Source organism: Candoia aspera, chromosome 6 (genome assembly GCF_035149785.1).
Source record: "Candoia aspera isolate rCanAsp1 chromosome 6, rCanAsp1.hap2, whole genome shotgun sequence".
Taxonomy (NCBI): domain Eukaryota; kingdom Metazoa; phylum Chordata; class Lepidosauria; order Squamata; family Boidae; genus Candoia; species Candoia aspera.
In genome coordinates, this window is record NC_086158.1 from 10,781,752 (window position 1) to 10,885,491 (window position 103,740).

Below are 103,740 nucleotides of genomic sequence, written 5' to 3' on the forward strand. Positions count from 1 at the left end.
GGCTATGCCAGACTGAATGGCTAGGATGTTTTGAAATGGAAGAATCCAAGTGATGTCAATCAAATGACACAGTGTAGCTATCCCATCTTTTCCACCTTAAGAGGATTTGTATATATGTGGGTGGACATGTTTTATGGGCAGTAAAAGGACAGACAAACCAGCTGGAGGCCAAAGGAAAGCTACTAGTGGAAAATGATATGATCTAAACTCCCCTTTAAAATTCTGTGAACAAACATGATGATGGCAGACAAAAAGCCTTGTTTGAAAGCACCCTTTGTGCAAAAGCAGTCTCTGTATTCTAAGAATGTATTAATTTCAAGCATCAGTTTTCAGAGGCAGAGGGTACTTTCAGCCAGAAAGATTTGCGCTTTTGGAGAAACCTAAACTGGGCTTTGGAAAAAAGCTATGACAAGGTACGCCTCTACTTAACAAGCTGCTTTCCCACCCACCTATAAGCAAACATGTGTAGCTACTTCAGCTATCAGGAAAGGATGTTTAACCTTTTCTTTTCATACCTGTTCCCTGGTCTAAATACTCTGCTCTGCAAAAGAGAATGAACTCCTGCAGTTAAAGCTAAATGCAATAAAAACAGCATGGCTGTTTTCTTCTTTCACCGTTTATGTCTAACTGGTGCCAATCTAGCTATATATAAGAGAACAAGCTCAGAATAACAAGTATGATAATCTGAAGTCATATATATACAGAAATGAGCACAGTATTTATGCTCTTTGTCTGTCTCTGTTGCAGTGTTTCTCAACCTCAGCAACTTTAAGCTGTGTGGACTTCAACGCCCAGAATTCCCCAGCCAGCGTGGCTGGGGAATTCTGGGCGTTGAAGTCCACACAGCTTAAAGTTGCTGAGGTTGAGAAACCATGCTCTGTTGTTTTGTTCTGTGACTTTTATAAAGTCAGCTATTATGCCTTGTAGCCAACCCTACAGATAACAGCAAGAGGACTTTTTTTCCTCCCTGGAGATGTTTTATAGTTGTGTTGTAATTTCTTAATATGAAACAATGGCAGAACACCCGGTGACTATGTCAGGAAAAATATTTCTTTTGTTACATTTACAGTCCTTCCTTCCTGCCTTCCTTCAGTCTTCCTTTCCCCCCCCCTCTCTCTGCGTGTGTTTCTCCCCAAAACCCCATTAGGAAATTCTAAAGCCAGTTTGGGATTTCAGAAAAATATTATCATCTCTTTTTTAGAAAGCAGATCTTCTGCTTTTTAAAATAAAGTACCCTTCCCCAGTGTGGAATCACTAAGATAGGACAGAATTTAGCTTCTTTAATTCCAGAGAGGAAAGGCAGAGGAAGCTGATACAGAAGCTGAACCATCTGGTCACCTGCATCAGAGGAGTAAGCTGTTGGGAGTCCCTTCTCTGCAAATAGAGGACCAGTGCCATCAACTGGGATAATTTTCCTCCTTGGGAAGTATTCTGCATAGAGGAAAATTTATTAGCAGTCACATGTTTCAAAGAAGCATCCTCCTATTGTCTGAGATATTTCACCATGAAGGAAGACAATGCCCATATTGTATTCTTCCTGGGATGTACACACACTAACACGAATAAGCTCATTTGGAGCTCGAGAGCAGGGGTTTTCAAACTTTCTCAGGCTGCAGAAACTGTCTGGAAAAAAACAATCCTGGATTAAGAGGGCAGGGCTTGTAAAGGTCAGCTGAGCAGCTCTGCCCCTTCTGCTATATCATAGAAAAATTGCTTGGGATGCCCCAGAGAGCAACACTGAGATGGGAGAGGATAGCTCAGTACATTTGAAGATTTCCCCCTCCACTTAGTCCCTTCTGGAAAGGGTTTTTTTTTCCTTTAGTCCCATGGAACTAAACCAGCTTTGGCTTATTCAATAAATCATGGTTGAAAAACAATGGCATACCATAGAATAAGAAGAAAACATGCTGCATCAATCAATCAATGCTCATGCCAGGATATTTGATGCAGACCTCATCATCTGCTGTTCCATCTGGGTATGTGGGATCTCCTAGACTGTCTCAACTTTTTGACCCTGGAGGAACCCTTGAAATATTTTTCAGGCCTTGGGAAACCCCTGCATGTTCAGGCTCAAATGTAAGCCAGAAGTTACAAAATTATTATATCCATTTCATGGGCAGGCCTGTATATGTGCATGAACAGTGGTCTTAAACTAAAAATCAAAAATGAAACTTACCTCATTAATGTGAAGTTGCCTGAATTTGAAATAATTTTTTAAATAAATCATGATCTCCCAGGGAACTCCTACTGACTTCTCATGGAAACTTAGGGTGCCATGGAACCCTGGTTGAGCTACCCTGTCCTAGACTGTGATGCTCTGGGTTTTGGCCCCGAGGTCCAATTGTAACTGCACCCTTGGTTTAATGTGTTGAGGACGAAACTTGTGACATCCACAGCTCTGTCCACTAACAAAGGAGAAGAGCTGTAGCCTTCTGTTGCTACATTTGCTTTTTGAGATGATAGGGCCAGCCCTGTCATTTGCCATGAACCAAGTGTCTGGCTGATCTTCCACATTATATTTATGACTGATCCTTCCTTCCTTTGCCCATTCCAAGTTGGCATTTTGTGCAGAGTTCCATGGAATGACTATTTGTATCAACATCCAGAATATCATTAAATGTTGCTAAAACTCGCTTCACAACATGGAAGATTAGCAGTTATATCCTCCAGTGTTTCATACAATAATCAAGTTGTCAAAAATATGGTTTTATTCATGCAACTGTCAAACTAACAGGATTATGGAGAGGAGAGAAAGAAAGTATGTAAATAGACTGAGGAGTTAGTTTTAGCAGCAAAAAGCAACATAGCAAACAATTTCTTCCTTAATTTTTTGCTTTTACTGTATATAACTATGGTTTATGTAGGATCCATTAGTTGTACCCTAACTTACCTTACCCCAATCTGGCACCCTCCAGATGTCATTGATTACAACACCCAAAAGCTAATGGCCCATTAAATTAAACTCTGAACTCAATGTTCTATTTTCTGCTGCTAAATTCCCATATGCTATCAGACTTTCCAGTTTATTTATCTATATTACATTGATATCCAACCATCTCTCAAAGGAGCTGGAGGCAGCATCGTAGCTCTCAGCAGTTATGTCATCCACATAGCCCTCTGAGACCCATCTGGCTGAGGGACAGTTGCCCAAGACTGCTTAGTGAGTGTCATGGTGGACTAGAGTTCTGAATCCAGATCTTCTCAGCTTTGATCCAACATAACACCCTGGGTCTCTTGGCAAGTGAAGAGGCAGTTTAATTCAAACTGTAGAACATGTGGATAGTAGTCTTACATGGAGAACACATAAAATGTGGACAAACAAGTCAACCATGCTGTCAATTGAATCTTAATTTTGCATTACAAAAAATCTCCACCACATCTGAAGGTAGGAAGTGCAGGATAGGTTATATGGCTCTGCCCTCTGAACTCTATTTGTTCCTCAGCAACTGACCCCCCCCCCCCCCCGTTGTCATGCGCTGCCTACCTCTGAATAACGTTCAGACGCTGGTTTGCAAATCAGGTTCTGGTTTATTTCAGGGCAGGTACAACGTTGGTAGAAAAAAGCTGAGAGTGACAGGAGCGCGCCGGTGCGGGGTTTAAATACCCCGCGCCGGTCAGCGCCCCCTCGCTCACGGTCACGTCACCCCCCTTTGTCCCATGCGTTGCCCTGCCATTGGTTGAGGGTTTCCAGGATCGCCCATCCTCAGGTTTCCATTCTTCTGCTGATTGCTTTCAGCTGGGCGATCCCCGTTGTATTGCCGCTGATGGCTTGGGTGGCTCCGTGATTCGTTTAGCTATTGTTTGTTAGCCGTTAGTCGTTGTGGGTTGATGGCTACTTAACTTGTGCCCCTTCACTTATTTCCTTGTCATTGTCATGTGTGCCATTGCGCTGATGACTTTAGCTCAACGGCACTCATGACACCCGTGTCCTGTTAGGCCTGGTCCAAATCTTTGGACACTTTGTACTCTTCTTTGTTTCCCCAGGGTATGTATGAATGCATTTTAATCTAAAATTCTGCAGACCTGAAGTTCTTTCAAAGACATTCATAACTACCTTTCATTTCCATGTGATTCTTTCGGGGTGGATAGGCACTGTGCAAACTCAATGCCCAAGTTGTGGTTTAACATTTGTACATGTACCTCCTGTGAGGAATAAAAGAAGAGTATGGACCCTAATTCTTAAGGATAAATAAATAAGCTCAAAATTAGACCACAAACTAAAATTGGTGCATTATGTTCTCCCACTGGATATCAGATTTTAACTGTCCTTCTGATAACAGCCAAAAGAAATCTTTCATCTGGCAATTGTCAGTAAGAAATCTCCTATGATAATATTACCAGATCTCTGAGAACTAACAATAGGTTAACAGGCACGGTTCTCCTACCTGGAAGATTACCCATTAAAAGCTAATCTCTGTAATTCCTGGCTGAAAACATTTGCCATATATAAGACAGTTGGTGCATGAAATGTATTTACTAAGCTCTGTTCAATTCTATTACAAGTAGACCTTGACTTACGACCACAATTGGGACTAGAATTTCCATCGCTAAGCAATGCAGTCATAAAATGAGACATCCCCACCCAGTCCCAGCTGCCCTCACCACCCTGCATTCTGAGACCCCTACTGCCCTGTGTTCCGCTACCCAGCCAACCTTGGCTGTCTTCTTGATCCTGCTTGCTGACAAGGCATACCCGGCATGGCCACAGCACCAAAAAGCCCCTTCACACTGTGAAAAAAAAAAAAGCAAAGGGGCTTTTTGGCACCGCAATTCTGGAGCAGTTTCTGCTTTTTTTTCCCCTGCAGCTGAAGCCCAGCCCAGCCCAGCAGCCAGGCCGGCCATGCCTCGTCAGCAGCGGGAGCAAGAAGACAGCAAAGATCAGGTGGAGCAGCAGAGTGGCAGGGGGCCAGAAGGGCATAGATGGGAGGGAGAGAGATGGGTGGGGGGAGTTGAAGAGCCCCTTCAGCTGTAAATGTGGGCAGGCTGCCAAGTGCCAGAATTTCGGTCATGTGACGACGGGGGCACTGCAGTGGCTGTACTTTTGGGCATGGGTCATAAGTCCCTTTGTTCTGCGCTGCCGTAACTTTGAATGGTCACTGAACAAATGGTCGTAAGTCAAGGACTACTTGTAATCTGGGTTGGGCAGAAGATGTAGATGTGAGAGACAAAGCCTTTTCAGAGACTCAGAAAGTCTTGGGTTATTTCCAACTTTTGACACCCTATCAGAAATATAAAAATGGTTGTCCTCCCAACATTACCAGAATGAATTGCAAGCTTCTTGCTTGGCTTGCTAGCTCAGACCCAGAGAGCTATATATAAAAGTAGCCATATTTTAGGCTGCTACTTTTGGCTGCTTTCACTATACTGTAAAAAGGTCAGATGATCTTAAAGATTTCATTCATCTTTCTTCCTCCTACCTTTTCCAACATTATTTAATGGTCTCTCTGATTGGCTCTGGCTAATTTTTTGGTTTTGTAGCTTGATCAGGAAGGATTTTTGAATTCCCAGTTGCTTAACAGGAACAAAAAAATGGCCTCTTGCCCCAAATTATAATGGTAAAGTTAAAAAAAAAAAGCTGGAGGAGTTACCTGAAGAGAATCTGTCTGAACACGTCCCCCCTGTTCTTCTCCATCACTACTGTAGCCTATTTGGTTGTCCAAACAAGATGGGAGGGGGACTGAGTAGTCAAAGTTCTATTAAAGCAAGAAGTAAATGTAAATCATCTGACAGCATGCTGCAACCACTTTGCATTAAAAAAAATTGCCTGTGTCCTATCAGCTTGGATGCCATGGACCTGAGTGGTGGAACTTGGCTTCTCTTTCAACAGTTTTGATGGATATGTTTCAATTTGTGCAAGATTTCACCCAGTTGTCCGAACCAAGATTCTTTTTGAGTTTGGGCATGCTCATGTAATATTTCCATACAGAGGAGGGCATATGAAATGTCTGGCTCTTATCTGTTAGAGTGTGCTGGAAAGCATTTGGCCCGAGAGATCAGAAAAATCACACACACCAGGCATTTCTATAAAAAATAAATGTATTTACAGAAAGCACAAAAACATTTACAAGCTTGTGCATTCACACGCACTCAGAGAGGACTGGAAGGAAGCCTGTGTAGAAAGGAAACTGAAACTAACAAGCCCAGGCAAGCTGCCCTCCAGGGAAATCAGGAGCTTTTCCCTTATATGGTCATGCCTTTTCACCCCCAAAACTAAGGATACTTCAGTTTGACCTTCTGACTCTGCCAGAGTGATTTGTTACCATAATAACTTTAATTTCTCTACAGCCAAAAGCAGAAAAAACAAATACCAACATTATCTGCTGGTTCAGACATTGTGCTAAGCTAAGCCAGGCTGGTCTGTTTGGTTTCCATTAGTAAACTGTGCAAACCTAAGCACTATAATTCATAAACCAAGATTTATGTTTTAGTATACGTGAGCCCACCAACTGTGGTTTACTTAACAAGCTAATCCAACCTTGGATTAAGGTGACACGTGAACCCAGCCATTTATTGTACTATGGTTGCTAATCTGATTAATGAATCCTACTCTCACTATTGACTGCCAGGTTCAATATCTTCTTTCCTTTGATGGAGGTGAGATGGCAAGATGGAGAAGAGGAAATTGACCCATCTTTTGGTCTTGTTCTACTAAACCAAAACTCAAAGTACAGGGAGGCAGAAGAAGTCTAAATTCCTGATCTTTTGTGTGGGTGTTACTAACTACAAGGACCTACTCCAGTGCAATTTACAGGTAAGGAAAATGAGGCCAGGCCTAGACACTGTGGGCTACCAACGTATATTTGATTGCAGCCTTATCACCATCCAAGCTAATATAACTTGGGGATGAGATGACACTTCTGGTTTATTTTTTTCTTCAGCTCTAATAATACCCAGTGTCTGTCAAGTTCTGCTTTAAAAAAAAATTGGTTGCAATTAGGGGAAAGAAATATAACGTCAAGTGTTTAACATGTCTTTTCTTGTCACAGAGTGAGTTAAATAAACCTCTATTTTATTTCATTTTGGTATGTTATTGCTTATTCCTTAAAACAGGTGTAAATGGCCCATGGGCCCAGCAGCAAATGAAAGAGAGTAAGTAGCAGCTGCATTGAATAACAAATGGCCTATTTGAATCAGAGGGTTTTGCTTAACAATCATGCTTCTTGTTTTGTGTTAGAGCTTGTGTTCCAGCAAGCAACAGGATTAGGCAAGGAATTGAGCAGCAAGAATCAATGTTGGGTGATGAGATAAGGAGACATAAGCCCATCCGTGTTCTCTGGAGCTCAACTATTGGTTGCAGCCCTAAGCCTGTACCCAACAAGGGTACAGATAAAGATGCCATCAAGTTCAACATCTCAGCTTCACTTCTGGTGACTTTAGCAAGGTACTGAAGACCTGGCTGTTCCCCCTGGCATTTGGGTCAGGGGGAGATGAGCGCTGCTACTATTGATGGTTTAGAGTTAACAGTTTATCCTTGGGCATTGGGGTGGGGGGGATGGTATTAAGTTTGGGGAAGGGGTTGTTTGTTTTTAAATCTTGTAAACTGCCCAGAATCACTTGTGTGAGATGGGTGGCTATATAAATGATATAAATAAATAAATATAATTGTAACCCAAATTACTATTTATCCCAGGATTCCTTCCCCCTCCTTTTCCTGTTCTCTCTTACATTCTTGCATCTCCTCTTCCTCTTCCTGTTCCAATCTACTGGATGGAGACATGGGCTGCATTCATGAAACATGGATACTGAATGAACTCATTTTCTGACTCTGTATTATACCCTGAACCATAAACTCACCAAAATGGTTCAGTTCACACCACAGGCTACACTAAAACTAAATCTAGATAATGCTACCCAATAGTGTGTAATGCAAATGCATTGGAAGGTCCTGCTTATGAGTGGTGTGTGAACACACCCATTTTACACCAACCTGAAGTTCTGTTTTGCCAGACCATTGTAATTTAACTTTTTGGTTTTATTTGCTGTGTATGTTAGAAAACCATATGATACCATTCTGTAATTCTTGAGCAACTTAGCTTCAACAAACACCTATACTTTGAAGGCTGAAATCAGACCTATTTTGCATATTAAACTAAGATAGCATGGATGGGAAGATTCCACCTAGATTAGCATTTGATGAGAATACAACTGGTGGGATTTGCATAGAATAAATTGTTATTGAGAAGGAACTTTTGTCAATCTATTACAATCCATCCAAAGATCTCCCAGTACATCCAGATTTATGTTCTGCTTGCTTTCAATAGTGTCATGGTAGCAAAACTATTATCAATGTAAATTGTTTTTGATGCTTTTAATTTTTATATTCAGACCATTAGGTGCTTTTAGCACCAAGCAACATTCAGTAGAATAAATAGTAGATGCCAAGACAGTGAATAAAACTTGAGAGACAAAATTTGGGGCAACAACTACCTAGTGTGCATTCCACCAGTATATGTCAATAAATGTGATAACTGTTTTGAGGGCATTTCTGTTCTTTTCCATTCACAGATGTATTCAAGACTAGATGCCCCAAGTCTCTACAACCTGGCACTTTCCAAGCATTTGGGGCTACAGTTTTCAGAATCCCAAGCCAACGTGGTCAACAGCCTGAAGGAGCTGTAGACCAGGGAGTTGGCATTGTGTCCATAGTTTGCTGCTCTAAAGCTCCAGAAAGGTTAATTGAACAGGTCTCCATTGCTTGATATGTCCTTACTTGACCCACACTGTCCTTTTATTTGTGGTGGCATGAAGAGCCAAGCCAAATGTGTATCATGCTAAGAAGAGAAGAGCTCTGGTGGGTCAGGGGAAGGGCCTATGTATTCCAAGCTTTCTGTGTCATAAAATTCTCAAGCAGATACATAAAGGAAGTTCATATGACCAGACAGGAAAGATATATAGCCTTTCCCTTCAGCTTTTTCCAGCAGCTATTTCTTGCAATAGTGGAGAATAAATGTAGCTCAGGATTGAAATATAGGACTCTTGGTGTTCTCTGAGCTTGAGATTTGAGACATTTAATTACCAGGCTAAGTAATATCATCAGTGCATGGGGAGTAAAGTTAGCTGGCTGTTTATATGTCGTGGCTTGTCCTGCCAATTTTAGTTGTTTCTTCCTTGAGGGTTCCTTGATTACAGTATTGTTTCTTCCCTGATGGTTTATTTGGTGCTGTATCCTGCTAATCTGGATGTTTCCAATGGCGGGGTAACAACCAAGCTCAGAGAACACCAAGAACCCAACATCTGTTCCTTGATAAGCTACTTCAGATTGCTAGCCTGACCAGACAGCCCATAGTTACTGCTTTAACTGTTAAGGGTCCGGAGGCAAATGCCTTTGAAAAAACAAAGCATGATTCATTTTGGAAGGTATCCAGTTGAAAGAAACCTTGGAAACCTAATGCTGTTTGCAAGCCACGTTTATCCATATTTACACAACTATGCATCTCTTCTCCAAAGATATTTTGCCCATGAACACAAAGGCCACGCATTCTGTCTGTTCACTCAGTGAGCTTTTTAAACATATCTGGGTGACCAGTTTGCTAAACCATGATTCCTTCACTTTACCCATTTATTTAGTTTGCACTAAAATGGAGACTCCATGCAGTTTGCTAGTTTGTGATGGAGCATGCTGGAGAAAGCCAGCTTAGATACAGCCACCTTGAGTTTCTTGCTAGAAAGCTGGGAGGCTGGCATCTAATGGTAAGCTTTATTTGCCTGGTTGCTTATCTGCAGGATATACACACAGTAATTAATAAGATCTTTGCAATGTTGCCCTGCACCCAACCCAGATGCCTTCACATCTTGGCAGAAGGATGATTTTTCCCCCCTTTCTCTTAGTGACCAAGGGAAGAACTTTCAGCTTTCTGGAGCAATTCACCCACCCTAATTACCCCTCAGGCTCCAGTGAAAAGCCGGGAGACTTTGGACTACGCCCTGCTAGACTCAGCGGGAGAAGAAATCCTCGCTCTTTACGGGCTCAAGTTATCCCAGCAGTGAGAAACGCGCGTTCTCTCCTCTCTCCCTCTTTAATGTCGTTGACGTCAGAGCCGCGAAACCATAGCAACTGTCCATCACGTTGGATGAGCACACGAGGGAAGTGGGAGAAGGACGGGTCCAGTTCAACCGAGGCTGCGGAGCGCTCGAAAGGCACAATGGACGCATTTATTTTGTGACATTCCGAGCAGAGCCTCGCGAACCGCGGACCCGCGCGGCAGAAGGCACGGACGGCGGCGAGAGAGCGCGGGGGAGCAATCGCAAGTATCGTGCGCGGAGCCCGTCGTCGCCCGCCCCGAGGAAGAGGTGCGACGTGCGCGGCACTTGGGGACCCACGAGCGGCTGCCGATCCGGGAGCGGCCGGGGCGGCTTTTCTTGCGCCGGGGAAACCCACCCACGCTGCGTCCAAACCCCAAGCGGGAGGAGGAACGGGGTGGGGGGGGGGGCGAAGGGCCAATTCTCAGCCATTTCCGCCTTGAACAAAAGAGACCGTCACAGCACGTAGCCCAAAGTCTGGCTACGGCCATTTTAAAAAAAAAAAAATCTAGGTGCTTTTTCGGGCGGGAAACCCCCGGATCCTGAACCCGTCCGCGCCCTGGCCGCGGCGTTGCTTTGCGTGCCCGGCAGAGGCGTGCGGCGAGCGAAGCCGCTTGCGGGGCGCCTGCAGGGCGGCCTGACCGCCGCGCCCCTCCCGCCGCGCCCGGACTTTCTCGGCAGCCGCCGGCGTTTCGCGGAAATCCCAGGGGCGGCTCAGGGAGGACAGCGGTGGGCGTGGCGACGGCTCTCTGCCGCAAGAGGGGTGGCCCCGTCCTCCCTCCGGCGGGGCACCTGTTTCGATCTGCGGCTGGGGAGTCCGGGGACAAACCGATTGGCGGGTCCCAGGTTTTGAACTGAACCAGGAGGAGAGGGAGACCGCTCTCTGGATAAGTGGCTGCTGCAAGTGGTTGCGATCCATCCTATCCGGTGTCTCAAAACGGCCAGGTTCAGCTGTTTAGCCCGCCCCCACCCACCTTTTTTTTTTTGTGGTAATTATTCAGGGTTCGTCTGATTTCTTTTCTTGGCAACTTGTCCAGTGCGTCTTGAACATGCTTGCTCAATGCCTGGCGTTGCTTTGCGTCCGTTATGGGCATTCCGTGAACGAGACGGGAGTCTGGGAAAGCTCGATCACGCTGGATCAGGAAAAAAGAGGAGAATCCAGCAAACAGGTGCCTGCAAGTTGAGGCGGCGCGCCGCCCACAAAATCAGGGTGGGAGAGCCTCCGCATTCATCGTGCTCTGGACTCCCCCCCCCCCATCTACGATCTTTTCTCCTTCTCAACACGGGGGATTAACGCCAATAGTTTCTGGCCATCTGTTGGTTGGGCCAGATGTGGCTCTCCTAGAATATCTCTAGAATTAATCTGTGGACTGTGAACATTGCGTGGCAACCAGACCTATTGAAATGACACAAATTTGCAAGCCCTGTTTTTAGGACAGGAACACTAGTTCTCCCAACATGTTGGTTGCATTCTGTCATTTTTGGTACTACGGTGTTTTAAAGGTGTTCTCTTGGCACTACCTAGCATGAGAATCCTGTTAGAGTGTCCGTGACCATTAGACCTGAAACTCTTGTAATTTTTCCCCACTTATCCCCTGGTTATTAGGACCTAGCTCAGGGGTGAAAATTTTTACAAATACGTTTACATCAGCTGCATGTATTGGCTTCTAAAGAAGGCAATTAATTTTGCATATGGATTCTACTACACTGATTGATTTGTTGTCCACAGATGGATAAACAAATAGTCTCAACACAACAGCCTTGTTTTTCAAAATGCAAAGACGTCCGCAGGCAATATGGTGCCATTCTCTACCACTTCTGGCAGATATGATGCAGCAAAGGTGCTCTGCAGTCTAGTCTATCAAGTTACTCCTAGCATGAGAGAAGCAGTTTCTACCATGCTGGATCCAGAGAACATGGAATGCAAGCTAGAGGGAATTAAGTCTTTACTGACGCTTTGCCAGTAAAAGAGAGATTACAGTCTTCCACATCACATATAGTGTAATGATAGGAGAAAGGCAAGAAGAACATTTTTACTATTGTGTATTACAAATGTTAATGGATCAAGGCCTTCCCAGATAATTCTTGTTTTGCGCGAGAAGCACATAGTTGTTGCGGAGCATCAGAGCATATTTCAGGGAACTTGCCTGTTGCAGGACATAGCATTTATTTACCTTGTTTAATTCAAAATAGATTCCTGTAGTGTCTACGTCAGAGCCCTCCGTATGAACCAACTCACGTTAATATATATGCATAAAGTTGTCGGTCCCCTTTATTGTTAAATATAGATCCTAATTTTTTATCAGTTTTCCCACGTTTTTCTTCTGCTTAGAAAACACTCATATACAAGGTATTGGATACTGCAACATTTTGGATGTTGCAACTGATTTTGATGCATCAAGACCAAACCTCATATGAGGTTAAGCAGAATACTTTTAGATGTACAGTGGCTTTTCTGAAGTATTCAGCTGCAGCATGCGGAGAATTTTATATCATTTTCTCATGTATTCCTTGGGGCTATATATTTTTTACTATTATCTTGTAAACTCGGATTTAACTTACCTCTCATGAGGATGGTGGGGATGATTTTTGTTTAAAGAAGCTATGGCACCGTATATCCCTCCTCCTCTTTATCATGAAAACAATTTTTCTGAGATTGGTAAGGCTTAGAATGTGTGCCTGGCACCAGGTCATACTTTTATGAGTTTGGTGGAGATTTGTACGCACATAAATATTTCCCTAAGACTTCAGTTTTAGCCAATAGCAGTAAAATGGGCCTTGTACCCAGGTAAACGTGCAAGACTATACTGCGGCTGATTAAAAATACTCATTCCCTCCGTAGCTGATTATGCCTTCCTTCTGATGGACCAATGAGAGCTCTGCCTAAGTCAAACATTTGCACACACTTAATCTCTTTTAACATGTTCCACCAAGCATAGGGCAATGAGTAGAAGACGAAACTTGGCTGGTTCTCTGTTCTGTTCTTGACATTGGGCACAGTGCCATACTCTACGCCAACACATTAAATATAGGTCTCCAAGGGGAAGGCTACGTATGTACAACTCTAGGCATTACTTTAATTCCACATGATGAAGCTGGATTGATCAGGTTACCAACCGGCCAGAAAATATATGCATAGAGCTGTAGAGTACAGGTGTAGGGTTATCCTTTGTGGACACCCACTTTTCATGATTTCCTCTGTAAACATGATTAGTGTGTCATGCAGTGAAAACATACACAGTCCAATTTAACCTTACGCATTTTCTCAGAAGTCCAAGTTCAGTTCAGTAAGGCTCCTAGATAGTGTAACCATATAACACACCCTGTGGATGATTACTCACAAGGAAGATTCGTATTTATCTTTAACAGGTTAGATTCTCAAGTAAGACTTCATACATTTACCCTCTTTAAATAGAAATAGAGGCAGGCGTAGGAAACAAGCTATATACATCTATTAAATTAAAACAGAATCGATATAAACATTTTTTGTGCTCATATTAACCTGAATCAACCACCCAGAGTAGCTCTCTCAGTGAGATGGGTGGTGACTAAATTTGAAGTATAAATAAATAAGTAAAATCTGCTTCTCTGTAGTTTCATTCTTAGTTCTGCCTTCAGGAGCTGCAAAGAACAAGTCCATGCCCTCCTTATGATATTCCTTTGGATATCTAAAAACGTAAGAGTGTTACTATATCTCTCTTCAGTTTTCTTTTCTGCAAATTAAACATACACTTTCTAAAAACTTTTTTTCATTGGACTTGGTTTCCTGGATAGCCCTCTGAACTTTTTCCAGTTTAGTGTTGCCTGTTTTAGACAGCAGTACCCAGAATTTGGCTCAGTATTCTAAGTGGGTCCTGACCAGGGCAGATTAGAGTGAGGTATTTGCTTCCCATGATCTGGATTCTATGCTTCTATTAATACATCTCAAAATAGCATTTGCCTTTTTAGTAGTTGTATCACACTTTTGGCTCCTTTTCACATGTACTTTTGCCAAGCCAAATCTCCCCCATTCTGTATTTGTGCCTTGCATTTTTTTCTCCTCAGATGCAGGACTCCTTTTTGAATCTCTTCCTGTGTATTAGCCACTACTCCCAATTTTGTATCCTCTGTACATTTTGTAATCATCCCCCTACCTCCTTTATCCAGATCATTATGCACAGGGCCAAGAACAGAGCTCTGCATATAACAGCACTTTGATTCATCCACTAATGAATATTTATTTATTTATTCAAATTTAATTACCGCCCATCTCCCCCAAAAGGGGGACTCTGGGCGGTTAATAGCTGCATCATCTAGCCCATATTCTACCATTTTATTAATGAGGGTGTCCTCAGGAGAGACTTCGTCAAATGCTTTGCTGGGGTTAAGATATACTGTGTCTACAGCATTCCCCCAATCTATTAAGCTGTTAACTGTCAAAATAGGAAATAGTCTGGCATGATTTGTTTATGACAGACCTATACTGGCTCTTGTTAATTGTTGGGGCAGCCTAAGCAAGGGCTCACAAACATGCTGTTTAATAACCTAGTCCAGGACCAGAATAAAGGTCAAACAGGCCTATAATTTCTTGGCTTTTTCTCTTTCCCTTTTATGAAGAATGGGACATTTCCATCTCTTTCTATCCTTGCAACTCATCCTTCCAACATGTCTAAACACTAATTTATATATGGCCTTTTGTTGTTCAAACTTTCTCACCATTTTCTTTTTGAAGACCTTATCAAAATCCAACTATGACTTTCTCTTCCTTTCCCTCCTCTAACTTCTTCCTTTATAGATTTGGTTTACAGTTCAGCCGTCACCAAGCCACCTCAATATACTTTTCATATTAATCTTATTATTATCCTAGCAAGTAACAGTAAAAAAAACATTTTTTTCTCCATCTAGGAAGGAAAAGGAAACACTACTGTTTATGTACTTAAAATTAAATGTAAAGATTTGCTTCATTACTGTAATCATGGCTAGACCTTTTAAATTGATTTAAATGTTTGGACCAATCTAATAATTTAAGGCTGCATTTTGGGACATCTACAGAAAGCCGTTTCACTGCAAGTGTAGCAGTTAGGCTGAGAAAGAAGCGAGGTTTCATTAGCTTGGCTCATCCCTGTTAAACCATAGGTTGTTTATCCATGGCTTATTGAAGTTGGCCGGGTTTGCACAACATGCTAAACTAAAATCACATTATGGCTTAGTCAGTGCATCGCCTGAGATGAAATTTTACTGCCTGCCTTACCGGCGTAACACAGCCTATCCCTAGTTTGTGCTTAATCTTATTTTGAGACCCGCTGTATCTGTCTTCGGGGCAGAAGGGCCATGCGAAGGGTTATTATATTAGCATGCGTGATTCGCATTTCTAATAAAGACGCCATCAGTATTAGTAGTTAAGAGATACCCTGAATCGGTGCAGAGTGATTCAGAAACGTTTCGGACGGCAGGGAAGGAGCGCGGCTACTGAGATCCGCCAGGCAAAGCTCGCCGAGCTCCGCCACTCCCCCGAGCCTCTTTTGCCCAGCTCCGGCGGGCGGGCGGGGCTGCGGTAGAGTGGGGCGCCCCTCCCTCCCCGCCTCGGCTGCCCCTTTCGGGTCTTTGTCCCGCTCAGCTCCTCTGTGGCGCGTTCCATTAGGAGCCGCGACGGGGGAGGCGCGCCGAGGATCACAAACAGCGAGGCTGGGGCGGTACCACCCCGCGTAGTAGTGACGAGGAACGGGAGGGAGGGAGCGAGCCCGTCACGGCGCCTTAAAACTTGTAGCCGCGGGCGGTGTTTTGATTGGCTCTTTCGCCGGCGGGGGCGGGGGCGAAGCAGTGACTGACGGGCGCCCGGCCGCGCCCCTTTCCCTTCCTCTTGTTTCGGTTTGGCGGTAGGAGGCCCGGACTGGCCTGCTCGGCTCTCGGCGACCTCTGTCTCCTTTTCGGTGAGCTGGGAGAGGTAGGTGGGAGAGGAGCCGCGGCCGCGCTGGGCCCTGGGAGTCGCTGATGCGGTTCTCTCGGGTCGAGGGCCCCTTTCCCGCCCTTTTTCAGCCGGGGGGGGGGACTTGGAAAGGCTGACCGGCGGCGTCCCTCTCTCTGTGGACCCAGGGAGACGAAGAGGTGGGGCTGAGAGGGTGGAAGGGGACCGACGAGCCTCTGAGCGCCGGTTCTCGGAGCCTCCTCCCTTTGCTCTTGGGCTGGACTACAGCTCCCATCCAGCGCGCACCCCTCCCTGTGCTGGGTGGGGATGATGGGCGATTTCAGTTCGTAAGAGGCCTGGGGGCAGGGGCAGGGATTATGAGGCGAGAAAAGCCGCTTTTAGGGGTCCTGGGAAGGGAGGAGAGGGGGCGCACGTGAGAATGAGGAGCGACCCCAACGCGGATCAGCCCTGGTTCAGGGACCGACGTTGAGCTGTCCCAGGATCCGGATGGAGATCTTCCCCTGCAAGTCTTGAAGCTCGAGGAGGAGCCTTTCCTCACCGGGCCTATCCCTTGGGGATGTTGTGTGCCTGGGACATGGTGGAGGGAAAGGGCCCTGCAAGCCAGACCTATTGGTGTGGGAAGGCTGGAGGGGGATAGAAATAAACGGCTGCCTCGCCTGCGGAGAACACACTGTATCTCTGTCAGTCCCAAGAAGAGGCTGGTGCGGGGTTGTGGTGTGCAAGCTTGTAAAAAGCTTTAGAGGAGACTGTGAGCTGGATGTCTTTAGGTCCTGGGAATACCCTCCAGAGAGAAGCCTTGGGAATTAAACTGTCATCAGTGTAACACTGGTTCCCTTGTCTGTTTGCATTGGTTTGTTCCCTTTTTCTGTCATCGTTTCCTATGTCATTAAAGCATTATTCATCCCTTTTCCCAGGATGACATAAGGTGGTCTCTATCAAGTATACAGTTAAAGGGAGAATTGTAAAATGTGTGATCACGGTAATTGTTTGGAGTGTGGTGAATGAGTATTGGAACCTATTGAATAAGCTTGACATGACTGGGTATGAGCAATCCAGCCTGCTGTGCCATCTTGAGACTTTCACAGGTGAATGCTTGGTCACAACGGGGTGTATAAGAGAGAGGTTACTGTTAGAGCAGAGGCTGACTAGTTTCAAAAAAGGCAGAGTAGTCACCTGTCCATAGAAATACTGGCTTTGAAATGTTAGATGGTTGCCACACACTTAAAATCAACAACTGTATGTGCAGTGTATGTTGGCTGAATTTACCCCATTTGTAGAAATTACTGCAGTACAACAATGGTCGTGGTATGTGTGAAATTGTCTTTACTGTTCTGAAAAATCAAAGCATTTCTTTGAGGCTTGTGGCCAGCCTTGAGGCGTGGGTTGGCTTATATCTGTGGAGTTTAACCAAGATGTTGTATTTCATTATAAGTACCTGTACCTGTTGAATTATGTAACACAGATTTCCCATCCTCTTAGATGGAAAATATTTGGAATGTTAAGATTTAAAAAAAAATTCACAGAAATCTGTCCTATTTTTAAAAAATCTCTCTTACAAAATGGTGTATTAATCTAGAATTGGAATTACATCTTAAGCATTGACTTACAGATATTTTTAGGATGCTTAATCTTCATATTTTTGAAAATAATTTTATAGCAAACAATAAAATGGTATAACAGTGATGATACAATCAAAATAAAAATGTGAATATATATATGGGTGTGTGTATAATAGATAAAATGTTTATTAAGATTATATGGCTCTTTTTCCTTTTTTAAAGTTTTGGTCTGTGTTTTGCTTTGCAGGATTTAAAGCTATAAGTACTATTTTCCAATAAAAATTCATGGGGGGAAAAAATGAACAAACTATCTCATGGTTCCAGTAATTTGACAGTTTTTCCTAGTTCCAACATGTTTTAAATTCAGTAGTAGTGTTGTCATGGCTTGTCACAAAATGTTTGTTTTTAAGAATGGTTAAATGTACAAACACATATTTGCACCATGAAATTTTGGGTCAAATTGATGCTGAAAATATTGCATTCATCATTCATGTGGAGAATGACATTCTTGCCTGTTATGTGTGTTGCATCCATGCTGAGTCACAGCAGGCCATTCTGCACATAAGGGCTTTCTGAAGTTAGGCAGAACATTTATCCTGATAAATTGGTACAAATATTTACTAACACTATTCAGTTTGGTTTCCTTGCTCCCAAGGGCTTCCCATCCTCAGTATTTTATTTATTAAAAAGATTATATTACAGCTGCATGTCTAACAGGTCTTAAAGATGGATAACAAAGCATTTAGAATCTGTAGTAGTACAAATTAAAGCAGTAATCCAAAAGAAAAGGGATAACAACCGAGTAACAGAAATAACACTATAGTAAATAAGAAATGGATATGTCATAGATATTTAGGTAGTCACAGTGGCCTTTAAAAAAAAAAAACTCTAAATGCCTAAAATCCAGCAGAACAGAATGAGCATTTCCATCTTGATTATGCAGTGTTGTTCCTCTAGAAAGATAGCATACTTGAATATTTCAGAAAACTTTTAGAAGTGTCTGACTAATTTTTTCCAGCTAATGTTTAGGAATGGCCTCCTTTGAAAGACCAGAGCCCCCGTGGAAAAAAAAAATACTTTGCAATCAAAGATGTTTTGATGAGTTCTGGGAAGATACTATACTAGAAATAGAGAATGGCATTATGAAATCAGGAGCATAAAACTCAGCAATCCTATCAAGCTGACTGCAATATTCATGGTAGCTCCAAATCTAGGATTGGGTGGAGCTGTGGTTATAATTGTCAACTCAGGGAGTGCAGGAACTGGGAACGAGAAACAGTTTGAAACTAGAAATAGGGAAAAGAACAAGCAAATCAGATTAAAATAGGGTGTTTTTTTAAGGTAAATGGTGGAAGTAAGTAATATGACTTAAAGCTAATACTTGCATACATAACTAATAGGATGATGGTATTACATTGTGTCAGACTAATTTTGAGTTCAGAGGTTTGGAACACTTGGTGCACGATGCCCTATTTAGGGCTGGGGGAAGGGATGCTATGTGCACATGGAGACCCATTTCTCTTTTATTGCCTCTGACAATATGGAAGCTAGTAGTGCTTACAAACGGTGGGGGTGGATGGTCTTATTGTTTATGAGGATAGAACAACAGCCTCCTCCCCCTTTGGAATTGGTGTGCTTTTAAGCTTTTCTAAAAGGTATTGTTTGCCCTAATATTTGATTTCAGTTTTGGACAGTAGTCTTATTTAATAGGCTTTTATTAGCCTTTCTAGACAGCTAATTGCACTACAGCTGTACAGTTAATGATCTGTTAGTTTTGGGGGGAGGGCTGCATGGAGTCCAGACATTTTCTTTCGGAGAAGCACTTCAGTTTCAGAGGCATTTTTTTTCTTTTTCTCCCTCTCCCTCCTCTTGCCTGTTTTCCCAGCATTATTACATTTATTACAGCGTGAGTGTTAGAACAAGGCTACATAGTTGTCACAGGCACCTATTGTCAGACTCCCCAATCAAATGTTCCCAGAACATGTTTATCAGACTCGCATCCATCAACATAAAACCCGTGTCAGCATACTGCGAGTTGCCAGAGGGGAGGGGGACTTTGACTGGAGTGTGAATTATTTTGTTTGGGTTAGATACCTCTGCCCAAGAGTAACGGCCAGCATACTGGTCAAGCCATCTGCTGGTACGGGGAGGTGCATGCCTTGGAGGGTAGTAAGTGCAGGGGAGGGTTAGAAGTTCGTGTGATTTTAAACTGCAGAGCGTGCGGGAAATGCTGTTTGCAACTTTTACATAGTATTAGACACTTTGCTTCATTAAACAGTTAAATGAGCAAAAGCCTCTAGACTGTCATTGAGTGAATGCTCGAGTGTTCCGGTTGTTACATAAAGTTGCGAATCCTTCATCTAGAGACTCTACCTGATGGTTCACCACCCAGTTGAGAGTTGAGGAAAATGTCCAAGAAACTGAGACAGAGGTCCAAGGAGTCCTCACCCTCAGAGGACGCTGACAAGACCATCCTTTATGCGAAAGCAGTGGAGGAGACGGAGGGGCTGATAGAAGATGATGGGAGCGACGTGGTCGAAGGGAGCGTGGAGCTGGCGATAGACTGTACCGCTGAGCTCAAGAGTGTGCTCATTACCCTGGATCTGGTCCAAGAACCCCAGATGCCAGAGACAAAGGGGCCATGCCCAGAGTCGGGACTGGCTGCGACGGCTGTCGGAATGGGCAAAGCGGGGATTCCCCAGCCCATCGAGGCCCAGGTGAGGATCCTGAGTCCCGGCTCTCAGTGGTCTGGGAGTGAGAAGGGTGCTACCCCCAAAAGGTCCGGGGTTTGGAAGCAAGAATGTCTGCTATGGAAGAGTTGATGCAGCACATGTCGAAGGCGATCGACTACTTGGTGTTCCAACAAGATGAAGGGTCGGCCACACACTCCAGGAAAACCTCGCCTGATCAGAGCGGGGCTCAAAGAACCGTGACACCACCCAGACTACCTCCCTCGCCCCCTAGGGCCCGCAGAAGTGGAGGGCCATCCACTTGGACCTGGGACGATCCGGGAGCCGAACCCGCAGCTCCAGCCCCTGCAAGGAGCATGCTCAGAAATCTCCAAGTTACGTTTAACGGAGATCCCCAGCGGTTGTCATTCTTCATGATGAATGTGTCCATCTGTATGCAAGAGTGTGGGGCCGCTTCCCGACTGAGTATGCTAAGCTGAGCCAAGTGGGGGCTAAGGTGAGGGGCACTGCGGCGGATTGGTTTGTGCAGCTCCATGATGCCATGGCCCCCGAACTACGTAGTCTGAAGGAATTTATGCAGATCCTGAGAGAGAGATTCGAGGACCCATTAGATAAGGTCAGAGCAAAGATGGCATTGCAGCAGCTGAGGCAAAGGGAGAAAAGTGTAGCAGAGTATGCTATGAAGTTTAAGGCTCTGGCAGGTAAAATGCTAGACTGGTCTGAAGCCACTAAAGTGGATTATTTTAAAGCGGGGCTACAACCCGAAATCCTATGATGGGCCCTCTGCCGAGGCGATCCACCCACATTGAGAGAGTGGATCTGTTTGGCAGGAGAGGTGGAAAATACTCAGTATCAGTTCTGCAAGCAGCTGCGAGCCCAAGCTGCCGGCAGGAATACCGTGGCCCCTGGCCAGATGTCCTTGGTCCCGAGGAAACCATTCAGACCCAGGGAAGAAGCTAGGGACAAAGGCTGGAAGAAGGGGAGCTGCTGTTAAGTGTGGGAAAGACACCCATCGAGCTTCAGAGTGCCTGCACGGAGGAGTTGGGGCAGTGGAGAAATCTGGCGGGAAACCAGCCAAGTCCCCTCCAGTGAAGCTAAAGGGCTCCATGGCGGCTACAGTGGCCCACAAGGATGCAGTGGTCAAAATCCCTGAGGACTTCAAGAGAGACTCCAAGGAGAAATTCCCACAGCCCACAGGAAACGAGGCACACCTGTTCTGAAGCACGCCAACGAACAGGTGGAGAATCCCGGGTGCAAAACTCCCTCCTCTGAGGAAGAGGAAGATGAAGACCCCCTGGTGAGCGATGACTGTTCCACTTTACTTATTCAAGTTGAGCTAAAAAAGCCTAAGAACCAGGCACAAAGCTAATTTAACTGCCATGTTAGATTCTGGGCACACCAAATGCTTAAGCCACCCAGCTCTCATTAATACCCTGAATCTTAAAGTGAAGAAGCTCAAACAGCCTATAGTTTTTGCCCAGATGGATGGAGCCATGGCTTATGAGGGACCCGTAGAGTTCCATACCGAGACTGTTGCCATGAGCATAGGGGGCCATAAAGAGACCTTGCAATTCATAGTGGCCCCTATTGCCAATTACTTGATTATTCTGGGGCTTCTGTGGTTAAAAAGCAGAAAACCACAAGTGCAATGGGAGACTGGTGTCCTAAAATTCACCGATGGGGCTTATGCTACTGCAGAGCCGGAGGTTAAGCACCCCCCAAGCCAGTTTGCTGGAATTTTGATTAGGCAATGCCAGACGCTAGGCTCCGAAGCTGAATCTGTGATCCCCAGTCAGTATTGGGATTTTTCTGACGTTTTCGATGAGAGGGAATCAGATCAGTTGTCTCCACACAGAAAAACAGACTCTGTCATTGAAATTGACCCCAAAGCCAAATTGCCAAAGCTGAAATGTATGCCATGTCAGGAATGGAGAAGAAGGTGTTGAGAGAGTTCATAGATAAGAACCTGGCCAGGGGATTCATTGAACCGGCCAACTCACCAATGGCTGCCCCTGTGTTATTCAGATAATTCTTGGAATTAGAATACTTCATTCTTCATATATATAGCCAAACACATTATCACAGCTTTTTAAAAAAAAATCTCCTATGTATTGAAATTGCCAAAATATACAAAAAGCCCATAAGAGGCCTTTCCCTAGTTCCAGACATTTAAGCAACTATAAACCAGTCTCCAGCCTCTTGGTGGCCTTCAGTAACATCAACCACGGTATCCTTCTGAACTGGCTGCAGGTAGGGAGTAGGGAGGCATAATTGTATAGTGGTTCCACTCCTTCCTAAGTGGGCAGTACCAGGCAGTGGAGGCAGAGGTCAACCTAGTGATTGCTCCATATAGAATATCACAGGATTTAGTCTCTGTCACTCCTGAACTTTAATATTTACATTAAGCGATCGGGGGAAGTCATTCAGTTCAGGGTGTGGTGTGATGGATATGCTCATCTCCACCTGGTCTTTGCTGGAGATATTGTGGTGTCCTTGTCTCAATATCTGCCGACTTGGGAGACTGGATGGGAAGGAACAAGCTGACGTAGAATCCCTGCAAGATGTGGAGGTGCTTTTTGTGCAGAAATGCATTTGGCTTCTTGCTGGCTTTGTGGGCAACTTTGGGCAGGATAGCATTTCCCCTTGGAGGACCAGGTTTTCCTAGACTCGCAATTATTTCTGGATAGGCAAGTATACACTGGACTGGGGGTGAGGGGTTGTCCAGTGGCTGGTGCACCAGTGGCAACAGTTACCTGTGGACTTACCACTGTCGAAATGCACTTTGCAGTACATGAGGCTGCTTTTGAAGACTGCTCAGAAGCTACCATTAGTACAAAATATAGCAGCCCATTTATTGGCAAGTGAAACCTGCCATAATCTTATAATGCTGGTGTTGTAGGCTCTGCATTGGTTGCCAGTAGGCTTGTAATTACAGTCCAAAATGCTGACCATTACTGGTGAAACCCTTAATAGCTTGGCACCTGGATACTTAACAGAACTTCCTGCTTCAAGTAAGACTGATCCATCTAGTATGTGTGTCCTGAATTGGGATATTGAGGGTCCCCCCATCTGAGGTTCAGCAGGGGAGGGAGATAATTTTATGAGTTTAGTTAGTAGAATGGCCAAATCAAAACCCAGATCTAAATCCCATCGAGATGCTGTGGGATGATTTGGAATGGGCTGTGCATGCAAGAAACCCCTTAAATATTGCATAGTAGAAGGGAAAAAATCTGCATGGGGGAGTGGGAAAAAATTCCTCCCAGTCAATGTTAGAGACTGGTAGACAGTTATAAGAAATGCCTTCTTGAGGTTATTTCTGCCAAAGGGGACAATACCAGCTATTAGAGTGTACTTACTTTTTCCACAGAAGGAAATGGCATATCTGTTAATTTTTCACTGAATAAATGATTGCAAAATTAAGTTTTCATAGTTTTTTGTTCAGTTACATCACCTTTACATACTGTTTGAATGAAGATAATATATTGATATGCCCACATATATTAAAAAAGAAAACTTTACATGTGGTGTACTTGCTTTTTCACATAACCGTATGTGGAAGAGTTCCCATTTAAAACTGCCTTTTTCATACACTTGTAGGGTAGTGAATGAACAAATCCAAATAATAACATAAATGGTGGAAGTTCATAGAAACACTGCTTAAAAACATGTTTAGATTTGTTTGATTTGGGAAAATGTTTGTGTTATATGCAGGGTCATTCTCACCCAGGTGACTTCTTAGCTTCCTGGTGTTACTATACAAAGCATCTTACCAGGCCTGCTGTGTCCAGGCGAACACCCATAGTGCCCTTTAGTTACAGACAGGATATTACAAAACAGATTATCTGTTCATAAAAGTGCCTATTAGATATTGTGCATGAAAAGTCTTTAATGTCTATTGCAATCATAATTCACCTGAAAGATTTATGTATAGCTGTTTTGCTGTGGCTAACTGCCAATCTTGTTATGATACAGCAGGGTTCCATTTATCAGTGAATATGGAGTTGAAATGATTTGAAGAAAAGAGAAATTAATATTCAAATATTGGAATAGGTTTCCAATACGATATGAGGAAAGAAAGTATTGGCTTCTTAAATTGATACAGCATAATAACAAAGCTGGAAAAAGATTAGGTGATGCTGATTCATTTTAATGCAGCTGAAACAGTGTGAATGCCTTAAATCCGACATGGCTCATTTTTATAGTGATGCCAAGATATACTTTAAGTATTAGGTAATGCCCAATTTATTGTAATAGGATTATGATTTTCAGTTGTGGCCAAGAGACTAACCTATGAAATAGTAAATGCGTGTTTCACAGTTTATCTTTGCCATGAGTTTATTTTTGGGCAGGATGCTCGTTTTTTTATCCTTAGCTTTTTAAGTGTAATATGGACGTTCATACTGAGTTGTAGTGTAATACTGCATGTGAAGTGTTTTAAATACCCTGCAATAGCAGTGGGTTCAAAGTGAAGCATTTATGCCCCATTAATTTTGTTTGGAGAGTTAAGCATGACCTTAACTTTTTTTTTTAACTTATTCCACATGTAATATCATTCAAAAAATCTTATGTGTGTGTACTATTTTTATACCAGTCCTACAACTTCTATTGAAGATAGCATTGTAGAATCTGAGGAAAACCACACAAAGGACTTGCTGAAATTTGTAGAAAACAGATTGCCTTTTTTTTTTTTTTTTAATATATGACCAATGGTGCTTTGAAGTGAGTAGGTAACTTTTGATGCAGCTTTATTCTACTTTACAATTCCGGAAATCTTGCAGATCAGTTTCAGTAGGAAATGTCTCGTGTCCAGCTCTGTTTTGTTGAAGACTACCTAATTGATATTTCATTTTCAGCCTCCCAAGGGATTTTGTATCTCACAAAGGACTAAAACAGTTTTAGCAGCTGAACCTCAGCTGAACTGTATTTTTGATATGGGGACTAACAATGATGTACTGTACTTGTTTCTAATTCCTAGCAAACCTCTGAAGGAATCTTGATGCAATTTAACACCATCTCTGTACCTGAACAGGACCTGCTTTGCATTGTGTATAGACAGTAACCTGGTACAGAATTGCCTCAAAATTAACAGGGATCCTTCCCTTGTTGGGGGTATTTTTAGTAATTTTGGCTGATGAAAAGTTCTTAAACTGAAAGCTGACAAGTGGTTTGAAAACATTTAGTTGACTTAATGAATGTATTGTCTCAGTATGAATTTTAAGTTATGGGTAATGTTCCTGATATGCACCCCAGAGTTCAAAGGATAGAAACATTACTGTGGTAATCAAAAGATTAAGCTGTGAATCAGGAAATACCTGATTCAAGAGTCACCTTGGCTATGATATCAGTAAGTGGTCTTAGGCAAGCTGCATTCTCAGTGTTAGCCTCCAACTACAATACATGGATAATACAGGCAGTTTTAGGAATTGCTGAGATAAAGCTGGAATTCATGAGTTTTTTTTTTTAAAGCTGCTTCTAACGGCTGCAGCATGTAGTTTAAAAAAAATATTTTAACAGTAAATGCTGTTGAAATTCTTCAGCTCCCAATGCTAGAAACATGCCTAGTATTTTGCAACATACTGTAGTAAGTACATAAAATATCTATAGACATTCTTTTGTTTGCAGTAAATTTTTAAAAAGATTATCCATAAAACAAGCATTTAAAAAGTAGCTGTAAAAAATTTCAAAATTTTAAACAATGCACACACGGTTTTTCTAATTTACCTGTATAACTTCTTTTTTGTATCCTAGCCCAGTACAAGTGATTTACTTTGTAATGTTGACTTAGTTATTTATTTAAAGAGAATGAACCCTGATGTGCTTCCATTCAGTCTGTTTCCTCATCCAATAATGTGGTAATGAGTCAACAGTATGAAGAATACAAGACTTAGGTTTTGTCCTCCACCCATAGATAGAATATCTGACTATGGCAAAATCTGTTTGGTTCAGACTTGTGGCTAGATTCCTTACTATCTCCAGCTAGTTTGTGAGAATGGTTGAGTCATGTTGCTGTTTATATCAATAGAATTTCTCCTTGTTGTGTTTTAACTATGATTCATTTAGATGTGACTGACTGACTTTGAAACATAAACAGCATCCTCTTGTCCCTTTGAATTCCTAACTGGGTAAATTGTGGGCATTGCACTTTTAAATGTTAATATCTTGCTTTTGTTTGCTGAAACTTAATCTGAAAGACTATAGACTTTGGCAAAACAAATTATAATTTTTTTTAATCAGATAAAAATCATTGGTTCAGTGTTGGTGCAGAGTGGAACACTTCCTTTCCAATTTCTGCATAATATATCGTTTATGTAGCATTATATCTGTTGCAACAAAATTATGCTATCTATTCTAACAATGAATGTCATCTAACTAGAAGAATTTAGTTAATATTGACTTGGTTGTTGTTTATTCGTTTAGTCGCTTCCGACTCTTCGTGACTTCATGGACCAGCCCACACCAGAGCTTCCTGTCGGTCGTCAACACCCCCAGCTCCCCCAGGGATGAGTCCGTCACCTCTAGAATATCATCCATCCACCTTGCCCTTGGTCGGCCCCTCTTCCTTTTGCCTTCCACTCTCCCTAGCATCAGCATCTTCTCCAGGCTGTCCTGTCTTCTCATTATGTGGCCAAAGTATTTCAGTTTTCCCTTTAATACCATTCCCTCAAGTGAGCAGTCTGGCTTTATTTCCTGGAAGATGGACTGGTTTGATCTTCTTGCAGTCCAAGGCACTCTCAGAATTTTCCTCCAACACCACAGTTCAAAAGCATCGATCTTCCTTCTCTCAGCCTTCCTTATGGTCCAGCTCTCGCAGCCATATGTTACTACGGGGAACACCATTGCTTTAACTATGTGGACCTTTGTTGTCAGTGTGATGTCTCTGCTCTTAACTATTTTATCGAGATTTGTCATTGCTCTTCTCCCAAGGATTAAGCGTCTTCTGATTTCCTGACTGCAGTCAGCATCTGCAGTAATCTTCGCACCTAGAAATACAAAGTCTTTCACTGCTTCTACATTTTCTCCCTCTACTTGCCAGTTATCAATCAAGCTGGTTGCCATAATCTTGGTTTTTTTGAGGTTTAGCTGCAAGCCAGCTTTTGCACTTTCTTCTTTCACCTTCATCATAAGGCTCCTCAGTTCCTCTTCGCTTTCAGCCATCAAAGTGGTATCATCTGCATATCTGAGATTGTTAATGTTTCTTCCAGCGATTTTAACTCCAGCCTTGGATTCCTCAAGCCCAGCATGTCGCATGATGTGTTCTGTGTACAAGTTGAATAGGTAGGGTGAGAGTATACAGCCCTGCCGTACTTCTTTCCCAATCTTAAACCAGTCCGTTGTTCCGTGGTCTGTTCTTACTGTTGCTACTTGGTCGTTATACAGATTCTTCAGGAGGCAGACAAGATGACTTGGTATCCCCATACCACTAAGAACTTGCCACAATATGTTATGGTCCACACAGTCAAAGGCTTTAGAATAGTCAATAAAACAGAAATAGATGTTTTTCTGAAACTCCCTGGCTTTTTCCATTATCCGTCGGATATTGGCAATTTGGTCCCTAGTTCCTCTGCCTTTTCTAAACCCAGCTTGTACATCTGGCAATTCTTGCTCCATGAATTGCTGAAGTCTACCTTGCAGGATCTTGAGCATTACCTTACTGGCATGTGAGATGAGTGCCACTGTTCAATAGTTTGAACATTCTTTAGTGTTTCCCTTTTTTGGTATGGGGATATAAGTTGATTTTTTCCAATCTGATGGCCATTCTTGTGTTTTCCAAATTTGCTGGCATGTAGCATGCATTACCTTGACAGCATCATCTTGCAAGATTTTGAACAGTTCAGCTGGGATGCCGTCGTCTCCTGCTGCCTTGTTATTAGCAATGCTTCTTAAGGCCCATTCAACCTCACTCTTCAGGATGTCTGGCTCTAGCTCACTGACCACACCGTCAAAGCTATCCCCGATATTGTTATCCTTCCTATACAGGTCTTCCGTATATTCTTGCCACCTTTTCTTGATCTCTTCTTCTTCTGTTAGGTCCTTGCCATCTTTGTTTTTGATCATAACCCATTTTGGCCTGGAATTTACCTCCAGTGTCTCTAATTTTCTGGAAGAGGTCTCTTGTCCTTCCTATTTTATTGTCTTCTTCCACTTCCGCGCATTGCTTGTTTAAAAATAATTCCTTATCTCTTCTGGCTAACCTCTGGAATTTTGCATTTAATTGGGCATATCTCCCCCTATCACTGTTGCCTTTTGCTTTCCTTCTTTCTTGGGCTACTTCTAGTGTCTCAGCAGACAGCCATTTTGCCTTCTTGGTTTTCTCTTTCTTTGGGATGTATTTTGTTGGCGCCTCTTGAACAATGTTGCGGACTTCTGTCCATAGTTCTTCTGGGACCCTATCTACTAAGTCCAGTCCCTTAAATTTATTCTTCACCTCCACTGCATATTCCTTAGGAATATTAGTGAGCTCATATCTAGCTGATCTGTGGGTCTTCCCTAATCTCTTTAGTCTGATCCTAAATTGTGCAAGAAGAAGTTCGTGATCTGAACTACAGTCAGCTCCAGGCCTTGTTTTTACTGACTGTACAGATGTCCGCCACCTTTGGCTGCAAAGGATGTAATCAATCTGATTTCGGTGTTGTCCATCTGGGGAAGTCCATGTATAAAGCCGTCTCTTAGGTTGTTGGAAGAGAGTGTTATGCAGAGTGAATTGTCTTGGCAAAATTCTATCAGCCTATGTCCTGCTTCGTTTTGTTCTCCCAGGCCATACTTACCTGTAATTCCAGGTGTCATTTGACTGCCCACTTTAGCATTCCAGTCTCCTGTGATGAGGTAAAGGTAAAGGTTTCCCTTGACGTAAAGTCCAGTCGAATCCGACTCTAGGGGGCGGTGCTCATCTCCGTTTCTAAGCCTTGGAGCCGGCGTTGTCATAGACACTTCCGGGTCATGTGGCCAGCATGACGACTCGGAACGCCGTTACCTTCCCGCCGAAGCGGTACCTATTGATCTACTCACATTTGCATGTTTTCGAACTGCTAGGTGAGCAGGAGCTGGGACGAGCAACGGGAGCTCACCCCGCCGCGCGGTTTCGAACCGCTGACCTTCCGATCGACAGCTCAGCGGTTTAACCCGCTGTGATGAAAATAACATCTTTTTAGGCGTGTTGTCCAGTAGGTGCTGCAGATCCTCATAAAACTGTTCTACTTCAGCTTCTTCAGCATCTGTGGTTGGGGTGTATATTTGGATCACTGTGATGTTAGATGGCTTGCCCTGAATTCGAATTAAGATCATTCTATCATTTTTTGGATTGTATCCAAGCACTGCTTTAGCCACTTGACTATTACTTATGAAGGCTACTCCATTTCTTCTGTGGTCCTCTTGTCCACAGTAGTAGATCTGGTGGTCATTTGATGTGAAGTGGCCCATTCCAGTCCATTTCAGTTCACTGACGCCCAGAATGTCTATCTTTAATCTTGACATCTCACCAATAACCACATCCAATTTGCCCTAGCTCATAGATCTTACATTCCAGCTTCCAATGGTGTGTTGATCCTTAGAACATCGGATTCGCCGTTCACCACCAGCACCGTCGGCCGCTAGCCGTCCTTTCGGCTTTGAGCTAGCTGCGTCATCACGTCTGGGGCTAGTTGAACTCCTCCTCTGTTCCTCCCCAGTAGCATTTTGACCATCTTCCGACCTGGGGGTCTCATCTTCCGATGGTATACCGACATATCTCTGGTTGTACTGATCCATTGAGTTTTCACGGCAAGAATACTGGGGTGGGTTGCCATTACCTTCCCCAGGGATCGCATTTAGTCTGACCTCTCTGTCATGTCCTTCCCGTCTTGGGTGGCCCTTCACGGTTTAGCTCATGGCATCGTTGAGGTGCTCAAGCTCCAGCACCACGACAAGGTAACGATCCTTTGCTGAAGTAATATTGACTAAGAGTTGGCAATTTTTAAAATTTTATTTTATTTTTATTTTTGCTACTTTTAATCTATACAAGTTTTTAGCTTTTGTATTTGCTTTTAACTTTTGTATTTGGTTATTTTGTCTAATTTTTAGATTAAAGGCAACTATTTTAGCATCACAGGAACATTTAGGATTCTGGCGAAGTTATCTGTTGAAGTATCTCAAAAAACTGGCAAGGTGGCATGACTATTCATAAAAAGGCTGTGTCTATTCATCTTTAAAATTAATTTTAAATTTGATTTCTTTCCAAATCCATGCTACATTTACATTCCCTCCTAAATTTTAAATTAAATTTGTATTTTCGGTTAACTTAGTTACCTGGGACAGAGAGACGTTTTGGTGGGGTGAAGTCTTATCCATTATTTGGGGAAATGGTTGAAGTCGATGCAACAGTGGAGAACTTCAGGCAAAGGAGAGCTGTTGTATGCTTGGAGCAGCCATTTCCTGTTACTATTTAGTTTAATCTTAACTTTGTACCATGGATGTTTGATTGTATTGTTGATTATTTTACAGCATGTTGTTAATCACTGAGAGTCTTTTGAATATGGTGGTTCCAAACGAATACATAAAAGTCATTGAAGAGGGAATGATATGAAGCAGTTCTGAGGGCAGAGTCAAGGGAACAGGTGAGCTGGGGTCCATTCCACAGTTCAGGTGCTCCATTCATGGTAGCATAGTGGTGTGAGAGCAGTAGCATGAGCAAAGTGTGTTGATTTGCTTGGCAGAGGGGACTTCCACTACTAAAAACTGGCTGGAGAGGGTGCAGCCTCCAGAAGGATTAACATGGGAAGTCAAAGGAGTAAGTACCAGGATCATGGAGTCCTTTTCTCTTATCCCTAAATTAAGAATTTGGCAGTAGGACTTTTTCTTCATGGGTCATACTTTGCAAAACAGCCACTTAAGGAACTTTCCATTAAGAAATTTGTGTCAGATCAGATGGATTTATTCAAGATATTTTCTCCCTGTGTGGAGGTGGGGAACTAACTAACATTTGCAGGGGCCAGAAGGCAAGCACTTGAAACATCCAAGGTGTAGGCAGCTTGATTAAATTTATTCACTGCAGTCCCCTAAGCTTTGGGGACACAGCTTTAAAACAAAACCAGACTCTTCAGTCCTTCAAAAGAATATCTCCTAGAAACTCATATTAAGCAGTAGCAGTTTATGACATTTATTCTTGTTCTTCCCCCAACCGACACATTAGGTTTGCTAGGTTCAGGTGACGTTGTTTAGTCAGCCCCTTCCCTTTGCAATACAGTACTCCTGTTCCTGTTTGCCTTCCATTTCAGCGTGGGGGAATGGCTCAGTATCTGCCTGGGCAGTAAGCTCATTCAAGGCCAGGCCACACTGAAGGGCATGGGAGTTTTTGCCCTTCGCCATATCCTGCAGTCTCATTTCTAACGACCACACCAGGCTACAGAAAACAGTTTAAAGGTAGCTTAGATAGAGAGATTTGAAAGTTCTGTGAAGTACTTTGGATTCACTTCCAAAGAAGAGCTTCAAAATGTGTGAGGGCATAAATATTGCTGCTGCTGTTGTTACTATTGCTGCTGTTATTATTTTATTCCACCTTTTTATATATAACGTAAGGCAGCAATTGTACCTAATACCCCTGCCTCCTGTTTTTTCCACAACAACCACCTTGTGAGGTGGGTTGGGCTGAGAGAGAGTAACTCACCCAGCTGGCTTTCATGTCTAGAACTCACAGTATCCTGGTTTCTAGGCCAGCTGTCTCTCTTTCAGGGGTTGTTGCACAGCTATAAGGTTGTCCCCTAAATATGCTTTTTAGCATTAAAAGTCTTAAATGTTATTCTCCAAAACTAGTACATGTGTCTGTAATAAACATTTATTCTGAAGAGCTACGTGTTTATTGCAGTCACATGCACCAGTTTAATGCTTAATCCAAATAGTGCCTGTGTTGCAAAATCTTCCCTTCCTCTCCGATAAAAAAAATACAGTCTTCAAACTGATGAGTGGCAGTTATTTAAAAAGTTCTCTTTTTAATGTGAATTCAGTGTTTTTTCTCAGAACTTACTGATTGTGCCTTTTGAGCTCTAGTACATAATATGATAACTTGCCGTAAAGTATTTTGCTTTCTTGTTTTAAGTGCTAGAGTGATTACATTTTTTTTCTTCTCTGATCATTTGTAAAGATGATAGACTTTATCTTGAATTTTTGAGTTGTCGCTGTAATCAGCAACAAAGGACAGCTCTCATGGGAAATGTTATGAACTATATTATGAAATATTTATCTGAAACTCTTTAGCAGAGTTTTGCATGAAATTTTAAAATATTTTAGAATTGCTGTTATAGTTTAAAACAAATGTACTGTATTTAGATTCTCATGGCCTACTATATGGAGGTACAGTTCCAGAAAACTATTAATACTTATGCTTTTACATCCAAGCCCTTGAAACTTTCTGATGCGCTATAACTGTGCAGTGGATTGGATTGAAAGGGAAAAAGATGCTTCAAATAGTTGTGGGTGTCCACATAGCACCTATTGGCAACTCCTTAAAGCCGTAGTGTCTTTTCCCATGAGCTAAGCACACCTTTTCCCTGGAAGAAAAACAGCCACTTTAAGGAGTTGCCAACAGGTCCTATGTGAGCCCACACACATACTCCAAAACATTGTTTTCCCTTTGAATCCAAAGCATTGCAAAGTCTTATTGAACACATAGATAGCTTTGTGGTTGATTGGCTGGACAGTAAAGTTTCTGGTATATGTTGCTTGTTCAGTAGCGTGTATCTTACTGAAATTAAGTTGTGAGGTCTTTATAAGTGGTAGAGGTCCTCTGGTATAGATTCCAAGTTGATTCCTACCAATAGACTTTTATTTTAGATTTTTTCCAATGTAACAAAAGATCAGTGGCCTGAAATTTATTTTTTGAGTTGGCATAACAAAAATTTGCCTACCAAATTTAGGTCAGTTTCTTTTTTTGTTTATGATTGCATATAAAAAGTTCTGTATCTCTGTGCTTCAGAGCTATTATAGCTGTGTACTAAATGGCTCAGCTCCATGTTTTTCTTGTAGGTTGCGGAAATGCATCTTATGTGCTTATATGTATAATGCTTATACTCCAGCAGTATATTGTTACTTTCAGATGTGACACTGGTTGTGTTGACTAAATTTCTGCCACTGGAAAGCTAGTAAATTACTTTTTACTAGTAGAATTACTAGTAGCTAATAGAATTACTTCTTCACTACATGATATACCACAATACGAGTGTTTGCATAGCACATCAAGTCAGATCAGCCACATTATGGTCCAGCACAACTTATGAAGTCAACATTGGATGTCTATTCATTTTATAGCATCCCAGTGGACAGGCAATGTTGCATTTAGGTTATCTTCAGCTGTATGACTGTGAAGTGTATTGCTGCCATTAAGTTCCAGAAGAGGAAATAAGGGATTTTTTAAGTGGAGCCTAAATCTGTGATGACCTCAGTATTTTGTTTTATTTTAGGACATCTTTTTCTAGCTGTCTTCCATCATCAGATTCAGGATTGTGCAGATAAGGGCCATTGAGGCACTGAGCAAATACAAACTTTTAACTTCAGCTTGCTGTACTTATTACTTGTTTAGCATTACTGAAGCTATGAAGTGATAAAAGTAGAACAGTAAAATAAATCAGCCTGTTTTGTTAAATATTTTACCCAAAATAGTGTAGTATTTATTTCAGACTTCAGAATTCCAGCAGTAATTTGAAAAACCAACCCAAATGCTCTTACCAGAGAAGAATGATGGATAAAGGAAAAAAACAAGAATTGGATAGAATGATTTACTTCCATAAAGATCCTGTATATTCTGACATGCTGCCTTCATTGTGTAGGGGCAGTTAACAAAATGATGCTTCTTGAACTGCAAAGCCTTGCACTACTTTGTTGTACCACTTGCATTTTGCACATCTGCTTGTTTTACAAATACTGGAAGTAGACAGTCCCACATGGGGTCTTGTTTATGACTATTGCTGGGATAAGGTTTTAGTCGATAGATGGAATACTTCAGGACTAGAACTTTACTTTTCAGATCCTTAGGGCTGCAGGAATGTGTTCTGCTCATGTCACTTTGTGTCCCTCTTCCTTGGCCCATAGATATTACCAGAGAGGAAGAGTCCAGATAAAAACCTATCACCTCAAATGCTCTGTTCTTTGATTTTCTTTGTCTTTGCATTACAAGACAAAGATCTGTTAACTTCTGTCTCATCTTGATGTAAAATAAAATGTAACTAGAAATTCATTATTTTTATTTAAAATCTGAATGTTTAAATCTTACATTTTATCTACGATTTCTTGAATTGGGCTATTTATGGTAAATTCAGAATTTATCCAAAGTAAGAGTCCTGTGAATGTGTCTCCTTCCAAAGGGGTTTGAGTGATTTGAGGGCCAGAAAGAAATTGGTTTCGAATATGCAAGAAATGAACATCTTTGCTGAGCAATCCATATATGAAAAGTTGTTAGCAGCAATGGGATGTAATTGTGATTGTTTCTAGCCAAGGAATAACTTCTAATCACAGTGCCTTGGGACAGGATGTGAGAGGAACTTGTGAAAAGCTGTGATGTCTGTGACAGCAGTGCTTGGGGTTTCCAAGAGAGCCAAAATTAGCTGGAAGATAGATTGCTGCCCTATCAGTAGACGCTGCTGTTATCAACTTCCCAACCAAGATAGGGAGTTCTACTGAATTCTCACAGTCTTTGAGTATGACCAGCTCAGCAACTTAAAGGCTACTTGAAAAAACCCTATTCACTTGTACCCTGAAACCTGTTGTCATTTGGTTATAGCTGTGAATGACTTTTCTCACTGCAGATGAAGGAGCTATATGAAATTTCCAAAGTGAGGTTTGGTTTTATACTCAGTCAAAGTTGAGAGCCACTGAAGTTGCCAGAGCTGAATTGGGGGTCAGGCTCTGGGTTGAAGCTTGTCTTCTGGGCCACAGTTTCCTGTGTTTTGTTGTCTAGCTGCAGTAGAGGCATGGTGCCACAGAGCCCTTTGAAAATGTGCACAATATCTTCAACCTTAAAGATCAAGGACACACCTAGGCCTGTTTCCTGTGTTTATTTTTGGAGAAACAAAGGCTTCGTCAAACAGTAAAAGATTTCTCCGACATTTTCCAAATGAGAAAAAATATTGACATGAAGCTGTGGCACTTCTAATCTAGGCAGCCATCATTTCCAGGGGTAAACATTCATAGTAAAGAGGGTGTGTAGTTTTTGGTTAGGTGCTTTCAGCCTGTATCCCTTGAATTAAAACAAAATGGCTGGTTTTGGTTAAGTGTAAGACTAGGAGTTCAGTTGCACTTCAGACAACATGTAAATCAGGCTTTTTTTTTTGGTAGATGTTTAATTCATGTGACTATGTGAGTCTGCAGAACCTAAGTTTTCTACAACAGAATTAAGTTATACCTCAAGAATTGAAGATGTTAGAATTGTCCTTGGTTTTGTTAACAGCTGGAAGGTAGAATCCTTTGTTCTGTAAGATGGGGAGAATGCTTAATGCTCTTACCTGAACCTAAACTCTCTCAGGGATATCCAGGGACTTTCATTGATTCAAGAGTCCAAGATGGAAAGAAGAGGCTCAGTCTCTGTTGAACTCTGAAGAATGTTTTTAAAAACATACTGCTAGATAGATAAAACTGTATGTGTGTGGCCAGACATTTTAACTTTAAAAAGCATTTTATAAATACATATTTTGTTTAGTCATACTTTCCGTGACTGATGTCAGAATAGCTTGCCATGTCTCTGGACGTTTGGGGGAAAAGTAACCCAGATCTCTTTATGTAGAAGCAAAAATTGGTTTAAACATTATGGTAAGCACTTGATCATGGCAGCATGTTGTCTTAATGTGAATAACTTTCAGCCTTTGGTTTCTGTGGTCTCTTTAAAGATGGGAAATATGAAAATATATTTCTTTTTAAAATGAAAAAGTAAAAGAAATACTTAGATAGCACTCCCACCTCCTGTTTTTCCTCACAATAACCCTGTGGGAAAGGTGGAGCTGAGAAAGCAACTGGCCCAAAGTTGTTCAGTGAGCATATTAAGCATTTAACATTTATCCAGTTACTAGTTAAAATTAATATTTATAATATTTTAAGGAGAAATAGGCTTAATACATAGATAGGGGATCATCTGAAAATTCTAGAGTAGTTTCTAGGGCAATTCCAGTCATAAAATATTTCAGAAGAAGGCACTGGCAGATCGTTTCCATAATGCTGCTCATATGCAGTCATCAGGTTTGAAGTTTGACCAGAGGGCAACCTTATCTTCTTTTTTTTAATTGCTGCGGATTTCTTAAAGATTAGGGTCAGAGGCAGGAAAACTTTGGGGTGGCCCTCAGAGAACTGCACAGAGTGGTGGACATTATATAGTATCCACCCAAAAATGCAGGGCCAAGTAGAGTTAATCTGCATTGTACAGAGGCTGGGAAGGTGGCTGCAGTATCAGAAGCAGGGAACTGAGCTTGTATGATGCCGCCAGTGGCACGGGACTTTTGGATAAAGGCTTGATCCTGTGAACTGTGCTACCATGCTGCAAATATATTGGTGAAAAGTTCCTTGGAATAGAGTGCTGCTGCTGTCAATATTTGCTGGACTTTTCATATTTTAAATTCCATATTGCTTGTCATTTTACCATATTTTATTTTATTTAAATGAGTTTATTTAAATGGTTTATGTGTGTTATATCACAACAGGGACTCTGGGAAACATACAAAAGATTAAAACAACAGTTAGAAGCAATGACCCATGATACCCAAAGTAAGCAATATGCCTGATTCGTAAAAACCATATCAACAGCAGAGCTTGCCTAACCTCCTGGCCAAGCATCTGGGGAAACAGCCAGATCTTCAGAGTCTTATGGGTGGTTAGCAGGCCTGAGGCCATTCAGATCTTTGGGGGGGACACTGTTCCACCAGGCAGGTGCTGTCACTGAGAAGGCACAATCCTGGGGTCCAACAATACAACATTGCTTGATAGAGGGGACCTGGAGTGTACCAGCTCTGACAGATCTGGTGGGGCAAGCAGAAACAATGGGAGAGAGGCAGTCCCATAAGTAACCTGGCCCTATTTCCCTTTATAGGTGATAGCCAGCACCTTGAATTGCACCTAGAAGCCTACTGAGAACCAGTGCAGCTCACGGAGCATTGATAATATATGAGCATAACAAGACATGCCAAAACTGCCTGTGCCACTGCATTCTGGACCAGCTACAGCTTCCAGATGCTCTTCAAGGGCAGCCTCATGTAGAGCATGTTACAGTAATCTAAACAGGAGGTTACTTAGGCATGAGTCATCAGGAGCAAGGCCTTCTAGGCATAGGCACTTTTAGCCATGGCTGCGACATGCTCATCCAGAAGGACCCTGAAATTGCACACTGACTGACTGGGAAATGCACCCCAGGCAGATTTAAAGGTGGAAAAGCTCCAGAGCTGTGGGGGCCTTAAAACCCACAGCCACTCAGTCTTGCCAGGGTTAAGCCAGAGCCTGTTCTCCCCCATCCAGACTCACATAGCCTCTGGTACTGGGAAAGGACCTTGGCAGCATTGCTTGGTCAGTCCAGGTGGAGATGTTCAACTGGGCATCATCAGCATAGTGATGATATCACACCCCATGCCAATGCGTGACCTCACCCAGAGGCTTTATGTACATGTGAAATAGGAGTAGAGAGTAGAGCCCTGAGGCATCCCCCAAAGCAGAGGCCTTGCACTTGATCTCACCCCCCCTCTTCCAAACACCTACTGGAACTGGCTAGGAAGAAAGGAGAACTACTGTAACACAGTGCCTTCCAGTCTCTTAAGCCAGGCCACAAGAAAACCATCATTGATAGTATTGAAGGCGACAGAGAGATTGAGGAAGACCAGGATGGATGCAGTACACCCCATCCCAAGCCTGCCAGAGGTCATCATCAAGTGTGATCTATGCTGTCTCAGTATTATAACCAGGCCTGAATCCTGACTGGAAATGGTCCAGATAACCACCTCTTCCAGGGCCTTCTGTAACCATAAGGCAGCCACCTTCTCAACCACCTTCCCTAAAAAGGGAAGTTTAGCCACTGGATGAAAATTGTCCAGATCTGTTGGGTTCAGCAATGGTCTGTCAAGGTGGACAGAACCACCCCATCCCACAGAGGAACATTCACTACCACCTTGACCTGACCACCTCTCACCTCCTAGGAGACCTTAGCCAGGAGGAGCAGGGATCTAAAACCCAGTTATCCCATGCCACAACCAGGAGAACAGCAGTCTCCAAAAGGCCAGGTAAGCCAAATCCTGCTGCTAATGCAGTCCTGCTGCAGCCCAAGAGTCAAATCACAGCTCCATCCTCACTGCCATCATCGCTGCTGCTGCTGCCCAGGAAAAACATGCCAGAACTGCCGCTGCCACCATGTTGCAAAAGAACCTTCAGCCACTGAGCAGTGGAGTTGCAGCCACCGCTGAACAGTTGATATATATTTTTTTATTAGCATTTTTCAATACAATAAAAGCCTACAAAACAAAAAGAAGATTAAGAATATAGAAAACAAAAAAAGAAAACAAAAATGAAAACAGAAGAAAGCATACAGTTATGCCTTCCGCCCTTCTTTTTATCGAGTAATTGCCATTTTATTCTTTCCCCTTCCTCTTTGACCCTTTTTAATCCCCAAATCCAGAAATCATCAGTTCAGTCTTTTCTTCTTTCAACAAAAAGTCTATATAAGGTTTCTAGCCTTTCAAAAAAGTCTTTTGTCTTTTTTTTTTCCCTGACCAAACTGGTCAGCTTTGTTTTTTCCACAAGTTCAGTCAATTTTATCATCCAATCTTCCACCGTGGGTTATTTCATTACTCTCCCATCTTGCCGCAGTTACCTTACACAATATTAATTTCCCATATTTCTTTTCTAGCTCAAAGTCCATAAAACCCAATAGAAATAAATCTGGTTTCATCATAATGTTAGTCCACAGTATCTTTTGCATCGTTGTATGGATTTGCATCAAACATTTTGCTTTTTCACAAGTCCACTACGCAGGATAAAAAGTCCTCACCCATAGCTTAACAGCTGATAAGTGGTGTGCCTGCAAATGCATCTTGCTTGAAGCCTCTACTGCCACTCCAATCAAAAGCAGCAGCTTCAAGCCCACAAATCCACTTGGCTGTTGATCTCGTCCAGGTGGCCAGTCAGCTCTGCTTCGATCTTCCTGGAGGCTATCTCAAAGATGCTGCCCTGCTCTGGACTTCCAAACCACCAGCCCCCACAACTCCAGCTTCTCACATCCAACACAAAGAATTTACCTACAAACACTCCACTGCAGATCATTCCCAATTGGAGAGGAAAGGATTACAAGAGAGCAAGCAGGCACAGAATGGGGAATACACATGGAAAGGAAAGTGCTAGTGCCAGGAGCCACTTAGGAGGCAAGCAAAAGCTGAAGGTGTGAAAGTGATTAAACTGACAAGTGATTGTCAGTTACAGGCAGCAGCTGCAAGTAGGCTTAAGGTCACAGAGCTGAGTTTGTTGTTAACTTGAGGTTAGCACCTTTTTGGGAAGCACTGCACTGTGGTTAAAAGCAGCTCAGGAAGAGATTGCTTGTTTAGGCAAACTGCGAGGAGAGGGGGAAAGGGTTCAGGCACAGGACATGTACTAACTGACTGCATTGGTGAACACGTGACTGAGAGAGAGATGCTGTGAACGTCATAAAGGTGGGCATTGGTTGTTAAGTTACTTTTTCATCACCGTCGTAAGTGCTAAGCAAGGTCTACCTGTATAGATCACTATATGAATATTGCTCATTCCCTTTCTCTGAGGCATTTCATGATCAGTTGATGCATGGCTTCAGGTGTCTTTTAAGTGTCAGTCAAGTCCCTCACATCTGTTTTTAAGTTGAGTTTCATCGGCACAGTGAGTTTCTTGTAGTAAGACTACATCCATTGAGTGGTCGTTCATAAGCCTGAGTAAGTAGTCAGCTTTAAATGTGCTCATACCTTCCACATTGAGTTGTATAATTTTCAGGAGATCTATGTCCTTTCACAGCTGGTTTTGAAAAGAGCCGTTGTTTTTATTTTCAATGTTCATGCTGCTTTTTCTTGCTAGGAAATCCTTGTAAGGTCCAGCAGCCAGATGTGGAGACTATTTAGCCGTGACAGGTCATGTTGCCCGGGGTGCACCACGAGGAGGCTAGTCTATGAAGCACTGTGGGCCACACACTCTACGCTGGCTCACACAATTTTACAATGATATCTAACGAACAGGGAGACTGGCAACAATCTTTAAAAGAACAAAAATAGTTGCCATCTTAAAACTTGGCAAAGAGGGGAAATCTGTGAAGGATTTCAGACCTATAGTGCTCTTGAGCATCTCTTACAAACTGCTGGAGAGACTTATTTTAAACAGAATTAAACCTCTGGTTGAGGAACACATACCTATAGAACAGGCTGGATTTAGGTCAAAAAGAAACTGCTGTGACCAGGTACTATCACTAACCTCCCACATAGAAAATGGATTCCAACGGAGGAAAAAATCTCTCGCCGTGCTTATTGATCTATCATCGGCCTATGGCAGAGTGGAGAGAAGGGGTGATCTTAAAATTCTTACATATCGCACCCTGTAAGAAAACAGCTACCCTACTCAACAACATGCTCTCAAACAGATACATCGAAGTGCATCTGGATGGCCAAATCAGCCGGAAGTATAGGTTAAATGATGGTTTGCCACAAGGTTCTGTGCTGTCCCCACTACTCTTTAATATTTACACATCAGATTTACCAAGTACTGTGATGATACTGCACTGGTTAAACAATCTGAAGACTACAATACCTCTGAAAAAGCCCTCAAAAATGATTTAAAGGAAATGGATAAGTTTTTTGAAACTTGGAGATTAAAACCCAACATCAACAAAACCAAGGTCGCTTGTTTTCACTTGAACAACAGACAAGCCAATTATACACCAAAAGTGGAATTTAGGAATCAGCTGCTGAAGTTCAATCGCAACCCAAAGTATTTAGGAGTGACCCTTAACCTATAGGGAACACCTAAGAAAAACTACGGATAAAATAAAAACCAGGAACATCATTCTACACAAAGTCTACAGGACTAGCTGGGGAGCAAGTGCTACAGTTCTTAGGACATCAGCTCTTGCTCTGGCATATTCGGCAGCTGAGTATTGTAGCCCTGTATGGCTAAAAAGTGCTCACACAAAAGCAGTAAACACCAAGCTTAACCACACTGTGAGGCTAATATCAGGAACCATTAAATTGGCGCCTTCCGAATGGCTACTGGTATCATCTAACATACCACCTCCACACCTTAGAAGACAACTAGCCTTAAAAAGGGAGTGGCAGAAATGCAAGGCAAACCAACTACTACCTATACACGAAGACTGCCACAATCAAATATTTAGACTTAAGTCTTGGAACCCGCCATGGAAACTCAGACAGCGATTAGTCAGAGAAGACTCTGGCATTGAGACAGCATGGCGCCAGGAGTGGGCAGCTTCTAATCCAGATCTGTTTAACTTAGTGTCTGATCCAGCACAACGCCCCTATGGCTTTGATCTCCCAAGGAAAAACTGGACAGCGCTTAACTGGATTTGTACTAATCATGAATGAAACAAAATGGGGGTTGATTGATAATTCTGACTGTGACTGTGGGAATGTCCCACAAACTTGGACTGCAATGGAATGCCCCCTCAGAAGGTCCCCTGGCTCCCTGCAAGAACTACATCATCTTAATGGCACTGCTGTCCAATGGCTAAACAATCTAGATATTCGGCCATAGGCTTAGCCAATCTAGTAACTGCTCAAACATAACTTAATTCTATTTATACTTTTATTCATTATTCGTATTGCATGTTCTTAAAATAATCTACTGTCCCAATGTTTTATATTTTATACACATTTTATATATTGTTCTGTGAACTTTTATGCAATAATGCTGTATTCTGCTATGCCATACGAAATAAATAAGTCCCTCACAATGGGCCTCTGTCCAGATAGTCATCTTAATTTTTTTTAAATCAGAAAATGTTTCAAATACTTGCTAAAATATAATGAAGTTGTTTTCCTGTAATTCTTTTTGCTCCTATCTTACCCCTTCTGAAATGTTGCACTGCATTAAAATTAGCACGCTGAGGTAATGTGGAGGTAGTCAAAATTTTCTGTTTATTTAAGTTTCTACCCGCATCTGTAATTGGGGGCCTGTACTTAGTTTCTTTTACAGGGATGATGCTGACACCACGCACGCACGTGCGCACACGCACACACACACACACACAAATCCCTTTAAATGTATTCTGTAATTCCATGGTATTTTGACATAACACTGTCAGGGTGCACTACTTTTTTCAAGCTGTTGATGTGCTGGGCTCACGCTAGAAAACTAGGGAGGGAAGAGACAAACTGTGCGGCCAAGAAAAATTCCCAAATTAGGTTTTAATTTAAAAATAATTTAAGTGAATTAAATACAATTAACATAATTTATTCCCATATATTTTGTAATGTTGCCCTTGTCTGTTGTTAATGTTTAGTTTGGCAGCAACTTTTGGAAAACCCTGGGGTCTCTACAGACTTTGGGGGGGGGGGCTGCATGCAGCCCTGGGGAGAATGAAAAGGATGGCTGTAAATTATATTTCTGGCTTCCTTGATGTGTTAAATGTGGATGTTGTTAATTACAGGCAAACAACTAAAGTGGTTTCTGTAAATTGTTTTTAGCAGATTTCTCTTCGCTTGTACTGTAAAAGGGGAAAAGAGACCCATTCAGGAGAATGAGTGAACTGGAACAATTACGGCAGGAGGCAGAACAGCTCCGGAATCAAATTAGAGTAAGATGTCTTTCTAACATACTTAACGGGGACCCATGAAGATCTTTCTGTGGGGAGAGAAAGGGGGAAGTTTCATCTGTCCCTGTCCTCTTTTCTCCAGAATCTTCTCTCCTCTGTGGCATTGTCACCTGATGGGTGAAGGAGCCTTGAAAGAGGTTTCAGGGCACAGTGCTGGGCCTCTTTCAGGGAGCCCCATCGGTTGGATCAGTGCGTTCAGGGTTGACTTCCGAGACCTCGTTCAACATTTTTGAGGTGTTTGGAGCCAGTGAGTGTATGTATGGGAGCCTTTTGCCCAGCGGCTTGCTGCTTCCCACTAGATCAGAATTCTCCAGCTGCCTCAACTGAATGGACACATTTGGGAGTTTTCTTAGACTCACAGCTACAACTTCTTGGGCAGTGTCCTAGAGAGACTACAGTGATGAATGAAACCTAGGATGGATAATTCTAACTATCGTTTTACGGTTTTATGACTTTACAACTACGAAATTTTAATTTTAAGTGGATATTTTATTTTATTATGTTTTCATTAGTGTAAACCACTGACAGTCTTGGTATTGTGGTAGGCAATAAATTCAATAAATAAATAATGACCCCAGAAAAATACACTCTCTTTCACAATTTTTTGCCATCTTAATTCTTACAAGAGCTGTTTAAGCAAACAGCTGATCTGTCTAGGGGACAAGTACGTTGAGGTCAAACCTGCGACTTATCCCTAAGTTCAATTCAGTGGCAAGATGACAGGCTGTGGGGGAAGAATTATTGTACAATAATGGTTGATATGCCCCTGAATGAGAGCAGCAAATTGCTGATATAGGTTCTTTACCAGCAATTGAGCTGTTTCTTTTGACAAAGGGGTGAGGAAGTGGATTTTTCAAGCACTTGTTCAAATTTATTGCAGTTATATATTTCATATTTCATGATCGTCTTGCTAATTTAGATCATATAGTTTGATCATATTTGAGAGGCATTGAAATTAATGCTTGTCTCCTTTCTGAGTGTATTAAACCAAAAAAGAGATCTTGTTTTTTGTTTGTTTCACTTAGAATTAAAAATGTATTCAGATATGTTACTGACTCCTTGCAATTTGTTCAGTTTTAGGCTGAAAGTAGGGCTCAGCATATTTGAATATTTTTTTTCCCAGAAAAAAATACCATGCATGTACAGAATAACTGGAGCCAACCTCCCTGATACTATTAGGAGATTGTTCTTGTTCTTGGTCTCCATCGTTTTCCCCCAAGATAAAACATTGCAAATTGCAAGCAACCACTGCAGCCTGGAGGAACTTTTATTACTGTCTTCTAGTGATGATAAGCTGCCCTTTCTGCTTGTAGACAAAACTACCTTATGCTTTGAGCCTGAAGGAGCACCAGTTCCCAAACTGTACTGTCCTTAAACTGGATTTGGTTGCTGCTTGTTCGCACAAAGCCTAAGTTGTCTGTAGACTAGCTTCGACTTGGCATTCTTCAGTTCAGTGCAACCCCATAGGAAAATTGACTGATTGTGTGCCATCAAGTTGGTGTCGACACTTAGCAACCACCTAGATAGATTTTCTCCGTGACAGTAATAGGAAAATACAGTAGTGGTATGGACTCATTAGAGAAAAGCTATAAGTGACATACAGATTTTTATGCATTCAGTGAAATGGATAGCAGAGGGTTAATCGGAAGTGCTTTGGATTAAATGTGTTGTCTACCACTTGCCCCTGAATAAAGGACAAGAGACACGATGCACAGACATCCAGAGATAGCCTGTCAGAATGGAATCTCTCTCTCTCTCTTAGTAGACACATTAATCTGGTAAGGATGCAAAACTGATTCCTGCTTTTGTTATATAAAGTAATCTTTTACATTTTATTTTAAAGGATGCAAGAAAAGCATGTAGTGACACAACGCTTGCTCAGGTATGTTACTATTTACTTTTCCTTCCTGCCCTGCTTTCCTAAACAGCTAAGAGCTATAAAGCAATCCCAGCATCTAAAACGGACATGCAGAACCTGTGACTTAGCAGAAACTCCTTTCTTACACCGCTCTTGTTTGACTAGGAAAGGAGAAAAGTTTTGATCTCTGTTTGACATTGACTCTGTAGTCTGAAGATCTGCTACTGTATTTCCACAGTCGTTTCAAGGGGCTTGAAAAAGAAATCAGTAAACCAAAACAGTACTTTTGCCTCCTTGGACTTGTGCCTTGGTTGTAACCACTTGCTCAAGCTTAGTTCCATTCATGTACGTTAAACCATGTTTTTAAAATCATGGTTTATGGAGCCATCTGCAGTTGGCCAGATCTGAACGTTGTACTAAGCCACAATGAATGGCTTTGCACATCATGCAGAGTCCCAAACTCATCATACTATAGCTTAGCATAAGCAGACCTCTTCAGATAAAGAAACTGTATGTGACAATCGGGTATAAGAAATGACTTAGTATTATATACTGTTAGGTTATTTCTTATACTCAATTGTCACGTACTCTTATGCTGTCCAGGAGATGGTTTTGAAAAGTGTCCTGTCCTTTCTCCTCCTCAGATCACCACAAGTCTTGACTCGGTGGGTCGAATCCAGATGCGTACAAGGAGGACCTTGAGAGGTCATTTAGCCAAAATTTATGCTATGCATTGGGGATCTGATTCAAGGTTTGTACAAACGCTTTAGGTGGGCAAACTTTATTATAGTTTTAAAAAACAGGGTGTACTTTATTTCTTGGCCATGTGAACAGTAACTTTGGAAAAAAGCAGGCTGTCAATATGGAAATAAAACGCATTGAACAAAAATAAATTTAGCTTCTTGGGAAATTATTCTAAGCTTTAAAGAACCTCCTTAAACCCAGTAATTTGAAGAGAGTTTTGCTGTATTTTGGGATTAACATTGAGACGTTAGATTTCAGTGCATAAAAAGAAATTATTTATTTATTTATTTCCCCCATTTATATAGCCACCCATCTCACAAACAGGTGACTCTTCTGATCCTAAAATAGCTTTTAATAAAGAACATGCATATGCATTTACCTTTTTTTTTTTTTTTTAAACAAGCACTAACATTTTGTGAACTGAAAAAATAATATAGTAACCATATTATATAGTTATAATTCCTTATTCTAGGCAGACAGGAAAGAATTGTTCCTTTTATTTTTTAAGAATTCAGCAGTATGTATTGAGAAGTTTCATTTTTCAGGGTTTCCCTGTATTTTTAAGCATCCCATAAAAAATGGATTCGAAAATTTATGTAAATGGAGCTGGCTCAGTAGATTCCTGGGAATGTTGTGAGTTAAACAAAATTTTTAGAGTGTAAACCTTTTTCCTTTCCCCAAAACAGTGTAATGGTGATGGAAGAAAGTAAGTTATCCAACCTGAAGCTGCCTCCCTTTCTTCCAGATAACTGAATAGTAATATGAGGAGGAAGCACACACTTCATACTGTTGTACTGAACAGGACCTACCTATTAATCCTGGGTTGAGCAGTCAACTGTTCACCAACAGTGTACTATATTAGGGGCTCTTCTTGATTCCTCATCCTGCTTGTCAGTTTGTCTGGGTTTTAGTCCTGTACACCAGCTTCAGCTTGGTGTTCTCCAGCTGGGTTGGATTACAACTCAAAGCCAAGATGGCTCTGCCAACTAGCATGGGGATCCAGTAGTGGTACACAGCCCTGGGGGTGGTTGGTGGCTTGAAGACACTCTCTCCATCTTTTTTAACTCTGTATATTTTTTGTAAGGATTTTTATGGTTTTCTTTTTCACTTGTAAGCCTCTCAGAGTCACTCAGATAGTGAGGTGGGCAGCATATAAATTTGATTGATTGATTGATTGATAGATAAACAAACAAACAAACAAATAAACAAGACATTAACATCAGGTTGGGGAAGAGTAAGCTAGGATCTCATAAAAGAAACAGCTTTTCAGTGTGTGACCCTGGTGTTTTCTGCTTATGACCCAAGCTGTATATGGTTTGCAACTGGAGAAAAGGAAATTGGGGTCTTAGTGAATATGCCGGAATTTGGCTTTGAACATTTCAATTTTGAAACCAGGAAGAGGGAGACACAAGGTTAACATATTAATACATACTTTGTTTGTGCGTGTTTCTTTCTTTTGCTTTCTTTTATTATTATCTTTAGGCTACTAGTGAGCGCTTCCCAAGATGGAAAATTAATTATTTGGGATAGTTATACAACAAACAAGGTACTCTTATTATTTTTTTTTAATATACTCAGTTTGGATATTTTATGTGCCTCTTGCTGGTGGGCTTTGTTTTTAGTTTCCACTGCTATTTTCATATATATATATATATATATATATATAAATTCCCTTCTCACCCCTATGGGTGATGTGTGTCTTCCTCAGCCTCGGGTCCTCTACCAGAGGCCTGGGAGTTTGAGGGTTCTGCGCAGGATCTCAGCTGTTCCTAGCACTCCCATCCATCCATCCATCCATCCATCCATCCATCTGTTGGATTACTTCTTCTGTCCCCCACCCCAACCTTTTTATTGGCTCTTTTATTTCTTGATGGTTTTCAGATTCCAGTATGATTTCTTACCTTGTTTTCATCTTTTTCTGTGTTTGGAAGAATAAGTCTGTTGCTTTCTCAAGCATGTTGCTGACTGTTCCATCTCGTTAATCTTAACAATTCTGGCTCAAACCCCTGGGGAGGCAAACTGTTGGATGTATGTTGAAATGTATATTGAAGTGCTTTGAGGTGGTGGTGTTCATGGGAAAGCAAAGAAGCTTTTGTTTTCGACAGCTACCTAGGTGTTCATTTAATGGTGGGCAATAATAGCTGTGCTGTAATGTCAAAGATAATTTCAACTGAATCATTTAGTGTCACTTCAGAATACAAATATGCAGGGTTCAGTCATCTTTCTTCTCCTCCCCAGAGGCAGTGACAGGGGAAATGGGTTCTGGCAAGTAAAATATGATGGAGGCAAGTTCTTGGGGAGGAAGATCCTTCTCATGACACATTTGTGGTTAGCCAGTAACGCCAGCCAAATTGTGTCAATCCCTGTAAACATGAGGCTAACAATACCCTCACTTTGGCATATCATTTTTTTTCATGTTCTCATTTGAAGGGCCTGGGATAGTATGAGATTAATTAAGTATTCTTATTATATCAGAAAGCACTGGAAGTTATTAGGTTTTTTTTTAAAGTAGGTGATTTTGACATATGGTGCAAAATAGAGATTTTGCTGTTTGCAAAACATGTACTGTTTACCCTCTTTAAAATTGGTAGCAATGTCAGTTAATATTTTTACCTATTAGACTGTTGTAATATTAGTTCTTTGCTATTGTGATTTTGTTAGTCTGTATTTTGTTAGCTAATTGGAGAAATAACTCCAGGCAATCACATAAACTAGTGCTTACCAAAAAATATTGGAAATAGTGAGCAAGCAACCTGCTACAAAAAATGATAGTTGCTTAGTTTGGAGCATGTCAGAGCAACTTCTGAAAACTGGGCTGGAATGAAAGATGCTACATTTTAAAAGAAAACTCTACATATTTTCATTTCATAATGCTATTGTCCACACAGTATTCAGTGTGTCATGGAACCTTGGTACTCCAATGAGAGAAAAGGTTCAGTTAATTATCTTTTTTTATATTTTAGATAGATAGATAGATAGATAGATAGATAGATATGGATATGGATATGGATATGGATATGGATATGGATATTTTATAATATCCACTATATATATATATATATATATATATATATATATATGTATGTAATTTTGTTTAAAAATTTTTTTAAAGCAATATAAAAACTAATACAAACTAATATAAAGTAGGAAAAAGAAAAGAAAAATAAATCAAAGAGAAAGCTAAAAGTGCAAGAAAGGAAAAAAAGGTAAAAGAAAGAAAGAAAAGAAAGAAAAAAGATACAAAGAAGTGGCTTCTGATCTTTACAGCAGTTATGAGTACAATTATAAATTTACCTCTTACTCTGTGGTTACATGACTGTTCTTTCTAATCTTATCTAATCTGATCCTATCTAATCACTGAAACCATAAACCATAAGTTCATTTTTTTCCTGTTTCATGCAAAAAGTCCATAAGGGGTTTCCAGTCAGCAATAAACATAGATACTGTCTTTTCTCTGATAAAAGAAGTCAGTTAAGCCATCTAGCAAGTTCCATCATCTTCACCATCCATTCCTCCATTATGGGTAATGCCGAATCTTTCCATCGTTGTGCATACAGTAATCTCGCTGCAGTTATCATATACAAAAACAAAGTTCCATGACCTTTCTCCAGCTGTTTGTCCATCAATCCCAAAAGAAAAACCTCTGGTCTCAATTGCATATTAATCTTTAAAATTCTCTGAATCAGTGTGCATATTTGAATCCAACATTTTCTAGCTTTTTTACACCTCCAGCAAGTATGATAAAATGTCCCTTCTCGTTCACTTTTCCAACATAAGTTTGAAGTGCCTTTATACATTCTAGACAATTTCTCTGGTAAGATTTTGTTAATTATCTGCTGCTCCCAGTGCAATGGTAGTTCCCGCAGTGTCTGTTAATCGTCTACACCAGTTTCTTGCATCTGATTTTTGAAGAGGGCAACTCCTCATGGTGCTTTTTTCTTCATTCTGCTTTTAAAGATGCATGCTATTCCGTTGCGGTCTTCCTGGGTAATGACCTGTGCATATGCACCATCTGGCAATTATGTCGCTTGTGGTGGATTGGACAACATCTGCTCTATCTACAATCTGAAGACAAGGGAGGGCAACGTACGAGTGAGCAGAGAACTACCGGGCCATACTGGTCAGCTGCCTTTCGCTGCTTTCTACTTCTTCGACCATTTGTAATGAAATGATAACACACTTAACTTTCTCTTACCCTCTAAAAGCAAGGGAGTCAAATTGGAAGAAATAATGGAATATATTATCTCTCTGGGATTATTTTTAAAAGGAAAAGATTTTCCAAATAAATAAATGGCATTTTCTAAGATAGGATTTGGCCTATTGACTCTGTGTTAAACAACTGGTATGGATATTGTTTTACACACATTTGCTGCTTCTGTGTCCTATCCAAAAAGTTGAAAAATGTCTCTTACCAAGCATCAGCATGTGAACCTCATAGATAAATTTTATGGACATTTATGGCCAGCAGTTTGTAATGTATTTGAGTTAGATGCCACTGGGCCATCCCATTTCTAATCCGTTTGCTAACTCAGCTTTCCCCCAGATCTTGAAATTGCTCCCCTGATTTTAGACATTTGTAGTTTTAAGTATTAAAAATGTTTTTAATAAAGGCTAGAAGTTTTCAGAAAGCTGGATTCTGTACTTAATTTGAGTCACAGTTTGAAGCAGCCATTTTGAACAGCCATTTCGCTGTTCTCTGTTTTAGGGTACTTGTCCTGTTGTCGCTTTCTGGATGACAACCAAATAGTTACGAGCTCTGGAGACACTACCTGGTGAGTGTCATGGGATTTTTTTTTTTTAATGAGGGTGCTACAGCTCCCCTAGCTAAATATTTAAGCTGCTGAATTCAAATACTTTTATTTCGCTTGCAGTGCTCTGTGGGATATTGAGACAGGCCAACAGACTACTGCGTTTACTGGACATACTGGAGATGTCATGAGTCTCTCTCTAAGCCCAGACATGAGCACTTTTGTTTCGGGTGCCTGTGACGCCTCCTCCAAGCTCTGGGATATCCGAGACGGGATGTGCAGGCAGTCGTTCATGGGACACGTGTCAGACATCAATGCGGTTTGTGTAAGTGAGCTTGCTCGTAAATAATACGGAGAGGAGGATATGAATGCTGACTTGTATGCATTAACTATTTCTCCTCTACCTCCGCTAGATGGTTTTTGGCGTTTCCATCAATATATTGGATGTGTGCAAATTCTCTTCATCTCTTTCATCTATGGAAGCCAACTCTGCATAGGCCAAGGGCTTCTTAGGGGCAGTTAGTTGGGAAGAGGAGTTAGCAGAGCCACAAGTATGTGCAGTTTCTGGGGTGCCAGTCTCCATGACGCGGAACTCAGTTCCTGGGTCATCCACACAATCCCATTAAAGTTTTAGATGGTTAACCATTCCATTATTTGAGAGAACTCTCTTGCTTTGCTAATGAAGAATAAAGAACTTGGCAAATGTTTAAGTGTAAGATAAAATAAGATTTCATACAAATTTAAAGCTTTAGGTACCATGTAAGATGCTGTTCTAAGTCTTTTGTAAAATCTCTCTCATTTTGAGCATAGCTAGTCTAATAATGGATGAACTTCAAATTCCAGCACTTGATTCCAGAGCTGGCCTCTTCCTCCCTGCCTGCTTTCTTCCTTTTTTTCCTCCTCTGTCTACATTTTTATTTCTTGTTGTATTTCCCAGTTCTTCCCAAGTGGCCATGCCTTTGCCACTGGTTCAGATGATGCTACCTGTCGACTCTTTGATCTTCGTGCAGACCAGGAGCTCATGATGTATTCTCACGACAACATCATATGCGGGATCACTTCTGTAGCTTTCTCAAAGAGCGGACGTCTCTTTTTGGCGGGGTATGATGATTTCAACTGCAACGTTTGGGATACCTTGAAGGGAGAACGTGCAGGTGAGTTAAAGCTACTGTGTTAATAGGAGCCAGAAGATTTGAGTTGTTTCCTTGTGACTGTTCCGTGGGATGCCAGTTATGTGGAATACCAGTTCATTGTTAAGCTTTGTTTCATTGGTTTTTGATCTTAAAGCCTTAGCTGTTCGTTAACAGTTTTCCCAAAGAGCTACCTGTAAGGAAAGGTGGATTGATATGTATGCATCAGGGGTTTTCCAGTCATGGCTTTTCACCTCTGGAATTCCCTTCCATCTGTCCATACTTTGCATCTTTCATCTTTAGTGCAGGTTTTTAAAAGAGTTGTTATACATTTGCACAAGTGCTTCAGACTTGCCTTGATTTTCACAACTGAAATCAAACTGGTGTGTGGGGTTTTTTTTTGTACTTCAATCCATTCCCTGTATTGTTGTTAAGGCGTTTTGTGAGAGCATATTTCTGAAAACTGAGATATAAATGTATGGAAGCACATGAGAATTGTGAATCTGTTTCTTAAAATGGATCATCTCAGGGCCATTTGCATAATAATTATTATGCTCCTTGACCCTTCAGGTGTTCTTGCTGGTCATGACAACCGAGTCAGCTGCTTAGGAGTGACTGATGATGGCATGGCAGTAGCTACAGGATCTTGGGACAGTTTTCTCAGAATCTGGAATTAACGTGGCATCTGAAACATACCCCAATAGACACGCACACCTTCTCCATTGAGATCTGGAGAGAGCAATGCTGCAGCCTCTTGCTGTGAAATAACATTTCTACTTTGTATTTACAGGTGAAGTTTTTCTACTTGCTGATTATTGCATAAGTAGGCTTTCTGTAAATGAAGTTAAAACAAACAAACAGAATGAAGAAGTGGTGGGTGGGAGAAATCAGTGACTTTCTTTCAAGGAAAAAGGTAGGGGGCGGCACACCTGTTCATGGTGAGTGAAGCTAAAAGAGCTGGTCTGTTAGCATTTGATTTGACTACATTGCCCTGAAGGGTTTTCTGCTTGTGCCCCAGTCCTGCTAATTCTGTACTTTTTTGTACATAATTGAATATACACATAGCAGCCAATCATGTAACATTTTGTCTGTAAGTAAAGGAACAATGTTTGCGTTTTTTTAAAGAAACTGCATTTATATAGCTCTACGTTTAACCTAAGATGTATCTTCTGAGTTCTACAATGGATCAGCTAATCTGCTGTTAAAATTTTTCCCCTCCTTTCTTCGTGAATTTACTGTAGATAAAGTGTGAAGTTAATGAGCTGTTTGTGAAATTTTATAACAGAAGGTGTTTGAGTGTCTGTATAAAACAAAACAAACAAAAAAAAGGAAATGCCCTGATGACTCCTGTGACATTTAGCCCCTTTCTTGTTCAGTGACTTTTTCTCCCCTTCGTGCCAGCAGATCCCAGATAATCCATTAGAAGCCAAGGGGCTCTGATAACCACAGAGTTAAATAGATGATCAGATGCATCCTTCAAACATAGGAACTGAAATGTTTAGATATTTAGATTTTGAGCTTCCTTCTAAAGGCCTCTAATGAGATTAGGGTCAGTAAATTGAAATATAGGTAAATGCTTGAGACAGTGTTTGATGGATGTATTTTTGTGGGGACTGAATAATTGTAAATGAGATATTTCTCATCTCCTGTAAACTCATTGTCTATTTTGACTAGCTTAAGACTGAATTTAAGGCTGCTTCCAATTTCTAGCAAAGGTACCTGAACCTTCATTGAACCGTATCACTCCAAATGTATGTGGGGCATAGTCTGAGTGCATCCACACATTATAATTCTCCTGCTTTACATATTCCAGGTAGAAAAATTTTCTCTCATGAATCTTGCATATGCAGAGAAGTGTTAAAATAGGACATCACTGCATTCGTATTGCCTCTTTAAGACTCTAGCACATGCCACATCATTTTTTAATGAGCTGTTTGAAACTTCAATTACAGCAGTCACCCACTACAAGAAGTGCAGAAAATTCATTTTAATAGCTGCTGTGCCAAGCTATGGAGTGGGTTTACCCAGACATTCCAGAAAACTGAGCTGCCTTTTTAAGTTTTTGTGTTTGTAAGTCTTGGGGAAACATTAATAAATGAAGTTGCCTTCCCCAGTCTTCCTCTTCTCTTAAAATAGATCCCATTTTGTAAAGACTTCCCATGACTTGCCATGGCTTCAGTCTTTTATGGGGCATCAAGTATTGTAGGATCACAGTAAATGAACCACTTCCTCTTGATTTTGGTCTCTTTAAATTTTTGAGTGAAGGTCACCTAATAATAGGCCATAAGAATTGTATGAATATGCTAAGGGATAATATTAATATGAAAATGTGCTTTAAAAAATCCCTGAAATTAGTTTTGTTGCTGTCTGTACTTGTAGCAGATATGAAGTGGATCTGATTCTTACGGAAGTATTTAGGGATTGGCCTCAAATGTAGGTTCAGCCCTGTGTTGTCCCATTTCACAGTAGAGGAAAGATCCAGTGTTATATGTCCCCCTAAAATCTCCTCTGTCTGGACATAGGTTAGTAGTTCTTAGCATATTAAAACATATTTTGATGCAGTGCCAATTCTTTTGTCAACTTTGACCAATTTTTTATCCTGCATTCCAGCCTTTCTTACTGGTGGCAAAAGTACCAAAGCACGTGCCAAGCATATTGGATGTAGGAGCTCTAACAGGCCATGAATTCTCTGTTGACATACTGAGAGAGGTATTCTTGCAGAAAAGAGAGAGAGAGAGAGAGAAAGAGAGAGAAAAAAGATCCTGTTACATATGTTAGGATACAAACATGCAATGTTTACTACCTTTCATACGGTTCATTCTTTTTACATCTGATACTGATGTAATTTCATCCTGAAAGAGTTATTAATTTTTCTACAGCTCTTCACTATACAACTTACCTCACCTTTGGTCCACTATTTGTCTCCTTTGTGTTCTTTTGTAAGGGCCTTAAGATTGCCTTGCATGAGTAAGACAAATTTGCCCTTTTAGGGGAAAAATGTCCAACACAAAAAAATACAGAGGAGTGAATTGTTCAGTCTGTTGAAGAAGCTGGAAGCCATTACACAGTCTTTAAGTGTTATTTTAGTGGAGTGTTTCTCAACCTTGGGACCTTTAAGATGTGTGGACTTCAACTCCCAGAATTCTCCAGCCAGCCATGAGAGTTGAAGTCCACACATCTTAAAGGTCCCAAGATTGAGAAACACTGTTTTAGTGTATCGGTTATCCTACTTCATCAGTAATCATTCATTTTGGGAATGATTCCCCCAGGAATCAGAGTAGCTAGCATAAACATGAGGCTGGATGTGTAGTGTAGTCCTCAGTATAAATTGTAAGAATTAACTGATCTCCCAATATGATTTGCCAACGTATGTCTGCTTGGAATGCATAAAATGAAATGGGTTTTGAATGGATGTCCTGCAACAGAGATGGGCAACCTTTTGGGAGCCGGGGTTGCAGTTCTCTTCCTGCCCTACCTGGGGCCTGCAGGGTGTTGTGTCCCTGGAGGAGACAGGGCTCAAATGTCATGTTTTTGCCAGGAGGAGTTAAGGAAGAAAAGTACAAAGCCTAAAGGTATTTAGTTTCCTCCTTAACTCCCCTTCTAAATGGGGAAATTCAACCTGATCATTTGTTTGTTTTTTAAGTGCTGCTGTGGGTGCTTGAAGCCTCCGCAGAGTTAAGGCCCTGTTTTGCCCCTTACCCCAAACTGTTCTGAAATCTTTGGTTCTGCCTGTCCTGGAGTCTGTAGGTTACCCATTCCTGTCCTGTAGTAAAGACCCTTGACGGTTTAGATTCTCGCTGTTTTCCCTTCTCCATTTGCCTGCCTCCCACGAGAGCTTTGTACCTTGTGCTGATTGTGCTTTGTGACTAAGTAACCCAGTATGGCTTATGCATCAGAGTAAATGGCAATAGTATTTCCAGTAGAAGGAACAATACCTGGAATTGATAATGCCCCCAAAGATGAATTGTACAATTCACTCAAGAACCAGTGTCTCAGACATCCCACTGATGATTCAGAAAGTGCCGTGGGCTTTATCGTAGAGTGAGCCAAGCCAGGTCACCTAGTGCCTCCCACTGCAATAGGGCTCATTATGCGACCAGTCTGTATATAACCAGTTCCCCCTGTAGGTAGATTCTTAAGTCCTGCATGTATAATGGAGCTGTTCGGTATTCTCCCTAACTTTTCTTCCCTCCTCCTGCCCCCATTCTTACTGCAGCTCCTCTTGACTCCCGGAAAATGGTCCCTTGAACGTGATTTTTTGGAGAGGGAGTGGGGCTCCTGAGTAGCATTCGCTGTAGCTGGAAGGGAAAATCACTGGCCCTCCCTGTGGGGATGCAACCATCTCACACAGATGCAGGACTTGTTCAGGATCCTGGCTGTTATGTAGAAATGCTAGGTGACGGTTTCTAACCTTGGAAATAATGGACTTGCGCCCCCCTCCCCTTCTAATTAGGCACTTGTGCTACTCAAGACTTCTTCCATACTAGAGGCACTGCAAGTCTTACTTTTCTTTTTCCTTTGTTTCTTTTAGTGAAATAAAGATTGTGTAAAATACATGCAAGACTGTTAAATGCTTAGTGGTGTTCTGGTGAGTCTGTTCACAGTGTTACTAAATGATTAATAAATAAGATTTTTTGAGAAACGTGCCTGACTTTCTTTGTGCCACACAAGGTTTGATTTTGAATAATATGGGCTTCTTAGATATTTCAGGCCTTTATTTTTACTACACAATGGTGCTCTCTTTGTTTCCTTCTTGCTGCAGCACATCTCTGTGTCAATCCTTGCATCCTCCTCCAAAGGAGTTGCGTCTAACCTGTTTTCATAAATGGACAGTCTTGTGCTTTTGCTCCTACAATTTATTCCAGGAAGTGTGTGGTAGGGTTATTTCTAACCTTCACTTGTTACCATCTTCTCTTGAAGAAAACCTTCCAAAATGTTTCCAGGTACCAAGTGATTCTGCACTGCCTCTTGGATTGTGTATTCAGAACATCTTAAATCCTTTTATTTAACCTAATTAATTAAACAAAAACACAGGGATTTGTGCCATTTTTTTCCTTAGTGCTATTGTATAAAGACTTCCCTGTCGGGGGGAGGGGGGATGGACACTTGCTATGAATTGTTTATAGTTCTTCCCCTAATGAATCTTTCCTTTGTAATTGTACAGTGTCTCAGTGAAAAATGTTGCCTGACTTGACATTGTAACCAATAAACAAGTGCTTTTAACTAGGCTTTCTCTCTCTCCTGTTTTAGTTGATTTCATATATGCCTGTTATTTAGCATATTGCATCTAAAGTCCCACCAGCTACTCTGTCAAAGACCCTGGATTACTCCCTATTAGAAAACAAAAGCAAAAAAAAAAACTTTTCAGGGATTTTACAGTTTGAAAGGCTTACTCTGTAGTCCTCCTTTATGAATCATGCTCGTTGACAGCCATTAGAATATGGGATATTGCTATTCAATACACATTCCTTTTGAATTCTTTAGGTCACATTTTTTAAAATTAGATACATATTTTAAATACATCATTGCATTTTGACACAGAACAAAAAGGGCAAAGGATTTCCCCCCCTCAAAATAGAGGAAGAAAGAATTAACTGCATGCCCTGCAAACCAGGTATATCCCCAAATCTCCCACTGGTGAGTTTTTTCTCTCTTTTTAAATAGGATTTCAGGAGATGATGGATACAATTTTTGGAGGCGTCATATTCCTTGTTACCTTCTCCTACGAAATATCTGAGATGTTCTTACTGTACTTGGATGCAGTATACATTTTAGCTTCAAATTGTTATGATTCATTCTTCCCTTTTCTAAATCTAACCAGTTGTTATCTTTTTCCAGGAATATAATAAAGCTGCTTAGAGTGTGACAGAAAGGATTTTCATACAGCACGCCTCAGGCTGTATTCCATAAACAGCCGCTCCTTGCAAGCAGTTATAAGATCAAGATAGATTGTTTCGATACAACTATCATTTTCTTGTGTATAATTTTCCCCCAAGATTATTTGTGTTGAAGCAACAGTTAATGTAAAATAATCCTGATCATAATTCCTACACATGGATATTAGTTTTAGAAGTTGCCCTTACAATGGGTTTCCCTTAAAACTATTAAAATACTGGATTAAAGCTAATATACAAAAGCAGGCTCCTAGTTCTAACGACATATATTAGGGGAAGACAGGTAACATGTCACTAAGAATTGTCTGAGTATTTTCCTTATTTTAGGGAAACAGAGAACATTAATGTGTGTATCAGAATTACCCCGATTTTTCTTTTTTCCCCAGACACTGCAGCAGGAACAAAATGTGTATTACAGGTTTTTTTTAATCGTATGGCATAGGAGTTCGGTGTTATGCTGCTTTTTCTTCCTGGGAAATCCTTGTGAGGTCCAGTAGCCAGATGTGTAGACTATTTAGCCGTGAAAAGGCACGTTGCCAGGGGTGCACCACAAGGAGGCCCGTTACAGGTTGCCACTCTGGATATTCCTTTGTGATAGCACTATTTACAGCCATTATTCCATTTATCACTCCTTGGTCATACTTTAGCAGTAAGATAACACCTCCTTTGAGTTGAACTGGTGACCACATGGACACATTCACATTTTCTTGGCCACAATATGGAAGTAGTTGGGCATGGCTGCCTTCTAGGATGATTTTTCCATTTTTCAGTGCAACCTGTAGCCCTGAATTTCCTGCCCACCTACAAAGCTGCTGCTGCTGCAGGATGGATCAAGACCAATTAGTGCTGCCACCTGCTGGGACTTTGAGGCAAGTTCTGTAGCTCCTAAACCAAAGAGCATACTCAATTGGACGGTGTTCTTAACTTCACAGAAAATTCAGGGTGATCAAAAGTACAAAGCATCGTGAAGGAAAATACCTTCATGTTACATAGCCCTGGATGATAATACAAGACCACTGCACTTCATGCCTTTCTTTAGAAAACGTATAGCAAGCAACCGGCAGTGCCATGGGGTAGTCCTCTTAAAGCAGCATGGGCATCAGCTACAAAATGGCTTAGATGAAAATGGACTAGAGCAGTGTTTTTCAACCTTAGCAACTTTAAGTTTGGGGAATTCTGGAAGTTGAAGTCCATACATCTTAAAGTTGCCAAGGTTGAATATCCCCAACCAGATACCTACTGAGCCTTTTCCATTTTAAAGAAGAGGTTGCTGGCAGCCCATATGAAGATGTGAATAATGCATGTATTGTTTTTATGCCCTACTAAAGAGGCTTTCCCAGAAAGAAGGGCTACTATTCAGTACTATTCCTTGTTCTATTTTAAATTTCTTCCAACACTAAAATCCTGGAAGGAAAAATGGCCATTAAGCAGCTGCAATTTTTAAATCAGTTTACTTGTGTGTTTCAAGTTGTCACTTTAACATTTCAGGAGAATGTCACTGGTTGCATCTATAATTACTGTATTGATCTCACATGAGAACAGAAGAACCACATTAAACATTCAAATGCATCAGAGTAATACCAGAATGAACCTCTTGTCGCTGAAGACAGGAATTTGAGAAAACTGCCAGTGGCATCATTAGCCCTTTGTATCTCATGAACTCCTTCCAAGTACCACCACAATAGCAGACATTTTTGTAGAATTAATTATCATTTTTTTTTAAAAATGCATATTTGTATTTTCTTGGTTAAAATGACTTCCATGCCAATTATGCTGCCAGAAAAGTAGTTCATAAATTAGCACATTAATTATATAATTCCAAAGGAGTAGAAGGTGCCAACCAAAGGTGGTGATGAGAAGATACAAGACGAATACTCAAAACACAGAGAAGCCCTTGGTTATGTCAACCATTAGAACATTCCACCAACGTGAATAAATGGACAAGCAACACCGTGTGTTTGCCTCCATAACTGATTGAGTCACTGACTGACATTAATCTCAGATATTTCAGCTGTGAGTAAGGGAAGGAAGGATACAAGAAGTACCTGGACATTATTTCCTTCTCACTTGTCCCAGGTGAAGCAGCTATAATCCTGGGAACTTTTTTTTTTAAATACATACTTTAGAAACTGCACAAAAAATTAACTTCAAATTCGTGGTTTGGATTGTACTATCCAAATGAATTTTAGCTATCCAGGCATCACACAAGTCCTAAATTAAAATAATGCTGATGTTCTGTAAGGTTAGACATTACCACCGTTTATCACACACATTATGACAGTACTCTGGTTTCCTAAAACTCCCTTTTGAGAAAAGGATGCCTGCCGACCACAGCCATCATACAACAGCTACTCTGAGAAGCAGAGTAAGTACAGGACATCCAGATTTTCTGCTAAATTAATCTGTGACTTAAGACAAGAACTCCCTTAGTAAGAACATAAAGCTTTCAATATGCAACACAAAGTTTGGAAGTTTAATTCCTCTTTCAGCCAAATGAAAAACCTAGAATGGCATTAAGAAAACTGATCGTCTCTACATCCAAACACCACAAATCTCTTTCAAAAATTGGCAGCGTTCTGTATTATTGCTCTTTAACAAGAGTCTTCGAAAAAATCACCGTTGCTCACTCCCACGGAGAATTGCAGTTAGCAGTATGATACAGGACTGGGGTGGGAAATGTTTCTCCTGGATGCCAGAAGAGGAGCTGACCCTTGGGATAAACATTAATACAAAATATTATAGGTGTTTTTATTTTATATACTTCGTACATTTCCAAATAAATGTCATATGCAACAGTAAATATAAATTAGTTCTCTTGCGAAAAGTTGCAAAATGATTCAGTCAATAGTAAATGCTGCTTCCTTCCTGAGTTCTTAGGCAGAATTCATAGCCTAAGTAAGTATCAGAACAGCCGGGTAGCAATGGAGAAGTAGGGTAGTCAAAGGAGCAGGAAAAATTCATGTGACTTAAAGGAGAGGGAAATGGTGCTAATCTTTTAAATTCCACACTTCTTTTTCTGGAGAAAATCCTTGGAAAAACAGTCAAATTCATCTTCAAGATAAACAGCTTTCTTCCTACAAAATGAAGGAGGGAGATAAATTAGCCCACGGATTGTCTAGCATACTTCCCCAACATTTCTGGCACATGAAATCAATGATCCACACCCATGATGAACATTTGGGCTGATGAGAAATTTACCAATGTGATAGGGAAGGAGGCAATTTTGGGGGCTCAAACCCCCTCCAAAACCCTTCCTGCCCTCCAAGACCTTTGGGGCTGGGAATCTCCTGGAGTGATACACTTCTCCTGCCTTCAGTCAAGTTAATGTTTGGAACACAGCCCAATACAATTAAGACGTATGTATATGGTGACCATGCATCCTTTATTATAAAGGACAGTTCTTTAATTTAGAAAGCTAGATGTATTTATTTTTCATAAAGTCACCTTTGTCCTTTATTTTGGTCATTTAACTTCTACCATACAAGTGGTACCACTTAATGCACTGTCTTTCACATTCCTCTGAAAAATAGGGAAATTGAATTGTCTTTTTAAAATAAATTTACATATACTGTTTGATTTTAGGTATTTTTATTAAAATACGTGTTTTTCTTGGTTTTGCTCTTGAGTTTTCTTTTGTAAAGCTAAAACAATATTGTTTATTCATATGAACCTCTTTCAGATTTGCCCCCTTTTCAGTTTTTTTTCCTTTATTTTTTCCAAGAAAATATGGTCACCATACTTCTGTAACATTACTGTTGTTCATATAACTAACAATGTCCCATGAATAATGTAAGAACTAGGCAGTCACATCAATAAAATAATTCAAGTATTGTATTCATAAAGGTATTTAAAAACTGGATCAGCCTCAGGATGATAGTTGGTTTCAGCTGTTGTGTGGTAAAATGCGAGTGCTTATCACACAATGCAGTTGAACTCCTTGGCAAGCGGCCTACAGGTGGCATGGGCTGTAATATTTGAGATGCACTCTTAAGACAGGAGAATCTATAGCAGGAGCCAGGCAGCAGAGAAAATATACCTAGCTTCTTAATGGCTATGTTTTATGAATTCTCCAACCTGATTTCGGGGAGAGGAAAAGGGATAGAGTACAGAAGGCAGATAAGACAAATTAGCTATAGAAGCCCTGTGTGCGCTTGCGTCAAGGATGGAAGAAGAACCACATTCTAAGGAGCCTTCAAGGGACCTCAAACATCACAACAATATCCAAGCCAATTTGACAAGAACTGGTAAATTAGTGTTTGGAGTAAGAAACTAATTAAAATAAAGAGGGTGTCTCTAAATGAATCCAAGTTAGACACAGACACCCATTCATTCCCATCATATGATGTTATATACATATATTTAAAAGCACTTCAAACAAACATGGAAGTGCTCTTTGTCTGCTATCCAAACATTCCTAATCTTTCATCCAAGGCACTGACAAACACCTCTCCTGGAATTACCCACCGTAGATGCTTTGAGCTGTTCTGGATTTTTTCTAGCTGAGTAATTGTTTTGGACAAGCGTTCAATCTCCTCCTCCAGATTCTTCTCTGTGATATCAACCTGCTGGCAGAGGCGAGCAAATGTGGTGGCCATTTCCCTAGGAGAGAAAACGGCAGAGCCCAATCCATCAATAGCCCAGGGATAACATAGTAGAGCTATGGAAATGACATCCCCACTCAACAGAAGAGCAAGAAGGACCCTCAAGGTGCAGAGGGAGGGGAGATCTGGCTATGAAACAGGTCAGACATACTGTTGCACCTGATGGCTACAGTTTGCGCTGGTAAGGTTGATGATCAGTTGCAGCTTTTCTGTAGCATAGTTGACAAACTGCTGCTTAAAAACCCGTTCTTTGGCTTTCATTGTCCAAGTAAGCCTCTCGTAGAGATACAATAGCCCATACATACTCAGGGAAAGAGAGATGACCTTCCAGCCAACCGTTCTCCAAATCTGGAAGAGAAGCACTGGATCAGAGATAGCTCCAGTCAGAAAATGTGAATATTTGCTAGCAAACATCTCTTTGGGTCAGATAGGAGACAACACTAATTTCCCAATCTCTGGGGTTTTTTTTTTAAATGCAAAGCTGACTATGTTTCACAAGTGCTCAATAGATGTTGGCTTCTTATTATTTTTAAAGCAATTTTTTGTTTTTTTTTAATCTGAAGGTTTGCTACTTTTTTTCTAAAAAGAATAGTTATTTTAGGATTATATCTCTCATTAAAATTTTGAATTTTACAAACAGTGCTGAGTTATTAACAATTTTAGACTGAAACAACTGCAGTATCTTACAGAGGAACCATAAACCGAAGAGGAAACCGTTCACTGTGAAACTTTTATAAAACGTGGTAGGCTGTGAGATAGTAACAAAATGTGGTAGTTTGGGGAACTGCACCTCCCAGCAGAAGGACAGAGCTTCTGAATGTTTCTATTTTAATTTCTGTACCTGCAAAAGAGGACTTCCACTTTTTCACCCCCATTTGTTCCATCTTTTAAGTAGGGAAGTTCTCTTTACGTACGTATAAAGTCTACTAACCTCACGTAGCCTGCCTATACTTGATGGCTTCCTGCGTTCTGTTAAAAAAGGACCTACCAGTGTCAAGGAGGGTGGATTCGCAAGCCAAACTCTCAACTCTTGAGAGGGATGGATCCGCTCTCAACAGTGTGGCTAGCAAAAACAAGTCTTCTGGGTGGGACATGACTCCCGTGCCCACATAATGTGACTTTGCTATATAACTAAACAGAGCCTTGGGCTAGTGTAGCTAAGAGTTCACCTTGCTTCCTAATAAAAGGAATGTAAAGAGTGCTTTGGAAAAGATGGGCCTGAGTCAGACTTGGGAAACAAAAGGATCCACAGAGCTGGGTTAAGAGAACCTTTCTGAGTGGAAGGGGTAGATATAAGGCCAAGCCCAGTTTTTTCACGAAGGCAGAGATGGTCACAGTGCTCACCAGACCGCCAAGGATGACGACCGTCATGGAAGTCCGAGATGTCAGTGAGGCCAGATTGGTGACCAAGGAAACCATAAGCTCCTCCTGCGATGCATTCTCCGGGGTTAGAGTGGGAGCACTAGTGGTGCAAGGAGTGGAGGCAAGAGATCTAGGGATCTAGGAAAGAGAATGCAAACTCTGCAGTAAGTCTGCCTGGAAGGTGGAGACAGCTGGGTTTTAAATAAGAACTCTACGTTCATGCATTCGTGAGCCAATCAAGTGCTACCAAGGATGCGACTGAAGTCTGAACGCACAACAGTGCATCAACTCTGGGGAAGAGCCTCACTAAAATAAAATACTTTATGCAAAATGATATTCTGCTATTTCATTGGAGGCATCCATCTCAACAGTCAAGCACAACCAATGGCACTTGGGAACAGAAGGTTTCCTATCACTGGTTCTGGAAGCTGTTCACAATCATGAGCTGTGACTGGTGTGCTGAACGCTCTACAGTGTTCAGATTTGATCTGCTATTGGCACAGATGAGGCTCCCATCTATCCAAGCTGAGTCTGAAACCATTTGAAGCACTCACGGCAAGAGCTGGTTCTGCCATGCTGAGCAGAACCCGGTGAGCGTGTTGAGGGCCCAGGAAGCGACTAACAAGAGCCGTCCAGCCCAGGGAGAACCGAAATGTGATATCCTCCTGAAAATCTGAGCAGAGGCTGTGGCAGTTCAAATCGTAGCTCAGGTCAAATTGCCTGCATGGAATGAGCAAGTGGAGCTTGTCCTGGACATCAGAAGGCAAGAGCGACTGCAGATTTTCTAAAGAAGAAAAAGACACTGAGTGAAAAAAAAATCAAAATTAAACTCATTTCCAGAAATACGTCACACTTTGTGTGGTGCTGCTTGTCTCTCATATATACAGACACACACACATGCCTCCCCAGAGACCTATTTGAGAAACACCAAATGTTTCTCAAGTGCAAGTGTTGGCTCTTGACATGAATTCAGCAGACGTTTCTCCAGCCAATGCATAGGACATAATGGGACTGTGTTGTAACTGGACCGTGTGGCCATTTGGAACAGCTGTTTCTGCTGTGTTCTAAAAGGGAATGCTACGTTGAGTTGGGCTGTAGCTTCTCATATGCTGCGCTTGAGAAACTTGAAGGAAGTTTCGCTTTAAATACAGTGGGGTGACATGAAAGCCAAGCCTGGCTGACCCACCCTGTTGGAAAACCCCTGTAAGATGGGTGAAGCAGCAGCTCCATTCCATGTAGCTCTAGAACCAACAGCAGTCAGCATCCCTTTTCAGATATCTCAGCTTAGCCTGCTGTCTAATAAGAATGTTCACGACCCCTTAACAGGCCACCAAGTATCTCCAGTGGCCTTTCCTATGCTCAGGTTTAATGCTGCTCTTTGAGAAAGAAAAGACAGTTCTCGAAGTTATCCCAGCTGAGCCACATAAAACCTTGCAGCGTACTCTTTTTCCTCCTCGGTGCTTCTTGCTCCTCCAAGTGTCATTTGGAGGACCCCAGACTGACACAAATCAAGCAGCTGCTCATGGCAAATTACTCGAGAGAGCTGGCTATCTTAGGTATAATGAAGCAGTTTCTCTGGGTGGCACGTCTGAAGGGCAGCGGGTGAGGGATTTGCCCTATGTCACCCACTCATCCCAATTCGCTTAGCCTACTTGTAGGACCAGCTCTGAACATACAAAACTGCAGAGGCCACCAGGTAAGCACGTGACCTGCTGCATGCACCAATTCTAGAGCTAGCAGCCTTAGGGAGAAGCTTGAAAGAACTCCAGGATCAGAAAACTGAGGACAGGTAAGTGGCAACCACATACTTCTGTTTCTAACCAAGAGGACTACTCAAAGGAGGAGGAGGAGGAGGAGGAGGAGGAGGAGGAGGAGGAGCAGCAGCAGCAGCAGCAGCAGCAGCAGCAGCAGCAGCAGCAGCAGCAGCAGCAGCAGCAGCAGCAAAGGCAGCAAAGGCAGCAAAGGCAGCAAAGGCAGCAAAGGCAGCTCTAAGAACTGAATGCATGTCTGAAATTGCACACAAAGGGACCAGGATGATGCAGCCTCATTGTTTTGGAAACTTTGGATCTGAAGATCTGTACCTATCAACCCAAATAAGCAACATGGGGAAGAAAGGAGTCAAAGGGCAGAATCTATTCATTCCTGTTTACCAATCATTTCTTGTTGGGATTGATGCATAGAGTTGTTGACTTCACTGGAGCAACGGTCAGCCAGATTCCTTCCTAATCCTTCCTCTAGGTGTTTGTTGAGTTCCTGGCAAAAGGAAGATGATGAGCTTTACTATGAACCTAGATTTAATTAATCCTTTTACTAAAAAATCACAAGGCGAGTTTATGTAACTTTGATCAATTCTGGACTCTTCATATTAAGGTCACAGAAATTAGTGCATATGATGCTCAAGTAGTTGATGCCTCAGTAGCATAAAAAAAAAAGCAATCCACAGAAATGGATTCTGTCCGCCGCTCAGAGTCCCTCTTGGGGGAGAGATGGGCAGTAGCTAAATTTGAGAAATAAATAAATAAATGACCTATGACAAAGCTAGCCAAGGGATAGGAAGCCAATGGCAGAACTTACACCTTTATAAAGCTTCAAAACTTGTGGGGATGGATGGAAATCAGAGTTAAACTCATCTACCAAAACAGAAAGCCGACAAATTTCATCAGTCATGGCAGAAGACACCTGGAAAATATGACACATGCATGAGCAAGATCAGGAGAAGTGTTTTTTTTTAATTTTTCCAAAAAAAGTATATAGTATTATGTTAAAACTCTTTGCCACAGGGGCATCTGCAGGGCATGGTTTAAAAAGTTATGGTGGCGTCCACAACTGTGCAACTGAAGAACATTGCTCCTGGTTGCTTACCTTGTTGGCAACTTCTTCTGTAACTTCTTTAATTTTCCTCTTAATCTCGTCTGTTAAAAAGTTGAGCTGGTTTCGCACGAATTCCAACCTGTCTTTCTGCTCCTCTCGTTCTTCCATTGAATGCACTCTAAGGCAGTGGAAAGGCAGCGATCAGCCTCTGGTGGACATGAGCTTAGCATAACTGTGGCAATCATTACAACCTCTGTCAATCATGAAATAAAGCTACATGGAGTTTCCTCCCTCTGCATCTCCAGCTGATGGCTCAAGAAAGAAACAAAGGAAATGGTGGTGAGTGCATTAGGGTAGTGTTTCTCAGCTTCGACAACCTGAAGAGGTGTGGACTTCAACTTCCAGAATTCTGGGAGTTGAAGTCCACACCTTTTCAAGTTGTCAAGGTTGAGAAATGCTGCATTGAGAAATGGGCTGCATATGGCCAATTTTTCAATCCTGGTCCTTTGAACAATGTGCTTAAAGTTTATGTTAAAGGGGCACATATATTTTTTTATTTATCTTGTAACCCATTGCAGTTCAGTCCCTCTCTCGGAGAAGAAAGAACCAGCCATCGATTAGCTTGGAAGGCAGGCCCTGGATGTTGAGTATGGAGTGCAGGGTCTTGGGGATGGAGCAACCATAGAATTCTTTTGCAAGGGAGAGGCAGTTGGATCCTGCAGCCATGACTCTTCACTCAGGTATTTCCAGGACTAGACTGCCTTTTTATAAAAAGAACATAGCTTTAATACTTGTATTTTATTGCTTTCTAGCACTGTTAGTTTACTGTTGTAGATTGAGGGTTGGCTAGACGACCTGCAAGCTCACTTCCAACCCAATGATTCTATGATTCCACCTTGCAACACACACACACACACACACACACAGCCTTCAAGTCAGTATTTGACTCTTGGCAATTGCCTGGGCTAGCCCCTGCAGCTTTCTTAGCAAGGTTTTTCGGAAGTGGTTTGCCACTGCCCCCTTCCTAGGGCTGAAATGGACTGGCCCAAAGTCACCCAGTTGGCTTTGCACCTAAGGTGGGACTAGAACTCAGGGTCTCCTGGTTTCAAGCCTGATGCCTTAACCCACTACACCAAACTGGCAACATATTTTAAGGGTTTTTAAATTATCATTCATCTGTACACTACTTGAGCTCTTATGACGGAAAGGTGGCACAGAAATAATATCAGCAACAATAAACATGACTTGGAGGCGGTTCGTGTTTCCCTGGGACTTTAGGAACTCAACAACGGGCAAATCCAGCATCGCGGGCAGAAGCTCAAAGCTTCCTTTCCTCATTGGCTCTACTCACCTCCAGCTAGCAGAGAGAGAGGTCAGTGCAACCTGGTGGCTTTATTCGGCTTTGGGCAACAAGGCAAACACAACAGGAGAGGCCTACCTTTGATGGGCTGCTGCCACGTTTACGCTGTCCATAATGTTTTTCACAGTCTCAAGGATCTGTTTAGCTCTGATAGTGTGCTGCTCAAACTTGGTTTTCACAGCTGATTGCGAGATACACTCCTGCGAGGGGCCCAAGCCACAACACATTACTGCAATTCCACCACCAAAACACTTGGGAATTTCTAGCTTTCAGAAAGCACTCTGTTGCTATTAGACACATGTAGCTAAAATAAAGGAAGGGAAACAAAATGCATAGAACAGAAAAAGACAAACTACAAATAAACTCCAACGCTAGAGCAGTCAATTCCTGCTCTTTTGCAGTCCAGCTAACAGTAATGTGCAGAAAGCAAAAGAATGATAAAGGCAACAATTAACAGAAATCCGCTTGATGCAAGGATTATTTCAGAAACTCACAGAATGGTCTGCAGCAGGTAATTTATATTGTACTCCTGAGAAGCAAACGAGGAGAATGCATATATCAGAGGTGTCTGCGGGGTATGTGACATGGATGTTGGTCCATCCAATGCAGAACTGCCTACCCTGGGACTGGCTCTCCAGAGCCTCCGTCACTCCCATTGCCATTGCCAGGGGTCCTTCAGTATGGAGAAGTCCTGAGGACCAGCCTACTGTACCATTGCATGATAGTCCTTTCCCAAATACTACAGAAAGGAGAAGGATAAATGGGTTAATGCTTCCTGCATCCATACATAATGGCTGGGGTGCCTACCACATGGCTCAGGCTGAAGACACATTGATCTAGCAGCCATGCTGGTGCCATCAAAATCTGATTCTGGTCCGTGCATGGAAGAAGGCCATCCAGAAGTTCTATGTGTAAGGTTTTCAGCGCCATGTAAATGTAACAAATAGACTTGTCTTGCAAGAAGATGCTTATGTTATTTTCATGAAGACAAGGTAGCCAAAAAGTCTGTGTAGACACAATTGGGTCACCACTGGGTAGAAATCCTCTATTTTATTCTCTGGTTAGCTTAGGCTAAATGTCACCTTCAATTTAATGCAAGTTCTTACGGCAGCAAGAATATAGTGACTCTAAATATTTGGAAATCCTTTTTTGAAGGAATAAGGCCTATTCCATTAAGGAGTTACAGGGTTACATTGGAACAGTTACTGGCTGTTCAGTAAAACCTTAAACATATTATTCACCTGTTTACACAGATAAACAGTTGATTTTCTTCTTTATTGTACTCTCCTAGATTCTTGAATGTATCCTAACACAACTCAAAACTGCAGGTCACGATCCCGCTGAACTTTGTTAATGTTTCAGAAGTCCCTCAAGACCTGGCTGTGTCATCAGGCCTGGGTATCCCAGGGGACTGGTGAAAACCTGAGATGGCTCCAACATTCACTCTCTGTTCTACCTTGTGGTTTTTTTACATTTTAATTATGAACTGTTTTTATATATTTATTGTTTTAATTAATTGTTGTACACTGCGCAGAGTCACTTTCTGTGAGATGGGTGGCTATATAAATTTGATAAACAAATAACTAAAACTTTAATAATGGTTATTGGCAAAAAAGAGTAAGGAAAAAAAAGGAAACATAAAACACAAATAGCCAAGAGCCGTTACACTCGATGAAGTAGATCTAGGTATCAGCAATGAAAAAGCAAGTGATTCACTTTAACAAGAGCACATTGTTAGAGCTAGACAAGATACGCAGGAAAGTCCAATTCCAGGTCAGGAAATAGGCAGAAGGCAAAAGGATTATGAGCTCACCCTGCAGACTATACAACAAGAAAGTCCATAGTAGGAAGCTATAAGAAATATTAGCAATACCTCAGGGATGAAAAAAGACAGAAAATAATAAGGCAAACTATCAATTCAAACAATTCCACTCATTGACAAGATCAGAACAGAGAGATGTCTGCATTGGAGCAGGACCACCCTTCCACAAACAGTTCAGGGGTTCAACTCTAGCAAGGCCCAATTAAAAGATGGCAACTGAATGGCCGGCTGGCTGGCCGCATTCCCTGGGCTTTTGGGGGCCTGGCTTAATACATGTGTTTGGCTTTTGAAGCTGACCCCCAATCCCAAAGCAAAACAAAATAGGATTAAATATTTCTAAGTATCCCCTTCATTGATGTCAGCCATGGGCTCCTTCAGGTCTTAGAGATGATAACCGACCACCTCTACTGAATGACAGCTCTGCAGGCTCTCTGACTACTGAGCTGGTTAGTTTTTCTACTGTGTCATTTTGATCCCCATGAACACATCCAGGCTGTTCTTATTTAAATTTGCCTCTATACCACACTCTCCATCTTTCTCTTCTACTATACTTAGAGATACTGAGAATTGATTTTCATGCAAGGAGAAGATGCTGGATTGTGCTGCAGCTCAGGCATTCACAGAAAAGGTGTTAGCAAAGCATTCGTAATGTTACAGTACTTTTGAGAGAAAATTCAGGTTCCTACTTAGTCAAGAATTTAATCCTTGAACCAGCATGCTGGCTGGGGAATTCTGGGAGTTGAAGTCCAGACATCTTAAAGTTGCCAAGGTTGAGAAACACTGCTCTAAGGAAACACACCAAGCCCAGGATAGATTTCTTTTTGGAGACAAGCCTAGAGTGAACAGACCTATGGATGGTATTATATACATAGGTCCATTCGATCTGGTTTAGATACTCTGGAAGTTTACCTCAAATATTTTCTCAAAATGCTTAAATTCTTGGAACCGTGTCTGAAATCCCTCGGCGAGTGCATCACCTACGAGAGCACAAAACAGAGCTGATGAACATTTTCTGAAGTCACACAAGTCTTTTTAAACTTCAGCGTTTCTGGGGGAAAAAACTTCTGGACTTTAAAAAGTGTTAAGGGCCACCGCCACTAGGAAGTGGACCTCACATACCATACACACCTCCCTCAGGCATGCCCTGAGCTTTGTGTTTCCTTGCACTGAGAACTTCCTTGGCTGAAACAAAGAAAATTCGATTTTGGGCTTCAGAACGATCCACAACTCTGAGCTCATCCACCAAGAAAGTCAGGCAACGCTCCATGTGCTGTTTGCGTACCTGGACAATGACAGTGATAAGGCATAGGACCAAGAATCAGCCTCCCATCCATTTACAGAACACAAATCAGCAACTCAAAGCTATAAACAAACACCCTCTCTAGGTGAATTCCTATGTTGGGAGGTTACTGAGAATACAGGTAGCCCTTGACTTACAACCATTCATTTAACCATGGTCCAAAGTCATGGTAGCCTCAGGATGGTGCTTTGCAGCCTGTAAAGCACTTCCAAGCATTGCAAAATGTCACACCAATCCCCCACGGTCATATGATCACATTTCAGGCACTTGGCAACCAGTTCACATTTATGACCAGTTGCAGCATCCTGTGGTCACATGATCACGTTTTGCGACATTTTTTGCCATTTTCCAGCAAAAAATGCCCATTGGAGAAGCTGGATTTGCTTAACGACTGTGGTAATTCACTTAACAACCTGTGATTCGCTTAGAGACTGCCGTAAAAATGGTCATGAAATTGGGTCTGGTCAAGTGGTGACTTGACTTATGCCTGCAACGACTTATAGTGGAAATTCTGGTCCCAATTGTGGTTGTAAGTCGAGGACTACCTGTGCCTCTCTCCATTTGTAACACACAGTTTGACTTTGTGTTTCTCCCTAATATGCTTATACTGTGTTTTCTCCCATTCCCACTTGTAGTTAGTGATGTGGAAGAGTAAAAACACAATAATATCAACCAGTGGTGGAGCAAGTTTTTTTAAATATTAGGACTGTGCTTCAGATTCGATCTCCATAAGGTGGTTCAGAAGACATGCGAGCATGAATACAGCACTGTCTGTGATACCTCAAAGCAGTTGCATCTTTTCTCAGGATTGCATGGCCCTTTTGATTAAGCATGTTGCAGACAGGTGCTACAATTGTGCTCCTGCAGACACTGAAACACCTTTTGGAGATCAAGGCTGAAGCATTGGACAGGCCTGTTATATATTACAGAGCATGAGAACCAGATTAAGGGCTACTGAAGAAAATGGCAGCCTTGCAATACTCTGTCTACAGAAATACTGCCCTGAATCCATTTATTTTGCCTCTGATTAGACTGCATAAAGGAGGTATCCTCAAACATTCTGATGATAAAGGAAAAAAAAGCCACACCAGCATATGAACTAAAAAGCTGCAGTGGAAACTCACAAAAAGTCAAAGAGCTTTTCTTTCTCACAACAACACTAATCTTTTAAGGTTCAAAACATTTGGAAAGGAATGCAAAATTCTACCACTCAAAGAAAAGTAATCACATCTTGAGATAGGTAAATGCAGAAAACAAGGAGGAGGAGAGTAGAAAGTGAGTGAGCAAACTGAAGCATCACTTTTGAATGATATGGAATAAAATCTGTGTTCATTTCTGGGACTGACCTCATAGATACTATGAGGTGGAGACTGGTGGAGACAAAAAAAAAACCCACACAAAAGCAACTTCTAATTTCTCTGTTCTCTGTACCACCTTTTGGGTGGCTTACTTTGGGAAGATAATCTCTGAACTCATGTGATTTTCTTGACTGTCACCTTAAGTGAATGTGGGTTCTTAAGTAATCTAAGCACCCATCCCCTGCCTTTCCCAAAAAAATTACCAATCTGTAACTCACATCCTCCATGTATTCAGGTTCTGAGGCAGAAGCATCCCAGCGGTTATTCAGGATAAAAATGTTTGGTTTAGAAAGTTTTTCATTCACTTTGTGGAAAAACTGTTTCTCCTAAAATAGATAGATACGAATATGGATACACATACACACATACCCAGGAAGAAAATATTCAGGATGGCTCTCAACATTGCACTTATTTTAAAGTTCTCATATAGTGGAAGAACTTTGGAGAATAGCTATGTTATTCATCAACCTGGCAAAGAATACTCCTTTATTAGTTTCCTTCTGCTGCAGAACGGAAATGGCATTTTATCTCCCCCCTTTTTTTTTTTTTTTGCTTCCTGCCTTTCAGATTCTAAGCTTTAGACAAGCCACCTGGGAGCTTCTGAACTTCATTTCCGAAATAGAGAGTGCCAAGTTTTTAACTGACTTGCAGATCCAAGCAGTTATAAATTCTGGCTAGGATCCAAGTGCAGAGAGTACACTAACACAATCTCCTAACTTCACTCAACGTGATCATTCAACAGCAGGCATCTGATTGAAGATACAGTCATGCTGACCTTCGATTACATTTGGTCCCAATGAATTTTAAAACATCTGATGTTTTGCTTTGTAAAGATTATACTTTCCAACTAAGGTTTAAAGAACTCCTATGTTGCTTTTCCACTATATAAAATCATCCAAATAAGCTTAAAATTAGAAATAATAGGAAATGAAAATATTATAAAAGACAAAAGAGAGAGAAGCAACAAACAGGAGTCTGTGAAGAGCTACTGTCTACCCAGGTATAATTTTTCTCTTCAAATTTCACACCAGGAATTTTTTTTCCCCAGAAGACAAAAAATGTTTTTAGACAAAGAATCTGCAGTACAGTTCACACCTTCTTAAGACTTAAACTTCAATGAGTACATTGGAATTAATTTCTAGATGAACATTTATTGATCAGCAAAATCAATAGATCTGTTTCCTGCTTCAGTCAAGATGCTCCCATACAACTCAGAAGAAGAAGAATCCAGTCATCAATGTGGTAAAGACAGAAAAAGATAACAAGGAGCAACAGAATTAAAAACCAAAGAAGTTAGAACACTGTCCCACCCAAAGTAACAATCCACATAACATCAAAAATTTAGTGGCAAATATTCTTCCAATGTCATGAGAAAATAAAAAGTAATAATATTTTAACTCAAGCTTTCCCTAATCTGGACTGTACTTAATACCTACTAACAGTACCATTTACTATGTCTCAGAATTCGCAGATAGACCAGACAGGAAACATGAGCAGATGAGCTACTTCTACTTTATTGTAAGGCAACATTAACAGAATCTCACAAGTCTGAAAGTATAAATCTCCCACCATCTCCTTTACAGCCTGAGAAGTTAGGGAGGGTCCCTTCTGAGCCTCCTTCTCTGCCCATTGTGCAGCTGTGGGCTGTGCTCCCTCTTATCTGACCATTCCCTAGGCAGCATCTCTTTGCCCCATTTCTCAAGGTCTTTCTCACATACCATTACACTATGCTAGCTTAGAAGGGTGATGGGAACAGTCCAACAACAAATTTAGCAAAAGCAGATAAAGTTCCTTGATGACAGAGATATTTTAGGCCTACGGTTGTACTGTTGGACCAGTTGCCTCAAACATACAGGGTTCTTATGACTATTAAAACAAGATGTACTTTCCATTTTGGGAAAAGGAAGGTGTGATGAATTAGACAAATGGAGGCTTACTTAAAAAAGATCAAGAATTACCGTATTCATGAGGGTTGACTCCGAATTAGCAACTAAAACAAAAACATCAGCATCCAGGCAGAATTTGTCAATCCAGCTGTCAAGCTCTGTGGTGACGTCAGTGCCTGGACTATGAAATGAGGGGAGAGAGTTAAAGATGGAATTCGAAAAGATAGAGAAATATGGAAACACATCACACAGATCATACCAGGCAATCATATCTCAGTAAGGTAAGTTTTGAATGTTCCTTTTGGCTGTACATATAGCCCTTTTGGGCTTCTCTGTTGCCACAAGACAGCAAAAAAGTCAAGAAGATTTCAATTCATTACAATTTCCTCTCTTTAGATGCTATGATAAAAAGTTTCTGAACAAGCCAGAATATTAAACTATAGTCTAGAGTTGGCTTAATCACCTAGTCTTTTCAGAGATTGGCTGAAGAAAATGGGAAGCTACAGTTAAAATAAAACTAGCATGCCTATCTACCAAAGGATTCATTCCTATCTTGACTCATTTTATATATACAATGAAAGTTCAGCATTCTATCCAAAATGAAAAGGTGGGAGTTGCTAATATATGCATAAAAAACAACAATAGGCGCCACTCACTTTTATCTGTGCCATTTTCTTCATTGTATAAAATGTTTGCCATCTGAATCTGAATGCCTACACATTTATCAGTCTCTGATACACTCTTTACACCAACAAATTTATAGTTTTAGTTACTTTTTAGTTACTTCCCCACTTAAAAAAACCATCAGGAATTCAAGAATCTGCAACTTAGCTTGAGCTGAAGGCCTCACTTGGCCTATGAGTGGTATATCAGTCTAAGACAAAACCTGAAATTGATTTCTTCTGTTATTTGAAATTAAATCTAGTGGACATCATTGTTTTCTAATTCATAACTTTCCTTTCAGATACATTAAAAATTGCAATTTGACAGCAGCTCTTAAGAGGCCTCTAGGGGTCACCATGAAAACTTTCACAACTTCAGCTTGTGTACTTTAGCAGCAATGAAAGGGAAACAATTTGCTGTATTAAATGACTATGTCTACAAGAAAATGTACCACTGATGCTACCAAATATACTCCATATTACAGCAATTGATCTTGTATACTTGCCTAGACTTTAACGTCTAGTTTTGAGGGATTTTCTCCTTTTCATAGACTCCTCCCCTTCTCTCCCCCCAGTTTCTTTCAAGAGGTCTCCTGTCCTGACTCATCTAGCAAAGTTCCTAATTCATCTTTCCTTCTAAAAGGCTAGTATTAATATCTTGAAAGTAAGTAAATAAATAAATCATGGACTGTTCCTGCAAAATCCCTGCTATTGTTGCAATGAGGACGCTATTTAAAATTCTACCACGTGCTCAGCTCCTTCTTTTAAACCTCAGTCACAAGACGTCCTCTATGCATGCTGTCACCAAGTCATCTTTTGCACACTGCCGTAGCATTCCAGAAGGAAAGAACAGCCAAGAGGAAGTGTGTGTTTAAAAGGAAGACACAGCGCCTTGTGGCCCCTTTATAATGAACCAAAAAGAGTTATACCTGTCCACTAAGACCAAGTCGTCTCTCAGGAGGGCACATTTGGTTTTAGGCCAAAAGACATGAACTAAGCAACCAGCTTCTAAGTCTTTATCCATATGGAGTGCATGGGCAAGTTGATTAACTGTCTGCAAAGGAATGGACATGTTAGGAAAAGGTCAGTGGCACGACAACTTGAAGACACTTGTTCCTGAGTGTCATCTGAAGCAGCAGCAAACTAAGTTTCTGGGATCTAATCTGTTGGTCACTAGAATTCCCCCCTCTGCCCCCCCCCCACAACCTGATTGCAAAATATAGAATAAAAGCTGATGGGATCCTTCCGTTAATACCACTGCTTCTTTCAAAAGACCAGGGAGAGGAAGGGTTCCCCTCCCTTCTCATCCCTACCTGACTTCTAAATAGGACTGGGGGCAGGACTTTAAGAGCGTACAGGAAGCTGCCAGGGAGGAAATTTTGCTTCACAGAGCCAATATCTGGGGAAAGTCAAATTATGAGTGAGGATACAGAGATGAGCAAATAGATTGTGAATTCTCTCTGATAAGAGATGTGGCTTGCAGTGCTCCAAAGTAAGCTCAAGGGTTGGTGAAAAACCAAGCATGTGCACTGATGGAAGCATTTTCTCAGGCACATCTGTACCAACTGATTTAATTCAGGTAGCCAAGCATACTGAATTTTTTGATTTGAGGCACAAAGGGTAACAGAACACCAACTTCCAAATTATTCTTGCTATTGTACATAACCCCATTTTTAAAAATAAAGTAATGCCTACTATGTAACGTCTGAGTCCCAGGACTTCTGTAAAAAGATTGCTTGCTTATTAAAGTAGTCTATGTGCTACGTGGAGGGTTCTTATGGACCTCTGGAATCACCTTGGCCTGACAGAAACAGGTAGAATGTAATTTTAATGCATACTATGCAATATGGAATTTTAACCTCCAATAGAGACTGGCTAAATTCACTCAACAGATTAAACCATGATACGATTTGTTTTGTTTTGGCTTAGTGAGATGTCTGATACGAGTCAGTTGTGGCTTATTCATTAAAAAAAAACCATGGCTACAGTTTGCAAAAAGTTACCCCATAAAATCTTTTATCTTCTCTCTACAGACCTTTCTCCAATTCCAAAAATCACACATAAAGAGAATAATTAACCCATTTAACTAGCATACCAACTAATGCTTGCATAGTTCTTGATAACAGCATACATGTTTCCAACACACATTAAGCCTTGCTTCCCCAGATGCCTTAATTTTAGCATCATTTACATAAAATATTAAAATGTATGTGCCAAACATTGTATCTCAAAAAATTCTGACACTGAAACAGCCCATACTGAGTGTTTTATTGTTCTACACCTGTGTTTTTCAACCTTGGCAGCTTGAAGATGTGTGAATTTCAACTCCCAGAATTCCCTAGCCAGTATGCTGGCTGGAGAATCCTGGGAGTTGAAGTCCACACATCTTCAAGTTGCCACGGTTGAGAAAGGCTGCTCTACACTGTTACGTATTGCAGAGAATATAATTTTACAAATTTTGCTCCAACTGCCTGAGCCACTTTTTAAAAAATTGGAGGCCCTTCCAATTCCTGCTTGTAGAGTAAGTAAGTAAGCTGCCTATAGGTATGACTAAGGAGGTTTCTATCAAACATGGAGAGGAACACAGAGATGACCGTGGAGAAGATATGTGACAACTGTCAGCAAAACAGGAGCTCAGCCCAGGAAAACAAGAAAGCAGGAAAAAGAAATTTAAAATCGCCTTGCCCTGACCCTGTCTGGTAAGTGGGATGGGAGAAAAAACGCTGTCAGGCTTTCAAGATTTTGTTGTTATAGCCTATATCACTGTTTCTCATGGCTGGTTGGGGAATTCTGGGAGTCGAAGTCCACACATCTTAAAGTTCCCAAGGTTAAGAAACACCGGCCTGTATCAGAAGAGTAGAGTTCTTTTATTTTTTGCGGTGTCTGTTTTCCGACCTGGCTTATTTCATGGGGCGACCAGAAAAGCAGCAATGAGGATTACTTGCCTTAACACTCTTCTTTTCGTCTGAGCCTTCAGTCATCAGGTAAGCTTTATCGCCATCGGTTCCTTCTACACTGAGAAAGCAGTTAGTGGTGTGCCCAATGCCGCTTGGCAGCACCTTGTCCCACAGCATCGCATTGATCACAGAGCTCTTCCCACTGCTGGTTCTAGAGACGGAACAGGAAAAGAATGGAAATGTGAATTTTTAAACCTTACAATGTAGCCAAGAATATAAATAGTCTGTACAGGAAAAAATAAATCCAGATAGCAGGCCTAGGAAATCTTAATTCTGAAGCAACTTGTGTACATTTGCTTGCTTTCTCTTATTTGGCAGTATCATTAATTATGCAGGTAGTCCTTAGACCGTTTGTTTAGCTACCATCCCAAGTTACGACAGCGCTGAGAAAACTGATTTACAACCCCTGATCATGATTCGGGTGTTTGGCAACTGTCACGCATTTATGACAGTTGCAGCGCCGTGGGGTCACACGGTTGCCATTTTTGACCATCCCAGCTGGCTTCTGAAAAGCAGAATCAATAGGGAACCGCGTGATTTGCTTAACAACCACATGGTTCGCTTAATGAGCATGAGGTTCACTTAACAACCACAGTGATTTGCTTAACAACCACAAGTGAATTTGGACTGGATTTTATGGTTGTAAAATCCAGTCCAGATTCACTTAACGACTGCATCGCTTAGCAACCTAAATTCCAGTCCCAATTGTGGTTGTTAAGCGAGGACTACCTGTATAGCCAGAGAATAGCCCTTTTTTCCCAATTGTCAGCCCTTCAAGGTACTTCAGACTAGGAAACCACAGCTTCGAATACTAATACTACTTTTAATATAAGGTTACAGCAGCAGAATCTTGCATGTCTGAATGAACTTCTCCCCTCCCTCCCTTTATCTGCATGAGAACTAGGAAGGGTCCTGTCTGAGACGCTTTCTCAAATTACATCTCTGCCACGGACTCAGATTTCTTTTATCTGACCATTGTGTTGGTTGTGGCTCTTCCTCCTGTTCCTCAAGGTGATTCTTTCTTCCCAGTACACCTTCTTTGCAATAATTACTAAGCAGGCATTGCCCAGGCACTTTAAAACATAGTTTGGCAGATGTAAGAACTAGAAAGTTGCTTTCCTTTCTAACGATAGCAAAGTCTCTCTGGAAACCCAACTGCACATGTTCTATTTTTCTGGCAAACAATTACACAAGAGCATCTGAGGGAGTGGGCAGGTCAGAAAAGTCAAGATGGCAGCTGTGACTGAAGCGTCACCCCTTTTTCAGTGGAAAAAGACCCAAGACTGACATTCCTGCTGAGAAATTATATTGTACAAGCATCAATGAAATGAATTGAGAATTGCTCAGGGAACAGCACTGGGGTAACTCTTAATTCTGAACCTTAGCTTCCTCGTGAAATTTTAATGACTTATCAGGTAATGTGTCTGAAATAATTTGAAATGTGCTATATAATAGCTTAAGTAGTATCATCAGCACGGAGTAGCACCTAGACCAGCGTTTCTCAAAATTCAGCAACCTGAACATGTGTGGACTTCAACTTGCAGAATTTCTCAGCCAGCTGGCTGGGAAATTCTGGGGGCTGAAATCTACACATCTTAAAGTTGCTGAGATTGAGAAAGACTGACCTAGACCTTGGCTGACCTTGAAAACTTACACATGGATGGAAGCTCTTTAGTACTTGCATGGGTGACTACCAGCAAATCCTTGATGGTTCACTTGTAAAGTAAACTGGCAAGTCAGAAAAAAAAACATCCTGGAAGAAGGCAATGGCAAAAACACTTCTGTTTTGTTGCCAAGAACACTGCATGGGTGGACCCACGAAGTCATCAGCAGTGGATATCAAGATGAAAGAGACATTAATTTTGCTGTCACCTGGTCAAGCGTTCTGCTTTGCATGCAGTGTTGTTATTACTATTTACTAACTTTATAGTGTGTTTTCCTACCGACCCAAGATGGCTAGTTCACAGATGCCTGGCTAGGAATGATTCTTGATGGACTACTTCCAAGAGAAGAGCCGTATCCATTTATTCCAATGAACAGCAACCCTTACCTGCCAAAAAAAGCTACTTTCATATGCCGCCGTGCTAATACTTCACCAATTATGGCCAGCTTGTTTTTATATGCCTGTATTTCTGCAAGTTCGTCCATGGTAGCTATACATTCAAGCTCTGGGTTTTTGTAGGTTTCTGTCATCAGAGGGAACAAAAACACAGTGTTATATACAGGCCACCGAAGAACAACGTTTTCCCCTTTTGATGTGACAAGTCAGTGCAACTTCAAGGGAAATAGTTTTTGCAAGGAGTCACCTTGTGCCGAGACCGTGAGTTTTCAAAGAGGGAAGGGTCGTGACCTGCCAGGCGGTGGGGAGCGGGCAGTCACAGGTTTTTCTCAACTTGATCAAGCTTGCACAGGCAAAGTAGGAACTTGCTCTGGCTTGTTTCCTCATTTTACCTGAGATAGCTAGAGGACCTGGTACATACATTATTTGATCATCGACTGTATAAGAAAGAGAAGGGTCAATGTCTTGGACTGCATATTAGATGAATGGCCTATTGGGATCCTTACATTAAAACAACCTATTTCATGTGTGGTCAGCATCCAAGAACTACATATAATACGGCCCTTTATCTTAACAAAACAGTACAATTGAGAACTGCCTATGTAAATCTAAGGTAAATTGTAGGGGTGACACAGAAATATGATTTGCATTTTGTTTTACTTATGTCTTTTATGCTATTTTCTAACAAATAGTCTTATTACTGTTCTGTATTTTATATTTTATATTCTGATATGGCCTAATGGTTAATCAATATATTATTATTATTATTATTATTATTATTGAGCTAGTCTACAGCGAGTAGCTGCTGTACTCCAAAATTTGAGAACTCCAGTGAAATACAACTTGGCATTTAATTATTAAAGTGTCATATTTACTTTTTTACCCAACCCTAACACTAATGAAATTATTCATTTTGTTCATATAAGGGTCACACAAATTCAGTTATTGTTTTGGGGGATCACAGTACCATAAAGTTTGAGAACTACTGATCTAAATTCTTATGCAGTCACACTCGTGGGATTCAATGAAGGCAGCCTAGTGGCCTTTCACCCCAGAGGTTAGCAGATTAATTTTGGCCTGCTAAATCACAACTAGTTATGATCCACAGGCTGCTGCTGCTTCTTTCAGCACAAAGAAAGGTATTGCTATTAAAACAGAAGCAGGCAAGAACTACTCCAGAGGGGTAAAATTGAATCCTTTTTATCTCCAGTGGTGAAAAACATCAGAATTATATTTCAGTTATAACATTTTTTATGTATGTTGCCAAAATTATTTATAGAGGCAAGCGAAACATTTTGATCTAGAAAACATCTCCTTCTGGGATTGGTACTGGAAGCATTCTGAGCCTTTTCCAGCCTGACTGAAAGTATTTCAACCTCCAAATGGATTATTTGCACCTCCATTTTCCAGGTCAGAATCTTCTGAATTTTGAAATATTTTGTGCACCTCTAATTATTCCCTGTATATTTGATAAGCAGCATATATCATCTGCCAACTTCTAATATTCTATCAGTAGCACTAAAATCTAATGTTCTCTGAGGAAGGACTATGTTTATCAAATGCTGTTTAGGGGCCTTAGAATATGCATCTGTTATCAAAGCCTCTCTCTGCCACTCAGCTTCATAACCTAAATCTTTTTAACACTTCTGTGATATCAGAGCAGTTAACCAATCAAAGGAAGCTGAGAGACCATGTCATTCTCAGGCTGATTGGAACAACTCAGGGAATGTTTCAGGAGATAATAGGCAGGCAAAGATCAAGGCACAAACATTATTGAGACAATCAACTTGGCATACTGACAGGCCCTTTTCTAGTGCTATGAAGTGTGATGAGCTACCAATACAATTTTTGCCTGTTTCTTTTTTTTATAGCGTAACCATAAAAAACAGAAACCCTGCCAGAAAATTGTTGGCTGACCAAAATATAAGGAAGCCTTCATTCATCTTGTTTCACTATTTACAATAAAACATTCGTGAATTCTGCCTAATCATGGCTATGCGAAAGAAAGAACAATTGTCAGAAGAGCTAAGAGAGGCACTTCACAAATATTCCAGAGTGTGAATGAAGCACCTCTCTTTGAATCACTGAAGCTTTTGTGAGGTTCATGCAGCTGCTCCAGCAGCTACTCCTTCCTGTCTTCACATACATGGATCTGCATAGCTGCCTCCCTTACTCTCCCCAAAATATGCCTTCCCTGTCCCCCTTGACTTAAAACCAACCTTCAACAAAGCTTGCTCCTTCGGTAACATAACTCAGCAGCTCTTCAAAAATAGCAGTAATCTTCTTCTTAGCCAATACAAAGTGCTTAAGTGGGGAGGGATTACAGTCCGCCATTATGCAACTGAAAAAGATGATACCAAAGTTAACAATAATTGAATACCGACTTCTAATCTAACTCAGAAAATGTCTTCAGTAGCCATAAACAGAGTTTTCACTCCCACGATGACCTGGAAAGAACCCTGGCTGGTTATTTACCTTTCTAAAAGGAGAAGGAATTCTAGACAGAACCACAAATATATCGAAGGTGCTTCTTCCAGCCCACAGTCACAGCAAAAACGACCGAAAAGGGGACACTTGAAACCAACACCATACTGGTGAACTCCATTGGTGTGTTTCTCTTGACTGTGGGAAATGTACCTACATATGTATGCATTTACCAAACTGTTTCAAAACTACTGAACTATTGAGTGCAGGTGCCAAGGTAATTTAGAATGTGAGATTTTTCTTCCAAATAGTGGCAATGAACCTTTACATGTATATGGCTGGGTTACATGCAGTAATCTTGTTTCCATTTACTCCTTTATTATGGGGAATGCCACATCAAAATGCATGCATGCCACTCACAATGGGCAGTTATATTCCTAAATTTTGACATTTTGAAGTTAGGTAGTGAATGCATCCAAGTTAAAAATGTATAGTGTCAATCAATTTTCCCATGGAATCTCTCCATAAGATTACCTCAGAGCAAAAATCTATTTTGTGGCCAATTGCAATAACTGAGGGGGAAGGGGTGATGCATAGATCAGTTCATAATTGTAAAATATATTAAAAGTGTTTTAAAATATGTCATTACATTTTACAAAATCAAAGGCATCCATTTCATCCAACGTAAATTTCCGCTTTTAATCCAAGACAAACATACTGTTAGAAAACCAAGTACATATTAATCATATTTATCTTTTTTATTTCATAATCCAACTGCTAAATTCTTCACATTCGCAATGCAGTTTTCCTTCTGTAAATATTGTCAAATATTTTGGGGGGAAATACAAAGTAGCTAAGGTTTGGAACCCTCTGTTAAAAACATCTTACTGCTTGAAACTTGCAAGATCTTAATTGAAACTGTCAAATGGAGGTTGAAACTGATGCTTTTCCAGCCTGGGAGGTAACCAGGAAAATACAGCAGCATAACAGCTCCACAGTCTTTTTACTGTGCCACACTGACTTAGATATTTGGAGTGTATGAGCCCTGCCTACTGGCACTGCCAGTTTGATGCAATACATGGAATCTGCTTTTCCCAGAAATGGATTGTGTTGCAACAGTGGCTACCACATGTTATTTACAAATATATTAGTGTCCTTAAACGTACTTAATGCACAAATTCAGATGCCTCATTCAGTTAGACTAAACTTGCATTTCCATACAGCCCAAACCCAAAGAAAGCCTAATACATTTATCATGGCAGAAGCTTTTAGACATCAGAGGCCACGTCTCACAGAGCACATTAATTCCTAACACTAGCGTGCTGCGATATGTGCAAAGCACAAACCAAAATTAAATCCATTCAAAAAGTGTATGAAATCCAGTAAAATGATAAGAGAACTACTCCCAAGTGGACTTGACCACGAAAATTAACTTGCGCACACAAATGGAGCAAATTACTTTATGGAAGATTCCTAAGAAGCCATTATCTATTTTTCTTACAGTTATATCTTTTTTTATAACTTTACTGCCTACCCCAGAGTTCTCCAAAGTGGTCAGTATCGACCCCCAAGGGTTGATGGGACTATCTATTATTTGTAGTACCATTAGTTAAAGTAGTATTTATTAAGTTATTTTCATATAATAAATGTTTGGGGGTTGCTGAACAATCTGAAACTTTATGAAAGGGTTGATGAGTTGAAGAGTTTGGGGACACCTGGTCTACCCCATCTTTTTATTGCAGCAAATAGGCAAATGCCAGGGTTGGGACCTAACAAAGTATTGAAATCTCCCTCTGAATTTCAAAACATAAGAGCATATCTTTAGTCTGCAATTTCTAATTGACGTGCCTGGTCTTCTCTCCCACCCAGAAATTTCCATCTGCTGCTCCTTAAAGCAAGACGGGGGTCTAGTCTTCTGGCCACCAGCCCACCCGGCAACTCTCCCCAAGCCGCAGGGCCCAGGGGGAACCTCGCAAAGCAACTTTCAAGCCAGGGGCCGGGGGTCCAGGGCCAGCTTTGGCAAAGAGACCTCCGGGAAAAGCTTTAGGGGATGAGCTTTGCCCCGAGACGGAGCCCCCTTTCCTCAGAGTTGCAAAATTCAGAATTGCCAGAAAAGAAGCTTTTCAGATTGGACCCTCCAACATCCGCTGCCCCCTTTCTGAAATGACCCCCAAACAGCTGCCCCTAAACTGCCTTCGCTTCCCCCCTACCTGGATTAGATAAAAAAGGAAGAAATAACTGCAAGTGGCTCAACATCTTAACGTGGAATTTCACGGTTGGGGCCGCCCAGAAAACGTGGGCAACCAGGGAGCCCCGCCTCGAGGAAAAGTTTGGCCTGACACCTCCCAGCCCTCTCCAGAGGGTGGGACTACAACTCCCGTCATGTCCAGACAGGTAGGCATTGTAGTCCAACGCACCTGGGAAGCACGAGGTGGGGAGGAGGGCTGCCAAGGCGACCGTAGATGGGCGGGAAGCCCCCCGCCTGCGCTCAGGTACACAAATGACCCCCCGCCTCACTAATTGAGAGGAGAGGGCTAATTAAACGGATAAATCCTCCCGCTTCATCCCCGCCCTTACCTGGCAGGACACGCGGGGCTCGCGCCCCCCACAGAACCTCAGTGGCCTTGCTCCGCCTCCTGCTCTCGCCCAATCAGGACGAAGCGGCGGGTACTTCCGCCTCCCCTCCCCCGCCGGCGGTGCTTTGCTTCATCTTTACTCCGGCCCTCAGATTCTTCTTCTGCGCGTGCGCCATAGGCTGCGAAGCTCTCTCGCGGTCCCCCCTCAGCAACTTCGAACGACAGCCTGAAGTGGAGCCTGGATCCAATCTCTCCCTCTTCACCCTCTCCCTCTGCTCCTTCCGAGGGAGGCAAAAATCCGGACGCCACACCAGGTGGCGGTAATCAGAGTTTTCTAGGTTTTTGTGGGTGCCGTTCCGTGACCTCCCATCCTTTGCAGCCAGATAGGATAGGTTTACCTTAAGAGGCCAGGAAAAAAATACAACTGCAATCTATTTCAGGTTTCCGTTTGACTGCTGACTTATGCGGGGCAAAGAACTTAAGACAGTTTTCTCCACCCTGATCCTGCCGGGGAGATATGGAGTGGTAGTTCAATCCAGTTAAAGGTTTATGTAAGACAATGTTTCTCTCTCTCTCTTCAAATAATTTTTATTAAAAGAAGATTTACATAGATTTTAAAAACTATAGAAACATAAAAGAAAAAGTAGGAAAAGAAAGAAAATATACAAGGATAAAAGAAAAAGTGAAAGATAATAAAAAGGAAAGAAAAAGAAAGATATCTAAAGAAGTGACTTCTGATCTTCTTTGTGGCAGTTATAAACATAGCAATGACCATCTCTACCCTCTCAAATTACATGGTTCCCTTCCTCCCATCGACAAACTGTTTTAATCAATAAATCCCGAAATCAGCACTTCATTTTTGTCCACTTTCAGCAAAAAGTCCATGAAGGGTTTCCAGTCTTTTATAAAAGTAATTATAGTTCCCTCTTTAATCAAACAAGTCAATTTAGCTATTTCTGCAAACTCAGCCATCTGTAAGGCAGTATTTCTCAACCTGGTCTTTAAGATGGACGGACTTCAACTCCCAGAATTCCCCAGCCAGTTCACCTGTCTTAAAGTTGCCCAGGTTGAGAAACACTGATAAAAGGCTCAGTAACTTAGGGATTTGCTGAGTAGTCACAGCTATCCCTTAGCTCTATAAAAGCACTTGTCTTTTTCCATGAAATAGTAGATTTGGGCTGAGAGAGGAAGCCAGGATTTGCTAGTTTTTTTCCTCCCATTGACTGAAAACAGCAGCAAAGACTGAAACAGCTTATTTCCTGAGTGGGTCTGGAATTGTGGACTTTTGCTCCAAATCCTTTGGAAACTAGAATCAGTAAGATAATCTTGGCAAAGAAAATAGACACCAAAGTACTAGAGGTTTTCTTTTCAGGGCTGCTTTGCTCCTATCTTTCCTGCCATTTTCTCTTGTTGGTGGCTCTGCTTGTATGTTAATGATTGCTACCTTTTATATGTAGCTTTAGGCTTCCTGTAACTTAGCACCCTTGTTTCTCTAATACAGGGGTCCCCAACCCCTGGGCTGCGGACCGGTACCGGTCCGTGGCCTGTTAGGAACCGGGCCATGCAGGAGGTGAGCAGTGGGCAACCCAGCGAATTTACAGCCTGAGTGTTTACAGCTGCTCCCCATCGCTCACTTTACCGCCTGAGCTCCGCCTCCTGTCAGAGAAAGCAAGCCCATTGGCTGCTATCTCCAAACGGTGCAAAGCAAAAAGAATAAAAGGTTGGGAAAAAGAGGAAGTGCTTGAATCATCCTGAAACCATCCCCCTGCCCCCCTGTGGAAAAATTGTCTTCCATGAAACCAGTCCCTGGTGCCAAAAAGGTTGGGAACTGCTGCTCTAATATGTAGTTTGTTGCATTTGCTAAATGAGGGTTCAGAGGTCTTCCTCATTATTTAAAATTTGTATGAAAGCTCAGGGACAGGAGAGGTCATTTGTTGGTTAGGAGTGAGGTGTCACCAATCTGCCAATGACCTCAGCTGGAGATCTTGGAAGTCCTGAGTGATGTTTGGAGGCTATAAGGTTCTGGATGGGGCAAAACAACCTCCAGTTAAATCCTACCAAGATGGTATTGCTTGTCGTCAGTAGATACCATGGCAATTTTGTAGTATCAGCTTTGGGACTTGGCCTGGATGGGCAGACCTCCCCCTGAAGGAGTTAGTTGGTGACTTGGGACTTCTGCTGGATGCACCGCTGCTACTTAAAACAGCAGGTGGAATCCACGGCCAAGGGAGCCTATGCTAGTGTGTCTACCTGGACCAAAATGCCCTTGTGATGGTAACACATGCCTTGATCACCACCTGGCTAGACTACTGCCATGTACTCTACAGGGGTCTGCCAATTATTTAGGCATATTTTCAATGTACTTATTCTGGATTTCATGCCAGAATCTGTTAGGTTTGGGATGGACTATATGTTAAATAGAGAACCTTTTAATTGTTGTTCTTCCATGCTGAGTTTGTATTAGGGTCACACATTTCAAACTGTTACCTTAATTAAAAGTGGAAAGTGGAGCCATTACTTTTTTTTTTTAATCTAACCCTGGTAAAAGCTACTATCCTTTTCTGCCCTATCCAGATTCTATGTGAAGTGGGACCTCTCCCCATTCAAGAACATCTGTCCTGGTTGGATCTGTCATCCGAGGGAACAGCTATGCTTGGGTGGTGGACCTCTGTTAGTGATTGTGGCAGACAACTCTTCAGCCACAGTATGACTAAGTCCAAATGTACATGTTGAAACCTAATAATGCTTACCCAGAAGTGAACACTATAGAAATGGTGGGAGGGGTTTTTGTATGAATAAAATAGCATTAACAACCTAACAACAAGGTATTTGACCATACCTACAGTACGTACTCATGGCGATTGTTACATGTGCCAGGACTAACTCCTCTCATAAAAATGAGAAATCTTCTGGGGCTATGATACTCTATTGACAGAACTGCTAAATAGCTTGGCATAAACACAGCTTATCAGAAATGGTTCACTCAGTGACTAGCATTGGTGGCCTGGTGCTTTACATAGCAAAGTTTCATTCTTAAAATGTAACTACTCTACAACCGCCTTGGAAATGAAAACACCGGATAACAGTGCAATGTATTTCCTGGGGCACAAGTCCCATTTAACTCAATGGAACAGGCTTTTGAATAGGTATGATAGAAGAGTACTATGCTGCTAATAGTATTTTAGGCTGCTTGGTCCTCTCGTCTCAGGGCTGATTTATACTGAATATGGGACATCAGACATTTATCTTTAGTAACATAAAAGGAAAAAATTGTGGATATAAAAATTGTGGAAAAAAGATACTTCTGTGTTTAAATTGAAGATTTTTGCAGTAACAGAGTAAAGAGGAATGAATCATCAATGGTAAAGTGATATGAATGATTTTGGAAGAGTATTTAAAATGCATTAGCTATATTTCTTATTTATTTGTTCATTCTTTTTATTTCTCTCATTTAGCAAAAGATGGGATTTTTAGTAAAGCAAATTTCCTATAACACAACAAGCCAGCATGTTGAAATAGTTACAAATCAAAAAGACTCTTAATGACCAGGTTCAAGGAAATAGATGTAATTAGCTTTATGCATTAGGATGACATTCAAAACTCCTTAGTATGACTCTGGTTCTACAAATAAAAGCAGATACTAGTTACCTGTGAGGTAGAAAGTTAATCGTATGCATGAAGTAAATTCAGCTGACACTGAGAATGAGGTACCTTACAGGAAGGTGTATAAAGGCAACACCTGCATAAAAGCTATTTTTTTCAACATTAGTAACCTCTACATCAAAGTTTCTCAACTAGGGTTCCGTGAGAGGTCACCAGGGGTTCCCTGGGAGATCCCGATTTATTTATTTCAAATTTGGGCAACTTCACATTAAAGGAGTAAGCTTCATTCGTTATTTTTAGTTTAAGAACACTGTTAATGCATATATACAGGCCTACACATGAAATGAATACAGTTAATTTTGTAATGTCTGGCCTTATTTGAGCCTGAATGTGCAGGGGTTCCCCGAGGCCTGAAAAACATTTCAAGGGTTCCTCCAGGGTCAAAAAATTGAGAAAAGCTGCTCTACATAATATCCAGGTTGATGGCACACATCTATGTAAGCTCTGTTTCGCTTTTTAAATAGTAGTATCAACATAAATAATACACATTTAGCTGGATGGTTATGTTTATTTCCTTCCATAGGCACAAAAGGACTTAATGCTATGGTTCCAGACAACTGTACATGCATTACGCATTAAAGGTTTGATGAAATACACCATCCTTTGAAACACTCAGCTGCTTTTTATGCTGATGAAACTCTGAAATGCTATTATTCTGGGCTAGACAAGAAAATACAACAACAATCAAGCAGTTTCATGTATTTGAAGATGACTCAAAAGGTCTCTTTCATTACCAAACCTCATCAAGCAATCGGTGCACTTGTGAGGCAGTTCAGCCGAATGCCTGAAGTCCAAGTGAATTCTGAGGTCTCCAATCTGTCCTGTCGAATATTCACAATATTGACACAAATAAATGCCTTCAGACAGGTGACTATTTAAGTGTTTGCAATATTCCAACATGCCTGAGAAGCCTTTCCCACAGTCATCACAAACATGGGGGAATATTTTGGTGTGCTCTATCGCCACATGGCGATTGACATTGGTGTGAAGCCTGCTGCGGAAGCCACACACTTGACACACAAAGAAGTTCTTGCACTTGTCAAAGCTGATTTTGTTGACCAGACTGTACTGGCCCTGTTGCTGCCTGCTGTTGTAGCTGTCACTCAGCTCTATCAGCCGGCCTGCGTGCTCGTTCACCACATGGCTGTGCAAGTCCTCGGGGTCGCTTGTTTCATGCTCACAAAATTGGCACAGGTACAGTTCATCACAGCTGTGTTCCTGGAAATGGAGGTACAGCTCACTACTGGAAGAGAACTGAACATCACATTGCTCACACCAGTAAAGATGGTCGCTAAAATGTGTATCTGCTATATGCTGGCTCAGGTTTTCAAACATCACTGTTTTGTAGTCACAATATTTGCAAACATAGGGGTCTTCCTCATGAATTTTCAAGTGTTCAATAAGCACCTTTTTGGAAGAGAAGCTTTCCTTACACACACGGCAGATGTTGCCCTCAGGGCATGTTTTATGCTTTAGAACCACATGCTGCTTTAAGTCTGAAAAATATTTACTATTAAATGTGCATCGTTCACATTTGTACAAACCGCTGCTGTTTGCCCGGAGCAGGGGCCATTTGGGTGGAATGACAACATTCAAAGGAGGATTTTTTTCAAGCACCTTGCAACTTCCAACAGGGATTTCTTCTGCATCCTCTGCTTCAAGCTTCTCTGGGGAAATGGTCTGAGTTTCAATGTCATGAACCTCCACAGCCTGGACTTCAGTAGTGGAAATTTCTACAGTCTGAATGTCCAAAGGTTTCTCCTCTTCTGTTAAACTGTCACTGAAGATAGGTGATTCACACGAATCTTTAAAAATTCCGTTACTGGGGGATTTATCTGCAAAAGGATTCAAGACCAAACTTACAAAGAATTGATTCTATTGTATTTTAATTTGCTGAGTAAATTTTTATCAAAAAACAAGAGACAGATTTTAATTCAAGACACTCTAAATTATGACAAACAGATCAACTCTGCTTTCTGGTCTTCCTAAGGAAAAAAAAATGCCCAACTTCACTAAGAATAAGCAGAAAGAGGTACTGAATGCTGTGATAGAAAATAAAAGCAAACTTGCAATACCATCATTTTTGTTTTATCACTAACACTGCAATTCTTTGCATGCATACTTTTCAGTTCTACTGAACTCAGCCGAATTGCACCTGGATAGATCTTAGGGGTGTATATTTTTGTTCCACTCTTTCATTAAGAAGCTGAAGGTAGCTTTCTTATATACTGAATCCAGGCTTTTGGAACAACCACCACCTGCTCCAGGAACAAGGCCAGTGGCAAAGGATTATGATCTACAGTCCCAAACATCTGGAGGGCCTGAGATAATCTATCCTTGTTCTAATGAATACAATAGTTAGGCTCTCAGGCGCCCAACATTTTAATGCTCAGCAAGGGTCTTTATTACTGATATCTCTAACTTTTTTTCCTTTCCCGTTCAGCATTATTAAGTATAGGGAGTATAAACAGGAATTGGCACACCCACCTTGCCCTTACCTTTTTTTTTAGGGTCCACCAAGTGTGTCCCCAGGACATTAGACTGGATCCCACTCCACTGAGATGTCCCAGCATACACCTGGCTGCCATCCTCATCAGTATCTATGCTAGGCACTGTGTTATGAAATCGACCTGATGAGAAAATGATTATTTTGTTCATTTAATCAATTTATATAGATACTCACTTAGCACACAACTCAGGGTATTTTGGTGTTACTCTCCTAATTCAATTCATACTTTTTCAGTAGCTCTGCAACATGCAATATGTATTTCAGAGCTTGTTTCATACCCTGTTACAAGACTCACATAAAAAAAAAGGTGAAAGGTCCCCTGTGCAAGCACCGAGTCATGTCTGACCCTTTGGGGGGACGCCGCTTTCGCGACGTTTTTTTGGCAGACTATAGAGCAGGGTGGTTTGCCATTGCCTTCCCCAGTAGTCACCTTCCCCAGCAAGCTGGGTACTCATTTTACCAACCTCGGAAGGATGGAAGGCTGAGTCAACCTGAGCCAGCTACCAGAGAATCCAGCTTCCGCTGGGATCGAATTCGGGTCATGGGGAGAGTTTCGGTTGCAATACTGCCACCTACCACTCTGCGCCACACGAGACTGATAACTCCTACTTAATACCCTGTAATACAAATTAAAAATCTAAAACTATTTCTCTGTATGGATAGAATGACTCCAGACACTGAGAAAATCAACTAAGTTATCCCTGCAAGAATAGGTTTCTAATAAACTTGTATGTTTTTGTTTAATGTACTCCTTGCCCATATTTACAGTTCGTGATGATATAACATGACAAATGTCTTAAAACATTACTGTTGCTTTAAATACTTAAATCTTCCAATGCATATTTTAACCTATCAATCTGAACTGACTTCACATCTTTACTCAGTGGCAGAAGTTCCTTCAAACATAATAGTAATCATATCAAGTCTTTCTGAAGACACATGTATCAATAATAGAAAGTGGTTTCATTTATAGGTAGCTGCTTGTAACAATGAATTCGCCTACTGTTGCTTTGTGCAGTCATGACACATGATCATGATGGCACAAGCAGCTTTAAGATAACATTAATACTGAATGGAATACCTCAAAGTGTGGAAAGGTGCAAGAAAAATAATAAGCATTGATTCAGGCTAATAATATTAATGGCGTTGGTGTAAATCTATTATTATTATTAGCCTGAATCAATCCATCCTGTCTTCCTCCCAAAAAGGGGCAGAAGCAGTCTCCCACACAGCCATTTTTGCTTCTTTCAGCATTTCTTGCAACAGCCACATACTACCCATTACCACTATACCAACATTTGCATATCTTCAAATCATTCCATTTCCCCATCTTTAATAAACATTCTACCAAGCTAAACAAAGTCATCCACTTCCTTTGGCTTTTCTGCCATTTATGTATAACTTGCATTAGATCATTTTGTTTTCCTTGTTAAACATAACTGCCATAGGCTTTGAAACATAATTCTCGTATCTATACTCCTTGTTGTATCCTTCACTGAATCTAACATTCTGTCCTAACAGCCAGGAAACACGCTGAGACAAGGAACTGGTCTCTAATGTTTTATTGCTTGTACATAACAGGAATCCTAACAAACTGAAGAAGCGTGGGAAAAACCCAGACATATAAACCCCAAAGGTTAAGGCGGTCCCGATCTGTGTCTCTTTGAATGGCTGCCCAATTCCTCAGTGCTACGCATGCGCTTAACAGTCTGGACGGGAGCCCCCTGCTCGCCATCCTTACTCATGACACATTCATTGCAAATCGTGCAGGTTCTCAGGAAATAGTACAGCATCATCTGCATGCAAACACACACAGTACATCCTCAACAGCACACCTCTAATGTCACCTTCTTACAAAAGTATCCATAAGTACATTCAAATTAAGAGATATCACACATCCTTGTCTGATTCCATACTCAATGTTGAACCATTCGCTAAGCATTCTATTTATTTTCATCCATGTTTGAGTTCCATTATATATCGCTCTTTATCTCATTCAGCAAGCAAACTTCAACTTTATATTTTCACAAATCATTCCACATTTCAAGTCTTTTCATTTTATCATAAATTTTCTTTAAAAGTCAACGAACAGTAAACTTTCTTTCTCACCTTCATACTTAAAAATCTTTTCTGCACACATTCTATTCAACATAAAGCCACAGTGCACCACTCACAATTTTGCTAATTGTCACCTCTTGTAAACTTTTGATAAATATTTGGCTAAACATCTTCCTAGGCAAACAACAAAGTAGTTTTTGCGTTCACTCTTTACCTTTTCCTTCACACAGGAGAATAATACCTGTCAGGCACAAATGCACACAAATGTTAAATAAACAGCACAGCCACTCCATAAGCAAACAATTTTTATCTAGTTACACAATCTACTTCTGCAGTCTTACAATTTTTCAACATTCTCACAGCATCTATGGTTTTCTTTTCATACAATTTTTGGTTGGTTACCTGTACACGAAGTAAACTATTGTGTAGAATACCACAAAATCTTGCAGGACATGTGTACAAGGAGACAGGCACCCTGTTCAAAAATACACCTGTGAGTTTGCCAAATGCTAATCTTTACCTCGGTTATCAGGAACTTTTGTGTCTAGTTGCTTCATGGAACAGACACTGTAACAATGGTCAGAAAATATGCCACTGTTATCTATGTATTTTGGAATTCCTGAAGAATCTAGACAGAAAAAAAGAAAAGCATAACTTAAATATTTGATGGAAGTTTTTTTGATATCTGTATCAAAGCTTTTAACTTTCCTTTTGCTAAATTCTCTCATGTTAATCTCAACTGGCTTTAGTGAGATTTACTCCCAATAAGTGTTACAGAATTGCAAACCAAGAAGAGAATACATAAATGCATAAAAATTAGATGGTGGTCTATGACTCTAAAACTTCAACTAACATAAAAACTGGTAGGTTGCCTTGTACAGATAGGAGGAAGGAAAGGCTCTAACTCTTTCTCTTCTCTTCCTCCACTCTACCAAGTAACATTACATTTCTGGAAGAAACAGACAGGCAATAAACAATGCTTAGTATAGGAGTTTCTAATTTCTTGTGAACCTGAATACAAAACAAACATGGGATCTGTGCCCCAGTATATAAAATTATATCCTTGAACCCACAATTCTGCTTCTTATTCAGATCAAACCCTTCCTATCTCTCACCCCTCCAACATTCCTTCTTCTGAATCATAGCTTAATCTCTCTTCAACATACATTAAACAAAATGTCAGTTCTTTGAGGGAGAACAGGTAAGAACACAGACACCATAAGTAATACTAGAACTATCATTTTTATCGATATAGGCTATAACAACTGAATCTTGAAAGCCTGAATGTCATGTTCATCATTTCAATGTTAAAGGTGCATCGTAACGTTTCGCATGTCATTTGGCTGATGCGTGTTTCGGTTGGGAGGGGAGGAGGATTCTGTCTCCTGGGATGTTATCTGTATTCAGCAGGATTGGAATGTGTTTGGGTTATTTTGTGTGTTCAAGGTTTTCTTCCCAGGACACCAGCAGAAATTCTTACCAGCACCTGGGGTGGGGAATATGAAACGGTTGGGCGAGGGGAGGGATTACATTTGTGCCAAGGGTTTTTAGTGTGTATTTGGCGCGCTTTTGCTCATTCTCAGCTTTCTCTGTATTTGCACACTATTCTTTAATAAATCAGATTTCATTAAGTTCCTGCTTGTGAGTCTGGTTTTGTTAGGATAGGCAATCATTACATAAAGCTGAGAATCTTTAAATTTACCGTTAGCCCCTTTCCAGAGTTATCTTGTGAGGGAGTAGTGCTAGCGATGACTGAACCAAAACCGCAAACTGGGGAAAGCGAGGACACAAGTGATGGGGAACCCGACTCCACAGTGAGGAGAACGAAGAGGGTTCCTACTCGGGAAAGATTGGAGATACAGGAGATTTCGAGCTCCAGCCCGGCGGAAGAGGAGGTTGGAGGAAAAGGAAGTGGTTTGTCCTTTGCTTCACATTCTTTTTTCTGGGTAATCCAAAGCATTCATCTAGGGATGCCCCCCACCCCCACCCCCGCATCTTCATTCAACCAAAGAAAGATAGCTGATCTCTGTAGCCACTTCAAAGCACTACAGGCAACTGATTTTTTAAAAAAAAATTGACAGGACATGGACAGAGAGCCGGAGGGCACCACTATCCCCAGAAACAGCTATTTTTCTCTGGAAACAATTGTGTCAGAACTGGAATATTCCTACCTGCACATTTTTTATAATGATAAGAGAACTGGTGCTGTGTGGAGACATGTTAAATGGTGTGCTGTTGTGTGCTTTGTTTTTCCTTTTTCTAAATCACACTGTATATTGTAATAAAAAACATAAACTACAGGGATGGCGACTTACAAGTAATGACTATAGGAGTTGGGTTAAATTTAGAGATTGGATAATCTCCAAAGTACCTTCAACCCTTACGTTCTATGATACACAAATTAATATTTCCACCAAAATCAGTAACTTTGCCCTCTACTTAAATAATATAACAATGAATCATAGACAGTCTACATGGAATTTTAAGAATTCAGTCTTCAGTTACCAATCTCCTCTCACAAATCTAGCGTCTGGAAAGTTTAATAGGCACATTCAAAAGAAAATGTAATTTACTGTAAACTGAAACGGGTAAACGTATCTACATGTGATTTACCTGAATAGCGTGAAGGGTGTAGAGTCTTCCTTTTCCTTTTCTTTGGATGCTCATTCATTTTGCTTTAGTCTGAAATAACTGCAGGTAGCAACCAAAGCCAAATATATCTGTTAATGCACTACTGGATAATTTGCAGTTACAAAGAGTAAGAGAAACACAGACCCACCCCTGCCAAGAACCAACACAATCAGCCTATCTGCCAGCACACTCACAAAGTGCATCTTCGGGCAGGTTCAGTTAGAATATAGACCTGGATCTCCACGTATAGTATTCCCTAATTTGGTGCACCAAAATACACTGCTGGGAATTCTGGGAGTTGCAATCCAATGGATTGGGAAGCGGGTTGGAGAAAGCAGTGCCAATACTTCCCTAGGTAATTTGCAGGAAATTGTCTAAGAAGTCTAGCTACCAATTATTTAACAGCAGCAGCAGTAGCAACAACAACAAAAAAAGATCCCTAGAGTTAAGCTTACTCCTGGTGACTACATGGACACATCCATACAGTTTTCTTGGCAACAGAAGTGATTTGCCACTGCCTTCTTCTGGATGTTTTTCAGAGGTTTCCCAGTCTAGCTCTGGAATACCCTGGCAGTCTCCTATCCGATGACCAAACACACTTTAGCCTGCTTGGTTTCTCAGCTGAGACAGCAGCTCAATATCCTAGCCCTAATTTATGCTGCTGACTAGGGGCATCCACAGGGTACATTTAAAGAGGAGACGGGCTTTGATCACATGGCTGTGGCCACCATCTTGACTCTTCTGGCCCTCCCCAGATGCCCCTGCTGCTGAAATAGCTATTCAACCATATCTTCAAGTTTTACTAACATACCAATTTAGATACAAGGATGTTCTCGTATGTTGGTTCTGTATCAGGGCAGCCACTGTATGATTATTTCAGTGATGGAAGGTGTATCACTTTAGATTGGCTTATGCTCACATGTAAGATGGCTTTATTTATTATTTAATAAATGATTTACAGTAATTTTTTTAGGATGTGAATTATGTGCTATTATATGTAGATGCCCAAAGGCCTGAGACATTAGAAATGCCATCCAATAATTTCTGGAATAAAAGAAGTCCAGAAATCCATTTCACTTTAATGTTACCACCCAGCCACAGGAGCCTCAGGTCAGAAATTTTCTTGCTAATTAAAATATCAAGTAAAAATTTCATAATAAAAAAAGGCTTTCTCTCTCTATAGCTGAGGTAAACTCAAAACTATGAAGAAGAAGAAATACGACAATATTTGCTCAAGGTGATTCATATCTATCTGTTTCAATGCATAACCCACAAGCAATGTTCTGGTATAGCAGAACCCAGCTAGGCAGTTTTCAATTCCAACCAGGCAATTTATTTTAGTACTGTGTATTACTTATAAAATAAATTGTTCTTGACTTGGTGTCAGTTTTAAACAATAGCTGCCCCCTTCCACTGCAAATCTTGTAAATTCAGTGAACACGATGAGAATGTTAAGACATCCCAAGTTATTTTTACAAGACTCTACTTCTTGGAGATCTCTAAAGAAAGTGAGAGATAATTAAACCTGTTTAAATGTGGCTTGGGGCTGCAAACATGGCTTAGAAGACTGCAGTCTCAAGCGTGCACCTGGGAAAAGCATGATCAGAAACAAATAATTCATCTTGCTCATCTAAGTTAGTAACAGGCACTACTTAGAGATGTGAGTGTGGAAGGATTATGAAGTGATTTCTCCATAATTTTTTTTAGAAACATGAGAGAGAACACTGTATTATGCTACAATTTCTAAAGCTGAATGGGAGCACACTTGTGATGGTATTTTATCCACAAGTTGAATCCAAAACCCAGCAGAAACCAACAGCAGATCTCTGTCTTGGTCCTCTACTGTTGAAGGAACCCCTTTTTCAGGGGCTTTAGACTAATGACAAGCTTTGATAGCTAGCTGAAATTTGTCATTGTCACCAATACAACTCCCTGCCCTGAGGACTAAACAATAAAGCTTTCATTGTGATGTAAAGTAAGCTCTGCAGTTCAGGGGCCAATGGGAATAAAGGGTGACCCTTTTCCTGAAGTTGAGGGGAGTGAATCCATCCCTGCAATGCTATACCACTGTAGATTTTTGTTACTTCTAGAGATTTACCAAAATGTAAGCATCTTTAAGCATTATACAACTTTTGGTTTCCACTGGTTTTTGAAGATCCCACATTTTTTCCTACATTCAAGAATATTATTGTACCAAGAATGACATGGACAGAAAGAAAATTTGTCTGAGCATTTCCCCCTCCAACTAACTATAATGAATGCTAATAATATGCATTTTTCAGATTGCATTTTAAATTAACCGTTTGCATCTACAGATCTGTAAAATGAAACTATTAAAGAATCCTTCAATTTGCTAAATAGAATTTTTGATTATTAGAAAAAGAAATAACACCTGGAGGATTTAAAACTACAAATTCTACAAAAGGAAAAATAAAGCAATTAGGATGTGGTTTAATTCATGATGGAATATATTACGCAATTCCAGTATTTGTATGAACCTGGACAAATTATCTTTTTTAATCTTCAGTTTGTAAATTGTGTGTAGTCTTGTAGGTATGGAGATCTGGTGACACAGACTTCATACAATGGGGGTCCTCAACATGGTGCTCACAAATCTGTGTCAGCTGGGTGTCGTCAATAGTGATTTTTGGTTCTACAGGATTGGTATTTGGCACATTTGTGAATTCAAACTACAGATTTACAGATACACACACACATTTCCTGAGAAACTGAATTTATCTGAAGAAATATGAAAGGGTTTCTAATTCTTGGTTCACAAAATAGAAGTGCTCCCATGACACTGAAATCTCCACTATGGGGGGAAATTTACTAGAAAGAACAACCTGAACGGTGGCAGGGTATAAGGCAATCTTCATAAAGATCAAGGATAGTCTATGTGCAGGCAGAAGTCTTTCAAATGGAGAATTATGCTCTGTTAAGCAGCTGTTATAGTATAAGGGCTATGAGAATGGACGGAAAATCACAAAGCCCTTGAGGTTTGTATCTTGCCCTGCCATTAAGTCACCAGGTGGCAAACCTTTCATCTGCCATGGAGATCTATGTACAATGAAACTGGCTTAGGTGTTAAATAGGGTAAGAGGGGATTGGTGCCCTCAAGAAACTTTGAACTACATTCTGTTATGTAGCTGGGGTTCAGAAGAGCTTAGTCCATAATATCATCAAGTTGTTTATGCATGTGTTAAGTATTCAAGATATGGCAAAAGAATAATGTCTGTGAAGAGCCTAAACATTTCTAAAGTACCATATAAACAGTTAGTATTATGATGGGAAAAAGCACTATGGAAATGGGAAGTAGCATGGCTGTTCATTCAGAGCAGAAAGCTTTTCTCACTTTCAGATAGTTTCCAATTTATCTTCTCAACTGCACGTTAAATTCTTTAGACCTTGGATGCTCATCCTTTTCTTGATAACACAGAACTCTTGCACAGGAAAAGGGAGCACAGACATACCACACTCAAGTATGCATCTCTGCTTCCAAATGAATAACCTTCAGCTGAGTTCAAAAATCTCTGCATTTGCCAAAGGCAATTCCTACCACTGTAGTATCTCAGAAATTACTCTGGTCCATCAAAGATCATTAACTTGGGTTGGATTATATCTACGAGGCTATATGGGTCAGCTGGAAGTCAGACAGGAAGCCTGTATCTAAAAATACCCAAAAGTCATGTTGAGCGAACCTGTATATGGTCCCAGGAACATAAAGGCTTATTTTCCCTTTATGCCAACAGAGAACGAGAAAGAATGTGCAGGGGTGCACCATCTGACTTGTAAATGACTCAGGAGCATTGTATAAAAATGGTGGAGGTGAGATGCACTTCACATAAAATATAAAGAAAGAAACATCACAATAAATGCTCTCCAAAGAGGCTGAGTAGGATTTTGGTTCGTTTCCATCTAGCCGGACCTAGGAAGCATGCCTTTTCCATAGCAGCCCCTGCTGTGGAAGCCCTTCCCCTTGAGCCTCAACAGGCTCTCACCCCACTCACCCTTCTGGAAAGCTGTAAAGAGCTGGCTTTCTCCTCAAGCATTGGAATAATAAGGTCGGGGCCCTGGGACTGCACAGATGAATGGATCTGGATGATGGACTGAGTGCCTGGTTTTTCTTCATTTTTTTTTATTATTTGTGATTTTATCCCTGTTGTTGGCTCCCCAGAGTTGTGGGTACTGCAAGATGGGCAGCCATACAAATCTTTTAAATTAAATAAATAAACAGTCCATAAATAGATTGTGTGCTTTGATTCATAATCCAACCTTCTCTATCAAAAATTCTCAGGGAGAAGAATGGAGTTATTTTAGAATAGAGGGGAAAAAAAATCAACCTTTCCTACCAATACACTCAAGTCTGATTTATACACTGGCTGGGTTCACACAACATGCTTAAACTGGTTACATTTTTCTGGGTTCCTGTAATACAATGAATCATGAAATAATGCAACAGGCTTTGGTTTACATTGCATACTAAATCAATACTCCCCTCGCCCCGCAATAAAACTAAGTTTAGCTTGGCATTCACATGCAACCACAGCCCTCAACTGATTTATGGACTGCATGAAATCAGCCATGCAGAATCTGGGGAGGTAGAAGGTATTCTTTATCAGGTTCTAAGTGGAGAACAGATTTCAAATGTTTCTTCAAATAAAACAGCAGCAAGGAAAAAAAAGTTCCAGTCTAGCATTCTGTGCTTCACTAACTTCCTACTTGCAAAGATTAATGTGTTAAAAAGATGGCTCCTTTGAATGAGAGAAGTTTGAACTGGCACCATGCGTTTTTACATTATCAAGACTCTACCATCTCATTCTGGTGAGGTATATCATATTTATACAAGACAGAGAAAAAGAGAGAGTGGAACAGGCACCCATTTTTATAGACTTATTCCAAAGAGAGAGAAATCTGAGTGATCTTCTAACCATCAGCAGAAATTTCTTTGAAGGGGGATTTCAAATTGGGAGAAGTGCAAGAAGAGAAAGCAGTGAAACCACTCCCATTTTTATTTTAAAAAAACCTTATTTTAAGCATGCTTAAAAAAATGGCAGAAATGGCACAGATGTCCCAACCTTTGCAGAGGAGAGAAGATGATGCAAAGCAGATCATCTTATCATGATGATCCTGACTATGGGAAGGATGAATACTCGCCTTTTAAAAAATTTTCTGCAAATCCAGCCCCCTCCGTCGACTCATCGCCCCAGCCCCCGCAGCCCCCCCATTCCAGCCAGGCCGGTTTCAGCTCGGACTGCATTGCATCTTGCAGCTACGATCCTTTATGGAGAGTGGGAATTGACCCCCGCGATGGAAACACAAAGGAAGCTCCCCCAAGGCGACCCGATGCCTGGCGGCGGGAAGAGGAGGCTCCCCATTGGGCACCACGGGGCTACTCCCGAGTAAAAATGAGAGGGCGGCGCAACGGTTCGCGCGGCTGCTGATTAACCTTGGAGCGAGGGAAGCAAGGAGAACAATCGCGACGCTCAGGACCGCCGCGCACGGGGGAGGGTTCAACGCCCTTCTGCAGAGCCCAAGGCTTGCCCCCAACGCCCTCCCCGGGAAAGCGTTCGGGCTCTCCGCGGATGAGCCGGCGCCCCGAGCTCCTGGGAAGGGAAATGGGACACTCCGCCGGCCCGGCCCGAGGCGGCCTTTAGCGTCCCTCAGCGCGCGCGAGCGGCGCGGGGGGGACTCACCTCAAGGAGCAGGCCGCAAGCGTCGCCTCACGCGCCGCCGGAACACGGGAGAACGGTGGGGAGCGCGCGAGGACCGGGCGGACGCGAGGGACGCTTGGCCTGACCCCGCCCTTCTGGAAAGGCGGGCGCGCGTCAATGCGCACGCGCGCCGCCGCCTCTCCCTGGCGGGGGCTGCTCGATCCGGGTTCGCTCCGGGTTGCTTTGATGTTCGTTTAGCGTGGCCCTGGGGAAGGAGCCCTGCTCTCCCGAGATGCAAAGTGGCCCGTGGCTTTGGGCATCAGAAAAGACGATGGAGTGGCTGTGCAGCCCTGAGGGCATCTGAATGCAGTTTTGATCAAGCTACTGGCCTAGCAGGATAGGAAGAGTATTGATGCTTTTGCACTTTGGTGTTGGAGAAGATCCTGAGAAAAGCATGGACAGCCAAGAAAACAAATGGATCATCAAACAAATCAACCCAGACTTCTGTCTAGAGCAGTGTTTCTCAACCTTGGCAACTTTAAGATGTGTGGACTTCAAGGCCCAGAATTCCCCAGCCAGGAAGGTTGAGAAACACTGGTCTAGAGGCACAAATGACCAGGCTCAGAGTATCCTAATTTGGACACATTATGTGAAGCCCCAGGAATCTGGAGAAGGCTCTAATGCTGGGAAAGGTGGAAGGAAAGAGAAGAAGAGAATGATCAGTGGCAAGGTGGATGGACTCAGTTGTAGTAGTGATGAGTGCACTGTTGGAAGAGCTAAAAGACCGGGTTAGGGATAGAGCGTTATGGAGAAAACTATGTGGTTGCTAAAAGTTGAAAATGACTTGATGGAGCATAGTCATCATTAATTGGCCTGTCATTGCTTGGCACCTTGGTGGATGACTGGATGGGTGGGGAAGTTCTCCTGGACTTCTCTGCAGTTTCTGATGCCATCAGTCTTGGCGTTACTCTTGATTGTACTGGTAGGGAGTGAGCTGCAATGGGTCCAGTCGTTCATATAAAGTTGCACCGAAAAGTGTTAACTGGGGAACTATGGTTTGATGCCTAAGCTAATAGCCTGTAATGGTCAGTAGAGTTCCTTCTTGTCCCCCATGCTGTTCATTATTTGAAACTGAAGGGGGAAGTCATTTGGAGTTGGGTGCCACCAATATGTCCATGACATTAATCTCTACTCTTCCTTGCCATCCAATTCCAAGGAATGTATATTAGGTATGTTGAGTTGCCCAAAATATATAAAAGGCAGGATAAAATAATAATAATAACAATAATAGTAAACAAGTTGAAATCAAATCCAGCCAAGATGGAGAAGCTGTTGTGAATAAGAAGCTAGCTCAAGGCATCTATATTGGTTGTGATTGCACTTTCCATAACTAAAAGAACAGGTTCAAAGTCTGGCAGGCAGTCCTTGATCTTCAGCTGTCACTGGACTTGCAGTGGTAGTTGTGGGAAAAGGCAAGTTTATAGTTAGGATCCTTCAGCTATAACCCTTCCTGAATTAGTCTGATTTGGCAGTTTTAGCTTGGTTACATACAACCTTAATTATTGCAATGTGTTCTATGTGAGTACCCTTGGAAGTTACCCAGAAGTTCAACTGGTGTAAAATACAGCAGCCGGGCTCCCTTTTCTTCTTTTCTTTTCTTTTCTTTTCTTTTCGACATAGATACTAACTTAACAGACCAGGGGAATGTGATTGACATAGTGTGCCCAGACCTCTACAAAGCCTTCAACACACCCTCCCCTGATAATTCTCTTTTATAAAATGGTAAAATATGGGCTAGATGATACTAGTGTTAGATGGATTCGTAGTCAGCTGAATTCTTCACACCCAAGAAGTGCTGGTTAATGGCTCAGCTTTTGCTTAGAGAGAAATGTTGAGTACATTTAATTAGTGAGTGGGTTGTGGGAATGATTATCAAGTTTGCAGAGGACACAAAGCTGCTCTTCCCAGCTTTAGGGAAGAGTTTTAACAAATGATACAGGCTTGAGTTGGGGGCTGAAATGAATAGAATGGAATCTGCATCTGGGAAGGAAAAACTAAAGGATCACATGATGCTTGTACTGAAAGATTTCTACTGGTTGCCAATTGTTTACCTCAAAGTGATATTATTAATCTTTAATACCCCAGGTGCTTGGACTGTGACTATCTGAGGAAAAGCCTCTCTCGTTATCAAATCATCCTGTTAAGTAGTTTACACCTCTGGGAAGTGGGTCAAGGCATTCTCCTGTGTCACTTTCAGCTTATAGAATGCTTTTAAACATTTTGCTAGAGGCCTTGAGTATTTGTTCAAGTAGAAAAGTGGAGTATTAATACATGAAATTATTCAGTAAACTATTGTTAGTCAAACCAAGGCTTAGCACAATGTATGAACCTAGTTCACAGAATGGTGCAAATTCTGAGTTGTGAGACAGGACTGTTCTAACTAAACTTCTGAATACTGTGTGTTCTCTCCTACCCACAAACGCTATACAAAAGCAAGTCTCTGCAAACTGCAACAGAAGATGCATCGTATCACCTAAACTTCAGAGAAGAGAGGATTGCAGGCCTATAACTCTCCCCACCTTTTTTTGCTTTTTCACAACATATTTTTCCTTATCCCATTTCACCTATAGGCTGAAGTGGAACGGTCCTACCAGTTCAAGATGTTGATATCAACTCTGTTGCTATCGTCATGCCTTTATGCAGCCTTTGTTGTATACCCAAAACCAATAAATCTTTT

The 103,740-nt window shown here is 41.3% G+C and overlaps 3 protein-coding genes across 7 annotated transcripts; 1 reads left to right on the forward strand and 2 right to left on the reverse strand.

Annotated features, from left to right (window-relative positions):
* The first annotated feature begins 15,859 nt into the window (after nucleotides 1-15,859).
* Nucleotides 15,860-56,645, forward strand: GNB4 (G protein subunit beta 4). Its single transcript, XM_063306426.1, has 10 exons — nucleotides 15,860-15,943; nucleotides 42,812-42,921; nucleotides 44,783-44,821; nucleotides 45,442-45,548; nucleotides 47,024-47,087; nucleotides 49,499-49,661; nucleotides 50,247-50,313; nucleotides 50,413-50,614; nucleotides 51,227-51,443; nucleotides 51,990-56,645. The coding sequence occupies exons 2-10, from the start codon at nucleotides 42,865-42,867 to the stop codon at nucleotides 52,094-52,096; spliced, it is 1,023 nt and encodes a 340-aa protein (XP_063162496.1). The 5' UTR covers nucleotides 15,860-15,943; nucleotides 42,812-42,864; the 3' UTR covers nucleotides 52,097-56,645.
* Nucleotides 56,646-58,741: 2,096 nt separating this feature from the next.
* Nucleotides 58,742-84,610, reverse strand: MFN1 (mitofusin 1). 4 transcript variants are annotated; one of them, XR_010068168.1, is made up of 18 exons: nucleotides 84,493-84,610; nucleotides 81,711-81,832; nucleotides 79,483-79,618; nucleotides 77,417-77,583; nucleotides 75,405-75,525; nucleotides 73,886-73,994; nucleotides 72,146-72,253; nucleotides 70,398-70,551; nucleotides 70,179-70,246; nucleotides 67,526-67,647; nucleotides 66,139-66,265; nucleotides 65,851-65,955; nucleotides 65,427-65,529; nucleotides 63,831-64,060; nucleotides 63,259-63,414; nucleotides 62,074-62,262; nucleotides 61,778-61,912; nucleotides 58,742-60,387 (listed from the first exon to the last, which is right to left on the reverse strand). XR_010068168.1 is itself a non-coding variant. In XM_063306422.1 (18 exons), the coding sequence occupies exons 2-18, from the start codon at nucleotides 81,823-81,825 to the stop codon at nucleotides 60,309-60,311; spliced, it is 2,232 nt and encodes a 743-aa protein (XP_063162492.1). In that variant the 5' UTR covers nucleotides 81,826-81,832; nucleotides 84,493-84,609; the 3' UTR covers nucleotides 58,742-60,308. The 4 variants fall into 4 exon arrangements, 3 of the variants coding, with proteins under 3 accessions (XP_063162492.1, XP_063162495.1, XP_063162494.1); XM_063306422.1 differs by having other exon boundaries at nucleotides 62,066-62,262; nucleotides 84,493-84,609; XM_063306424.1 differs by lacking the exon at nucleotides 58,742-60,387 and having other exon boundaries at nucleotides 61,777-61,912.
* A 4,105-nt stretch (nucleotides 84,611-88,715) lies between these two features.
* On the reverse strand, nucleotides 88,716-101,150 carry ZNF639 (zinc finger protein 639). 2 transcript variants are annotated; one of them, XM_063306416.1, is made up of 5 exons: nucleotides 101,046-101,150; nucleotides 95,335-95,412; nucleotides 93,242-93,349; nucleotides 90,653-90,784; nucleotides 88,716-89,989 (listed from the first exon to the last, which is right to left on the reverse strand). In XM_063306416.1, exons 2-5 carry the CDS (start codon nucleotides 95,390-95,392, stop codon nucleotides 88,839-88,841), a joined length of 1,449 nt encoding a protein of 482 aa, XP_063162486.1. In that variant the 5' UTR covers nucleotides 95,393-95,412; nucleotides 101,046-101,150; the 3' UTR covers nucleotides 88,716-88,838. The 2 variants fall into 2 exon arrangements, with proteins under 2 accessions (XP_063162486.1, XP_063162485.1); XM_063306415.1 differs by lacking the exon at nucleotides 101,046-101,150 and having other exon boundaries at nucleotides 95,335-96,435.
* Nucleotides 101,151-103,740: the final 2,590 nt, after the last annotated feature.

Excerpts from the sequence above, each read along its gene's own strand:
- GNB4 (XM_063306426.1), top strand. The coding sequence starts at position 42,865 with ATGAGTGAACTGGAACAATTACGGCAGGAGGCAGAACAGCTCCGGAAT. Across the intron at positions 42,922-44,782 it reads AGCTCCGGAATCAAATTAGA|GATGCAAGAAAAGCATGTAG; the intron begins GTAAGATGTCTT and ends TTTATTTTAAAG. Across the intron at positions 45,549-47,023 it reads CATTGGGGATCTGATTCAAG|GCTACTAGTGAGCGCTTCCC; the intron begins GTTTGTACAAAC and ends TATTATCTTTAG.
- MFN1 (XM_063306422.1), bottom strand. The coding sequence starts at position 81,825 with ATGGCGGACTGTAATCCCTCCCCACTTAAGCACTTTGTATTGGCTAAG. Across the intron at positions 79,619-81,710 it reads AGGAGCAAGCTTTGTTGAAG|AAACCTACAAAAACCCAGAG; the intron begins GTTGGTTTTAAG and ends CTCTGATGACAG. Across the intron at positions 70,552-72,145 it reads AACCTGAATACATGGAGGAT|GTACGCAAACAGCACATGGA; the intron begins GTGAGTTACAGA and ends GTCATTGTCCAG.
- ZNF639 (XM_063306416.1), bottom strand. The coding sequence starts at position 95,392 with ATGAATGAGCATCCAAAGAAAAGGAAAAGGAAGACTCTACACCCTTCA. Across the intron at positions 93,350-95,334 it reads ACACCCTTCACGCTATTCAG|ATTCTTCAGGAATTCCAAAA; the intron begins GTAAATCACATG and ends TTTTCTGTCTAG. Across the intron at positions 89,990-90,652 it reads GGTGGACCCTAAAAAAAAAG|ATAAATCCCCCAGTAACGGA; the intron begins GTAAGGGCAAGG and ends ATCCTTTTGCAG.